We start from the raw sequence: 121,896 nt of genomic DNA, 5'->3' as shown, positions 1-121,896 counted from the left end.
GGTCAGGAGTTCAAGGCCAGCCTGATCAACATGGAGAAACCTCATCTCTACCAAAAATACAAAAATTAGCTGGGCGTGGTGGTGCATGCCTGTAATCCCAGCTACTCGGGAGGCTGAGGCAGGAGAATCGTTTGAACCCGGGAGAAGGAGGTTGCAGTGAGCCGAGATTACGCCATTGCACTCTAGCCTGGGGGCGACAGAGCAAAACTCTGTCTCAGAAAAAAAAAAAAAAGATAGTACCTCTCAAATTTTAAGTGTGCATAGAATCACATGGGGATCTTGGTCTGAGGTGAGGCTCGAGGTTCTCCATTTCTAAACAAATTTAGATCTCTGTTTTGTGGTAGGTAGAATAAAAGATGTCCACGTCCTAATCCCCAAAACCTGTGAATATGTTACTTTACAGAGCAAAAGGGATTTTGCCAATGTGATTAAATCATCCAGGATAATTTTACTATGGGAAGATTATCCTGGATTATCCTCTAGGTCCAATGTAATCAGATGGGTCTTTATAAGTGGGAGGCTGGAGTGTCCAAGACAAAGAAAATACGCCGGTATAATAGATGTCAGAGGGATGCCAGGGCCAGGAGCCAAGGAATGCAGAAAGCCTATAGAAGCTGGGAAAGTTTTGGAAACTGATTCTCTTCTACAGCCACCAGAAGAAACTCAGACATGCAAACAATTTTAGACTTCTAACCTCCAGAACCCTAAATTTAATAAATGTATCTTGTTGTAAGGCACTAATTAGGTTTGTGGTACTTCGCTGAAGCAGCAATAGAATACATGCTCAAAAGTTACAGGCTCTCTAATTTGCTACCCTTCATTTATTATTTTAACTTGCATAAAATTGAGTCTTGGATAACTCTACATTATAATACAGCTCATTGGATGTTTATAAATTAACAGAATTCCTAGATTCATTTTTGTTTATAGTAAACTTGAAACAATATATCTTTCCATAAGGACTGATTATATAAATTATGGTATGTTTATACAATGGAATATGGTAGCTGGTAAAAATGTTGATGTAGCTTTATATTTATTAACATTAAGGTTTATATTCATTAATGTTTATTAACATTCATTAATGTTTATGTTCATTAACATTAATTCATTAACATTAACACCTGAGGTCAGGAGTTCAAGATGAGTGGGTGGATCACTTGAGGTCAGGAGTTCGAGACCAGCCTAGCCAATATGGGGAAACCCTGCCTCTACTAAAAATACAAAAATTAGCCGGGCATGGTGGCAGTGCCTGTAATCCCAGCTACTAGGGGTCTGAGGCAGGAGGATTGCTTGAACCTGGGAGGCAGAGGTTGCAGTGAGCAGAGATCGTGCCACTGCACTCCAGCCTGGGCAACAGAGCAAGATTCTATCTCAAAAAATAAAAAAAGAAAATAATTTGTTAATTTATATTCAAAGACTAAAATGTTCACGCAGTTTGAGTAAATAATTCCATGCTTGGAAATCTATACTAGAGAACCACTTCAAAGTACTGAAAGTATTTTTCAGGTATAAACTAAAACGTGTATGGCTCTATTTTTATAAGAACAATGGTATAGGAATGATTTAGTAAACGCTTATGCATTCATAAGGTGAAAGTTTCTGCAGCAGTTTTCAATATTAATTATTAAGAGTGTGTAATAACTTGGAAAAGGGCCTTTTTTCTTTTTTTTTGCTTTTAGAGACAGGGTCTCTGGCTATGTTGCTCTGCTCTGGCTCGTCTCAAATTCCTGGGCTCAAGTGTTCCTCCCATCTCAGTCTCCTTAATGAAGCTGGGATTATGAGCATGCACCACTTCATAGAATAAAATATTTTTATTTATACTATTGTTTAAAATAAAAAGTACCTAAATATAAATATACAATATGAAAATAGACTCTAGCCAGGTGTGGTGACTCACACCTCTGATCTCAGCACTTTCATAGGCTGAGGTGGGAGGATCACTTAAGCTCAAGAGTTCAAGATCAGCCTAGGCAAATGCCATCTCCACAAAAAATACTAAGATTAGCCGGGCATGGTAGCGCGAACCTGTGGTCTCAGCTACTCTGGAGGCTGAGGTGGGAGGATTGCTTGAGTCCTGGACAGGGAGGTTGCAGTCAGCCATGATTGTGCCACTGCACTCCAGCCTGGGAGACAGAGCAGGACCCTGTCTCAAAAATAAACAAATAGTAAAAATAAAAATAGACTCTAACCCACAAATAGAATTCTATGTACCCTAATAATTTGGTTTTTGTTGTATTTGGAATCCCTCTAAAAGTTTTATTTTGCAACATGATATACATTATTTTATGGTGTTAAAATAATTAATAGGCCATTAGACTGAGGCTGCTCCAGCACCCTGGGTTCCTACAGAAGCAAACCAAAACCCAACTCAGTGTATTTTATTTGCCACACTTCCACATTCACCCTATAAAAGCCTGTCTTTGGTGCCCCTTTAGCAGAGTCCCAAACCGATTCATGAATCACTGCCTGTTCAAATAAACACTTTAAGATTTTACTGTGCCTTAGTTTCTCTTTTAACAATGGTAATGATATGGAAACGCTTATCTGACAAATGTTTTTGAGATTATGTAATATTCACTGACAAGGTTTACACTTGTGCTGGTATTAAACAGAGACCATAATCATCTTCTTTAATTAATTTTATTAATCTAACATAGTCTTTATGATTATCTAAAAATATTTAGATCATTCTTTTTTGCTTTTTTTTTTTTTTGAGACGGAGTCTCACGCTGTTGCCCAGGCTGGAGTGCAGTGGCGCGATCTCGGCTCACTGCAAGCTCCGCCTCCCGGGTTCACGCCATACTCCTGCCTCAGCCTCCTGAGTAGCTGGGACTACAGGCGCCCGCCACCGCGCCCGGCTAATTTTTTGTATTTTTAGTAGAGACGGGGTTTCACCGTGGTCTCGATCTCCTGACCTTGTGATCCGCCCGCCTCGGCCTCCCAAAGTGCTGGGATTACAGGCTTGAGCCACCGCGCCCGGCCTTTTTTTTTTTTTTTTTTGAGACGGAGTCTTGCTCTGTCACCCAGGCTGGAGTGCAGTGGCCGGATCTCAGCTCACTGCAAGCTCCGCCTCGCCTCCCGGGTTTACGCCATTCTCCTGCCTCAGCCTCCCGAGTAGCTGGGACTACAGGCGCCCGCCACCGCGCCCAGCTAGTTTTTTGTATTTTTAGTAGAGACGGGGTTTCACCGTGTTAGCCAGGATGGTCTCGATCTACTGACCTCGTGATCCGCCCGCCTCGGCCTCCCAAAGTGCTGGGATTACAGGCTTGAGCCACCGCGCCCGGCCTTGTTTTTGTTTTTGAGACAGGGTCTCACTATGTTGCCCAGACTGGAGTGCAGTGGCACAACCTCAGCTTATCACAATCTCTGCCTCCCAGGCTCAAGCAATTCTCCTGCCTCAGCCTCCCGAGTAGCTGGCATTACAGGCACATGCCACCATGCCCAGCTAATGTTTGTATTTTTAGTAGAGATGGGGTTTCACCATGTTGGCCAGGCTGGTCTCGAACTCCTGACCTCAAATGATCCACTCACCTTGGCCTCCCAAAGTGCTGAGATTATAGGCTTGAGTCACCGTGCCCAGCCACATATTTAGATCATTCTAAAGAACACATTTATAGAAGAATCTTGTTTATAGTATTCAGGATTCCTTCCTTCCTTCTTTCCTTCCTTCTTTCCTTCCTTCCTTCCTTCCTTCCCTCCCTCCCTCCCTCCCTCCCTCCCTCCTCCTTTCTTTCTTTGTTTTAGATGGAGTCTCATTCTGTTGCCTAGTCTGGAGTGCAGTGGCACGAACTCGGCTCACTGCAACTCTGCCTCACTGAAACCCAGCCTGAACCACCATTTAAAAAAACATAATATTTGAAGCTGGGCATGGTAACTCATGCCTGTAATCCCTGCACTTTGGGAGGGAGAGGCGGGCAGACGACTTGAGGCCAGTTCAAGACCAGCCTGGGCAACATGGTGAAAACCCATCTCTACTAAAAAAAGAAAAAAAAAAAATTAGCCTGCATGGTGGTACACACCTGTAATTCCAGCTACTTGAAAGGCTGAGGCATGAGAATAGCTTGAACCTGGGAGGCTGAGGTTACAGTGAGCCAAGATCATGGCACTGCACTGCAGCCTGGGTGACAGAGTGAGGCTCTATCTTAAAAAATATATATATATATATATGAGTTGTGTCTTTAAGAGCAAACAAGTTATCCAGGGGAAGGTTGAGAATGCAAAGGGAACAGTACTCACAAAGCCGAGGTATAAAGATGTTTAAGAAAGAAAAAGAAACTTGATGACGTTGGGAAGTAAATAAGTAAGGTAAATAGGAACTTAATGTGAGAGGCCTACAATGTTATTCTAGGGAGCAATAGTGGTCATTCATTGATGAATCAAAAGAACCATTTTGTCTTCTCTGCTCTTCTCTCCAGGCTGTGGTTAAACAGCAGTACACATTGGAGATACTGGGCTCCACATTTAGCTGGAATACATGCCATGTCTTCTTGAATTCCTTCTAATCTTCCTCTCCCATTGCCCATAAAGGATCTTCAAACCTTCTCCGCACTCATGCCCTTTGTCCTACCACCTCCACAGCTCCTTCTCTACAGAAAAACTTGCCTTTTATTCATAGAAGAAATGCAACCTTTTATTTCACAGAAGAAATGCATCCTTGGCCGGGCGCGGTGGCTCAAGCCTGTAATCCCAGCACTTTGGGAGGCCGAGACGGGCGGATCACGAGGTCAGGAGATCGAGACCATCCTGGCTAACACGGTGAAACCCCGTCTCTACTAAAAAATACAAAAAACTAGCCGGGCGAAGTGGCGGGCGCATGTAGTCCCAGCTACTTGGGAGGCTGAGGCAGGAGAATGGCGTGAACCCGGGAGGCGGAGCTTGCAGTGAGCTGAGATCCGGCCACTGCACTCCAGCCTGGGTGACAGAGCGAGACTCCGTCTCAAAAAAAAAAAAAAAAAAAAAAAAAAAAAGAAGAAGAAATGCATCCTTTTATTTCACAGAAGAAATGCAACCTAGAGGCCAAGGTGGGTAGATCACTTGAGCTAGGAAGTTTGAGATCAGCCTGTGGAACAAAGTGAGACCCTGCTTCTACAAAAAATACAAAAATTAACTGGGCAAGGTGGTTCATGCCTGTCATCTCAGCTACTTGGGAGGCTGAGGTGGGAGGATCGCTTGAGCCCGGCAGGCGGAGGTTGCAGTGAGCTGAGATCATGCTGCTGCACTCCAGACTGGGTGACAGAGTGAGACTGTCTCAAAAAAACAAAACCAACCCCCACCCCCCAAAAAAACAACAACAATAACAAATCACACACAGCGTTTTGTGTCATGTTCATCCTTTTTTTTTTTTTTTTTTTTTTAGACAGGCTATCATGCTGTCATCACCCAGGTTGGTGCAATCTTGGCTCACTACAAATACTTGGGCTCAAGTGATGCTCCCACCTCAGCCTCCTGTGTAGCTGAGACTACAGGCCTGCACCACCATGCCTGGCTAATGTTTGTATTTTTTGTAGAGACGGGGTCTCACACTGTTGCCCAGGTTGATCTCAAGTTTCTCAGCTCAAGTGATCCGCCCGCCTTGGCCTCCCAAAGTGCTGGGATTACAGGCATGAGCCACCTCTCCAGGCCATGTCCACCCTATTAACATTTGGAAGTGCCTAGCACAGTGTAGACTCTTTAGACTTGTGGAATAACAATGATTACTGAAATGAAACACATAGCTGAAGGTGCTACTAGGGTATATGAGACTTTTTTTCTGACTTAGAACTACATCAAAGAAAGAAGGGCCTAAGACCAACGTTTGGGAATGCACACAATGAACTGCTCAAAAGAAAGTTAGCTTTAGTAATGACAGGAAGAAGCTATTTCTTCAGCGAAACAGAATACACACAGAAAAATTTAAGAGAGCCATTACACTGGCTGGCAAGACAGATGTGGATATTGTGGCCCTGGTACTCACGGAGTTTATAGTCAGGCACACTGTCCTAGCACAATGACCAATACGTTATCGTATTTACAGCGTTTTGGAGTTTCTGTCCATCTCTCTCAACAGAATAAACTTTGAGGTAAGTTTCTTACGCAGACTCCCCAGCAGTGTTTGCTACACAGTTGGAGCTCAATAAATGTTTACGGAGTGAATGATGAGGCACAAAAGGAATTTGTTGAATTATTTGTTAAATGAATCAAATAATTTTGTAGGATTCACGGGCTGTCTTCTGCACGATAAGCTTCATTCTGTGGGTCTGAGTTTCTCCTGGTTCCCAATTCTGTGTCTTTTTGTGAATTATCTACTTTATAGCTGGACCTTTGTATTTGTTCAAGATAATTATTCTTCTATTCCTAATAGAAGCAACCATAGCCCTAGCGAAACCAGAGTTAATTCCACTCTTGCAGTTCTTTTCCCCAAGGCAAGCAGCAAAAAATGCATTCCCACAAAAGAGCAAGCTCATCCCCAAATTCCGGGTTTCCCACCCCCACAAGCTGCAGGAAAACAGGAGGGAGGCACGTGAATACTTCTTCGGACCTCAACGATCCCAGAACTTGGCCTTCTAAAACATCCATAGGCTTAACCTCATCATATAACTTAAACAGCCTTCGCAACACCGAGAGCACCACACCAACACCTTCTTATCCAGCTCGGGTTGGGACAAGAGCTCCAACTCCTGACTGCAAGCCTCTGTAGCGCGGTGTCTTCTGGGATCTGTAGGCTCCCGCAGTTCGGCTTTCCTCTCTCGGTGACTCCAATTCCCGGCAGTCAGTGGGCTCCAAGGTCCGCCCTCTTTCTGGAGGAGGAGCCCAGAGCGTACGGGAGGGGGCGGACCTTTGCCCCCCCCGAACTTGGGCCGGAGTGGTGCGGGCGGCGCGAAGCGGCGATTCCCACGTGTTGCCTTTCTCACGCTAGCCCACTTTGGTCCTCCTTGAGGTCCCGGGCCTGTGGGCCCGCTTCCTGCCAAGATGCCGAAGGTCAAGTCGGGGGCCATTGGCCGCCGCCGCGGGCGGCAGGAGCAGCGCCGGGAGCTGAAGAGCGCTGGAGGTGCGGATGCCCGCGAGGAAGCTGGGGTCGGGTCAGGTCTTCCGGCAGGACCTAGCCTGGGGTGCGGACCGAGACCTGATCGGCGGAGGCCGGTCAGGACCCGCTCCCGTGAGCGCGGAAGGCAGGGGTGGGTCCCCGAGTCGGCCGCAGGCCCTGCGCGCAGTCGTTGGCGTCCTTTACAGCTGGAGGATGAACTTAAAAGAGTTTGGCAGTCCTGGCGTGACATTTCATGGCCCTGGTTGGCTCAGAAATCTTCCCCCTACCCATGCGGCTTTCTTCTCTGGGACTGTCTAATATCTAATCTCAGTAGGAAAATTAAGGCTGTTTCGTGTTTTCTTACAGGACTCATGTTCAATACGGGAATTGGGCAGCACATTTTGAAAAATCCTCTCATTATTAACAGCATTATCGATAAGGTGGGTATGGAAGAGGAAAGGGAGAGAGTTGTTGGTTTATTAATTTTATTCCTGTGAATACATAAGGGCAGAAAGTCTGCCTGCCATAAATTAGATGCTCTGTAAATATTTGTTGAATGAATCAAATAATTGTCTAGGATTCACGGGCTGTCTTCTGCATAAATAAGATTCATTCTGTGGGTCTGAGTTTCTCCTGGTTCCCAATTCTGTGTCTTTTTGTGGATTATCTACTTTATAGCTGGACCTTTGTATTTGTTCAAGATAATTATTCTTCTATTTCTAATCACTTTTTTTATCACTTTTAGTTTTTATGTACTCCATCTATTTATGTCTAAACCACACATTAGAAAGTTTGTTCCCCAGAAAAACATATAGTACCACATATAAATTATTTGATGTATTCCAGTACCACATATAAATTGCTTGGAGTATTACTCCTATCTGAGTCATTGATGTTCTCTTATGGTTATGGATGTTTGGGTGCTAGGAAGTGAAATATACACGGTGCAGATTACACTTATGGTTAAAAGCAAGGAAAGCATCTTGGAGTTGTAGAAAGAGCATTACATAGTTAAAGGATCTTGTTGGGCTTCGTGTCATTTGAAAAATGAGAAAAAAAAAAGGTTGGTGTACTATTTTAACCTTTTTAGCTCATAGTTTCCTTTGAGCATCTGATGAAAGCTGTGGCCCTAGAATATTACAGCTGTGTGCAGACATTCAATTTTGTTTACAGTTGCTGCTGTTCTGCATCCTTGAAATCATAGGTGGGTTGAGAATTGAAAAAACCTCGTCCAGCAAGTACAGTCCTTTCCCATTTGAACTTGTTGATGTGAACAGAGAAGGTAACAAGAGGCGACTGGAGTATTTCTAGATAGAAATCAGAATGTCAATCCCAGAAATGCTGTTCCTGCTTTTCTGACTCCTAAAGTTGAGCAGTATTCCTCCAATTTAGGAGAGGTTTTAGATTTTCATTTGCACCAAATGTTATTGAGGTAATTTTGTTAACCACATGGATCATGAAGAATCTAAAAATGGAGTCAGATTAAGAGTTCTTATCAGAGCACATGTGAGTAAAGATGGTCAAGTGTAAATTAACTTCTGTGTTCTGATGTGCCAGAAGAGCTAAAGTGTTCGTGCTTGCTTTTAGGCTGCCTTAAGACCAACTGATGTAGTGCTAGAAGTTGGACCTGGAACTGGCAACATGACTGTAAAGTTGTTAGAAAAGGCAAAAAAGGTAAAAAGGGGATTTAATGTTTGGTATCACAAATGACTATGTTAGCAAGCTCAGTTGGTTTTCAATCTGAATATGTTTTAATTAATTGCTATTATTTTAGTAGTAACTCCTGATCCCTTGTTGGAAATTTTGTCTTGGAAAATATGAGATATTTCGGTCGGGTGCGGTGGCTCACGCCTGTAATCCCAGCACTTTGGGAGGCCGAGGCGGTTGGATCACGAGGTCAAGAGATTGAGACCATCCTGGCCAACATGGTGAAACCCCATCTCTACTAAAAATACAGAAATTAGCTGGGTGTGGTGGCGGGTGCCTGTAGTCCCAGCTACTCCGGAGGTTGGGGCAGGAGAACTACTTGAACCCAGGAGTCAGAGGTTGCAGTGAGCCAGGATTGCACCGCTGCACTCCAGCCTGGTGACAGGGTAAGACTCTGCTCAAAAAAAAAGAAAAAAAAAAAAAGAAAATATGAGATATTTCAGTCAGGAAAACAGAAACCACTTAAGTATTTCAACAGGGAATTTTTTTTTTTTTTTAAGATACATCTGGGAGCCAAATAGAATAAGCAGCACATTGTTTACCCTGTAAAGACAGTCTATATAGAAGTGGGGCCAGGAGCTGTGGCTCACATCTGTAATCCCAGCACTTTGGGAGGCTGAGGCAGGAAGATTGCTTGAAGCCACGAGCTTGAGACTAGCCTGGGCAACAAAGTGAGACCCAATCTCTATAAAAAATAAAAAAGAGGCTGGGCATGGTGGCTCACGCCTGTAATCCCAGCACTTTGGGAGGCCAAGGTAGGGGGATTGTTTGAGTCCAGGAGTTTTGAGACCAGCCCAGGCAACATAGTGAGACCCGTCTCTAAAAAAAATAAAGGGCCGGGCGCGGTGGCTCAAGCCTGTAATCCCAGCACTTTGGGAGGCCGAGACGGGCGAATCACAAGGTCAGGAGATCGAGACCATCCTTGCTAACACGGTGAAACCCCGTCTCTACTAAAAAATGCAAAAAAACTAGCCGGGCGGGTTGGCGGGCGCCTGTAGTCCCAGCTACTCGGGAGGCTGAGGTAGGAGAATGGCGTAAACCTGGGAGGCGGAGCTTGCAGTGAGCTGAGATCCGGCCACTGCACCCCAGCCTGGGCGACAGAGCAAGACTCCGTCTCAAAAAAAAAAAAAAAAAAAAAATAAAGAAAGGAAATTAGCCTGATGTGGTACACACCTGTGGTCCCAGCTGCACAGGAAGGTGAGGTGGGAGGATCCCATGAGCCCAGGACCTCAAGGCAGCAGTGAGCTATGATAGCGCCCACTCCACTCCAGCCTGGGCAGCAGAGTGAGACCCCATCTCTTAAAAAAAGTTTTTTAAATAAAAATAAAAGAAGTCAGTGAAACCTCAGCTGAAATTGGAATAAAATTTCAATTTCGGCCTTATTTGACATCTATTTCATTTACTTGAGAAGTTATCTATGCCATGTATTGTGTATCTCAGTAGATGTGACATACTTACAGTAAGAGCAATCGCATTGTACGTTCTTCTCTAACAACACTGACTGCACAGACATGTGGTATATTTTCTTTCATCATCTGTTCAATTACAAAGGATGGAGACAAATGAAACGTGATTCTATTGACTATATGGGTAGAACTCTCACATAATCTGGTTGTCTACTTTTCTGGGTGATGGTGGTTGTTCGTTCGTTCGTTTGTTTTTGAGACCGAGTCTAGCTCTGTCGCCAGGCTGGAGTGCTATGGCGCGATCTCGGCTCACTGCAACAGCTAATTTTTGAATTTTTTAGTAGAGATAGAGTTTTACCATGTTGGCCAGGCTGGTCTCGATCTCCTAAACTCGTGATCCACCCACCTCAGCCTCACACCCGGCTTTTTTATTGTTTTGATTTGAGATGGAGCCTCATTCTGTCGCCCCGGCTGGAGTGCAGTGGCGCAGTCTTGGCTCATGGCAACCTCTGCCTCCAGGGTTCAAGCAATTCTCCTGCCTCAGCCTACTGAATAGCTGGGATTACAGGTGCCCACCACTAGGCCCAGCTAATTTTTTGTGTTGTTTCTGTTTTTGTTTTTGTTTTGAGATGGAGTCTCTCTCTGTCGCCCAAGCTGGAGTGCAATGGCACGATCTCGAATCACTGCAACCTCCACGTCCCAGGTTCAAGCAATTCTCCTGCCTCAGCCTCCCGAGTAGCTGGGATTACAGGCACCCACCACTGCGCCCTGCTAATTTTTGCATTTTTAGTAGAGATGGGGTTTCGCCTTGTTAGCCAGGCTGGTTTCGAACTCCTGACCTCAGGTGATCTGCCTGCCTCGGCTTTCCAAAGTGTTGGGATTACAGGCATGAGCCACTGTACCTGGCCCATTTTTGTTTGTTATTTGAAGTAGGCGAGTACAATTGAAGGAATATTGGTGGTAGAAATGGGAAAAGAAGTTTGTCACGTAAATCATGTAAGAGTTCCTGTTGGGATAACAATAAAATATTTATATTCCATAATTAAGCTAAATAATTTTTTTTTTTTTTTTAAATTAGGTTGTTGCTTGTGAACTTGACCCAAGGCTGGTAGCTGAACTTCACAAAAGAGTTCAGGGCACGTGAGTATACATAATAGAATTAAAGTCATTTCAATCTCATGAAACAATGGTCTTTTTACATTTCTTCTTTTCTCATCAGGCCTGTGGCCAGCAAACTTCAAGTACTAGTGGGTGATGTGTTGAAAACAGATTTGCCATTCTTTGATACTTGTGTGGCAAATTTGCCTTATCAGGTATGTTCTCACATTTTCAGAAACATGATACTAAGTGTTTCTCTGATGTGTGTTTCCTGGAAATAACTAGTTAATTCTCTTACAGATCTCATCGCCTTTTGTCTTCAAACTCTTGCTACATCGACCTTTTTTCAGGTTTGTGACAAAAGACTAGAGTTACTGCCAAATTTTGAAAGACTTACAATTCAGGTGGTGAACATAGCCAAAAATGAGTCAGGTCAGTTGAAAAACTACTGAAGAATTTTTATAGAAAAGTTGATTTGTATGGAGGTCTTTCTCTCTTTTTAATTGAGAGGTTATTTGGGGACAGTATGCTAGAAGTCCTGCTTCTGAGACCAGACAGCCTTTCCCTATTTTTGAATCTTCCTGCCGTTAAGCCTAGGTTAGAATTTTTATTACCTTATGTCTAGACAATTGCAGTGGTTTGCTAACTGGTCTCTAGTATAAGAGGTCTTCAGAAAGTTCATGGAAAATGTGTATTATGAAAAAACTATGCATGGATTTCAAAATGTTTCTGCACCACAATAAACTCTGTACTAAGTGAACAGGATCTCGTGTGAGGCCCTGAGAAGGATAAGACATCAGTTTGAAGAGAGCCTGTATCAGAGCAACATGAACTCTGCTAAAATTGAAGTAAGAACAAACATCCAATTTATGGTGAAGCCTGGTTGGAAGAATGGTGAAATCATTGATGCTTTACAGAAAGTTTATGCGGACAATATTCCAAAGAAATCAGCAGTTCACAAATGGATAACTCGTTTTAAGAAGGGATGAGACAGTGTTGAAAATGAAGCCTACAGTGGCAGACTGGCCACATCAAATTTGTGGAAAACATTCATCTTGTTTGTTCCCTAAGTGACGAAGAAAAACATTGAACAGCACAAACAATAGCCAACACCACAGACATCTCAGTTGGTTCAGCTTACACAATTCTGACTGCAAAATCTAAGTTCAAGTTTCTACTTGATGGATACCCAAACTGTCATACCCTCTTTTCTGAAATATTTTATGAGAAAACAAAACAAAAAACATTGTACTCAAATCAGCTGCAGATAAAAGCAGAGTTTCCAGTGGAAATTTTATATAACTGGGATCAAGATCCTGAAACATGGCTGGGTAGAGTGGCTCACACCTGTAATCCTAGCACTCTGGGAGGCCGAGGCGGGCAGATCACTTGAGGTCAGGAGACCAGCCTGGCTAACATGGTGAAACCCTGTCTCTACTGAAAATACAAAAATTAGCTGGGCATTGTAGTGGGCACCTGTAATCCCAGCTACTCGGGAGGCTGAGGCAGGGGAATCGCTTGAACTCAGGAGGCAGAGGTTGTAGTATGCCGAGATTGTGCCACTGCACTCCACACTCCAGCCTGGGCAACAGCGAGATTATCAAAAAAGAAAACAAGATCCTGAAGCATTTCTTCAAAGAATTGTAACGGAGATGAAATACGGCTTTACCAGTGTGATCCTAAAGACAAAGCAGAGTCAACATAATGCCTACCAAGAGGCAGAATGGGTCGAGTCAAAGCAAAAGCAGACCAGTCAAGAGCAAAGCCCATAGCAACTTTTTTTTTTTTTCTTTAATGCTCAGGGCATTTTGCTTGCTGACTTTCTTTAGGAACAAAGAATGATAACATCTGCTTATTACAAAAGTGTTTTGAGAAAGTTAGCTAAAGTCGTAGCAGAATAACTCCCAGGAAAGCTTCCCCAGAGATTCCTCCACCATAACGCTTCTACTCCTTCCTCTCCTCAGACGAGGGCAATTTTTTGAGAGTTTCAATGGGAAATGGTTAGGCATCCACCTTACAGTCCTGATTTGGCCCCTTCTGACTTACTTTTTATTTTATGAGACAGTCTTGCTCTGGTTCCCAGGCTGGAGAGCAGTGGTGTGATCTGCACTCACTGCAGCCTCCACTTCCTGGGCTCAAGCATTCCTCCCACTTCAGCCTCCCAAGTAGCTGAGATTACAGGCATGTGCCACCATACTCAGCTAATTTTTGTATTTTTTTTAGCGATAGGTCTTGCCATATCGCCCAGGGTGGTCTCCTACTCCTGAGCTCAAGTGATCTGCCCACCTCAGCCTCCCCAAATGCTGGGATTATTACAGGCATGAACCATGGTGCCCGGCCCTTCTGATTTATTTTCGTTTCCTGGTCTTAAAAAATCTTGAAAGGGTATGCTTTTTTCTTCAGTTAATAATGTAAAAAAAAAAAAAAAAAAAAAGACTGCAGTGACATGGTTAAATTCCCCAGAGCCTCAGTTTCTTTGCTACAGACTAAAAGGCTGGTATCATCACTTACAAAAGTGTCTTGAACTTGATGGAGCTTATGTTGAATAATAAAGTTCATGTTTTTTCTTTTTTTTCTTTTTTTGAGACAGACTGGAGTGCAGTGGTGAGATCTCAGCACACCGCAACCTCAGCCTCTCCTAGGCTGGGCTCAGATGATTCTCCTACCTCAGCCTCTTGAATAGCTGGGACTACAGGGGTGTACTAGCATGCCTAGCTAATTTTTGTATTTTTTTAGAGACGGGGTCTCACCATGTTCTGCGCAGGCTGGTCTTGGAGTCCTGAGCTCAAGCGATCTGTCTGCCTTGGCCTCATAAAGTGCTGTGATTATAGGTGCCTTATTTTTATCTTTTAACTCAATATTTCCATGAACTTTGAAGTCACTTTCTACATTACATACTAGTGGCTTTCAAACTGCAAGTCAAAAACTATTTAGTGGTTATAAAATTAATGAGTCATGACCATCTTTTTTTTTTAATGACATGGAATGGAATATATCAGAGGGCACTGCATGTAGTCCAGGTGATTATAGTTCTGTGAAATTTTTGTTTTGAAATACAATATAAACACATACACATGCAGACATTTGTGGCTTGGCTTGCAATGCCAAATGTATTTTTTAGTGTGACTCATTGTCAAAAGTTTGAATGTCAAAGTGTAGCTTTGAAGATGCTCTTCTGTTCATTAACCCCTACAAAGTCTCCCCATTGCCTGCTGAATAAAAAGTCTACATCTTTTAGCTGGGCATGGTGACTCATGCCTGTAATCCCAGCACTTTGGGAGGCTGAGGTGGGCGGATCACCTGAGGTCAGGAGTTCCAGACCAGCCTGGCCAACATGGTGAAACACTGTCTGTACTAAAAATAGAAAAATCGACCAGGGGTGGTGGCGTGCACCTGTAATCCCAGCTACTCAGGAGGCTGAGGCACGAGAATCACTTGAACCTAGGAGATGGAGGTTGCAGTGAGTCGAGATTACGCCATTGCACTCCACCCTGGGTGACAAGAGTGAAACTCCGTCTCAAAAAAAAAAAAAGTGTACATCTTTTAACCTGTCAAATCAAGGAGACATTGAACATCACAATCTGCCTTTTCAGCCTCACCTCTTCCTTAAAGGTGTCTGCTACCCCATAAATATATTTCTGCTGCTGAAACAATGTATTTCACTTTGTTTTCATAGAAGAGGTGATGGACTAGTGCTGATTTGAAACACCTTCTCATCCAGTCTTTAAAGGCTTATATTTGCAAGCTATCTTGCAGTGAGGAGTACAGCCATTATAAAAACAAAGCCAGCTCTCTCATTCTGTGGCAATAAAAAAGGCTGAAAGCGTTCTCCTACCTTATAATCAGCTGCCAATGCTTTGCTATTTCTCTCCCAAGAAAATTCATTGCAGTCAAAATTCATTTATAGTTGACAATGACCATTTTCCTTATTCCTTTCTGCTTTCTTTTCAGATGTGCTATACTTATGTTTCAAAGAGAATTTGCCCTCCGACTGGTTGCAAAACCCGGAGATAAGTTATACTGCAGACTCTCAATTAATACACAGCTGTTGGCACGTGTGGACCATCTAATGAAAGTAAGTGAATTTTGTTTTCTTTCTCTTTTTTTCTGAGACAGAATCTCAGTCTGTCACCTAAGCTGCAGTGCAGTGGCTCGCTGCGATCTCTGCCTCCCATACTCAAGCAGTCCTCTCACCTCAGTCTCCCGAGTAGCTGGGACTAGAGCTGTGTGTCACCATGCCTGGCTAATTTTTTGGTACTTTTTATAGACACAGAGTTTCGCTATGTTGCCCAGGTTGGTCTTGAACTCCTGGGCTCAACGATCCATCTGCCTTGGCCTCCCAAAGTGCTGGGATTACAGGTGTGAGCCAAAGTGCCCAGCCAGTGATTTTTATTATTGAAATAATCTACCTTAACTCATCCTTGAGCATCTAGTTGTGCCTTCTGTGAGGATAGCATCTTTGGTTACTAAATAAAAGTTGCCTTTGAGAGTACTACTTAAATACTTTTTCATTAACAGGTTGGAAAGAATAACTTCAGACCACCGCCCAAGGTGGAATCCAGTGTTGTAAGGATAGAACCTAAGAATCCACCACCACCCATCAATTTTCAGGTGAGGTTAAAATATTGGCTTAATCAATAAAAGGAAAAAAAGTCCAGGCTGGAAGATGTGTGTCTATAGCAGCAGAAAAATATTGAATCAACCTAAATATTCAAACATAGGAAAATGCTAATTAGGACACATCCCTCTGCTGAAGTAGATGGAATAATTTGATGCAAGGTAGTTATAAAGTGAGACCCAGTCTCAAAAAGAAAAAAAAAAATTGAATAAAACTTGGAAAACAAGGTAAAATGAAAATAGTTGTTTTAAAGTAATATTATGGGTAACATATTTTAATTGTAATTGCTTTTGAGATTTAAAAACAAGAAAGAAGACCACTTGATGTAAAACTTTACTACAGCCACATTAGAGAAAAACACGATTGTGTGTGTGGTCAACTGGTGGTAAATGGAGTGGTTTGTCAGTAACTCCTTCAAGGAGGTTTAGGGGTGTTGCACAGGCAGTATCTGAAGTCATGTCTGTTTTGAATCTTATTTTTGAAAATGATACTTAGATTTAAATAAATGCCATGTTCTTTGTTCAGAAGTGGGACCATTTTGTTTTTCCTCCACTTTCTTTTTTTAAGATGGGGTTTCACTATGTTGCCTAGGCTGGACTTGAACTTTTGGTCGCAAGCGATCCTCCCACCTCAGCCTCCCGAATAGCTGGTACTACAGGCATGCAGCACTGTGCCTGGCTTTATTTTTTCAAATTAAAAAAAAATTGTCATGCTTTGACCCTTGTCAAAAAAAATTCTGAGGAAAAGACATATTCAGTGAAATGCACCAAAGTACAAAAATCAAATGTATGTCTTATTTTTGCGTCTGTGTGCCAGCCAGATCAAGGTACAGAACATTTTCTTCACTTTAGAAAGTTCCCTTCAATTTTATATATTAAAAGACAAGGTAATACCTAGCAGGCATAGACAAGAACAAGAAGTTTGTAATTTGAAGAAAATGTCTATCTTCTATTTCAGGAATGGGATGGTCTAGTAAGGATAACCTTTGTTAGGAAAAACAAGACACTCTCTGCTGCATTTAAGTAAGTATTACACTAATTTCTAATGTGTAAAGGACCAGCGCTCCAGATACTACGCTAGAATTTGGTCCTTTTCCTGAGCAGCTACCCTAAAGCATAAAGATATGGGTCCAGACAAACTTCATCTTTTTAACTATCTTTAGAGCTTGGGAGGCAGGAGAACTTAATGAAGAAAGTTTGCTGGAGTTGAGAGTCAGATCAGGTTTTTTTTGGCAAAACAGGAAAACATTCCCAAACTCTGACCATACATCTGCTCTAGTTTTTTGTTGGAAAAATGAGGCAATGATGGACCCCTTCGACACTTGTGAAGGTTATGTGTCATCTTATTAACTTGGGAAAATGCAACTCATCAATTTGGGGTTCAAGGGTAAAAGAGAGGTGAGACACAGTTTTACAGGGCTTGGAGATTTTTTTTTAGGGGATGTTTTGTGGAGGGTCTAGAACTTCTCTAAGAATTTAAGAGGTATTTATCAGGATTTTGCACTTTAAATATAATTAGTGTTTGCTGCATAAGTTTAAATATTCAACAACTTTTAAAATTCCTTAATTGTACCATACAGAACATAGATTTAATTTCATCTAAAATGAAATTATTGCTTAAATGGCTTATATATTAGTAAAAAAAAAAAAAGTTTAAGAAATTACTCTGACTTTGGAATAACAACAGTGGCATCACTTCTTTATGCTACAGATCAAGTGCAGTGCAACAACTCTTGGAAAAAAACTACAGAATTCACTGTTCAGTCCATAATATTGTAAGTAGAAAATGTTCTGCAGTTTCATTGATTTGTTTTCTTTTAAAATGTCCATTTTTATTCTTGTTGATCTAGCATGAGATTATTTTGTACATTCCATAGGATCCTTAAAAGACAATATAGAATGCATAACTAGCAAAATTTCGACTTGAATTCTGACAGGTCAGTGCTGCTGTATATCCTGTGGAACAGATAAGAGCAACTTTGATTACTCCACCCTGTCCTCTAACTACTGATAGTTGTTTTTAGCCATAACAAGAATCAGATTCAGCAGTTACAGGTTCCTCAAAGCTGTAGATATGTGTAGCTTGCAAAACTTAAAATAACTGTGTACAATTTACTGTCCTCTGAATTGTGACCATGTCTTGTTTTTTGCTCACACAGCAGTTACAAATATAGTTATTAATTTCTAAGTTTAATACCCAGAAATTGAAATAAAGTTCATATGGCTCAATAGCAGATTTCTGGTTGTGAGCCTCATGCTTATCATTTGTGTAACAGTGTGTGTAATGTGATGTTTGCTAACTTTTTAGCTTCCAGTTTAATTAAACAGGACAGAGATAAAGGCCAATTTTCTTTTTATTTTTTATGACTCAGAACCTATATGGTTTAATGTATCACAATACTATCTGCATTTTCTCTTTTATGGGGAAAAAGTCATTAGATAATCTGCCTAAGTATAATAGAAAAATATTAAGCTAGATTAAGAAAAATATTTGGATAAAATATGTGCATTAAGTGTAAAATCCTTAATATTCCCAAGGCTTGGGCAGGTCACCTCTTTGAGAAAAACGAGGTGGTTAAGGTGAAATCTGTAGCAAGAAAATGCATTATTTTGAAAGGAGTAACAGTTGCTTTAAAATTTAATTTACAGTTTTAATTATTTGTGAAGTCTGAAACTAATAACTATTACAGAATTTTAAAGAAGAAAATGGCTAATATAGACAGGATTACTAATTCAAGGTATTCCAAGTTTTTGTTAATAAAGATCAGCCACTTAGAGATCCATGTCTTATGTAAACAATCAGGCCTTCCAAAGTCTTATTAACAGATATATTAAAGGTGACTATTTTATGACTTACTGAACTAAAAAAAAGAGTCAAGGTGACCTCATTAAAGATATGTCGTTCATTTATTCTGAATCTTATATTGATAGATAATACCAGAAGATTTCAGCATAGCAGATAAAATACAGCAAATCCTAACCAGCACAGGTTTTAGTGACAAACGGGCCCGTTCCATGGACATAGATGACTTCATCAGGTAATTACATTTTTGTTTTCCTAAGTGTTTACATTTCTTTACTGTGACACCTTCAGATTAGAGATTTTAAAGGCTTTTAAGCGGTATAAGGTGCTACCTGGGAGAGTTATTGCATAGCACTTCCATGGCATGGAATAGTATTTGGTGTAGAAGATGGAGGCTAGTTAGCTGCAGCAGAATGAACGTTTTCTTTAAGAACAGTAGTAAAGAACAGTCCGAGCCAGAAGATTGCCTTTGTGTTAATGTGGTGTGCATGTTCCTCCCTTCCTGCTCCCTCCCCAACTCTCATTCATAGTCTTAGTCTTAATAGCTTATCCCTCCAAAATAGTCCATAAGGTAGAAAAATCATAATACCTGTAACTAGATCTGATTTTTAAAATTTCCTTACTGGGAATAGCTGTTGTTAAATGAATCTTAAGCATACAATAATGCCAGTTAGAATCTTACCTGGTTATCCATTTAGTAATAATATAGTTAGTTTTGTAGCCTGAGGCAAGTTCTATACTTCTCAAGTAAAAAGCTGTCATAATTATCTAGGTAATTTAGACCAAAATTTGTTTTGCTTGAATTAAGCAAGTAAGTCTTATGAAAATAGAATAAGGCTTCAATTAATTACCCAGGTAATTACTAACCTGTACTTACTGTTTTTAATCATTAAGGTGTTAACTTTCAGAAGTTCTTGCCTATTTAGCCAATTCACTTTTAAAGCTTCCATGTTCTAGAGGCTGAATACAAAATGAGGGTAGTCTGTTCTAAAAGTCATTGGTTTGACTTTTTCTAAGCTGGAAACACAGTTCTATATAACTAAGACAAATGGAGTTTATATTTTATTGGCTGGCTAGCAGTACTACTGAGTCTTTTTAGATGTTAATCCTAGGCATTGAATACTATTCATAAGTATCTACTTTGCTTTTTTAGAAATTTATCTGGACCTGTTTCTATGGGCCAGCCTAAAAATAACCTCAGGTCTAAAGAGAAATATTTTATCTTTTCCTTCATTTTCACTAAATTTCCTCAAAGATATTGGGCATGTGCAGTTTACTAACTAGAATCTATTAAGTACACAGGTATCTACAGGGAGAAATCATGTGTATTTAATTTGAATATAAATAACAGCTCAAGAGAGGAAGAAGGGGCATGTAAGATTGGTTATTCATCTGACTTCTGCCAATTCCAAACAGCTTCTTGTTCAGTTACCTTGAAACAAATGCCAGTGAGTTCTTAGGCCTGGGATAATGAGTCTAAGATAATTTTAGTCAAATTCATTACGACATAAAAGCTATAATGAAAGAGGCACCAACATGGCATGGTTTAACCAATACGCATCTTATAAATTTAGTCAGACAGTAGCATTTCTTTTTTTTTTTTTTTTTTTTTTTTTTTTGAGACAGAGTCTTGCTCTGACACCCAGGCTGGAGTGCAAAGGCACAATCTCAGCTCACTGCAACCTCTGCCTCCCGGGTTCAGGCAGGTCTCCTGCCTCAGCCACCCGAGTAGCGAGGATTACAGGCATGTGCCACCATGCCTCGCTAATTTTTGTATTTTTAGTAGAGACAGGGTTTCACCATGTTGGCCAGGCTGTTCTTGAACTCCTGACCACAGGTAATCCACCTGCCTCAGCCTCCCAAAGTGCTGGGATTACAGGTGTGAGCCACTGCGCCCAGCCAGTATCGTTTCTTTAATAACTAGTATTAGGAGTGGGTGGGCTCTGTCAGCATGCTGTATTCATGTTTTAGAATTAATGGTATAGAACTATATACCATTATGTGCTACAAATTAGCATTTCAGTACCATTCCATTTTGATTTCTTTTTTCAGATTGCTACATGGATTCAACGCAGAAGGTATTCATTTTTCCTAGGTGTTTGGAACACAGAATTTTTCAAGGTCAAGAAAAGAAATGAAGTTTGTATTTTTTGTATTTGAGAAGATAATGCTTTTGCTTTAGAGACATAATTTACTTGACTGTTTTTGGTTCGATACTACTACTGTTGTCACCATTTATGATTCTGAATTTTTAAGTTGGAAAGTTCTAAGTATCCAAGTTTTTAATATACAGAGCTGGTCCAATCTATTCACAATAATCTTCAAGTTCAGGAGCCGCAGAGACGCACAACTTTACACTTAAACTTATTATTTCTAACAGTTTATTGTATAAAGATGTTACTCTTCTATTTACTGTTATATACTGTGAGGCCTTCTTTAGGCCTTTAGCTCTGTTCCTCCAGTAGTAAAACAGTTAAAATATGCTTCACTAGTCACACATTCCCCATACCATTTCTTGTTATTCACATGTACAGTAAAATAATTGTTTTTTAAAGTATTTTTATTTTGGTTCTCTCATTCTCTTCCCTATTTATCCTGTACACTGTCTGTTATGATTGCCTACCTCTTTCGCTATCCTATAGCATCAGAGACTTAGGGTTCTGGGTAAGCCCAAGTCTGCTACTGCCACCGAGCAGTGCCAGGCATATTAAAGGGCATGACTCCCTACATGTAAAATGAGGAAGCTAAACTGGAATGAAGTTAACAATAAAATTATCTTTTTTTATGGTTCTTAGGTAAATAACTATAGGCATAGCAAAATTTCAAAGGGTTTAGTAATTGAAACTGGTTTTATAGTTTTATATTTGCTTTCAACTTCAGAAAAACAGCCATTTCCCATAACTACAGGTTCCCAGTATTCCTGTGATTTCTGGACAATTAAAATTTCCAGTACTTTTTTCATATACCTGGTGCTTAGTTTTAAGCTATTTTAAAACTGTCAGATTGAGAATTTCATAGATGTCATAAACAAGTTTTATTAGCTACTATGTTTAAATCAATATAATACTAAGTGCTGTTAATATACTATAATAGTTTTAGTAGCTATTTTGTTTCTATAAACAATTAATAAAAATATCTTTATTGATATTTGGCTTTTTTTTAATACCTAAATTAATAGAAGGAGTGTTTCCAATTAATTTAACAAAGCCAGATTTGAAATCTGGCTTCAAAGTCATATAGTAAATGTTACTACGTAATTAAAATAATGCTTGTTCTTGATGTGTAATCCAGAACAAAAGCGTCAAGCTGCTTTTGTTAAACAAATATGAAATATACATAAGGGTAGATTTTTTGTTTAATTTCACAAAACTCTTTTGCGAAGTTCACTTGTATCATCTCTATCCTTATAGTCAAAATTTTAAGATTTAACTTGGCTTTCTCAGGTTATTTCCCTCTACCCCTATGAACTTCTGAGTTTTAGTTCCTTTTCTGGCCTTCAGTTTTCACTATCTGTAAAGCTGAAGGACTGTATTATACTACCTCCAGTATCTTTTCTGGTACTAATTTTAAAAATACCTGATCAGAATGAAGCCATCATAGTATAAGGCAGCATATTTGTCTATAAGGAGACTTTCCAAAGACAGTACCCATCCAATGCAAATAATAAATTTGAAGCTAATCTGTTGTGCTTTAAATGAGCAAATTCACGTCTTTATTGCCCTTTGAAAGTTGGTTAATCTCAAAAACTACCTTTTTAAAAATATCCTCTGCAAGGTCAATTGTAACAGTTCTCCATCCTTCCTCTTCCCTTTGAAATAAACACAAATAGAATATATCTTACAGCTGCAAGAAAACCTGAGTCCCTTCCAAAACAAAGGTGATTGAAGTAAATTCTCTCTAAAACTTATTCCATAGACTTCATTTATTAATAAGCATATTGTGAAAATCTACATTTGTTTTAGATTTCATGTTTACAGAGCTTTTCACACTTGTATTAGGATCTTTCACAACTACTCTCTGGGTTTTATGAACAGTAAAGTAAAGAATCTGGCTCATGTGACTCTCTATTCATAGCTCCCCTTTGGCTCCTGTGAAGGAGCTGGTAGTTCCCTGGAGTAAATAAATCAAAACAAGATATCCTTGGGAGATTTTTAGCTGTTAATCTACTCCTGGACCCCATCCTGGGAACTGAGGGAAAACTCCTAGAGAGATACACAAATCTTTGAACAAAATATTTACATGAAAAGTGGCCAGTTTTCTTCCTTGGAGTAGCAATCTGTAAAAATAAGTGCTGCTGTTTAAAAAGTAGCATGCCCTACACCAATGTATTAGTGAGAATTTGATGATTCTCACCAAATAACAACGAAGTTTCACATTTGGTACTGGATGGAGCTTGGGTTAGATCTGCCTTTTAAGGCAAAGTCAACTCTTTCAGCTTAATTCTTTTTCAAGGGAGTAATGTACTGTCTACACTTGGCTTAAACTAACTTCTATTATGGACTACTTTCAATGTACATGTAAATGTTCATGCATCAGAAGCCAATTTCCTTTAACAGTACATAGAAAAGGTGTATTTTGGGGTGGTAATGAACACTTCAAATTAAGTAATGATATTGGTAAGGATCAAATTGCACTATTTTAGTCTTGTTAATACCACACTGGCACACACACTGCATATATATGTATTTTCCTAAGATAAAACTCTTCTCAGAATTTCATTACTTTTTATTATACACCAACTAGTTTATATTTTAGTTCTTTACAAAGAAAATGCTGAGAAAAATTATAATCACGTTATATGGTTTTAAAATCATAATTCCAGATTTCTTTACATATAAGATGGAATGGTCCAGCAGCTATATCCACTGTCACAGACTTTAGTTCCGTTCAATGATATGGCACATCCTGCAAAATTAACTAGTCACACACAAAAAATGTCTCAAATACAGTAAAAATGTACACACAAAGGTAATTTACAATGACAAATAAGGAATGTAATTTTTCTTGGCTGTGCTTCAGAAATTTAGGGTCAGTAGCCTTAATCAAGGCACAAAGCAGGAAAAGGTGAGCACAGCTGTCTCTAGGAGTGGGCAAGGTATGTACAATCACTGATGAGGTATGCATGCACGCAAAGGATTTAAAACTGCTCAGTCTCACTACAAAAATTGAACTGAGTTAAAAGGAAATGCTGTGGCTTCCCCCTACTATCTGGCTCTGGATCGAGTCCACAGTCTTACTTCATCAAATAGAAAATAAAACTGACAAGGATCTCCAAAAGTAAATCACTATTTGTGTAAATGAAACAAAATGCTTCATTAATCCCAATTCTTGGTTGTGCCTCCTGGACTAGAAGCATTTTGTAGACAAGAGTGTTTCACAAAATTGAAATGTAATTCAGGTGAAGGACAAAACATTTTCCACAGACACTTAAAATTCCAAACTTTCAAATGGCCCTTACAGCTGAACCGTTGTATGTTACAGTAGTGAGGGTTCTGGGAATCCTTTAGCAGCAAATGCCGGTTTAAAGGGCACGGGGTCTCTTAGGGTTGATTTGCTTGCTGGCTTGTTCCTCTTCTTGTAGAGCTGCACGGAAAGATTTCACTTTGTCTTGGAAAAAGAAAAGAAAGAGGGAATAAGTATTGTATTGCATGCAGTAAGAGTTTACAACTTTATGGGTTCGATCAAGTCAGCTGTGTTATTTCCTAACAGTTACTCAGTATCTTTCCTTTTGTTTTTGTTGTCTAGAAACTCAGAACTAAATACAGTGCTGAACTATTACAAAGTTTTTTGTTACAGATTTCCAGAAATACCTATTTTTCTATATCTTTCAATAGCTTTCTGTTCTGTTTGGCACATTTACAGTTCTTTGTTTTAGTTTATTAGAACTCCTTCTGGAGCACAGGCAGGTTTTACATGTGTAAAATACATAGTCTACCTTTTTTTTTTTGAGATGGAGTCTCACTCTGTTGCCCAGGCTTGAGTACAGTGGCGCAATCTAGGCTTACTGCAACCTCCACCTCATGGGTTCAAGCAATTCTTCTGCCTCAGCTTCCCAAATAGCTGGGATTACAGGTGTGCACCACCACGTCCAACTAATTTTTGTATTTTTAGTAGAGACGGGGTTTTACCATGTTGGCCAGGCTGGTCTCGAACTCCCAACCTCAGGTGATCCGCCCGCCTTGGCCTCTCAAAGTGCTGGGATTATAGACATGAGCCACCGTGCCTGGCCCCCCATTTTACCTTTTTTAAGTTATGAAAATTTAAAATATACTTGAATTTTTAGAAATTTACATTTTGTCCTCATTGTGACGAAGGGGGATTGTGAAGGGGTGATGACAAAACGATACATTTCTTGCTTTTACACATTCTTTCCGGTCATCTACTGATCTAGAGTCATGTAAGAATTACAAATAGGTCAGTAAATTGTCAGATAAATTACATGCAGCTAAGATGAGACATCTTTCAATAACAGTGGCTCTCAACTGGATGTGATTTTTGGCCCCCAGCAGGCATTTGGTAATGTCGAGAGACATTTACAGTTATCCCAACTGGTGTGGTGCTACTGCCATGTGGTGGACAGAGACCAACGATGCTGGTAAATATTGTACAAGGCACAGGATAACACTCCTCAACAAAGAACTGCCTAGCCCCAAATGTTAATAGTGCCAAGGTTACAAAACCCTACTCTGTAGACTTCAGAAGAAAATAAAGTTGGAATCTCAATTTTCCTCCCCTTTTTGGAAGTACAGTGATGTTTTGAAAAGTTAACTTTTCTGAAATTTTGAAATGAATTTAAGGACTTCTGGATTTGGTGCTCTCAAACTGTTACTGTTCTTTTTTTTTTCTGAGATGGAGTCTCGCTCTGTCACCCAGGCTGGAGTGCAGTGGCGCGATCCTGGCTCACTGCAACCTCCGCCCCCCGGGTTCAAGCAATTCTCCTGCCTCAGCCTCCTGAGTAGCTGGGACTACAGGCGTGTACCACTATGCCTGGATAATTTTTGTATTTTCAGTAGAGACGGGATTTCACCAGTTCACCAGGCTAGTCATGAACTCCTGACCTCAGGTGATCTACCTGCCTCGGCCTCCCAAAGTGCTGGGATTACAGGTGCCCAGCCCAAATTGTTCTTACGAATCTCAAATTTATCTCTGGATGGTTAAAAAAAAATTCTAAGGACTGAATAATGTAATATATCTATATAGTAATTTCTTAAAAGTTATGGATATGCTTGATATACATGAAATTTGAGAAAAGGAAAGGAAGTCAATTAAGTTGAATGCTACAAAGAAAAAATACCAGAGTGCATTATGATCTGTCTTCTGAATAAAATGGATACAGAAGCTGATTGTGAATTATTGCAGATTAGAAAAATGATCAAAACAATTTAAATAAAGGGTTAAATATGAACAATATGAGAAACAAATGAAAATTTTAGTTCAGCAGTCACTGCTGACTTTACAGAATATGATTTCAAATAACCAACTTCATAACCAGTCAGCAACATATATGTGTTGAACATCTCAAATCCAAAAATCTGGCTGGGCATGGTGGCTCACGCCTGTAATCTCAGCACTTTGAGAGGCTGAGGCGGGTGCATCACGTGAGGTCAGGGGTTCGAGACTAGTCTGGCCAACATGGTGAAACCCTGTCTCTACTAAAAATACAAAAATTAGCCGGGTACAGTGGCACATGCCTGTAATCCCAGCTACTCAGGAGCCTGAGGCAGAAGAATTGTTTGAACCCAAGAGGCGGAGGTCGCAGTGAGCTGAGATTACCACTGCACTCCACTGGGCGACAAAGCGAGACGCCACCTCAAAAAAAAAAAAAGCCAGGCTCATGCCTGTAATCCCAGCACTTTGGGAGGCCAAGACAGGTGGATCACCTGAGGTGAGAAGTTCCAGACCAGCCTGGCTGACATGGTGAAACCCCATCTAGATACAGAAGTTAGCTGGGCGTGGTGGTGCGTGCCTGTAATCCCAGCTACCCGGGAGGCTGAATTGCTTCAACGTGGGAGGTGGAGGTTGCAGTGAGCCGAGATTGTGCCATTTTACTCCAGCCTTGGGAGACAAGAGCAAAACTCCATCTCAAAAAAAAAAAAATCTGAAACCTAAAGTGTTCCAAAATCCCAAACTTTTGGTATAATGCAAATATTCAAAAATCTGAAATCCTAAACACTTTTTTTTCCAAGCTTTTCACATAAGGGATACTCAACCTGTATATACTTCAAAACATCATGTTGTACCTAATACATACATTTTTATCTGTCAACTCTTTAAATTTTTTGAGACAGGATCTCTCTGTGTTGCCCAAACTAGAGTGCAGAGGCACGATCCTAGCTCACTGTAGCCTCAAACTCCTGGGATCAAGTGATCCTGCCACTTCAGCCTCCCAAGTAGCTGGGACTACAGGCAGGCACCACCATGCCTGGCTAATTTTTAAATTATTTTTTAGAGACAGGATCTCTATGTTGCCCAGGCTGGGATGCAAATTTAAATAAACGAATTAATTTGAAAGAAAAATAACCCTTCAACACAACCAATCAACTTCACAGAGGGCCTCCTTAAAAAAATAAGCAGCTTATGTATTGCCCCAAACTAGGAATTTCATTCTGGTATATGTTGGATTGCATGTACACACACATACAGATGCTCACTCACACATAAACAGCCAATGGTGTACAGATGCCTAAGAAATTAACAAAGAAATGCATAGCTGAAGCTACACAGATAAGCTAACTAAAAAACCAGAAAGATACGGTTTAGTAGGTAAGGCACATGCTTCCCTTCATGAGTAAGGTACAGAGGGTAGTCATCTTTAGTCATCTTTACACCTCCTTCGTTTAAAAAAAAATGGCAGAGGCCAAGTGTGGTGGCTCATGCCTGTAATCCCAGCATTTTGAGAGGCCAAGGCAGGAGGACTGCTTGAGCCCAGGAGTTTGAGGCCAGCCTGGCCAACAAAGCAAGACCCCACCTCTACAAAAAATTAGAAATTAGCTGGGTGTGATGGCTCGCACCTGTAGTCCCAGCTACTCAGGAGACTGAGGTGGCAGGACTGCTTGAGCACAGAAGGTTGAGGGTGCAGTAAGCCATGATCACGCCACTGTGCTCCAGCCTGGGCAACAGAATGAGCCCCGAAAAAAAGCACAGAAAGAAGATAATTCTCATAAGCATCAGCCTACCAAACTAAAGATCTGAATAGGTACAAAAAATTATAAATTTGTTAAAAACACATTTTCTCTCTTTGACTGTCTTCTTAAAATATGAAAGAAAACTTGAAATGTATACCATGACTTTTAGAAAAACCACAATGGTTAGCTGTCTTTATTACCTCTCGGAAAATAGGTGCTAAACAGTGCCCACAATTTTTACTTCGTACGTCCTCTTGCAATATGAAACCCTCTCACTAATATACATACCAATACCAATCAGATTTCAAACATTAAAATGGAAAAAGAATTACCCCGCAGCTCAGTTAAAATGTCTATTTTTTGCTCAAGAATAGCTTCTAGTTGTGTGGCATATGAATCGACATCATAGTCTACTTCTTCAGTCATCTCTAAGAGAGCCTTTTCATCTTCTAACCACCGAATGGATTCCTACAAGGACAAAAATTCGATAATCCAATAAGCCTCTTTGTAAAACAGAAACCAAATTACAATTCTGTTAAATATAATCAAACATACTTAAGATAGTATTCTCTAAAATGTCAATAGACATAAAACATCTTTATTCACAGACCGTATAATTAAGAAATACAGTTCCAGAGTACATGGAACAACCTGGGTTTCAACTGTGTGGGTCCACTTATGTGGATTTTTTTCAATGTAAGTTACACTGAGTGTGCCTGCCTCTCTTGCTATCCCTTCCACTTCCTCCACTTTTGCCACCCCTGAGACACCAGGTCCAGCCCGCCTCTTCCTCCTCAGCCTACTCAATATGAAGATGATGAGGATGAAGACCTTTATGATAATTCTCCCTTAGGATTTTCTTAATACTATTTTCTCTAGCTTACTTTGTGGTAAGAATACCTTATATAACATATGTAACATAAAATATGTACTCATAGACTTTTATGTTATTGGTAAGGCTTCTGGTCAATAGGCTATTAATAGGTTTTAGGGGAGCTCAAAAGATATATATATATATTTCCAATGTGCTGGGGGTCAGTGTCTTTAACCCCCTGCAGTTTTCAAGGGTCAACTGTATGTCCTCAAAATCTAACACAAACACATGAAAGATGGGCTGAACAAGATCATTTCACTTCTCTACTTTTACTCTGGATGGGAATTTTGGGGAGAGAATGCATCAAATACATCAATATTAAAGAGGAGAATAAGTCTCAATACCTTAACAGCTGTCCCTAAAACAGGGGAAGAATGTGCATAATAAAGCTACTGAGCACTTTGATGGGGGCTATGGTAGCCTATAACCTGACAAATTAACATATCCAATTACAGACTTACAGTGGTTGCACCAAGAGGTAATAACAAATTCCAGCTGTGCATGGTGGCTCACGCCTGTAATCCCAGCACTTTAGGAGGCTGAGGCAGGTGGATCACTTTGAGGTCAGGAGTTCAAGATCAGCCTGGCCAACATGGTGAAACCCTGTCTCTTCTAAAAATACAAAAAATTAGCCAGGTAAAAATACAAAAAAATTACAGGCACGATGGTACATGTCTGTAATCCCAGTTACCTGGGAGGCTGAGGCAGGAAAATAGCTTGAACCCAGGAGGCAGAGGTTACAGTGAGCCGAGATTGCGCAATTGCACTCTAGCCTGGGCAACAGAGCGAGACTGTCTCAAAACAAAGAACAAAACAAGACCAGATCATTCTGAATTAAAGAGCTATTTGGACATAAAAGCTCTTATAGTGGATTTGCTTTTAGGATGCATACAATCTCAATTTTCTAAACATCAATTGACTTTTAGAAAACACAAATATACTCCAATTTTCCTTTTTTCTTTTTTTTCTTTGAGTTTCACTTTTGTTGCTCAGGCTGGAGTGCAATGGTGCGATCTCGGCTCACTGCAACCTCCGCCTCCTGGGTTCAAGCTATTATCCTGCCTCAGCCTCCTGAGTAGCTGGGATGACAGGCATGTGCCACCATGCCCGGCTAATTCTGTATTTTTAGTAGAGACAGGGTTTCTGCATGTTGGTCAGGCTGGTCTCGAACTCGCAACCTCAGGTGATCTGCCAGCCTTGGCCTCCCAAAGTGCTGGGATTACAGGCATGAGGCACCGTGCCCAGTCATACAATCTAATTTTTCTTTCCTTTTCCTTCAGCTATACACTTAATTTTGGTTTAACAAAACTTTTTTTTTGGCGAAATGGCAGATCATAATACAGAGGAATGATACAGAGAATTTTTTTTTTAATTATACGATATAGAGAATTGTAAAAATACAGGGTTGAAAGTCAGAACACCCAATTTTACCAAAAAACAGCTGTGAGACTTTATTTAAAAAATGGCAGAGTGGGAAATGATGGTCTTTACATGATACCTTGTTCCAAAACGGCACAGATGACAATTTTCTTTTCTTTGTGTTTTTAAATAGAGATGGGGTTTTGCCATGTTGCCTAGGCTCGTCTCTTAACTCCTGGGCTCAAGCAATCCACCCACCCTGGCCTCCCAAAGTGCTGGGATTACGGGTGTGCAATTTTCTTAAATTATTAGCATCCGTTCTCTTCTTAAACACCTGGGCTTGTAAAGAGAGTCTCATAATAAGAGTTTGACAGGCCAGGCGCGGTGGCTCAAGCCTGTAATCCCAGCACTTTGGGAGGCCGAGACGGGCGGATCACGAGGTCAGGAGATCGAAACCATCCTGGCTAACACGGTGAAACCCCGTCTCTATTAAGAAATACAAAAAAAAACTAGCCGGGCGAGGTGGCGGGCGCCTGTAGTCCCAGCTACTCGGGAGGCTGAGGCCGGAGAATGGCGTGAACCTGGGAGGCGGAGCTTGCAGTGAGCTGAGATCCGGCCACTGCACTCCAGCCTGGGCGACAGAGCGAGACTCCGTCTCAAAAAAAAAAAAAAAAGAGTTTGACTAAAACTCCAGAATTTTTGTTTTTTTTTCTCACTCTGTTGCCCAGGCTGGAGTGCAGTGGTGTGATCTCAGCTCACTGCAACCTCTACCTCCCATGCTCAAGGAATTCTACCTTAGCCTCCCGAGTAGCTGGGACTACAGGCACGCTATACCACACCCAGCTAATTTTTGTATTTTTTGTAGAGACAGGGTTTCACCATGTTGCTGCCCAGGCTAGTCTTGAATTCCTGGGCTCAAGTGATCCACCCTCCTCAGCCTCCCACAGTGCTGGTATTACAGGCATGAGCCACTGTGCCTGGCCAAACTCTAATAGTTTTAATGAACATGTATCCTAATCTGACATAAAGTATTCTCTGTCATTTTGAGCCCTTTTTCCAGGTTCTTGAATGGCCTACAGCTGAAGTTCCTTTGTTTAATGACAAAGATTTCTTCAACATCAAAGAAGGAATACAGGTCAATAAGGGAGACAGTTGCTGGTATTTTTTCTCAAGAAGTGTTCATAGTATTATAGGAAGGTGGGGGCGGCAGTTAAGGCAAGTCAATTGTATAGTCTTCATCAAGATGTCCAAATGATATGTTCACTCCCTCAAATATCACCATGATAGGACATTTTCTTGTTTAAAAAAAGGGGAGTAGAGTATCACATAGTAAATACTTTTAACAGGTTGAATGCATAATGGGATGAATGCCTAAGGAGTTACTGCTACAGGTGGTGACATAACATCCTTCCCTCAACTTGCCACTGACCGCTCAGAGCGGTAACTCTCCATCTCCTGAAGTAGTCTACCTTTTCTGCAACAACTGATACTTCCTCAACTGCTCCAAAACCTTTTAAAAGAGTTTTTCTTAACTGCTATCGAATACATTGGCCTAATATTTAGAAGGAAGTACTGGTGGGCAGAAGTGACACTCTTCCCTAAAAATGGACAAACGACAAAAACCAGTAAGAGGGATGGGAGGTAAATAAAGCAGAACGTTTCAGCATGGTGCAAAGAAATGTTATTTGTAGCCATCATTCACTGTATTAAAAATTTGCCATGTCATATGCCCTACAAATATACATATACATATAAACAAGTATTTTTGAAAGAATAGTGTGACATTTATGGAACTATGAAAAATTCTTAATTTATCTCAGTAAACATTTTCATGGAAGGCCCTGTCTTATTTTACCTGGAACACTGCCCTGTGATCTTCTACAACTTGTTCTTCCATTTCTACCATTTGTGAGACAGCTTCGTGGAAAGTAAACAGTTGTGGAGAAACTTCTTCTTCCTTAAAATAAACATAGTTAAGAAACTATGATATAGTGTGTATTTTAAATGTTATAAAAGTAGTTTTTTTATTTATGAAAATGTCATTTAGAAATTGAAGAGGCTTAAATGGTAAAGGCTAGCAAAATATATATAAAAGGCAAAGCCACAATTTCTTTCTTTAGGTAAAAATATGCAACTCTCAATAAGACAACTCAAACTTAGATGAGTAGGGAATATTTTTCACTTAGCCCAAGCTTTATTGCCAAACTACCCTGAAAGAGTACTCTTTTGGAATAGCCCAACTTTTCAAAAATACAGTTATTGTAGGCTGTAAATGTATGAAATATTTCCTCAGTATTGTTTACTTTTCACTAACAATTTAATTTACATGTTTATCTTGTTTCTTTTTTTAAAAGAGATATGAAGATAGTATCTTTAGATGATGAAAAGAAAATGTCTTTCAGGACTATTAAATTAGTGTTGTAAAGGACTTAACTCCTTTTTTTTTTTTTTTTTTTTTGAGACGAAGTCTCGCTTTGTCGCCCAGGCTGGAGTGCAGTGGCGCAATCTCGGCTCACTGCAAGCTCCGCCTCCCGGGTTCACGCCATTCTCCTGCCTCAGCCTCCCGTGCAGCTGGAACTACAGGCGCCCGCCACCGCACCCAGCTAATTTTTTGTATTTTTAGTAGAGACAGGGTTTCACCGTGTTAGCCAGGATGGTCTCGATCTCCTGACCTCGTGATCCGCCCGTCTCGGCCTCCCAAAGTGCTGGGATTACAGGCGTGAGCCACCGCACCAGGCAGAGGACTTAACTCTTAACTAACATTAATTTCTTAAATATACTATAGAATATATTTACCAGTTTTTATAGAAATTTCGATGGACAATTCACAATTTTACTTCATCAACAACAAAAAACATATATAGTTGACTCTAAAACAATACATATTGGAACAGTACTCATCCACTTATATCTGGTTTTCAACCAACGCAGACTGAAAATACAGTATTTGAGAGATGTGAATCCTTCGTATTCAGAGGCCCAAGTTTTCACGTTTGCAAGTTCCATGGCGCCAACTGTGGGACTTGAGTATGTGCAATTTGGGTATATTCAGGCAGTCCTGGAACCAATCCTCCATGTATAACTGGGGTACAACCAAATACAATATATTCATATTTTTGTCCTACAGCAAGTCAGAGCTTCTCTGATCCCAGGTCAGGTTCAGATGATAATTAAAAAAAAATACAACTTTGGCTGGGCATGGTGGCTCACTCCTGTAATCCTAGCACTTTGGAAGGCTGAGGCAGGTGGATCACTTGAGGTCAGGAGTTCAAAACCAGCTTGACCATCATGGTGAAACCCCGTCTCTACTAAAAATATAAAATATTAGCTGGGCATGGTGATGTGTGCCTGTAATCCCAGCTATTTGGGAGGCTGAGGCAGGAGAATCACTTGAACCCGGGAGGCGGAGGTTGCAGTGACCTGAGATCGTGCCACCACACTCTAGTCTGGGCAACAGAGCAAGATTCCATCTCAAAAACAAAACAAAACAAAAAAACAACTTCTCCGATCTCTAGAGCATGTCTTAGATGCTGTTCCATTTTAATCTACTTTGTTAAGACAATATAGCAATAATAATATATACACACGCACCAATACTTAACTAAGGCTAATGCTGAGTCATTGGAAGATAATTCCCTGGGAGTGGCACAGGTGACAGAAATGCACACTCTCTCAAACATGGAGGCTGTAAAAACTCATGATGTCATACTCTCTTGGATTAGTCTGGTCACCTAACTAACCTCTCCAAATTCAGGCTCTACAGAGGCCCAATAGATGCAAGAATAAAATGGAAAGATATGCTATGGGGAGTACTTATCTTGCTCTGGTTTTCCACATCTTTGGGAGGTAACATATTTAGATGCAGTGCAGGGTTTGCTTTAAAGAGTCTAAAAGCAATTACAGTCTCTCTTAAAAATTCTGGACACAAATGATGGACTGAGGCCAGGATCTCATTTTTAGTTTCTAGGTTCAAAGTTTAAAACTCTTACTTTGAACCAGGTTTTCCCAGTCTTGGAACTACTGACATTGTGTGGGGATAAGGTGAGGGGGACACTCCGGTGCACTGTATCATGTTCAGCAGCATTCCTGGCTCTACCCATTACATGCTAGCGGCATCACCTCAGTTGTGACAACCAAAATGTCCATACATTTTGCTTTGGGGGCCAAACTGCTCCTAGTTAAGAACCACTGCTTTAAGCCCTGCTTTAGTAATCGTGATTTGGAACATGGTAACAAAAAGTAGTGCATGTATTTGTTACTCTAGAATATTTTGGGCTAAGTATCTGCTACAAAGTATTAGAACTAACTAATGTTGTTTTCGAAGAACACTGTATTGCAGGTAGCAATCAGTTTAATTGGTACAAGGTTTGGCATTGGCATAAGAAAGATCTAAATTTCAATCCTGGCTTCTGTACTTACTACTTGTAAAATCTTGGTCAAATTATTTAAACCTTAGAATATCAGTTATAAAGTAGGGATAATTATAGTACCTACTACACTGAGTTATGATAATGAGATCAGATAATAAAATGCTTAGCAATATATATCATGTAGTAAAAGCTACTAATCAATGCTAACTTTTAACATGATGAGAAAATGCCATAAGACTTAGTGGGAATAGAATGACACAAAACTATACAGAATATGCATTTTAAAAACACACCTTTACATCTCACACAAAGAAAAGAACCCTCTCAATACATTAAAAGCAATTATGTGAAAGTGTATTATATATGTCTTCTTCTTTATCTCTTTCTATCCTTATACAATGGGCATGTATTGTTTTTTGTAATTGGGAAATTACAAAAAAAATTAAATTACAAAATATCATTAAAAATTTTAATCGTATAGAAAAGCAACCAGATTTGACAAATGTTAGTATTTTGCTGTTTGATTTTAATATAGTGCATGCATCCTTTCAATGTAGACGCATATGTCTACAGTTCTTTTGTTTTTAGGCTTTTTTCAATTTTTTTTGAGATGGAGTCTCACTCTTGACGCCCAGACTGGAGTGCAATGGTGGGATCTCAGCTCACTGCAGCCTCTGCCTCCCACTTTCAAGCGATTCTCATCCCTCAACGTCCTGAGTAGCTGGGACTACTACAGGCATGAGCCACCACACTTGGCTAATTTTTTTATTGTTAGCTAATTTTTGTATTGTTAGTAGAGACAGGTTTTACCATGTTGGCCAGGCTGGTCTTGAACTCCTGACCTTAAGTGATCTGCCCACCTCAGCCTCCCAAAGTGCTGGGATTACAGGTATGAGACACCGCGCCCAGCCTGTTTTCGAGCTTTTTAATATTTATTATATGTATAATTTTTAAAGTTGTTTTTCCCTATATTACTTTAATTTTTTCCCAAATTATAATATCAGACAACAATCTGAGGGAAAAAAATGAATAGTTTAGATTGGGGGTTGGATACTTCCTTAAAGGGCCAGATAATACATGTTGGGTTTATGAACCACACAGTCTCTGTTACTGCTGTTACGGTAAGAAAGCAGCTAGACAACCCTAAAGAGAATGTTCCAATAAAACTTTATTTGTAAAAACAGATGGCTGGCCCACAGGCTGTAGTTTGCTGACCCCTGACTTATTTATTCATTTATTTTAAGAGACAAGGTCTCGCTCTGTCACCTAGGCTAGAGTGCAGTGATGCTACAACAGCCCACTGCAGCCCAGAATTCCTGTACTTAAGCAATCCTCCTGCCTCAGCCTGCCTAGTAGCTAGACCTACAGGTGGATACCACCACACCTGGATGATTATTAAATTTTTTATAGCAAAAGGTCTCATTAAATTGTCTAGACTGGTCTTGCACTTCTGGCCTAAAGCAGCCCTCCCACTCAGCCTCCTAAATTGGTGGGATTACAGGCTTGAGCAACCACACCCACACAGCCTGACCCCCCCTAAATGATAGTTTTCAGTTAAGTTCTGCTACTGATGAACTAAGATTATATCACTTACAACTATAGTAAGTCACTCACATTTTGTTCACAAAGAAGTTTTAGATCGTCTCTCTGAGGGGAACTCCCCACACCCCACTGTGTCTCTAAGTCATCAATCTGGTTTGGTGGATGGTGCATTATTGGACGAACATCACCAGCAGCAGTTGGATCTACAGTCAATTCTTTGACCCTATAAATATATAAGAGGTATCTAAAGTTAAAAACACTCATGCAGAGGAACAAGAAAATACCAACCTATTCAATATACAAGCAATTCAGTTAACATACTAAGATTGATGATGTCACCTTTATAGGTAAAATTTATCTGAAATCTATAGAAACACATAAATGGTTGTTTAATTTTAGGAAATCTACTTAGATAACTTTATATAATTCATATTATATTAATTATATCAAATATAATTATTGTGCAAACTAAATGAGAATTAACAAAGTATGTAGATTCAGTATTCAAAGAAAAAAAGTTGCAATTTAAAAATTTTTTTTTAATTTTCAATTTTTTTTACCACTGGTTCATCAGAGTGAATGTTATTGCAATTAAATTATATGAACCGAAAAATGTAAACAATAACAGTTAGACCAATAACTGGATCACTGCTGAAACAAAACAAAAAAAACCATGCAGATTTCTGGTAGTTATCATGCTCAATTAAAATAGCTACATGTAAAATAATTTTATTTATAATGTATAAAGATTATAAGGTTTTAAGTTTTATCATTTGAAAAGAGTTTACTCATTATATTTAAACTTACACATTTGGGAGAGGGTAAGCTTTCTTTACTTTAAAAAAAAAAAACACTTTTTGTTTTTCACCACAGTGGCCAGGTTGGTCTAGAATTCTCAACCTCAGGTGATCCACCAACCTCTGCCTCCCCAAGTTCTGGGAGTACAGGTGTAACCTACCACGCCCAGCCAAAAGAGGGTAAACTTTCTATGTCAAGAGGCTCCTTGCAGACAAGGAAACTCATAAGATCATACAGCATAAAGGCAATCTCTTCATTTTAAGCAAGATAATTTATCTTTTAACAATTTATCTTTTAATGGTAAGTATGCAAAAGTGACATCATCCTTAAAAATATGAGGGGGAAATAGGAAGCCTGAATTCTAAATCAACATTTTAAAGCAAACAAATTAATAAAAGACATAAGAATGCAGATCATGCAGTACAACCACCACCTGCCAAATGAAATGAAAATGAAAACTAAAATGGCTCAGGACAAACATAGCAAATGAAATGTTTATACAAAGCACAATTCAAAAAAACTATAAAAATAAACATCTTATGTATAGAATGAAGTAGACCTGGTAACTGAAGGAGAAAAGTCGTCATATTCATAAGAAGGAGAGAGATCAGGGCGACTGCCACTACCCTGTGAGAAGGGAATGTCTGATGGACTAATTCCAAACTCCTTTACTCTGCAGCACCAAAACAGCAACAAATTAAAAGAAAATGCTCTTGAAAGACAGCAATGCACATTGCACATTTTCATTTAGTATTCACTTTTGTTTAGAAAAGGATATTGATAGTTGTGACAATGTATTTAGAATATTATTTTACAAATAACAAATTTTAAGAGGTTTTTGAACATCTTTGTTCTATCGATCCCCTGCTCTATAGTCCTAGGTCTTTCCTTTCTGGTGTATTTTCCTCTTTTCTCGTAATCCTTCCTAGAAGTTTAACTAAATCACTTAAATCTGAAATGCCCCTCTAACTACATGACCACTCAATCTAATTTCTTCATGTAGTCAGTACCATGACTATTTGTTTATTAGCATTCATGGCTCTTCAACGTTTTTGCCTCTTTTTCAAACTGGACACAAGGGAATTAAGTACTAATGCCTTAAGGCATCCATTGTTTGTAATGAATTAACTTCTTTCCTATGCATCCAGAATGGTATTAGCTGTGAAATGTCCTTAGTATAACTGAGAAAATATTCACTCTATTTTCAGTGGTTGGTGATTCAGATGAAGAACTCTGGTTGAGAACAGCCTTTAGCAATGAAATTTAAATTGCTTTTGTTAACATCTTCAAGTTACATTTAACCAAATTATGATTTTTCTCACCCCATCTATGTAATTCCTTATGTCTCCTTTGGGCCAACTCTATTTCATATCAATATAAAATATTTAAGTACCTCCTACATGTCAGGTATCAGGATTAGTCATTGTTAGGCATTATATTATTTAGTCCTTCAACCATCTTTGATTTTATAGATGAGAAAAATGACTCAGAAATAAAGTATCTTCTCTAAGGTCACTCACTGAGAATGTGGCATAACTGAGGTTAAAACCTAGCCCTGAGTACAAAGCCTATGTTATTTAAACACTTCAATATAATAATCATATTCTCTGATTTTCTTGTCATTTCTCTTAGGTTGAACTAAATGAAATTCCCTTCTTTATAGGTCAAAAACAAGTATCAATATCTTCACATAAATCAAACTAACATATTTCCTCTACTAACAGTCTTTCTTTGACCTATTGGTAATATCTACTGTCAAAGGTTCAATATTGGATTCATCTGCCCTTTATCCTTGAAAGTTTATTTACCACACATGCTGAAAAATGTAAATATCTTTTTTTTTTCTTTTTGAGATAAGGTCTCACCATATCACCCAGGCTGTACTGCAGTGGCTCAATCATGGCTCACTGCAGCCTTGACTCAAGTGATCCTCCCATCTCAGCTGGGACTACCAGTGGCGTGCCACCACCCCCAGCTAATTTTTTATTTTTTTGTAGAGATGTGGTCTCATTAGGTTGCTCAGGCTGGTCTTAAACTCCTGGACTCAAGTGATCCTCCTGCCTTGGCCCCCAAAGTACTAGGATTAAAAGCATGAGCTACGGCATCTGGCCTGAAAAATCTAAATTTCTAATATTAACAATTATTTTCACTCCCACCCCATTTCTTATCTAAATCTTTTAATTTAGATACACTATTAGCTTCATCCACACATTTTTTCCTCTATCCAAAGCTCTCTTGCCCAAGCCAAACTATACTACCTACAAGAATCATATTCTTCAATGTTACTAAAAACTCCTAATCACTCTAATCACTCTAACCTCTTCCATTACGCAAAGATTAAGTATCTCTGCTTCAGGATAGAGGCCACTGTCTGTTTTTCACATATCCTATAATTTTTTTTCCCTTGGTACAACCATTCCTTCCACTCTGAAAGTTTTCCCCTGTACTCCCCTCTAAAATATCTCTAATTGTCTCGCTGGGTGCAGTGGCTTATGCTGTAATCCCAGCACTTGCAGAGGCTGAGGTGGGCAGATCACTTATGGTCAGGAGTTCGAGACCAGCCTGGCCAACATGGTGAAACTCCATCTCTACTAAAAAATACAAAAAAATTAGCTGGGCGTGGTGACGGGCACCTGTAATCCCAGCTACTTGGAAGGCTGAGGCAGGAGAATCGCTTGAACCCAAGAGTCAGAGGCTGCAGTGAGCTGAGATTGTGCCACTGTACTCCAGCCTGGGTGACATAGCAAGACTCCATCTTAAATAAATAAATAAAGTATCTCTAATTGTCATCTGATGAACTGGACTTGTCAACTTAATCACTTAGCAGCAATGTGTACTGTTACAAACTATCCCACAATTCCCACATAAAATTTTCAAAGTATATGATTCTAATATAAGGATATGAAAAAACATTGCTTTCACATCTGTCTAACTGAATTTTTAAGACAGAACTGCTCACTAAAGTAGCAACAAGAATAACTATTCCTATTATTTCAGGTACTGTGCTAAACATTTTACACAGATCACTTCTTTTACTCCTCAAAAACAATCCTTTAAGATGGACACGGTCATTAACTGTCCATTCTAAAGATGAGGAAATAAGGGCAGAGAGAGGTTAAGTAACTTTCCTGAGGCTTTGGTACCATTAAGTAGTAAGGAAGTTATTAAACCTATTTTGTCCTGAGAAATAACACTTCGATCACTAAGCTATGTCTTAAATACAAAAAAGTTTAAACAGTTAAGAGAGAAATAGTTTCCTAAAAATATGAAAATTTTAATGTAATGCCATCTACCCACCACTTCAAAGTATTGGCCTAAATAAAATAAGGCAGATTTAGCATAAAGGAGGAATTAATTATTTTTGGCTGTTAAAAAAAATACTGACTCTTAAGGTCATAAAACATTGGTATGAGTATCAAGGAAGGTTGAAAATCTTTATTCCTAGAGATTTGGAAATAAAATTGAAAAAATTATGTGTCTGATATGGTTAGGCCCTGTGTCCCCACTCAAATCTCATCTTGAATTATTATTTCCAAGTGTCAAGGGAGAGACCAGGTGGAGGTAATTGAATCATGGGGGCAACTTCCTCCATGCTGTTCTCGTGATAGTGAGTTCTCGTAAGATCTAATGGTTTTATAGGAGGCTCTTCCCAAGTTTGCTTGGCGCTTCTCCTTCCTGCTACCTTGTGAAGGTGCCTTGCTTCCCCTTCCCCTTCCACCATGACTGTAAGTTTCCTGAGGCCTCTGTGGCCATGCTGAACTGTGAGTCAAATAAACCTTCGTAAATTCCCCAGTCTCAGGTATTCCTTTGTAGCAGTGTGAGAACGGATTAATATAGTGTCCCAAATGGTTAGTCATGTTGCAAGTGAGTTACATGATATAACAGTAGGTTAAAACATTTTACTTTGACCTAAGCGAACTAGAGGAACAGCTAGATATAGCATTTTCACAATATTAGGGAGCAATCTTTTGTCGTCTCAAATCTTAAGAAACAGAGGGGTTTTGTTTGTTTTAATTCTATAACATGGCAAGAATCTACTACACTAGGCTGTTCCTCATCTTTCTCAAGAATTATTCTGAAATAAGAAACATTTTAAATTAATGATAAAAATCCCACATATCAAAAATGTTAATTACAAAGATCAATTAAAACTAACACAATAAGCTACGAGCTCATAATTCAAACTTTAAAAGGGATTAAATTTAGAAAATACAATAGTTCATACTTAGAAATGTAGTTCTATTACTTTTTTCTTTTTTAAGACAAGGTCTTGCTCTGTTGCCCAGGCTAGAGTACAGTGGTGTGATCACAACTCACTGTAGATTCAACATTCCAGGTTCAAGCAATCCTCTCACCTCAGCCCCCCAAGTGCCTGGGACTACAGATGCAAGCCACTACACCAGGCTAATTTTTGTATTTTTTATAGAGATGGGGTTTTGCTATGTTGCCCAGGCTGGTCTTGAATTTCTGGGCTCAAGCAATCCACCCGCCTGGGCCACCAAAAGCACTGGGATTAAAGGTATAAGCCACCACACCTGGCCCTATTACATTTTTAAAGAAGTGATTATATTTTAATACCTTTTTACAAAAGCTCAATAGGTTTATACTGTCCAACAGTGTTTACTACCATTAAAAAAATCTCTTTAGAAACAAGATGCAAAAAAATCTGGGGGGTTATAATACCATTTGTGTAATGTTCAAATACAGCTACCTATGTTACCGAGAGATAACATTCATAGGTAGTAAAATTATTTTTATAAAGAGGACAAAAAAAACAAGTAAAGTATTCCACAGAAGTTAATACATGGGTTACATCGGGGTAGAGATAAATGAATAAGGCATGTTATTCAGGATTTGTGAACAGGAAGGAGCACATGGGGAACCTTTTGGGGGGCCAATAATGCTCTATTTCCCAAACCAATGACAGGAGTTTTCACTTTATAAATATCCATTATCCATTTAATTATTCACTTATACTTTAGGTGCTTTTCTATATGCATAAGTATTTTACATTTTAATAAAAAATTTTAAAATAACATTTCCATAGTGATTAAAACAAAGAAATAGGACAGATACTTCTGTCCAGCAAAATTAAGAGAACTGTTATACTAGAATTAAGAGAACTGCTATACTAGAAATGGATTACAAAGAGGAATTTTGTCTCTAGGTTAAAATCACAAATTTAACATGTGAGAAGAGAAATTTAACATTAAACAGTCATTCGAAATAAGATCAGTGGTAAATAAAGTCACTCAAGAGAAGTGGGGAAAAAATCTATGGATCATATATAAATATGCCCATTATAATTCAAAGTTCCAAAGGCATTTCATGACTATATAGAATAAACTGCTTTAGTAGTCTATAATGCATTCTGTCCTTCTATCTGTAATAACCCAGTTATAATATTTATAACGTTTTTAAGACTATTAATATGAATAACAAAAATGTAACCCACATAGAACACCAGAAAGGGCCAGGCGGGGTGGCTCACGGCTGTAATCCTAGCACTTTGGGTGGCCGAGGTGGGTGGATCACCTGAGGTCAGGAGTTCAAGACCAGCCTAGCCAACATAGTGAAACGCAGCCTCTACTGAAAATATAAAAATTAGCCGGGTATGGTGGCACACGCCTGTGGTCCCACATACCCAGGAGACTGAGGCAGGAAAATCGCTTGAACCCAGGAAGTGGAGGTTGCAGTGAGCTGAGATCACACCACTGCACTCCAGCCTGAGTGACAGAACAAGACTCTGTCTCAAAAAAATAAATTACATAAAAAAAAAAAAAAAGGAACACCAGAAAGAACTGTGCTATCACTTCTTCCTCAAATCCTAGATTCCCCATATATAGCATTTAATATTATCAGGAATAATCTGGACCATATACCAAAACAATTTAAGAAATACAAACTAGTCCCTGACATTGATTTACTTCAGAGTCTTAATGTAATAAGAAGAATTTGCATGATTTAAATGCAGTAAAATATTAGGAAATAAAACAGTGAAATGGAAACCTTGTTCTAGGATAAAAAGACCAATTTTACTAAAGTGATTAATCCCTTCCCAAATTACCCATTTCCACTGATTTTTAGAATTTGACAAAATGATTCTACATATCATCTTAAGGAATAATATGCAAAACATTTTTTTTTGAAAATTGAAAGAATAATGTAGTAAGATTCACCCTATCAGATATTAAATTATACTGCATACTGCTCTACTCCCCTCAAATTTCAAAATGGAGAACTATCTCTCATACCTATTTGCATATCTTAACGTATTAAGAGTATTTTCACAGGATGCCATTCCTGGAGAGATTGTGGCAATCTACAGGAAAAAAAAAAATGCAGAGGTAAAGAAAATGTCATAAATGATCAAGACAATAATACCGACATGCAGCTCATTTAGGTCTAATCTTACCATGATTATTTAAAAATAAAGACTTATTAATGTTATCTCAACTCCAAGATTATATTATCATATCTATAATCAGATAAAGTCTAGTTAAATACAAACTATGAAGGCACCAGAAAACAATCAAAATCCAGCAGAAATGGAGGAGGTTAACACCTGTAAGGAATAGTACTGACTGATCCCCACACCACCCGACTTTTTTTTTTTAAACAGCTTTTTAACAGAGGGCAAGCTCTGCTGCTGTCACACAGGGCAACTAAAACTTAACTGAAAACTTGCAGTCTCTCTGGTTAAGAAATTAAAGGATATAGTTTGGGAGTGCACTTCATAGCAGCTGGAAAAGTAAACTTTGTCCCAGAAGGGAAAGTGCTACAGAGAGTGTGGTACTCTCCCTTCTGGGACAAACTTTTATATACAAACTGCCCAAATCCCTAGCTGATTCCTGACCTAGACATACACAAGGCAAACTATAGGCAACACAGCTAAATCTGAAAGGACTAAACAAAGCTTTCAATTACAGTTGTTGCCCAGGGGAGATAAGAGTTTGGAGTAAGTTTAAATTTCTGCTAAACAAAAAACCAATAACCTTCAGAAGAACATAACAGAATCCAGTCTCTACGTTCATTCATAATACACATGATATAACCCCAAATTACCAGACATATGACCATAAAGAAAAGTGTGACCTATACTCAAAATGAAAGAGAGAGCGAGAAAGAGAAAGAGAAAAAGAAAAAGGAAAAAAATCAAGAAAGACCAGCCCTCGAGAACACCTAGATGCTGAAATTATATAACTGCAATATAATCCTCTCTATCAGAGTGGGAGGGACCACATCTTAAATATCACCATATCACTCATAATAGAAGGTTTCAAATGATTGTCACTAACTAATACATTTTCCATAAATATTGTGTAGTTATTCCTTCAGGATTAAAATAAAACAAACAAAAAATAAACTTACCATGCAGGTACGAGAGTTTTCACCTATGAAAGAATCTCTTAACACCTGAGTGAGTTTACTTGCACGGAAAGGAGTATGAGGTTTATTTCTACCTAAGGCTCTGATGCACTCCTGAAAATTAAGAAAACAAGTCTCACAGATTAGTCTTTCTTATAAAGGGTAATCTTAATTAACATATGTTAAAAGGTCTCTTACTACAACTTCAACATTTAAGGTCTGATCAGCTGTGAAAATTCTACTAACAGTTTTATTTATTTATTTTTTTTGAGACAAAGTCTCGCTCTGTCACCCAGGCTGGAGTGTGGTGGCGCAATCTTGGCTCACTACAACCTTTGCCTCCGGGCTTCAGGCAATTCTCCTACCCCAGGCTCCCAAGTAGCTGGGATTACAGGTGCCCGCCACCACGCCTGGCTAAGCTTTGTATTTTTAGTAGAGATGGGGTTTCACCATGTTGGCCAGGCTGGTATCGAACTCCTAACCTCAGGGGATCCACCTGCCTCAGCCTCCCAAAGTCCTGGGATTACAGGTGAGAGCCACTGCGCCTGGCCAACAGTTTTAAAGCATGGTGTAGATGTTTCCACAAATGCTAATTCAAGAAAATAAAAAATGACAACAAAAAAACCTACTTTATTCTTCCAAGAGATATTTCTGGAAACTATGACTAGTGTTTGAAAGTGACAGGCAGTAGGATAACTGTAAAAAGTTAATTTCTTAACATGGCACTCCAAAAGAAAAAAACACAGTCTTATTATAGCCTTCCCAGCTTTGCTTTTCTACTCAAGGAAAATATGTAATAACCTGGCCTAACATTTTGAAAGCCATTCCACATTTTTCTGAGAAACTATTTCTTAGCTCAATTCAGTGGTTCATTGCCCTCCTCCTAGAAAATATGGCTGATTAAGACCCTCTGGGCTGGGCACAGTGGCTCGTGCCTGTAATTCAAGCACTTTGGAAGGTAGATCACGACGTCAGAAGTTCGAGACCAGCCTAGCCAACATGGTGAAACCCCTATCTACTAAAAATACAAATATTAGCTGGGCGTGGTGGTACGTGCCTGTAATCCCAGCTGCTGGGGAGGTTGAAGTAGGAGAATGGCTTGAACCCAGGAGGTGGAAGTTGCAGTGAGCTGAGATTGCACCTGAGACTATACTGAGAGTACTCCAGTCTGGGCGACAGAACAAGACTCAGTCTCAAGAAAAATAAAGACCCTCTGGAGTCTACCTATGTTGCCCCAGAACTGACCTACCCTCTCACATATCCTTTATCCCATCTAAAAAGAATAAAGAATGTGTGCAAGGAAAAATTCTGGGTATAATAAAATCACATTATAAATTATAAGCATCTGAATTTCGAAAACCTCTGTTTTTATTAGGTAAAATAAGTACTATTATTTTGCAACTGAGTAAAGAAAATTACAGTTAAAAGCAAAAGACCTTTCATGATAAAATATATTTTATTTACCTTGAGTGCTAAAAGGCTTTTATTAATTTCAGCACCTTCAAGCCTAGTTTGCCTGTCCGCACTGGAAGTATCCGCTCCTCTTTCATTTCCAGCCAAATCAATGAGAGAAAATTTGCCATGTAGTTTTCCTTTCCTTCTAAGAATAATCTGAAACACTGCATGGCTCCGAGATGAATGTGCATTTGCAGATGTTTGACCGGATGTTCTGCAATATGATTAGGGACATCTTGATACATAAAAACTTCAATTAACATGTTCAAACCACATTATTTTCATTAAAAACAACAGCAGCAACAAACACCAATTTAGCTAGTTTTCATCTTTTAAATACAGATAAGACACTGAGTTGTAACACTTACATAGAACCAGATTCATACAATTTAATCTGGCATATTTCTAATATATTTGTAATATAGTATCAATATAATAATTGTCACTCACACTTACATGTAACACAAGTTTTTATGAACAATGATTTTTACTTCCAAGATGTATTGACAGATAACATCCTCGTTTTGTTATGCTATACCCAAAGTTTCTAAAACTGAAGTTTCCTTTCTTAATCAAAATGAAATTTACCTGCAACTGTTGCCTATGTCAATGAGTTTCAGTACATCTTCAACACATTTGACCTCCCGTTCCTGTAATCCCACCACTTGAACCTGCTGTTTTCCATCTTCTAGAACTCTTAATTTTGTTTTCCTATTTAGCAAGTCAAACACCTATGAAAAACCATATTCAAATTAGAAAACTAGCTTTAAAGTAAAAAAGAGGCTAGGCACAGTGGCTCACGCCTGCAATCCCAGCATTTTGGGAGGCTGAGGCAGGAGGATAGCTTGAGCTCAGGAGTTCAAAACCAGCCTGGGCAACATAGTGAGACGCTGTATCTGCTAAAAACAAAAAAAATTAGCTGGGCATGGTGGTGCATGCCTATAGTCGCAGCTACTAGGAAAGCTGAGGCGGGAAGCTCACGAGATTGAAGCTACAGTGAGCTGTGATCATGCCACTGCACTCCAGCATGGGTGACAGAGCGAGATCCTGTGGCAATTAAAATATCAGTTCTATAAAAATAAGTCACCCAGAGTTTAAGAATTATTTCAGAGATTAAAATAATAATTAGAATAAGAATTCTCAACATTGAAGTTGAAAAGTTTCAAAGGACATTTTAAAAAAAACTCATAAATTCTAACATAAAAGTTCTAAATACACATAAATTATGGTGGTCAAGGCTGCACAACAATGTGAATATATTTAATGCCACTGAACTTAAAAATGGTTAAAATGGCAAATGTTATGTTATATATATATATATTTAAAAAAATTAAAATTAAAAAAGTTCCCACTTACCTTTCCACTATAAATTTCAAAGAAGGTTGCATATACTTGAAGTTCTAGCTTCTTATAGTTTGGCTTCTTTAGCATTAAAAAGACATCTCGAGCTGTCAAGAATTTCATATACAGAAAATTGAGATGCAATAAATATTTTTAAAAAGCAACTCAAATTGTCTATTTCTAGAGAAATCAGTTAATCTTTACCTAGGATAATAGTATCAATAATAAAAATGAGAAATAAAGTGAATATTGATTTTACAAAAAAATAGTATTAATAGAAGCTATTCTCTTTCATATTGCATAAAAGGGTGCTACTTTTATTTATATATATTAGTATTTATATTTATAAATAGCATAAAATTACAGGTGGTCATAATGAAGTTATTCTCATACCATAGCTAGCTTTTTACAGTTCAGAAATTCAACAATTGAGACTAATCTCCAACAATGTGCTAGAATACGCTGACAAATATAATCAAGATTTCTGCCCCCTCAAAGTCAATCTTACAGTTTTTTTTGTTTGTTTGTTTTTGAGATGGGGTCTTCCTCTGTTGCCCAGGCTGGAATGCAGTGGCATGGTCTCGGCTCACTGCAACCTCTGCTTCCTGGGTTCAAACGATTCTTCTGTCTCAGCCTCCCGAGTAGCTGGGATTACAGGTGCCTGCCACCACACCTGGCTAAGTTTTTTTTTCGTATTTTTAGTAGAGATGGGGTTTCACCATGTTGGCCAGGCTGGTCTCGAACTCCTGACCTCAAGTGATCCACCCACCTTGGCCTCCCAAAGTGCAGGGATTATAGGCGTGAACCACCACGCCCAGCCTACAGTTCTTTCCTTCTTAAAAAAAAAAAAAAATCGCCGGGCGCGGTGGCTCAAGCCTGTAATCCCAGCACTTTGGGAGGCCGAGACGGGCGGATCACGAGGTCAGGAGATCGAGACCATCCTGGCTAACACGGTGAAACCCCGTCTCTACTAAAAAATACAAAAAACTAGCTGGGCGCGGTGGCGGGCGCCTGTAGTCCCAACTACTCGGGAGGCTGAGGCAGGAGAATGGCGTGAACCCGGGAGGCGGAGCTTGCAGTGAGCTGAGATCCGGCACTGCACTCCAGCCTGGGTGGCAGAGCGAGACTCCGTCTCAAAAAAAAAAAAAAAAATCTTGTAAATATATCTTACAGTTCTTTTCAAGCAATCTAATAACCTATAATTGACATAATAGACAGTCAATATAGCATTATAGTTGCTGAACAATATTTTAAAGCCTTATTTCAAAGTTACCTGAATAATACCTAAGAAGAATATTCCAAATTATATGGAAAAAGGACAGTTACCTGCTAATGCATAAATTCCTTTAGAACAATCTTGGTTCTTTCCTGAAAAGTCACCACCCATAGTCTATATTTTAAAAAGAAAATAAAGAACAGACATTACTCAGGAATAACTCTTAAGAATTTAGGTCTCGGAATTAAGCTATAAGGAAAAGAAACTGTAGCTTCATACCAGAATGTAACTTTAATAAATCACTTACATGAGTTTTTCCACTTCCAGTCTGCCCATAAGCAAAGCATGTAGCCATTCCTCTTTCAAATATAGTTTCCACTAGTGGTCTAGCAGTAAACCTTAAAAATAAAATGCATCAGTCAGAATGTGTCACCAATATTTTGATGAATAAAAGTAATGCTGAGTAATACAAAGTATTTTATTAATAAACAAAACTTAACAGCAAGATTCTAAACAAATCTTTGTTAAAAATTTTAAATAACAATATCAAAGAATTGATTTAAGAATTTTAAATATCATATGCTAAAATTACTTAAAGCTACTTAAAGCATAATTTCAAGCAATATTTCCATAATAAACAATGGTCACAATAAGGCATATACAATAAAAACAAAAAGTATTATAATTTCAACAAAAACAGAATAAACAAGAGTGGTAATCTCAATTTTAAAAAGTTAACAGAGGAAAAAAACTGCAAAAATATTATCTTTAGACCATCTAAATAAATAGAAAAATGATGACTACCTTGAATTTAGACAAGTAATTTATACTTAAGGAAAAAGAATATAAATTGTGCTTATAGGACATTGAATTCTATTAATAAGTTGACAGCCTCAATTTTGGAAAATGATACCTAAATATTATGGTGTGAATTATATTTCTTTTTTTATTTTTTTGAAGTCTCAGTCTTGTCCCCCAGGCTGGGGTGCAAATGGCGCAATCTCAGCTCACTGGAACCTCCGCCTCCCGAGTTCAAGCAATTCTCCTGCCTCAGTCTCTGAGTAGCTGGGATTACAGGCACCTGCCACCACGCCCAGCTAATTTTTGTATTTTTAGTAGAGATGGGGTTTCACCATGTTGGCCAGGCTGGTCTCAAACTCCTGACCTCAGGCGATCCACCTGCCTTGGCCTCCCAAAGTGCTGGGATTACAGGCGTGAGCCACCATGCCTGGCCTTGAATTATATTTCAAACGTATTGGTATAACCCACTGCTAGAGTTAAAATTAAAAGGTGGGAAGGTATAAGAAGTACTTTTTTCCTGAACAGTAAACTAAAAAGTTATGATGGAGGCCAGGCGTAGTGGCTCATGCCTCTAATCCCAACACTTTGGGAGGCTGAGGTGGGTGGATCACTTGAAGTCAAGAGTTTGAGACCGGCCTGACCAATATGGTAAAACCCTGTCCCTACTAAAAATACAAAATCAGCCGAGCATGGTGGCACAAGTCTGTAACCCCAGCTACTCATGAGGCTGAGGCAGGAGAATGACTTGAACCGGGGAGGCGGAGCTTGCAATGAGCCGAGATCGCGCCACTGCACTCCAGCCTGGGCAACAAGAGCGAAACTCCGTCTCAAAAAGAAAAAAAAAAAAAGATGGAAAACAGATCTACAAGCAGAACATTTTATATAACTGCTGTCTTTGTTTTGTAAAAGGCAAAACTGAAGAAAGTACAGAACAAAAAGAGCAGGAAAAAGTTCTGATCAAAAAGAACTAGGGATGAGCCTGCTAAGTAGTTAGATCAACCCCGCCCTCCCAAACCTCCCCACAAAAAAAACATGTAACTCCTCAATCCGTAATAGTTAAGTATAAGAGATAGAGGAGAAGGATAAATATTGATAAAGTTAAGAAACATAAATACAGGGTAAAAACAAAATCATAAAAACTAAATCATACACCCAGAAACATGCCTGTATTTGTAATAATTTTTTAAAAACTATTATAAAAGTCAAACTTATATTTTATGAGGCAGAAGTAGAAAGAGGGAATGAAAAGGAAGAGTGGACTCCAGAAAGCTAAAAAAAATTCTACAATTAACAATTATGATTCCCCTTTAAATACATTCTCCACAAATATTTCTATGTAGTATTCATATGTTCTTTAATTTGATCCTTTTTTTTTTTTAAACAACTGACTACCCAGTACACTTGGTGAAGACAAAAGGAGTTGGTCTCAAAACTATTTCCTTTGTAACACCTTCAATTCTTAGTCTCATTAACTCTAATTTTCTCCTTTCTAGGCATTTTTATGAAAAAGGGCAACCAGGTATAGCATTCAAGCAATTACAAAGACAGTTATATTCCTAGATAAACCAAAATAACAATACTGCTAAAACTGATGTTGTAATTATTAGAAATGTTTGCAAACTTATGTATGAAAATCTAAATCTGGCATAAAAATTTGAGATACCAATGTATAATACAGGTAAATTTGAATTATTTATAAGTTGAATACAGAAAACATATAAGAATCTCATGTACTAAAACTATCTCCAAGCTTAAAGATGACAAATTTAAATGCAAGTACGGAACTTTTTCGCCTTAAGTGACGATACATAATAAACACAGATTTAGATAAATTAATAATTTACTGATAACAGGTATTTTGGCCAGGCATAACAGTGGCTCACGCCTGTAATCCCAGCACTTTGGGAGGCGAAGGCGGGCAGATCACTTGAGCTCAGAAGTCTGAGGTTAGCCTGGGCAACATATGAAACCTCAACTCCACAAAAAGTACAAAAATTAGCTGGGTGTGGTGGTGCATGCCTGTGGTCCCAGCTACTTAGGAGGCTGAGATGGGAAGATCACCTGAGCCTGGGAGGTCAAGGCTGCAGTGAGCTGTGATCGTGCCACTGCGCTCCAGTCTGGGCAACAGAGTAAGACCATGCCTCAAACAAACATTTCAAGTTTCTTTATTAGTACAGAGATTAAAAGGTAAAAATTAAAAGTTCTCCTCATCATATCCTATTACTAGAGGTTATGTTAACATTTTCCAGAAATTTCTTATCCATATACACGGTTTGTTTGATACTTATATATGTATATATATGTGTAATAAGCTATTTAGCAAGTAGCAATGGAAACTGTGATTTCAGGGAGCATTACAGAGAACAAGTGTTAATATTCATTACAGCATTTATTACATTTTCTTTGTTTAAACTCAGAATAAAACAGCATATTGCACCTCTTAAGAAATATCCCACAATAGGCCGGGCGCGGTGGCTCACGCCTGTAATCCCTGCACTTTGGGAGGCCGAGGCGGGCGGATCACGAGGTCAGGAGATCGAGACCATCCTGGCTAACACGGTGAAACCCCGTCTCTACTAAAATACAAAAAATTAGCCGGGCGCGGTAGCGGGCGCCTGTAGTCCCAGCTACTCGGGAGGCTGAGGCAGGAGAATGGCGCGAACCTGGGAGGCGGAGCTTGCAGTGAGCCGAGATGGTGCCACTGCACTCCAGCCTGGGCGACAGAGTGAAGACTCCGCCTCAAAAAAAAAAAAAAAAAAAGAAATATCCCACAATTAATGTAAATTTCAAGGTGTTGATGACCACATGGCGTAAGAACAAAATTCTGATTTAAAATGAATTTACCTACCTGTAAACCATTTCATTAGGAGCTGAGTCATCAAAGGCATAATCAAAACGAAATGTTTGGTTTTCTAGGTATCTTGTTAAATCTACTTTTTGTTTTGGTTCATGTACCATCACAACATCTTTACTCGGAATTGTGATTACATCAAGATCTTTCATTTGTGTTTCTAAAAGAATAAATGAAAATCAATGCCCAATAATTTTCACAGCATTTGAGTTCATATACAAAAATTATTTTAAGTAGTAAGAATTAAGATACATGTAGGAAGTTCTGTACATATAAAGATAATATCCCATAAATATGCAACTCACTAAGACAAAATATTTCAACAGCAAAGTAAAAACAAAATCAAGATTTCTGTGAAGCAAGACTCAAAATGGCAATGATTCAGACCAATAACAAACTGACAAGTTTAGCCATAGAAATCTGCATAATGGTTACATACAAATCAAAGGAAATGATTTACATTTTTCCAAACCAATTTGATTTGCTATTATAAAAATACATTACAAATAAGATAAAATCAATCTTTTATTAGAGCTCATTAAGTGCCATACCTTTTTTATTGAGTGGTCGTTTTCTTACACACACACATATCCTATGTTCATCAATCTAGAAATAAAAAGTATTTTATTTCAGTGATTATCACTGTCATGTAAAACACTGAATGTCAATTATGTAGTATTTCCTCCAGGGGTTTTAGAAATGTATACATAGCATAAATGATAGGTAAGCTTAAAAAATAAATTAGCTTTGCACAAATTTTAATGGTTGCCAGATATAATTACTTCTAGAATTCTGAGTGTAATGGAAACTTGTTTATTTTGTTATTTGGAAAACCATCACCTTAGGAAACAATTTTGTAGAGGGTACTACTGTTGTTAGTAGCATTAAGTTCACATTAAGAAACTATGAGGAGGCCATGTGGTGGCTCATTCCTATAATCCCAGCACTTTGGGAGGCTGAGGTGGGCAGATCACCTGAGGTCAGGAGTTTGAGACCAGCCTGGCCAACACGGAGAAATCCTGTCTCTACTAAAAATACAAAAATTAGCCGGGAGTGGTGGTGCATGCCTGTAGTCCCAGCTACTCGGGAGGCTGAGGTGGGAGAATCACTTGAACCTGGGAGGCGGAGGTTGTAGTGGGCCGAGATTATGCCGCTGCCCACCAGCCTGGGCGACAGTGAGACTCCATCTCAGGACCAAAAAAAAAAAAGCTGTGATGCCAGGCGCAGTGGGTAATCCCAGCACTTTGGGAGGCCGAGGCAGGTGAGGTCAGGAGTTCAAGACCAGCCTGGCCAACATGGTAAAACTCTGTCTCTACTAAAAATACAAAAACTAGCTGGGCATGGTGGTGCACGCCTGTAATTCCAGCTACTCGGGTGGCTGAGGCATGAGGCATGAGGGATGAGGCATGAGGTATGAGAACTGCCTGAACTCGGGAAGTGGAGAGATTGCAGTGAGCCAAGATCCTGCCATTATACTCCAGCCTGGGCAACAGAGAAGACTCTGTCTCCAAAAAAAAAAAAGCTGTGTTATCCACTTCAAGATGTGCTATACACAACAAAAGTAAACATTTCTATTCTACTAAGTGACATATAGATTGATCATAGGGAAAGTTGCTAGCAAAGATAATTACTGGCAAGAAACAGGATTCTCAGATGATTACTGAGCCAAATCATTTGAACTATTTTATAAATATGCCAGTTCTTATGCCTAAGTATTTTTTTATAAAATTTTTGTTCCCAATACATGCCTCATTTTAATAATAATTAACATAAATCAAGGATTGGTACACTATGGCCTGTGGGCCTAATTTAGCTACTACCTACTTCTTCTGCAAAGTTTTACTGACACACATTGATTGAAACAAATGTCATACCCATCATTTATGTATTGTGTATGGTTGCTTTTACAATACAATGGCAGAGTTCAGTAATTGTGACAAAGACCATATAGTTCCAAAGCCAAAGACCCTTGCAGAAAACGTTTGCCAATTCCTGTCCTAAAGGGTGAGCTCCCGTGTAGTAAGTGAAATACATGAAGGAATAGCAAGGCCTAAAATATGTGGGATACAAGTACTATCAACAATTCTATATAATACATCTATCTAACACAAATGTCTTTTTTGTAACTAACACATTCTGTATATGCTTATGTCAGATAGATTATTTTTTCAAGTACCAATTAGTTATAAAAGCATTCCTGGCTGGGAGCTGTGGCTCACGCCTGTAATCCCAGCACTTTGGGAGGCGAAGGCGGGTGGATCATCTGAGGTCAGGAGTTTGAGACCAGCCTGACCAAAAGGGTGAAACCCCGTTTTTACTAAAAATACAAAAATTAGCTGGGTGTGGTGGCAGATGCCTGTAGTCCCAGCTACTCGGGAGGGTGAGACAGGAGAATCGCTTGAACCGGCAGGTGGAGATCACACCATTGCACACCATTGCACTCCAGCCTGGGCAACAGCGCAAGACTCCGTCTCAAAAAAAAAAAAAAAAAAAAAAAAAAAAAAAAGCATTCCCTGTCCAATGAATTCTCATTCATCAACAGCAAGGGGGTGGAGTAATAAGAGCAGAGGATTTTTTCCAGTTCTAGATTTCTGGTCCACTGCAGCCCTCAACAACCATCACTTATCGTTAAAAGCCAGAGTAACATTTAAAACTAACAAATTACCAACAGTAAATTAGAAATGATGGTGGGATCTATAGCCCAAGACAAAGATAAACTTGGAACTGAGATCAAAGTATAATTCATAGCCAGAAAGGAAAGTGAGTCTTCTGCTATCACTCCTTTAAGTGTTGCTCTGCCCTTCCAAAGACAGGGAGGTTTTGCTTTGAGAAGGACATCACTATAGGCAGCATATCTCATATACTAAATTATGGAAAACGAGCATTAATGTGGATAATTACTTTTCTTAAAATATGGTGAATGAGCACCCATAAGGAAAGGAAAAACTACATAGCTGAATACAGTATGAATTTAGCAAGTGTCAAATACATGTTTTTATTTGAAGCATAAAAAGTTCCAGAATAATGGTTTGCAAAGAATCTTACAGGATCTGCTGTTGTTAATGGTCTATAATCCAAACTTCCTCTAAAGTCTCTGATCATACACATAATTTCATAATTTGGGTTCGTAGCATCAACGTCCTATTAGAAGACAGAGAGAATTCACCATTATAAATATAATAATGTATTTTTTGCATTTATATTTGGCTTGAAAATTAAATTGTGCCATTTGTCATAACCAAGCCTAAACTCCAACTGATGATATGATATAGTTTCACAGTTGTGGTTTCATAATCAGCTCTGAACCACTTTCATATTACAAACACAGTTCTCTTAGTCTATATGCATTCTGTTAACTCCAAATTAAAGACTCTTCATTGAAGTTACCATTTACCTATTTCAAAAATCCACCTGTTATACATATACCTTAATTATTCTATAAAATGGAGCAACAGAGAAATAATGCTCATGTTAACCACTGGCAAATAACTCTAGAAAAGCTGAAATTCTAGGAAAATTCATTTAAGCAGATTTATCTTCTAATTTAATCCAGTGTTTCAGCAAAGTATAAATACAGATTCATTTGTCTTCATTTTCTATATTTGCTGACCCTCTAAAAAATACTAAGTAATAACAAAACTGCCCCCAAATCGACAGAACATAGAACTAAAGGAATCAGAAGCCAAGATCATTTTTAAAAAATCTTTAAAATTCAAATTTTTGAATGCCAACTACAATTTATTTGGCTTCAAAACAGAAAATTCAGATTAAGATACAAATAGCAATAGTCAACAGCCTCTCCTAGCCTTAAACAATAAATTATTAATCATTCTAAGAAGTCACATTTTTTATACATCATATTCAGATTTTTTTTTGAATGCAACTAAATTACAAACTGTTACTGAAACTTTAAATTAACCTTCTTCTAGGAAATAATACCACCTATGTCAACTGAGAAGCAGACTGTGAAGTGAGAATTAAGAGATCACAGAGAGATGTGTAAGTATTATGAAGTACCCACAGGAAACACCAGGTGGCATCTATGCTAAGTATTAGTAGATAATCTGTTTTATTATTTATTTCAAAACCCAATTGGTCATTCTCAGGTCACTTTCAGATAAAAGCTGATCCATTCAGGTTGGATATAATACTAGGTCCACAATTCTACAACACAACATCTGAACTGGTAGTTTCACATGATTAAGGGCATTTGAACATACTAGTAAATAAATAATCCTGATGTTTTATTAGAGAAGAGTAGTTCTGAGAATGTAATAGATGCCATACAAGCACAATGGTGGAGTTATATGTATAATAACAAAATGTCTAACATGTAAAGACCTGTAGAAGGGCAAAAGACCAGTTCTCTGTGCAATTTTCCCACTGCTATTAAGCAGTCTTGCTACCATCTGAAGGGACCCCGAGGGGGACATAATAGAGATAGATCCACTCTTCATATGTGGCATAAATCAAAACACAAGGAATTTCCCCTGTTTCACTAAGACATGTGAACTTATTAACCATACAAAAACAGTAATAAAATTTATAGTTTAATCATGCACTTTAACTAGATATTTTTCCCAATGTATTTTTAGGTCTTTTTAAAATAAAAATTCTGGCCAGGCGCGGTGGCTCACGCCTGTAATTCCAGCACTTTGGGAGGCCGAGACGGGCGGATCACGAGGTCAGGAGATCGAGACCATCCTGGCTAACACGGTGAAACCCCGTCTCTACTAAAAAATACAAAAAACTAGCCGGGCGAGGTGGCGGGCGCCTGTAGTCCCAGCTACTCGGGAGGCTGAGGCAGGAGAATGGCGTGAACCCGGGAGGCGGAGCTTGCAGTGAGCTGAGATCCGGCCACTGCACCCCAGCCTGGGCGACAGAGCGAGACTCTGTCTCAAAAAAAAAAAAAAAAATAAAATAAAATAAAATAAAATAAAAATTCTTAAATGTAATGCTATACACATTAGAATTCTGTAACACAATGGCTTTTTCTTAACGGAACAAATTTTAGCGTTAACACATACCCATAAAACATGAAAAGAACAATACAGTAAAAACGTGTTATGGTAACTTATTTTCACATGAGTTTATATTATTCCTCAATATCAATTTAAGGAATTCTTAAAATTCTCCAAAAAAATGCCTTATTTTTGTCACATCAATTACCTTCACTGATACAATCTAATCGCTGGTTAGTATATAAACAAAATATATGTTTATGTTACGAACCTGGGCTCTTTTTTCTCTAAGTTCTTGCTGTTGCAATCTCCTTTTTTCTCGTTTTTCTTGCAGTTTTTCTACTTCTTTCACACAATTAGATTTTCTACGTGCTGAAAAGACAACATGAGCTGTAGAAGTATAGTTTTCTTTTTTAGAGTACTAATATTATATTTTTTTATGTATAACTTCACCACACACACACAAAAGGTACACAGTGACAAAGCATGCCTATAACAACTATGTGAGCTTTACTTAATGAACTGCTTTACCAAAACTAAAATAGGACAATGTACAGATGAGAGTCCAGAAAAATGACTCAAACATATTGATACATGTCATCTCTTGGTTTAGAAACATACATTTTTGAATTCAAAGAATCAAGGAGCACAAGACTTTCTTCTGTAACATCTGACAAATTATCATCTGACCAGAATTTTAAACTCAAACTGAAACATTGCTATAATTTCACAAAAAAATTTTTGCTCCAAAATATACTTTAAAAAATCCAATTAACAGACTAAACTAATAAAAAGAAGTTAAATTTTCCACAGTGGTAAAATGAAATCTGCAATCAAGCTTGTATTTAGACTGTTTACTCTTTGAGGATTTAAAAAGGATGACCAAGAGAGAATACATGTATGCCTAAAATGACTAAATCCTTGATACATAATTTACATACAAGGGGGTCCAAATTCCTTTTTTGCAGCTTGAACTGGAGATATATCTGAAACACTACCATTCTGTTGTGCAGAGGAAGACTGTTCAGGAAATTGACTGGGCCGTGCACGTGCTGAACCAACCACTGTAAGAAAAAAAAAATTTAATTCAGGATAGAAAATTAGTAAAAATAACCTTAGTAAAAGGAAGAGATATCCCCAAAAATCTGATCCTTAAAAGTTACATTAGTAAGTTGCCAAGTTTTCTATTTATATATGTAAAATATAATACAGTTTATAATTCTGTTCAATAAACTGACATAAGCTAAGAGGCTTTCAAAGTAATATGTGCAGACCTAGCTTTCACCAATGTAATTTTAGCTACAAAATTCAATCTAAATAATTTACATAAAAACCAAAGCCAAGCTTGATTTTTTTTTTTTTTTTTTTTTTGAGACGGAGTCTCACGCTGTTGCCCAGGCTGGAGTGCAGTGGCGCGATCTCGGCTCACTGCAAGCTCCGCCTCCTGGGTTCCCGCCATTCTCCTGCCTCAGCCTCCTGAGTGGCTGGGACTACAGGCGCCCGCCACCGCGCCCGGCTAATTTTTTGTATTTTTAGTAGAGACGGGGTTTCACTGTGGTCTCGATCTCCTGACCTTGTGATCCGCCTCGGCCTCCCAAAGTGCTGGGATTACAGGCTTGAGCCACCGCGCCCGGCCTTGATTTTTAATAATCCTTTAAAATATATATGTGAAGAAAACAAAATATACATATATATGTATATATAAACTGCTCCATGTCTTAAAACTTTAAACTGCAAAGAAATCCTCCTAAAATATGTGTGCAAAATATAAATTTTTTTTTGAGATGGAGTCTCGCTCTGTCACCCTGTTTGGAGTGCAGTGGTGCAATCTCGGTTCACTGCAACCTCCACCTCCCGGGTTCAAGTGATTCTCCTGCCTCAGCCTCCCGAGTAGCTGGAACTACAGGCGCACGCCACTAGGCCCGGTTCATTTTTGTAATTTTAGTAGAGACGGGGATTCACCATATTCGTCAGGCTGGCCTCAAACTCTTGACCTCAGGTGATCTACCCACGTCGGCCTCCCAATGTGATGGGATTAAAGGCGTGAACCACCACTCCCAGCAAAATATAAATTTTACATGTATTCTCATTTTTTAAAATTTACACTAATCAAATATATACAGACAGTAAAAACTTAGAATTCTTCAACCCTCCCTATATTCCAAATCCCACTCTTTGCTCCTCAAATATGCAAATCTTCAGCAGAGAATTTCTCAATGTGGACACTATACAAGTAGAAAAAAGAATATAAAATTAAATATAAATATCAAATTTTACAAGAAATATAAATGTACATAAGACTCAAAAGATAGTGTTTAAATGAAGGACTGTCCCTCTACTTTCAGCCTCTCATTTTAATACTTCTGTCCATCCTGGTCTACCATCCACACACACAGAGAAAGAATACTGCCAGAAAAGACAATTCTGAACCACTAAACAGCAGAAAATAAATTCACTATGCTTTTCATGTCCTGGCTGAAAATATATGGGAGACTTCAGTTAACCACACAATTTTTATGTGTGTTCAACTTTTCTTCAGCTAGTGAAATCAGCCAACTAATTGACTCTTTCCCCATTCCTTTCTTTCTCATGATATTCTTCTCGAATTTGCAAAATTATTTAGTAAATAAGATGAATTAAAAATTGCATTTCATAGTTTCATATTCATCCCATCCATTTTATTTTTATTTATTTATTTATTTATCTATTTATTTATTTATTTATTTATTGAGACAGGGTCTCACTCTACTGCCCAGGCTGGAGTGCAGTGATACAATCTTGGCTCATTGCAACCTCCACCTCCTGGGTTCAAGTGATCCTCCTGCCTCAGCCTCCTGAGTAGCTGAGATTACAGGTATATACCACCACACTTGGCTAGTTTTTGTATTTTATTATAGACGGAGTTTCACCATGTTGGCCAGGCTGGTCTTGAGCTCCTGACCTCAGGTTATCCACCTGCCTCGGCCTCTCAAAGTGTTGGGATTTCAGGAAGGAGCCACCGTGCCCAGCCATCATCCCATACATTTTAAAAATCATTTTTCTTTTTTTGGAGATGGAATCTCACTCTGTCGCCCAGGCTGGAGTGCAGTTGTGTGATCTCGGCTTACTGCAACCTCTGCCACTCGGGTTCAAGCAATTCTCCTGTCTCAGCCTCACGAGTAGCTAGGATTACAGGCACCGCCACCACGCCTGGCTAATTTTTTGTATTTTCAGTAGAGACGGGGTTTCACCATGTTGGCCCAGGGGGATCTCGAACTATTGACCTCAGGTGATCCACCCGCTTCAGCCTCCCAAAGTGTGGGAATTACAGGCCTGAGCCATCACACCCGGACAAAATCATTTTTTAGTATTATTGGTATATTGTATTAGGAAATCAAGGAGACACCAGGCTGGGCACGGTGGCTCACGCCTGTAATTCCAACACTTTGGGAGGCCAAGTCAGGAGGATCACTTCAGCCCAGGAGTTCAAGACCAGCCTAGGTAACATGGAAAGGCTATCTCTACAAAAAAATCAAAAAAATTAGTTGGGCATGGTGGCACACGCTTGTGGTCCCAGCTACATGTGAGGCTGAGGTAAGAGGATCATTTGACCCTGGGAGGTCAAGGCTATAGTGAGCTGTGTTCATGCCACTGTACTCCAGACTGGGTGAGAGAGCAAGACCCTGCTCAAAAAACAAAACAAAACAAACAAACACCCCCCTGCCAAAAAAAAAAAAAAACCCTCTTAAAATTAACCAGGTAAAATTTACATAAATACCAACATCAAGGGTAATGTTTACTTTTGATTTACCTCGTCAGGAACATACTAAGAAGCCAAAAGCCAAAATTAAGAGATAAAATTTTACTTTACCTCTATTATCTCTTGGAGGAGGGTCATTCTTAATGGAAGCCACAGTCCGTCGATTCTATGAAAGGAAAAAATGCTCATTATATTTTCCTCATATGTATCATGATCTGAGTTGCTTTCAATTAAACAAAAGTAGGCAGATATGTAAGAATATAAAACAAAATGAAGAAAAACTATAATCTTAATGAATTACTATTAATGCTATCAATATTCAAGTTCCTTTATATATTTTCCCCTACCCTCTAGAAATATTCAGGAATTAATATGAGCCAGGCACTGATCTAAGGACTTTCTTCACAACAACCTATAAGGTCATTACTACTGCTAGTCCCATTTCATCGATGGGGAAACTGAAACAAAGAAAGGTTAAGTAGCTTCACAATAATCATCATACTATGCAGCTAAAACCATGTAATAAATGTCATTTCTGAATAAGAGGGGGTAATTCATAAAATATTAGTTCTAGACAGCTTAGAACCCCTTGTTAAACTGAAATATCAGAATACTATAAAATGTACATTGTAAGTTATCCTAAAAAGTTTTCATAAGAGTTTCTAAGACTTGGACACTGTACAGATTAAGGCAGCAAACTTTTGGTCCTCTAATTTATTCATGAAGGCTTCCTTTTATTCACCTCAAAAAAGATATCAAATAACGTAGTTGTTTTAACCTTGGCTACACATTCAAATCAGATGAGTACTATTAAAAGGACACTGATGCCAGTGCCTCCCTTTAGGTAAAATAAAACTGAATCTCTGGGAGTGGGGCCCATAAATCAGTATTTTAAAAAATATTGGTTTATTTTAATACTTTAAAAATACTTTTTAATACTTATAAAAATAAATATTTATTGTTTTACCCCCTCTTATTCAGAAATGACATTTATTACATGGTTTTAGCAGCATAGTATGATGATTAAAACACATATTATTGTGAAGCTACTTAACCGCTCTTTGTTTCAGTTTTCTCATCAATGAAACAGGAATAGCAGTAGTAATGACCTCATAGGTCGTTGTGAAGAAAGTCCTTAGATCAGTGCCTGGCTCATATTAATTCCTGAATATTTTTGGAGGATAGAGGAAAATATATAAAGGAACTTGAATATTGATAGCATTAATAGTAAATATTTATTTTAAAAATATACTGATTTATTCTATTCCAGGTAATTCTAATGTACAGTAAAGGTTGTTAATGATATACCAGGAAGAATAAACTATAAAGATCCTCCAGTGAAGATCCTTTATTTTGAAGATGAATATAAAAAACAACCCATTTGTAAGTGGTAGCAAATAACCTCTAAGTGGTGACTCTCAATATGATTAAACTCATGAGTTGAAAATATGCCTTATGTTCATCTGCATAGTTTACAAAACAAGGTTTTGTTGCTTCTATCATACTATATTTAGATGCTTATCTATGTCCTCCCTGAAAGATATCAAGTTCCTACAGGCTGAAAGCCATATCATCATTCATCTTTGTATTTTGTCCAGCATAGTATTTGGCACAGTGTAAAAAAACAAAAAAACAAAACCACAAATGCTTGTTGAAATGAATACAAAGAACTGCAGATTCAACAACTTTGCAATACTACCTGTTTTAAAAAGAGTTGTATTTTGAAACAAAAATTTAATACTGAAAGATCTTGAGAGAAAGGAAGGAGAATTATCTTTAAAAGCCGTAAGAATAATGTGCTTTTAATTTTTATGAAGATAAAACTGCCAGGGAGGATTTAGCACAGTTTTAAGGTATATCATGACAGACAATATAGAAGTGAACTACAGTATCATTTCCCATCTTTCTCTAAGAAACAAATAGCAGAATTATAATTTCAAAAGACTATCAGAGTTGGTAGTTATTATTCCTAAGAAATAGCTATTATGCCTTTGTCAAAGTCATATGTATTCATTTAACAAACACCAAGCAAATGGTTTTGATGTATATCTCCTGAGAAACTTAGTCTCAGGAAAAATCCTAATTAGGTGAGAAATTTCTAAGACCTTATCCAGTGATTGTCATAATTGTGAATTAGACAACCTTAATCCTTGAAAATATGTATGTATGTACATGAATATGGATGGCAGAAAAAGCAAATTAATCAATTCTTAAACTCTTCAAAGCCTACCAATTTCAAACTAGAATACATACACATCTACACCCCCCCACCACCCCCACTCCCAGTGTCCTGCACTCTGAATTTTCATCACTAACCTTTACAATTTTGTTTACTTTGGTTGAAGATGCTGGAGGCGGAGGTGTTTCTGGACTGGGTTCAATTTCTTCATCAGGAACAAGGTCAGGGTTAAGTGAAAAGATGCTCTCCAGGTCAATCTGTTCACAACACACACACATAGTCTTTTGACAATATATTCTGACAATTAACCTTTTATTTTTCAAATAAATTGACACAGTAAATAATTCTTAAATTACTATAGCCTAATGAATACAGTACCTCAGCTGCGTGCAGTGGCTCATGCCTGTAATCTTAGCACTTTGGGAGGTCAAGGTGGGCAGATCACTTGAGCCTAGGGGTCTGAGACCAGCCTGGGCAACATGGGTGAAACCCCATCTCTACAAAAAATACAAAAATTAGCCAGGTGTGGTGGTATACACCTGTAGTCCCAGCTACTCTGGAGACAGGTTGGAGGGTCACTTGAGCCCAGGAGGTCAAGGCTGCAGTAAGCTGTGATCATGCCACTGCACTCCAGCCTGGGTGACAAAGTGAGACCCTGTCTCAAAAACAAACAAAAAAAAAGAATACAATCCCTTAGCCTTACAAATGATTTAGAATTATAATCCCCAAATTTAAAGAATTTCTCTCAAAATATCATTTTCAAATTCATTGACTCTATGAATTGCTAACAACACAGTGACCAATAGAACCACATAATTAAATATTATAGCACATTTTCAAACTGTGTGAGCTAGACTTAAAGAATAGTATATTTTTATCAAATAATTAAGATTGATATGTGCAATCACATAAGAGATACAGGAGGAATCTACCTTTAAGTGAAAATTTTTAATCATTTCAAAGTTTTAAAGGAATAATAAAAATATATGCATTATGTACTTTCTGGTTTTACATTCAGAATCTTGATTGCAGGACTAGGAATAAAATTTAACCCAGTGATCTTACCTCTTTGCCTTTTGTATCTCCATTTTCTATCCATTCAACAGTTACACTTTCATTATCTTCATTTAAAGATGTTACCATTGCTTGATGTATTCGGCCTACGTGGAAATAAAGTATACACCTTTAAAATGCCACAAATTATGGCATTCCTAAACACTGTGAAATAAAATTTTATAACTTGGAAATTAAAAAAAAAATGACACTACTTTTCTTTATGAGAGATTTCCACAGACCCTCAGGCGCAGGGAATAAACTTTGTCCATGGGGCTGTAAATCAATTTGCTACTTGTCAAGTCCAATAAATCAGTAAATTAGATAAGACCTAAAGTTTATTTTCAGCATATATGATAAATGGTCACACAGTGACATACAATGCCTGAAATCTTAAACTGTTAAACAGTTCTAAACATTAGAAAGTTTCCTTACTATGAGCCAAAAATGATTCTATACAACAAAGAACAAAAATTTACAAAGCAAAAAAAAATTTTTTTCCTGAGACAGTCTCGCTCTGTTACCCAAGCTATAGTGCAGATGCAATCTTGGCTCACTGCAACCTCCGCCTCCTGGATTCAAGTGATTCTTGTGCCTCAGCCTCCCAAGTAGCTGAGATTACAGCCATACGCCACCATGCTCAGCTAATTTTTGTATCTTTAGTAGAGACAGGGTTTCACCATATCGCACAGGCTGGTATCGAAATCCTGGCCTCAAGTGATCCACCCACCTCGGGCTCCCAAAGGGATGGGATTACAGGCATGAGCTACTGCGCCTGGCTCAGAAAGCAGTTTTAAGTATTATACTGACATAAAATACTTTTTACTTAAAAACCATTTTACCATTTACAATGCAAATTGATAAAATTTTAAAATTAAGAAATGTGAGTCCAAAAAGGTTGGGAAGTGCTCATTTAAAATGTCCTCTTCTACATGTTATCTATCCAAATCTATTCTATTCTTTACTTTCCCTGACTACTCTAGTCTTATAATCTGTAAAGAGAAGATATTATATATAATATATTAAACTTATTTTCCCTTTTTAGTAGATTGTAGGTTTTATCTGTTAGTAACTATAGATCTAAATAATTATTTTTAATTATTACATAATATTTCATTATCATAAATTAATACTTATCACTTAGGTTATGTGCAATTTATTATTATTATAAACACTGCAATGAATACTATTGCATATTTGTCATTATGTACTTGTCGGATTATTTGCCTAGGACAAATTCCTAGAAGCATATTAACAGAATATATACTTATATAAAATACTTTTTAAAAAATTTATTTCATCTGTTTTCATCTTACCTATCCATTTGGTTATTAGTCAAATAGAGACAGAAACTATGCAATATATCTGCATCTTCAATATTTCCTAACAGAAATCCTTGAGGGCATCTATAATTTACCTTAAGATAATTTATAGCTCTTTAAATATCTAAAAACAGATATATAGTACAGAAAACAAACAATGTTATTATAAGGCATTCAATACTGTTAAAACATGGGCACTATAATAATTTGATAAGTATTATAAGTATTATAATATTATAATATTATAAGTATTATTGTTTATGACATCACTGCTTTTTCTTTTCTTTTCTATTTTATTTTATCTCATTTTTAACAGAGACAGGGTCTTGCTATGTTGCCCAGGCTGGTCTCAAACTCCTGGGCTCAGGGAATCCACCTGCCTTGGTCTGCCAAAGTGCTGGGATTACAGGCGTGAGTCACTGTGCACAACCTACCTTTTCTTTTTTCTTTTTTTCTTTTTTTTTGAGACAGAGTCTCAAGCAATTCTCATGCCTCAGCCTCCCAAATAGCAGCTGGGATTATAGGTGTGCACCATCATGCCTGGTTTTTTTCTTTTTCTTTTTCTTTTTTTTTTTTTTTGAGACAGAGTCTTGCTCTGTCACCCATGCTGGAGTGCAGTAGAGCAATCTCAGCTCATGACAACCTCCGCCTCTGGGGTTCAAGCAATTCTCCTGCCTCAGTCTCCCAAGTAGCTGGGATTACAGGCACATGCCACCACACCAGGCTAATTTTTGTATTTTTAGTAGAGATGGGGTTTTACCACATTGGCCAGGCTAGTCTCGAACTCCTGACCTCAAGTAGTCCACCCTCCTCGGCCTCCCAAAGTGCTGGGATTACAGGCGTGAGCCACCACACCTGGCCCTGGCTAAATTTTGTATTTTTAGTAGAGGACAGGGTTTCTCCATGTTGGCCAGGCTGATCTCAAACTCCTGGTCTCAAGCGATCTGCCCACCTTGGCCTCCACAAGTGCTGGGACTACAGGCGTGAGCCACCATGCCTGGCCTTTGGCCTACCTTTTATATGAGCTCATATAAAAATCCATATAAGTGATAAATGAACATAATCTTATAGATTTCAAATAGGATGTTAAGTACTCTCAAATGATACACTGGTGTTGCTTTCAAAAAAAACAAAAAACTAAAATACATACTAGTGATCTTTCCATGACAGTATGTATGGACCTACCTATTATTTTTCATAACCACAAAGCATTCCATAAATGAATACATCCAATTTATTCCTTTATTAGGAGTATTATTTCTAACTGTTTGCTATTCTAAGATGCTGCACTGAATGTCTGAACATAGGTGTGAATGTTTCCACAAATAAAATTTCAAAAGGAGAATTAGTGGGTCGCGAAAATTGAAATTTTGATAGATATTCCTAAACTGCCCTTTGTATACATTCTCACCAACAGTGGGACCTATTCCTCCACATCCTCAACAACACTGAGCATCATCAATCCTAAAATTTTTATCATTTCATGCGTCAGATTTCTTTAAGCTACTACTTTTTAAGCATGAATATGTCAGATACTAGCTCATTTAATTCACATTCGTTCATTTAATCATAACAAATATACCTACAAAGTAGGTATCTGCATTTAAAGATGAAAAAATAAAGCTCAAAGTTACAGTGAATAAGTAGCACGGATCTAAACCTGGGTCAGATATAAAAGTACTTGCTATTAATCACTATGCTTCTCTACCCACTTCAATTAAGCTGATGAAGATGTCTATATGTCTTAAGTCCAGGCATTCCTATAAAAATGTATAAACGGTAGCACAAATTCTCAACCCTCATGTGTACCAGAAACTCCTAGGGAGCTTTTACAAAATAAAATGACATTGCTTGAGTCTTGCCCCCAGATAATGAGCCAATTCTTAACAACTTCACTGTTATCACCTTGGTGCAAGCTACCAATGCCTTGTACTTAAGATTACTGTGATACTCTCCCAACTAGTCTTCCTGCTTCCAACTTATCTGCCCTCTGTCTATTCTCCAGAGCAGCCAAAATGTCCCTGGTAAAAAGTAAGTGAGATACTACTCCTTTGCTCAAAACCTTCCAATGACTCCCCATCCCCCATCTCACACAGAGTAGAAGCTAAAGTCCTTTCAATGGCCAATTAATGACATAACAAAGTCCCACATGATCTGACCCGCATTACCTGTGACCTCATTCATGCCTTACTAAAGTCACTCCTTTTAAACTGTCTGATTCCCATCTCTCACAATACCAACTCCATTCCCCCGGCTTCCCCAAAAGATGGGTCACAAACTTAAATGTGAAAAATGTAAATGCAACTAAGTAAACAGTGGTGCCTTTTACTAATATAGATGGGTATTAGAGGAGATGCAGGTGCTGGGGGTGGGTGAAATTGATGACCTAAAAAAATACTGGGAGGAGTCAAAAGGGAGTTAAAAAAGGGAAATTAGATAATCCTTACTTCAGTTTTAGAGATAAATTAGGTAAACAACCAGTGGAAGCGATATGTGTCATTTAGAGTCCTCTAAGAAGCAGATGAGAGAGTTGGAAGTACAAGAGGTTTATTGCTCAAGATAAAAGTGGGGAGGAAAGAGGACTGGGCACAGAAAACTTTCAGACCAGGCCAGGTCCAGGTGGCTCACGCCTGTAATCCCAACACTTTGGGAGGTTGAGGTGGGCAGATCACTTGAGGTCGGCAGATCACTTGAGGTCAGGGGTTCGACACCAGCCTGGCCAACATGGTGAAATCCAGTCTCTACTAAAAATACAAAAATTATCTGGGTGTGGTGGTGGGCACCTGTAATCCCAGCTACTCAGGAGGCTGAGGCAGGAGAACGGCTTAAACCCAGGAGGTAGAGGTTGCAGTGAACCAAGATCGCTCCACTGCCCTCAGCCTGGGTGACGGAGCAAGACTCTGCTTCAAAAAAAAAAAAAAAGATTAAAATTAAAAAAAAAAAAAATTGAAAACTTTCAGACCATGACACAGATTTGAAACCTAGGAAGGAAGTGGCTATGAAGCAGGACTGAGCAGAGAAAGTCTCAGACCTTGATGCAGATCTAACAAAGTCTTGGTCAACCCTGTAGGGTGCTTCAGAGCAAGACTGCCCATTAGAGGAGTCCTGCACTGAGCCAAAATGGATATGTCCTATTACCCATGCCATGCTCTATCACTGGCTGTGGATTTCCCAGGAAATTCAAGTTCTCAACCCCAAACCCAAAGGCCCTGAAGGTACTAACAACTGCACGTTGTCAGCTAACTGCATTCCCTGAAACTGGAATTCTTTCTTAGAGAGACATTTAAGCAGTGCACCTGCATGGCTGCCACAGCATATGAAAAAGAGGATGAGTTTAATTGGTGGTGGAAATGAAGAGTGAACCCCAGAGAGCCATAAGCAGCCCAGTCACCATCACAATCTGGGAGGAGCCTACCACTGCTGCATCAAGCCCTGCATCAATCACCATCTCTACAACATGAATAGCGAGGCTGAGACCTGGCAGCCATCCTTTCCCCAACCGCCCGTGGCAGCCCCACAACATACTAATACCCACTAGTGGGGACAAGATGATTATAGCAACAAAGGTTTTGGAGAAAGTAAGAGTTTAATAAAACATTGATATGGTTTTATCAACAGAAAGGAAGGAAGTATTTCAGCCTAAGGAAGATGCATTTGAATATCAGACTATTGTGAAGAATATGAAGAGGAAATGAAGGAATTGAAGAGGCTGTGGTTGAGGTTAAAGAAATGACACACCTAGCTATCAAATCTAGTTGGAAAAAAAAGAAAAAAGAAATGAGTTACCAGGGTGGATCTCCATGCAATTACCAGTAGAATTACCACAATAATGAGAATGGGGGAAAAATATGTGCATATTCCTAAAGGCAAGACCAACACAACCATTCTTATTGTTGGGCATCTACCAAGATATTCCCACCCTTCCGGGCAAGGAGTGACTTAATGTACCATAACTAGGTGTACAAAAAACAGGTGGGCCAGTGGAGCAAAACACATACCAGGAATACAGGTCACAAATTCACATGGACCTCAATTTCCAAAGACAGCCTAGAGAGATTGGCAATGAGAGGATAAAGAAAATCAAGGAGGCCAGGCACAGTGGCTCACACCTGTAATCCCAGCACTTTGGGAGGCAGAAGTAGGAGGATGGCTTGAGCCCAGGAGTTTGAGACCAGGTTGGCAACATAGCGAGACCTCAACTCTATGAAAAAAATGTAAAAATCAACAGGGCGTGGTGGTGTCCACCTATAGCCACAGCTACCTGGGAGGCTGAGGTAGGAGGACTGCTTCAGCCCAGGAGATCAAGGTTGCAGTGAGCCATGATTGTGCCACTGCACTCCAGCTTGGGCAAGAGTGAGATCCTGTCTCCAAAAAAAAAGGAAAAAAAAAAAAGAAAAAAAAAAAAATCAAGGAGATAACATCCAGTATCAGCAGTCTTCTCAATATTGGAAACTCTATGACCTCAACCAGCAGTGCACAAATCCAGAAAGCCTTAAATCACAAGTTTGCAGAGTCAAAAGCATCTGATCTAAGACTAAACTCTAGAAGTTGAGCAGGGCAGAACTGAGAATTATGTTGCCTTATCTTTACCATAATCCAGTTTACTCATCCAACAAGAAGTGAATATTAAATTCCAGCAATAAGAAATGAATAAACAGTTATCTTAAGCATTTGCTTTTTGCCAATTAATCAGATAACTAGAACCATCTACACTACCTACAATACCAATGCAGCATGGGGCTTTTATTTGCACCAAAAGACGTCTCTAAAAAATGTTATTGTCCTTTTAAAAACCAACTTTGCCCAATATGCCTTTAAATATTTTTTAATTGTCTTATATATGGCTTTTCATTGAACTACTCAAGTACTTCTTTTTAAATTGAAATACAAATTTATAATTTGTTTTCTTTTAAAATTTTTATTTTTTTCTTTCTTTTAACAAAGACATCCAATGATTTATTTCAAAAGTCAAATAGTAAACACCTGTTAACAAAGGTGTTAAGTAATAAGAGAAACAATAATAAGATACATGAAAAAATTTTCAAAGGAAAAAATCATGATATGGTGACAACATATAGGCATAACAAAGTTTCAAGCCTGGATGACTGGGAGAATGATGGCACTAGGGGGAGAACAATGAGATGCTCAAGTCTCAGTTGTTAATAGGGATCATGCATAGATGTTAATAAGACTAATCAGGACTGGAAATATCTTTCCTTAGAAAATGCAACAATCTTTCCATGTGGCCTTCCAAATACCATCCCATTTCTCTGATCCACCTGAGAAAACTCCTGTACTCCATCTTCACTAACTCATTGCCCTTTGACTCTCTTTCACCATTTGCTTTACTGTGAATTATATCACATATACTTCTACATTAACAAAAAATAATAGAGCAAACACCTGTGTAACTACCACCAGCTAGGTTAAAAAACACTTTTGAAACCCCATACATTCCCCTCTGAAAGATAACAACTGCTAGGCGCGGTGGCTCACGCCTGCAATCCCAGCACTTTGGAAGGCTGAGGTAGGTGGGTCACCAGAGATCAGGAATTTGAGACCAGCCTGGCCAACATGGTGAAACCCCGTCTCTACTAAAAGTACAAAAAATTAGCTGGGCATGGTGGTGCGTGCCTGTAATCCCAGCTACTCAGTAGGCTGACGCAGAATTGCTTGATCCCGGGATGCAGAAGTTGCAGTAAGCCAAGATCGCACCATTGCACTCCAGCCCGTACAAAAAGAGCAAAACTACGTCTCAAAAAAAAAAAAAAAAAAAAAAGTACTAAAAGTAACTACCCTGGCATTTGAGATAATCATACTTTGTCTTTTCTTTATAGTTTTATCACCTTTAAATGTAACACACTCACATTTGAGATAATCATACTTTGGCTTTTCTTTATAGTTTTAACATACACTCACAAATCTAAAGTTTGCTTCTCTTTAAATTGCATATGCATGGATTAACACTACTTTAAGACTTGTGGTTTTTTTTTTTTTTGCTCAAGACTATTTTTTGTGATTCATTTATGTCATATATATAAAATGTATATAACTTATTTTCACTACAATATAGTATTTAATTGCATGAATATACATTTTATCTATTCTACTATCGGACATTTGAGTTGTTTTTATGCTTCTGCATTTAGGAACAATGATGCTATGGACATTCTTACATATGTGTACTGGTACAAATGTGCAATAATTTCTCTAGAATATATAAGAGAAGAAATACAGAATAATTGAGTCCACATATATAAAACCTTTCTCTTCAGTGCCATGATGTTTCCTATCTATAGTAGCTGTGTGATAGTTTGTATATTCATCCCTGCCTAAATCTCATGTGGAACTGTAATCCCTATATTGGAGGTGGGGCCCTGTGGAGATGATTGGATGATGGAGGTGACTAGATCACTGGGGTGGATTTCTCATGAAAGTTTAGTACCATCCCCTTGGTGATGAGTGCTGTCCTCACGACAGTGAGTTCTGTTCTCTGGCTGTTTAAAAGTGTGTGGCATCTCCCTCTCTTGCTCCTGCTCCCCCTTAGCCTTCATGAGGCCTTCCCAGAGGCTGAGCAGATGCCAGCATCATGCTTCCTGCAAAGCCTGCAGACCCACAAGCCAATTAAACCTCTTTTCTTTATAAATTACCTACTCTCAAGTATTTCTTTATAGCAATGAAATATGGACCTAACACACAGTATCTAAAATGATTTGTAATCCCCCTAGCAATTACTTGACATTCATGAAAACACTTAATATTAGTCAGATTTAATGTATCAAATATGGTTCTAATTTCTCTGATTTAATGAGGTTTTGCCTATTTTTGTGCTTGTTAGCCATTCAGGCCTTTTGAGTACTGACTTGAGTGTTGGGGCCTTTCTCTTTTGGCTACTTCTCTACAGGAATTCTATATATATTCTTGGTATTAATCTTTTGTTGTATGTATAACAAATATTTTCTACAAAGTTGTGGCTTATCTTTTCATGTTCTCTATGGTGCCTTTTGATGCATTTAAGTTCTTGATTCTAATGTAGTCAAATATTTGTTTTTCCATTATGGGTTTTTTTTGTTTTTTGTACATTATGAAATTTTTCCTAAGATTGAGATCCGTAAAACAGTCTCTTACCTTTTAAAGTTTTACAAGCCGGGTGTGGTGGCTCAGGCCTGTAATCCTAGCACTTTAGGTGGCTGAGGTGGGCAGATCACTTGAGATCAGGAGTTTGAGACCAGCCTGGCCAACATGGTGAAACCCTAACTCTACTAAAAATACAAAAAATTAGCCAGGTGTGGTGGTGGGTGTCTGTAATTCCAGATACTTGGGAGGCTGAGACAGGAGAATTGCTTGAGCCCGGGAGGCAGAAGTTGAAGTGAGCCAAGATCATGCCTCTACACTCGAGTCTGGGTGACAGAGCGAGACTCTGACTCAAATAAATAAATAAAATTTTACAAAACCTTTCATATTTGAGACCTTAATCCACTGGCATTTTGATATTTTTTGTATAACACAATTTCCTTTCCAGGACCATTTCCTGAAAATCCCCTTTCCCCTCTACTTATCAGCAATAATACCTGTGTCATAGTTCAAGCATACACGCATGAGTTTATTTCTTTATCCCTGAACTAAAATTATACTTAGTATTATAGCTTTGCTTATTATTAAGTCTTGCCATATAAAATAAGTCCTCCTGCCTTAGTGTTCTTTAAGAGTCTCTTTGATCTTCTTGGCCTTTTGCATGTCTGTATAAACTTTAGAATCAGCTTGTGAAGTTCCAAAAATCATATAAACCAATAATCACGAAACACTACCTGTTGGGATTCCGATTGGAATTGCATTGTCTGTTTTGTTCTGGATTTTTATATCATTAATTAAGACTGATACTGGCCAGCAATTTTCCTTTCTCAAAGCTACTTTTTTTTTTTTTTTTTTTTTTTTTTTTTAAGAGTTCGGAGTCTCACTCTGTGCCCAGACTGAAGTATGGTGGTGTGATCATGGCTCACTACAGCCTGTGATCCTCCTGCTTCAGCCTGCCAAATAGCAAGGATTACAGGCATGCACTACCATGCCTGGCTAATTTTTTTGTAGAGACAGGGTCTCGCTATGTTGACCAGGCTGGTCTTGAACTTCTGGTCTCAAGCAATCCCTCTGCATCAGCCTCCCAAAGTGCTGGGACTCCAGGTGTGAGCCACTGCTGCCAGCCTCTCATAACAATCGTACGCGATTTTGGTATCATGGTTATACCTTTTTTTTTTTTTTTTTTGAGACAGTCTTGTTCTGTCGCCCAGGCTGGAGTGTGACGGTGTGATCTCGGCTCACTGCAACCTCTGCCTCCCGGGTTCAAGTGATTCTCCTGCCTCAGCCTCTTGAATAGCTGGGAGTACAGGCACGTGCCACCACACCTTGCTAATTTTTGTATTTTTAGTATAGACGGGGTTTCACCACGTTGGCCAGACTGGTCTGGAACTCCTGACCTCAGGTGATCCGCTCACCTCAGCCTCCCAATGTGCTGGGATTGCAGGCATGAGCCACCGCGCCCGGCTGGTTATGCTAATCTTATAAAATGATTTTCTATGGAAGAGTTTTCCCTTTCCATACTCTAGAATAGTTGTATTTGGTAGGCACTTGTTAAACCATCTTGCTTTGCATTATTATAAGATCCAATTTCCTTAATAATTATAGAATTATTAGTTTTTTATTGTTTTCATAACTATATTTTTCTAGGAGTTTTAGATAAAGTTTCTGTATTTTTGGCATCAAGCTCATAGTATCTGTTTATTGCCTCTGGCATCTGATATGATGTCAACATTTTCATTCCTAATATTTTGGTAAACTTTTTTCTCTTAATCTCACCTGGGATTTGTTCATTTGTCTTTTCCAAGAATAATCCTGGCTTTGTTGAGCCTTTTTTATTAAGTTATTATGTACTTAATTTCTGCTATTATTACTTCTTTCTTTCAACTTACTTTGGGCATATTTTACTGTTTCTTCCCCTTAAATTCTTAAGATGAATGCTTAAGTCATTCACCATCCTTATTCTTTCTTTTTTCTTTATAAGCAGCTAAAGCTACACATTTCTTTCCCGGAACTGCTTTAGCAGCATCTTACAAGTTTTTACATGTAGTATTTTTGTTATTGTTCAGTTCCACCTATTTTTCTAATTTTCATGATTTTTTGTCTCATGAGTTATTTAGAAATATTCTCAAATTCCACACATGGGAGTTTTCTAGGCATCCTGTTAATGATTTCTAAAGGTGAGATAACTGACCAATCAGGACAGACAGAGCCACAATAATTGGCATGACTTTCCCAGTGCACAGTGGCTGAATACCCCTGTATTTCTACCATACCTGTACTGGGCTGCCTTCCTTGATGGAAAATTTCTTATAAATCTAGCTCTAGGAGCAAATCAGCCCCATTTAAAAACCAGCATTTTTAAGAGGAGCCACACAAGTCCTTGTCTTCAAACAATGGAACTGACTCTGACTCTCCTTTTTTAAAGTCTCTTTCTCCCGCATCATCCTACAGGAATCACTTTTGACATCCATGCCTGCTTCAGCCTCACCCATCTCTTAGAATTCCTGTTCCATTACTAATCCACGATCTTGTTTTTGAGCTCAGCTATGCCTTTTTGGTTTCTTCTCATGTGTTTGGGACAGAAGGATGCCAATACATGAACTTTAGTGTACTATTTTGACCAGAAGTCTCAATCCATCTTCAAGTCATAAGTCATATTCATAGAAAATGAGGTCAGATTTGAAAATTCTAAGTTTACATTGTTACATAAAATCAGTACTACCATATAAAAGATAACTTATAGTTTCAAAAACTCTATGGCTTTTTAAAACTTAAAATCCAGAGACATATTTAAAAGTTTTCCATTTTAATTCAATCTAGTTGTAAAGATAAATTAGTATAGAAAATGTCATGTTAGAAGTAAAACAAAACACTTGCAAATAATTTTTTTGATTTTTTTATTAAAATATATTTAATTAAAAATAATACCCACTATGGCACTCTCCTCCATTGAGAGGGAAAGGGTGATGAGAAGGGGCTGGCAATGCTCACCCCTAGGAATCCGGACAAGCCCTGCCTCCCAGGTTCCCCTCTATATCCCCAGCTTTCCAACAGGCTTTAACCTCCAGGCAATTGGTTCAAAGTTGCAAGCGCTTGTGGCCCTCCTTTGAGCTCCTCCAGGCCCACCCGTGTACAGAATTCAAGGGCCACCTGGACAAACTCTGTGCTTTTTCTCATTCTTGGGATCCTTCGTTTATGCTACAGAGAGGATCTGGGGGGCAGAGTGGAGTCTTCACTAGCTGGGGTAAGAGAGAAAACAGAAAGTAATGGGGGACAGGGCCAAGAAGAGGGATGGTGATGAATACTCCAGAGCAGGATCGGGTAGCAGGGCACTGGGTCACTCAGCATGTCTGGGTCACTCCAGGCCCAGTAGCTCCATGCACGGCTCATCTTCTAGCCCTAGCCCCAACTCCAACCTGCTACTGACACCTCAAAGCCAGACATAGCAGCCAGGGTTGCTGCAATCTCCTTAGAGAAACCTGGGGAGGAGTCTCCTATGAGGATGATGTTAAGACTTGAGCCACAGCAGCAGCAGTGGGGGGTCAAGTTCTGGTGGTTGAGGGTGTGGGGATCCTGAGGGCCGGCCATGGGCCCCTCACCTTCTAAAAATCCAGGCCCTTTGGAAAAGCCAGGGGGATCCATCACCAGGCTGGTTTATGGCTCTCCATGCTGAACTGCTCCAGTTCCCCAGGCTGAAGTCACTCATTGGCCAGTGAAGACTTGCCCAACCCCAGGGGGCCGAGGTGGGTAGTATTCCATAATCCAATTGCCTGCCCAGGGGCTGCCCACCTGCACTGAGCAGGCCTGAGAGGGCAGGTCTGGCTGCTGCAGAGACTTTGGGGTATGTGGCTGGATGTGCAGATTACTGGTCTCCAGGGGGACACCCTGAGTGATGGAAGACAGGGTGGGTGACATTGGCAAAAACTGTTTAGGCCGCTGCTGTTGGGACCCTCTGGCATCAGCTGGACCTGCGGGCAAACTGAGGGAGCTGAGGGGTACAAGGCAGTGGTGGGGGGGAAGCCCAGGAGTAGAGGTTGAGTAAGTTAGGGGCAGATGAAGAGTAAAGTGGAGGACGAGAGGAAGAGGAGGAAGAGGAAGAGGGGGAGGGGGAGGAAAAGGGGGAGGAAGAGGAGGATGAAGAGCGGGAGGAGGAGGGGGAGGGCCAGGGGTACTTAGTGAGGGGTGGCCCAGGAAGGTAGTGGGCAGGGCATGGTGGGCCAAGGAGGAGGGAGGTAGTGATGGGTGGCTGTGGGAGCCCTGAAGATGGATCTGAAGACTGCTTAGGGAAGCCTGGAGATCGGGATTGCTTAGGGAGGACCGCAGGGATGGGTGGCTAAGGGGTCAACAAAGTCCTGGTGCATCATGACCTGGGCCCAAGACCAGGCCCAGGCCCTCACTAATGCCCAGGTGAGTCATGATGTGAGTCAAATTGGAGGTACTGTTGCCCCTATTCAGACTAAGGTAGGCTGTCTCCTCAGGGTCCAGGGGGGTGGGCAGTGCTGGCGGAAAGTGCAAACTGGTGAGGTCAGGTAGGGACCTCCTCCCATATCCAGTATTCGTGGCAGGTGGGAGGACAGGCACATTGACAAGCTGGCCAGGAGATGGAAAGATATTAATTCCAGGGACTTCATTAAGACCAGGGTCAGGAGGAAGGTGATGACAGCTTCTAAGTATCCCATGGCTTCAGCAAATGCTTGTCACCTAGGAGAACTTCTCTTCAATAGCAGGTACTCTGGAGTCCATTTTACCACCCAGAAATGTTGGGTGGGCAGGATGCTGGGAGATGTGGGGCCTGAATAAGTATCCTGGGAACTGGGGTTCATCACACTTGTGTGAAGGGCAGAGTCAGAGCTTGTCCTGTTAAATGCAGATGCTGGGCAAAACAGGTACCCCTTCTCTGCAGGGAAATTGTCCCAGGGGATAGTCCTTAACCAGCTGGACACTTGGGGAGGAGATAAGTAGGCAGGACTATAGGGAGAGCTGTCAGTGTGGTAGGGTACTGGCAGAGAACCACCATACCAGGAGCTCCTTGCTTATGGCAGTTGCAGTTTTTGGGTGTGTAACTGGGTGGAGCCGATGTCCATTATCATCTCCTCGAGGTCCACTGCGTCCTCAGCCTGACACTGCTTCTTGCAGCATGATCTCACTAAACTTGCACAGATTGAAAGCCAAGGCTGTGGCTGAACAAGGCTCATTTGCCCCTGCCCCCGATGTCACCATCTTCCTCCCCTGTTCCTTCCTGACACCCTCACAGTACAAGCCACTGTTCCTCCCTCAACACCTCCCAGCATCCTACTCCAGCCGAAGCCACTGCCGCCTCAGCCTCACGAAGAGTTTTGGAAAGTACAGGCAAACCCTTCAGAATAGCTCCCCAATCATTATTTTACCAATAGAACACCTCTTGGTTTTTAATACCAAAACCTCCTAAAATGTACTTTTCTCACAATGCAAGATTTTTCTGGCCAATATTTATGTAAGGAAAGATTTATATTTGTATATGACAAAACTCAATTGGCATTTTAAATAAAAGAGTGTGTAAGAAAAGTTTGGAGCTACATTCCAAATATAATCGATAGACTGTTAGAATCACAGTAGACATAAAAAATCATGCCAAGTTATCAAAGTGATACAAAATGTAGGTACAGGATGATGCTTTTATCATATTCAGTACAAGCCATTTACTAACACAGTTTGCTTGTCCTCAATGTATTTCTATAGCCTCTCATATATTTGTTTAGCCTTTGTTTTGTTTATTGCTGAGTATCTAAATATTTAAGAAAATGCTGAAGAAAACAGTGGGAATGGGCAAAAAGCAATTATAATGGAAGAAAAGATTTTACTATATATAAACCTGATCTGTTAATCTCATTGTTTATTGATCACACATGATATTTTACTTATACAAAGGTAATTAATAGTGGTTAGTTACATTTCTGAATGTGGTTAGGGAGTTCATGTTGATAAGACTGCCATTTTTTCCCATTTAGTCTACATTCAACCCTTTGACCTAAAAAAATGACAATCTCATATGGTTCAACTTAATATAAAAGTAATGTTCACCCCAAACTTAGATGTCAAAAATTTATAAAAATAAAATCTGCCAAATGAAACATAATAAATATTTTGAAATATAATCTTTAATCAAAGCCATTTTATGTTTAGCTCATTTTAAGAAATGTTTTTTACCTTATTTAAGGCTCAACTTTTTGTTAGGGTGAAATTAAAGGAAAAAGTTCAGATCTCAACTTTTTAATATCTGTTGGTAAATATCAAGACACATGATTTTTAAAAAGAAAAAAGCCACAAATGACTGAACGGAACATACATGCAAATTTAAGCCATCTTTGCTTCAGTGAATAAAAATAAACACATGGAATTCATATTTCAAGACTTTCTAATCTTTAAGATAGTTACTTAAGATCTGGTATTAGTGCTATTTGTCATAAAAGCTCATATATTCATTGAGCTGTCAAAAACAAGTTTTACATGTTGACAATTGCCTTTTGGTCTCTGAATACAGGATCCTATTATATGTTTTCTAGTTCACAGCTGAGTTCACAGCAGCTGTGAGGCTAAGAAATGCCAGCAACCAATTAGGCTGGCATAAACCTTGTCTAGCATATAAAGTATAATTTGGTTGCAAATGGAGGAGACAAGAGCCAAAATAAGTCAGCCAAGAATACTAATAAAATTTCATTACAAGTATTTAAAAGTCAGAATATTAAAAATCTAACAAAAATATGTATTTTATTAAAAGGATATAGTAGTAGAACGTTAGGAAAAATACAAAAAAGCAACAATCAATTCTTTTCAGATCCAAACAGTTTTTTAAAAGGTTGCAGTTGTTTCTGACATACTTAGGATTACAAACTCTATTTTTTTTTCTATTTCTAACTACCCTAATCATAGGATTGTGATATATGACTATACATATGCCAAGTCTTCCCCCAAAGTGAACATTATTTTTATCAGTTCCCCTTTAGATGTTTCTATGAAAATTTCTCTTCATACTTTTAAGATATTAAGACCTTTACAATTTTGTTTTTTTTTCTTGAGACGGAGTCTCGCTCTGTCACCTAGGCTGGTGTACAGTGGACGATCTCAACTCACCAGAACCTCTGCCTCCCAAGTTCAACAAGCAATTATCCTGCCTCAGCCTCTCAAGTAGCTGGGATTACAGGCATATGCCACCATGCCTGCAATCCCATAAAAAGAATTTTTTTTTTTTTAGACAGTCTTGCTCTTGCTGCCCAGGCTGGAGTGCAATGGCGTGATCTCAGCTCACCGCAGCCTCTGCCTCCCCGGTTCAAGCGATTCTCCTGCTTCAGTCTCCCAAGGAGCTGGGATTACAGGCATGCGCCACCACGCATAGCTACGTTTGTAATTTTAGTAGAGATGTGGTTTCTCCATGTTGGTCAGGCTGGTCTCGAACTCCCAACCTCAGGTGATCCGCCTGCCTTGGCCTCCCAAAGTGCTGGGATTACAGGCATGCGCCACTACGCATAGCTACTTTTGTAATTTTAGTAGAGATGTGGTTTCTCCATGTTGGTCAGGCTGGTCTCGAACTCCCGACCCCAGGTGATCTGCCTGCCTTGGCCTCCCAAAGTGCTGGGATTACAGGCATGCCACCACGCCCTGCCTAGACCTTTATAAAAATTTCAAAACCTAAATATGTATAAGAACAACAACTTAAATTATTACCAAAAATAAAACTTCAGTTATAAGATTGTTTATAATGGCTATTTCCAAACCCTTTGAAGTTGTTTAAATCTGTTTTGTTTAAAGTATGATAAATTTAAAATATAACAAATCAATGCTTTATAAAATATTACTACAAAAAATATAATTTAAAAATTTTTACACATATTTTTAAAAAGTAGTCACTGGTGAGTCACATGAATACAGCCATGTAAAGAAAATTAATAGGAAAATCTAGTTTACATGCCAATAAATTAAAATATATAGTGTATCTATTCTTGATAAAACCTCTAGCAACCCCTTCCATTTTCAATCAGAATACCACCAAATAATTTAAAAGCATTTTTAATAGACTTTTAAAAATATGCTAATAAAACTAATTATCTCCTGTACCTCTCAAGCAGCAACTAAGAGGAAAACATGCATAAATATCCATTCTCAGAAGAACAAAGAAATATTACTCTGAATTGTAAAATCACACATTCAGACCAAGTGTCTGGCAGAACAATGTTGTTTCCAGAAGAAGAGTACAATAAATAAGCTTATTCAAAGTGGTTGGTAAACAGACACTTGAAGGAAATACTTTCTTCCAAGTCATTCCGCACCAGATAAATTATCTTAGAACACACTGACGGTGAAACCTTTGCCACTTCATATCAGGTGATTGATTAAAACCTTTCTTAAATAACAGGTTTTCCATCTTTCTTTCTTTTTTGAGACAGGATCTCACTCTTGCCTAGGCTAGAATTCAATGGTGCAACCTTAGTTCACTGAAACCTCTGCCTCCCGGGCTCAAGTGATCCTCCCCACTCAGCCTTCCAAGTAGCTGGAACCAGAGGTGCCTGCCACCACACCCGGCTAATTTTTATACTTTTTGTACAGGCCGGTTTTTGCCATGTTGCCCAGGCTGGTCTCAAACTCCTGGGCTCAAGTGATCTGCTCACCTCGGCCTCCCAAAGTGCTGGGTCTACAGGCATGAGCCACTGCACTGTGCCCGGCCCCATTTTTCTTAAATGATAATTAGATACATAAAATAGTGATTCCAATCAATTGTATATTTAGTTATTAAAACAATTACCACTGTAGAATGCAAATTCAAAAATTGTATGCCATCTTTCCAAGTTAAATCATAGAAAAACATGTTAATAACCTTTCATTGTCTGAAGAGGTTTAACATTGGTCTTTTAAAACAGATACAATTCCTTTCTTCAGCTTATTAAAAGAATTCTAAAAGGATGCTCCTTTAAGAACATGAAAATAATTCCCCTCTTTAATACATTTATATTATAATCTTATCATAACCGCAAAATGGAGAAAAGTTGGGAAAACAAAGATTGTCAAATGTTGCTTTAAAATAGACTAAAATGACAAGGATGCTACAAAAAAGCATTATTTAGAAAGTGGAAGTTAACTACACAGTAATATTCATAGTAATGTTAACTACACTAATAGTCACACATTATATCTTGGTTTTGCCAACTACCTCAAAGCAGTTATTATTTATAATCTAACAGTAAATGTCAATTTATTCCTAGGTGCCACTGACCAATAAATGAGGACAGAAAGAAATTTGATTTGTTGGAGGTCACACAGCAGATCAGCAGCAGATCCAGCAGAAGTCAAAGTCTCAAACTCTGATATTCAGGTTGTGTTAGCTAATCTAAGCAGTGAGGAAAAGAATCCTTCATGAGGACTATGTAGCATTACACCTTCTTCAATAGCTTTAGTGGAACAAGAAGCCATTAGAGAAGGACATAAATAATGTCTCAGCTGACACTGGTAACAGTGCTGTTGCTGTTTAGTAAATCTCTGGGGAATGTGACTTCTCCAAACATAGAGATTTTTTTGTTTGGTTTATCACTCTTAAGATGTTAGTTTTTTAACTAAACCGAAAGTTTTAGTATTTCTTTTCTTAGACATTAAACACAAACCTGAAAGTCTGACACAAGGAGAGGAAAAAGAAAATGATATAGCTAAGATTTTCATTAAGAAAATACAACTTAAAAATGGGACAAATTTTATTCATATTGAAAACAAACTATGAATTTTCAAATTCTTACCTCAACTATTGTTTTGAAAAGGGATGTAAAAACTCAATAGTGCTCAGTTCCTATGGGGTGATGGGGAAACTTCGGATCTGTTGAGCTGCACACTAACAATTAAGGTAGCATTATTATTTAGAAGGGCCCATTGTGCAGCTTTTTAGAAAAGTTTCATTCAGAATTTGCATAAGAATAAGAAAAATGTCATAAAAGAGCTATGATAGCATCAAAAAGTATTAAATCAGGCCGGGCACGGTGGCTCACGCCTGTAATCACAGCACTTTAGGAGGCTGAGGTGGGCGGATCACCTGAGATCGGGAGTTTGAGATCAGCCTGACCAAAATGGAGAAACCCCGTCTCTACTAAAAATACAAAATTAGACAGGCGTGGTGGTACATGCCTGTAATCCCAGCTACTAGGGAGGCTGAGGCAGGAGAATCGCTTGAACCCCGGAGGCAGAGGTTGCAGTGAGCTGAGATCAGGCCATTGCACTCCAGCCTGGGCAACAAGAGCAAAACTCCGTTTCAAAAAAAAAAAAGTATTAAATCACTGTAGTTTCCTGATGTTATTCAGCATATTTGGGGCTGGGGAAAGGCAGGGTTAAAACACCATCCAAAACCACTTGTAAAGAGAACAAAAAAACCAAAATTCTAAAATCACAATGTAATATGATTATGATTCTAGCTGAAATAGTAACAATGTTAAAAAAAAAAGTTAACTAAATCTCAAAATCTGTAAGTCTCAATTAAAAGGTTGTTCTTCATATCTACATTCCTTTCGGTAACAGACTATACTAAATGTATCTTTACTCATGTGTTAAAGAATAAAAGATTTCCTATTTAGAATACCAAAGACTTTTACAGTGGTGTTGTTGAAGCAACATGTTGCCAATAGTTCAAAATTCTGAAGAACTCTTTCCCAGGTGTTCTCCTGAATACACTGAGCGATGCTATCTAATTGTGCCCTGGCTTAAATTTTTATTTACCCAAAAGGGAATTCCATACCAATATAGCTGTGCTATTCTGTGAACTTTTCACAGCTACATATACATATCATCGTCTCTTATGCATACATCCTAACGAGACAGGGATCTTGTGGAATGTTTTTCAACTGTCAGTGCAATGTTACTATTCCCCCACTCTGTCATCTCAACTGCTGCTCCACTCTACTTATGGGAAGCCTATGATGATAGTGGCCCTGAGTCACGGAAATTTCTACTTTCAAAGCCTGGCGAATTTTGGTTAGGGGAATAAATGATCACTCTTCTAAGCCCTTTTACCACTAGGGTAAAATGTATATTTCAAATTCAGTGCTGCCAGAACTAAAGATACATAAAGAAGAATGAGATCATTGAAGCTCCGTGTGGCAAAAAAGGCTAAAGTCAGATTATGAGTTTGGTTTCATACATGTGAAGTTTAAGATATCTGTCTAGTGGAGATATGAAGTAGGCTGTCTAATAGACTGGAGATGGTCAAAGCTGAAGAAAAAAGCTTGGGGATTGTCAATTCAAATCATGCATTCTCAGTGGGGGTGATATCCCCAAGGTGGTAAAAACTGGCTCTTTGGAAGGGCAGATCTTAGATATTACAATGGTTTATGGCCCTTCGAAGGGCCACAACCCATAAATAGATGTAGAGAAATTTCACTGCGAAGGGGTGATTAGGCAATAAAGTAGTCAAAAGGCTTCTCAGGCAGAGCAATAATGGAAAAAAGGTTTGCAAAACACCAATATAGACAGTATTTTTTAAGACAATCAAAGTGGATGCGACCACTAAGAGAATGAGAGTAGAAGTTATGATCTTTGAAGTTCTGTACAGAGGTCAGGGAAATGAGATACCAGCAAAGGAGATCAAGAAGTTACTAGAGAAAAAGAAGAAAAATCAGAAGAGTAGTCACAGAAGCTAAGTGAAGGTATTTCAAACAAAAGGGAGTGAATTAACTGTGTCAAATGCTGCTAACAGATCAAGTAAAATAGGAGCAATGCCTAAAAGTGAGAGTAGTCAAGAGGTTTTTGTTTTTTCTTTGAGGCAGTGGTTGGATCTCAACTCACTGCAATCTCCGCCTCCCTGGCTCAAGGAATCCTCCTACCTCAGCCTCCTGAGTAGGTAGGATCATGGGCATGTGCTACCATGCCCTGCTTACCTTTGATATTTTTTGTAGAGAAAGAGTTTCGCCATGTTGCCCAGGCTGGTCTCAAACTCCTGGGCTGGAGCGATCTGCCTACCTCAGCCTCCCAAAGTGCTGGGATTATAGGTGTGAGCCACCACACCCAGCCTAAGAGGATTTTTTTTTGATGGGAGAAATAACAGCATTCCCATATTGATATAAATGATTCAGTGAAGAAAATAACTGTTGATGCAGCACAGAGAGACCACTGAAGTTGTGACTGGGCAGGTGAAAAGAGATAAGATCCAGCATACGAGTGGAGGAAAGGGGCCTAAAAGAGGAACAGAAAAAATGTGTCCATAGCCAAGTAAGAAAGGCAGTCATAGGCACAGATGCTAGTACTTGGGTAGATGTGGCTGACTTGTAGTTCTTTTCTGGTTGCTTATATTTCTTGGTGGTGAAATGACAAGCAAGGCCATTTTGCTGAGAGTGTGGGTGAGCCAGGAGCAAACATCCTCAAGGAATGAGGAAAGTTGGCAATATCAGTAAGATTTCTATTTGATCCCAGCACTTTGGGAGGCTGAGGTGGGTGGATCATGAGGTCAGGAGATCAAGACCATCCTGACTAACACAGTGAAACCCTGTCTCTACTAAAAATACAAAAAATTAGCCAGGTGCGGTGGCAGGCACCTGTAGTCCCAGCTACTTGGGAGGCTGAGGCAGGAGAATGGCATGAACCCAGGAGGCAGAGCTTCCAGTGAGCCGAGATAGCGCTACTGCACTCCAGCCTGGGCAACAGAGCGAGACTCCGTCTGGAAAAAAAAAAAAAAAAAAAAGATTTCTATTTGAGAAACCAGATATACGGTGTCTCCACTAACCAACAGACAGAATACAAACACAGAAATATGGGGATAAAGGCAATGGATTCCGTTTTTGGTAAGTTTAAGATAGTGGCAGGAAATACATGTGATAGTATCTAAAAGTAGATCAGAAACCAAGAGAAATATTTGGTCTGTAGAGGCATTTTTTTTTTAACTTTTATTTAAGGTTTGGGGTTCATATGCAGGTTTATTACACGGGTTAAACTGCATGTCATCGAGGTGTGGTATACAAATGATCCCATCACCCAGGTAGTGAGCAGAGTACCCAATAGCTAGTTTTTCAACCTTCCCACCCTCCCTCCTCTAGTAATCCCAGGGTCTATTGTTGCCATCTTTGTCTGGTATTTATCCAATATTTAGCTCCAGCTTAACTAGTTCACTGTTGATGGACATCCAGGTTGATTACATGTCTTTGCTATTATAAACTGTACTGCAATGAACATATGAGTACAGGTGTATTTTCTGTAGTAACAATTTATTTTCCATTGTGTATATACCCAGTAGTGGGATTGTTGGGTTGAATGGTTTTAAGTTATTTGAGAAATCTCCACACTGCTTTCCACAGTGGCTGAACTAATTTACATTTCCACCAATAGTATGTGAGTGTTCCTTTTTCTCTGCAACCTGGCCAACATCTGTTATTTTTTTTGACTTTTTAATAATAGCCATTTTGACCGGTGCGAGATGGTGTCTTGTTGCAGTTTTTACTTACATTTCTCCAATGATTAGTGATGTTGAGTATTTTTTCATATACTTGTTGGCCACGTCTGTCTTCTTTTGAGAAGTATCTGTTCACGTCCTTTACCCATTTTTTTTTTCTTTCAGAGCAGGAATGAAAGTTTATTTAAAAGCTTTACAGTTGGGCATAGTGGTTCATGCCTATAATCCCAGCACTTTCGGAGGCCAAGGCAGGTGGATCACCTGAGGTCAGGAGTTCGAGACCAGCCTGGCCAACATGGTGAAACTCCATCTCTACTACAAATACAAAAATTAGCCAGGCATAGTGGCGGGTGCCTATAATCCCAGCTACTCGGGAAGCTGAGGCAGGAGAACCACTTGAACCCAGGAGGTGGAGGTTGCAGTGAGCCGAGATCACGCCATTGCCTCAAGCCTGGGTGACAGAGAGAGACTCTGTCTCAAAAAAAAAAAAAAGAAAAGAAAAGAAAAAGGAAAAGAAAAGCTTTACAACAGTAAGGAAAGGAAAGGAAAGAAAGAAAGCACAACTTGGAAGAGGAATAAGCAGGCGACTTAAGAAAGCAAGTGTGTCCTTTTGCCCATTTTTTAATGGGACTGTTTGCTTTTTGCTTGAATTGTTTCTTATAAATTCTGGAAATGAGACCTTTGTCATATGCATAGTATGTGAATATTTTCTCCCATTCTGTAGGCTGTCTGTTTACTCAGTTTCTTTTGTTGTGCAGAAGCTCTTTAATTAGCTCCTATTTGTCATTTTTTTTATTTTTGTTGTAATTGTTTTGGGGACTTGGTCATACATTTCTTTGATAAGGCCAATGCCCAGAATGGTATTTGCCAGGTTTTCCTCCAGGGGTTTTACAGTTTGAGGTGTTACATTTAAGTCTTTAATCCATTTTGAGTTAATTTTTGTGCATGGTGAAAGGAAGGGGTCCAGTTTCAATCTTCTGCATGTGGTTACCCAGTCTCCCCAGCATCGTTTACTAAATAAGGAGTCCTTTCCCCATTGCTTGTTTTTGCTGAAGATCAGATGGTTGTAGGTGTGTGGCTTTATTTCTGGGTTCCCGATCTTGTTCCACTGGTCTATGTGTCTGTTTTTGTATCAGTACCGCGCTGTTTCGGTTACTGCAACTTTGCAGTACAGCTTGAAATGGGGTAGTACGATACCTCTGGCTTTGTTATTTTTGCTTAGGATTGTTTTGGCTATTAGGTTCTTTTTTGGTTCATATGAATTTTAGAATATATTTTTCTAATTCTGTGAAGAATGTCATTGGTAGTTTGATAGAAATAGCACTGAATCTGTAAATTGCTTTGGGCAGTATGGCCATTTTAACAACACTGATTTCCCATCCATGATCATGGAATGTTTTTCTGTTTGTATCATCCCTGATTTATTTCACCAATGTTTTGTGATTCTCATTGTATGGCTCTCTTTATCGTCCTTGCTTAGCTGTATTCCTGGGTATTTTATTCTTTATGTGGCTACTGTAAATGGGATTTTATGCAGAGGCATTCTGAAGAAGAATTTTCATTACAATTTTTTAATTAATTTATTTTATTTTATTGAGACAGGGTCTCCCTCTGTTACCCAGACTGGAGTGCAGTTGCACGAACACAGCTCACTGCAGCCTCAACCTCTGGGCCTCAAGGGATCCTCCCACCTCAGCCATCAGTGGCTGGGACCACAGGTACATACCACCATGCTCGGCTAATTTTTGCAAGGTATTTTTTTGTAGAGACAAGGTTTTGCCATGTTGCCCAGGCTGCTCGTAAACTCCTGGGCTCAGGTGATCCACCCATTTTGACCTCCCAAAGTGATGGGATTACAGACATGAGCCACTGTACCCAGCAAAAAAATTTAAAGTATTATGAAAAATTGCAAACTTACACAATAGATGATAACCCCCTACATTCAGCTTCACTAATTTTCAACGTATGGTCAATCCTACAGCTATTTCTATCCCCACAACTGGGTTATTTTGAAACAAATTCTAGCTATCATATCAACTCATCAGTATTTACTTCAGAATGTATAAAGCTATAATTTTATGTGTTTTTAACATTCTCCCTTTTTTTTTTTTTGAGACGGAGTCTCACGCTGTTGCCCAGGCTGGAGTGCAATGGCGCGATCTCGGCTCACTGCAAGCTCCGCCTCCTGGGTTCACGCCATTCTCCTGCCTCAGCCTCCTGAGTAGCTAGGACTACAGGCGCCCGCCACCGCGCCCGGCTAATTTTTTGTATTTTTAGTAGAGACGGGGTTTCACTGTGAACATTCTCCCTTTTAAAAACCTTTTCTAATATATTTATTTTTCCATCTGTCTCAGATTTTTTTTTTTTTTTTTTTTTTGAGATGGAGTTTCGCTCTTGTTGCCCAGGCTGGAGTGCAATAGCATGATCCTGGCTCACCGCAACCTCCGCCTCCCAGGTTCAAGCGATTCTCCTGCCTCAGCCTGCTGAGTAGCTGGGATTACAGGCATGTGCCACCACGCCTGGCTAATTTTGTATTTTTAGTAGAGATGAGGTTTCTCCATGTTGGTCAGGCTGGTCTTCAACTCCCAACCTCATGTGATCTGTCCGCCTCGGCCTCCCAAAGTGCTGGGATTACAGGTGTGAGCCATCGCGCCCAGCTTTCTAAGATGTTTTAATAAAGCTGATTTGTTGTTGTTGTTTTACTAAACTGAATCACATTCCACTCATCTATTTTAAAGTAACATTAAAAAATGATCATTAAAAAAAAAAACCCAAAACCATAAAACAATCTTTACCATATTTACCATTTAAACTCTATTTCCCATGCATCTCTTAACGCCTGGTTTTGTGCTGTGCTTACTATGGTCTCTGTAAATACTGATAAATTATACCATATATGCACATATGTGTATAGGCACACAGATAAAAGGCAACCTTCTCCCACCCTTCAACTCTGGTAACAAAGAGATGACTTCAAGACTAGAGTTGCAAGGCATTTCAAGGCCTTATTCATCCTTTACCAAACACTTGCAGCGTTATTTGCTGACAAATGCTTAATTAATTTGTTTTCTATGTTAAAAGGTCAAGAACAAGTGTTAAGATGAAGGAAGAACATAAACATTTAAGTTTAAACATTAATATAGCCTATGGAAAGGCCTACATAAGTAGTAGGTCTCATCTTGGATTAGACAATGGTTTCTTAGACGTAACAAAAGAAAAAATAGATAACTGGACTTAATCAAAATTAAAATTTTTGTGCTTCAAAGGATATTATCAAGAAAGGGAAAAAACCATCAGAATGAGAAAAAATATCTGTAAAGCATATTAGATAAGGCAATAGTATCCAGAACTTTTATACCTCAACAATAAAAAGATTAATATTGACTGGGTACAGTGGATCATATCTGTCATCCCAGCACTTTTGAGAGGCAGAGACGAGAGGATCACTTGAGCCCACGAGTTTGACCAGCCTGGGTAACATAGTGAGACCTTGTCTCTCCACCACCCCAATCCCCTCTAAAAAAAATTAGCCAGGCAAGGTGACTTGTGCCTGTGGTCCTAGCTACTCAGGCACTGAAGTGGGAGAATCACTTGGTCTTGGGAGGTAAGGCTGCAATGAGCCATGATCATGCCACTGCATTCCAGCCTGGGTGACAGAGTGAGACACCGTCTCAAAAAAAAGAGAAAACATACCAAATTATAAAGCGAACAAAGGATTTGAACAGATCTTTCTCCAAAAAAGACATACAAATGGCTGGGCATGGTGGCTCAAGTCTGTAATCCCAGAACTTTGAGAGGCCAAGGTGGGCAGATCACTTGAGCCAAGTATGAGACCAGCCTAGGAAACGTGGTGAAACCTGGCTCTACAAAAAATATAAAAATTAGCCAGATGTGGTGTGCACCTGTAGTCCCAGGTACTTGGGAGTCTGAGGTGAGAGGATCAGTTGAGCCCAGGAGGCAGAGGTTGCAGTGAACTGACATCGCACCATTGCACTCCAGACTGGGCGGCAGAATAAGTCTCTATCCTTTAAAAACAGAAAAACAAAACAAAACAAAAAACAAATGGTAAATGAACACATGGAAAGATGTTCAACATCATTAATCATTAGGGAAATGCAAATGAAAATCACAACAAAATGCCACTTCATACCCACCAGGACAACCCACCAGGACCCACTTCATACCCACCATAAAAAAGATGGAAAATAACAAGTTTTGGCCAGGATGTGGAAAATTGGAACCCTCAAATATTACTAGTGGGAATGCAAAATAATATAGCCACTTTGGAAAATAATATGGCAGTTCCTCAAAAAGTTAAGTATAGAGTTACCATATGATCCAGCAATTCCACTTCTAGGTATAACCTACAAAAACTGAAAACAATTTTCAGTTATTTTATGTCCACACAAAAACTTGTATATGAATGGTATTTATAATGGCCAAAAAATGGGAAACCCAAATGTCTATCGATTAATGGATAAATGAAATGAAATATTATTCAACTATTAAAAAAGTACTGAAAACGAGTTACTATACTGGTAAACTTGAGTATGGATTATGCTAAGTGAAAGATGCTATACACTAAAGGCTATGTATTGTACAGTTTCATTTATACTCAATGTCCAAAACAATCTACAAAGATAAAAAGTTGATTAGTGGCAGATACCAAAGGCTGGAATGAGAGGGGAATGCAGAGTGACTGCTAATGGGTATGAGTTTCTTTTAGGGTTTGTCATAAAAATGCTCTGAAATTGGACAGTGATAATAATTGTACAACTTCATGAACATACTAAAAAAAAAATCACTTAATTGTACACCTTAAAGGACTCTTTAGGTTTTAGTTTTAGTAAATAAATTCAGGTTATAGTTTTAGTAAGTAAAACTATAATACTTATTTCTCAAAAAATTTTAACTAAATTACTTTATTCTCATAGACATAATAGATGATACATCGTTTATTTTTCTATATTGGCTATGATAGATAAACATCAGAACTTAGATGTTTTCTATTATATGTCTGGACCTCATAAACACTTCATAAATTAAGCAGGTTATCCTTTACAGGGTCACTTAAAAAAAAAAAATTCTATAGGCACAGCCTGAACTTCACAATCCAAGCCAGCATATTTCAAAAGTGTAATGTACACTGTGTGGACAAGAGTATGAGGAAACAGGCATTTTTGCAGATAGTAAGGTAAATTCATATCTATGGAAGACGAGTCAACAAGATCTATCAAAATCACACACACACAATTATCTGACCCAGAGCTTCTACTTCTAGAATTTTCCCCTACAGATATATTCATGTATGTATAAAATGTCAAAAGTTTAAGACTATTAAATACTACAGTACTGGCTGTGTAGCAGCTACAGATTAGGCACAAATGTAAATGTCATCAGTAAAAGACTGGTTAAATAAATTGTGGTATATTTACTCACTAATGAAATGTAGTACAAGAAAGAATGAGACTATTATGTATCTACTCAAAGGTTCTCCAATGTATCATTATTATTAAGTGAAAGTAAATTACATTCCAGTACATACAATATAACATCTGTAGGAAAAAGTATATATTTACACATATTTATACTACATGTAGACAGAGATACATAAGCACAGATTTTCCTGAAAAATGAAAAAGAAGTAATTCTCTACAAATATAAGAAGCTAGTAATATTTTTGTCTCTTGGAGAAGAACTGGGTAGCTAGCTGTGGGGTAGGGTAGGATGGAGACTAATAGATATATACATACATACATATATATATCCTTTTGGAACTTAATTAGCCATAGGAATATACTGCTATTCAAAACAGGTTATTAAAGAGAAAACTACAAGCATACATTAAAAACAGTGACACACACCTTGTCATGTCATATTCTTGATGCCTGAAGGATGAAACCACACAAGTCAATTTTTTAGAATGTCAAAACTTGAATAGACAGAGCAGTGAAAGAGCAGCTGGAAGTTCATTTAGTCACTGGTTCAGTACATAGATAATTTATAAAGTGTGCAAAGTACATGTCTTAGGAAATGGGGAATATAAAGGAACTTGATCTGACCAGACACAAACATATAATATAATACAATGAGTGTTTTGACAGAGTAAAGAGAGGAGACTCTCCACTCATAAAGCAGGGGACCCATCTTATGCTAGGAATCAAAAGGAGATACAGCAGTTAGCTAGGTTAGTTAGAAGTGGAGTGTTCCAAGGAAGTTCAGCTTGTCTGGAGTATAGTGTGCCTCAAATAAGCAGCAAGAATGAGACTGAAGAGGCAGGTTAGTTTGTTCAGGGTCCACCATAATAAGCCATGTTAGACTTGGGTTTCATACAAAGGGCAACAGAAGTAGAGAACGCTTTCAAAGTTTTCAGCAGGTGATCAGAGGGTCAAACTTACATGCCTGAAAGGTTACTCTGAAACAGTAATTAACCAAATTATTGTTTTGGGTTTTGTTGTTGTTGTTGTTGTTATTAACCAAATTACTCTCCTAGGTGAAGAGGCCTATTAGGAATTTGTTGCAACAGCACAGGCAAGACATAATGCTAGCATGACCAAAAGTTATAGTGGTAGGTACAGAAAAAATGCAGGAAGAGTTACTTGAGTCATTAAATTAAGAGATCTGATAATGGGCTGTTCTTATTGAAAGAATAAGAACAGGAGTTCTTATAGGAGAATAAGGAGAAAGAATATAGGGGAATAAGGAGAATAAGGAGAAAGAATAAGGAGTCAAGGAAGACAACCAAGTTTCTGATTGGAGCAATAGAGTGAATGAGAAATACTGAAGTAGACTTGAGGAGGGGGCGATGGGTTCAATTTTGGACATGCTGAATCTGAGTGCTTATGAGATATCCAAGTGGAGATATGCAGTAATCCATGACATATACAAACAGTACATGTCTGTAGCCAACATGGGCTAAAAAGAAGCATTTGGTTTACCCAGAAAGAGAATACTATGTGAGAAGTACTGCAAGGGTAGGATCAAGCCCTGAAGAACACTTAAAGAGAATGGGGAAGAAGCACCTGTAAAGATTAAAAAGGAAAAATCTGAGGAACAGAAGGAAAAGAAGCTCTACTTATTTTTAATTAAGGAATTGTTCTTAATAGAAACCCAAAAGAGCGTGTAAAGTTAAAAGCAATGTTATTACTCTTAATAAAACTGCAACCAAAGAGCATATAAAAAAAGCATTTACCATATACTTAGAGCCAAGTTATAGTCAACTCTCAGTATCAGCTATAATTTAAAAAATACACAACCCACATATAATCCCAAAACAATTTCGAACAATGGGCTTACAAAAATAAATTTATGGCTGGACGCAGTGGCTCACACCTGTAATCCCAGCACCTTGGGAGGCCAAGGGAGGCGGATCACGAGGTCAGGAGATTGAGACCATCCCATTCAACATGGTGAAACCCCATCTCTACTAAAAATACAAAAATTAACTGGGCGTGGTGGCACGTGCCTGTAATCCCAGCTATTGAGGAGGCTAAGGCAGGAGAATCGCTTGAACCAGGGAGTTGGAGGTTGCAGTGAGCTGAGATTGTGCCACTGCACTCCAGCCTGGCGACAAAGACTCCATCTCCACACACACACACACACACACACACACACACACAAATAATAATAATAATAATTTGGACAGGCCCCCAAATCAATCTATTATGTCAGCACGTTAGCAAGGTGCTATAATCTAATTGTTACCATTTTTCCTGACAATATTGTTGCTCATCTAATTTGAAGCATCCTTACGATGGCATTTGTTCCTGTTTAAATTGTCTAAAGTCTTGTGAGCAAGAGAGTTTAAACACAGGCAGTAGCAAAAGAGACTGCAGAAAACTAGAATGTCTTTGTCAAATTACAGAGCCACAGAGCATTTGTATTGAGTGCAGTAGCTACTTATCATTTTGTTGTAGCTGACAAACTAACTTCTTCTAGGGAAAAGTCTTTCAACTAATTCTTCAAAGAAATCAGATGAAGGGACACATGATGGCCATACAGCAAATACTAGTTGGATTAATAAAAACTCCTGATTAATAAAAAAGTATACCCTAGAAAGGAAAAGAAAAGCATTATGAAATTAATTATTTGACTTCCAATGGCTGGAACATTAATAGTGCACAAAAATGAATTACGGTCTACAATGAATTAGTATATAGAGGATTTTGGGAGCAGACAATCTATGTTCTAATCTCAGATTTGCTACTTATTTTATGTATGACCTTGGACAAGTCAACTTCCTCATTATAACAATATAAGCAAGTTTTGACCAACAGTAGTATTTAATCAAAGAGCTTCCTATGGTTAAATTCTAAGACGTACCTCACTAATTAGGGCCTCTAATTTGTTCTCATTTCTTAAAAATCTTATAGGTGGCCGGGCGCTGTGGCTCAAGCCTATAATCCCAGCACTTTGGGAGGCCAAGACAGGTGGATGACCTGAGGTCGGGAGTTCGAAACTAGCATGACCAACATGGAGAAACCCTGTCTCTACTAAAAATACAAAATTAACTGGGCACGGTGGCACATGCCTATAATCCCAGCTACTCGGGAGGCTGAGGCAGGAGAATTACTTGAACCCGGGAGGCAGAGGTTGCGGTGAGCCGAGATTGCACCATTGCACTCCAGCCTGGGTAACAAGAGTGAAACTACGACTCAAATAAAAAAAAAAAAATGGGATGGGTGGCTAAAGTTGCCATACACGTGAATCCTTTTTACTATACTATAGCTCATTAAAAAATTGTTCTTCTTACATTGGCCAATAGACTATGCATGACAAAAATGAATGGCAAAATTTTATCTTAATTGTATACCTATATAACTAATCCTCATTCATAAATTATATTTTTTTTGTCTTTAATTGGTCCATTATTTCAAGAGTGGTTTAACTTTTAACACCTGAAGTTTGCATCCTCTCCTCCCCAACCTTTTTCAGGTTCACAGCAAAATTGAGTGGAAGGTATAGAGATTTCCCATATAATCCTTAACCCCACATATACACAGCCTCCCCACTATCAATGCCCTGCACCAGGTACACTCATTACAATCAATGAACCTATCTTGACACACCATTATCACCCAAAGTCCCTAGTTTACATCAGGGTTGACTCTTGGTATTGTACCTTCTATGAATTTTGGCATATGTATCGCGACATGTATCCACCTTTATAGTATCATACAGACTAATTTCACTGCCTCTGTGCTGTGCTTATTTATCCCTTTGCTTACCTCTTTTTGCAAGTCCTAAATTGCAAACTGCAGTTTAGAGAGTCTGAATACTGAAATGGCACTTAGAATCCTAAGGATGAAAAAGAGAAGGCAAATGCCAGGACAGAAAAAACAGGCCAAAAGTAAGAGCAAAGAAAAAGTGAAAAAGAGCAGCTGCATTTCAAGAAACAAAACACTTCAATCCTTAAAGAGCTGATGCCATATTATGTGTGTACTGCTTTTCCTTCTCATTCCGTTCCAAGAATTCTGAGAGGGTCCTGGCTAACACACTATATAGCTCAGTATTAAGAAGGCAAAGTACTCAGTTATAGCTTAAGCAAATTCCCACTGCAGGTAAACATGCAATGGAAGTGATTTATACCTTAAACTCACTTACTTTTAGGATATTAGTGGCAAAAACTATATGCAGCCTGAGTTGGATGCTCTCCTTGATATTACCTTGATAGGCTCTACAGTCCTCTACACCGTATTCTTGAATAGGGTTAGCTTGATGAAATAAAACTGAAGAGATTTAAAACCTATACTCAGACTTTCCAAATGTTAAGTAAGTCCTTTCCTTTCAACTCATCTGCCTTTATTCAGCACAAGTGATATACTGCAAAATAACATCAATTCTTCTTGCAGTGTGTTCTGCATATCATTTGTTCCTTAATCATTGCTCACCCTCCTAGAGTGATGAAATCTTATCCATGCTACCTCTCATTTTCAGTACTACTCTCCCTCTAATCTATCACTAATCACTAACTCCTATTATTGCTCTTAGGAGATTAAGTCCTATAGTAGTTTCCAAGTGTCCTAGAAATTAATTCCAAGATCCTTACCTTACCTCTGTTTCCAGGTCTTTAATAGGGTGTCCCAGATTATCCCTCCTTCCATATCTTCCTCATCATCCTGCCCTCTGCCTGTTTTAAACGCCCTTCACCGGACAGTTCTGTTTCCAGTCAGGGACTTCCTCCATGCTGTCCTACATGGCTAGAATGCCTCCTTCCCCTCAGGGCAACCTACTGGTCATCTTCCTCTTACCATTTAAACTTCATTCTCCACGAAGTCTTGTCAGACACTCTGTTAGGAGATACCACTTTTACTAAAATAATGGATCACAACACTGGCTATACCCTGGAATCACGAATGTGTGACAAGTTAAGCTTCACCAGTATGTGAGGTGCCTTACAGTAAAATACTGATACCTAGACTACATACCAGAGAGACTCTCTAGGTAAAGGAACCAGATATTGGCTGTGGTGGGTTGCCTTTTTTTTTGGTCTGTTTTTTTCCACAGCCCCACAGGTGATCTACTGAGCAGCCAGAGTTATGAACAGGCTGAGCATTCTTTAATCCAAAATGCTCCAAAATCTGAAACTTTTTGAGCACCAACATGACACCACAGTGGAAAATTCCACACACGACCTCGTGATAGGTTGTGGTCAAAACGCAGGCATCAGGCCGGGTGTACTGGCTCACACCTATAATCCCAGCACTTTGGGAGTCTGAGGCAGGCGGATCACTTGAGGTTAGGAGTTTGAGACCAGCCTGGCCAACAAGGTGAAACCCTGTCTCTACTAAAAATACAAACATTAGCTGGGGATGGTGGCACATGCCTGTAATCTCAGCTACTCGGGAGGCTGAGCCAGGAGAATCACTTGAACCCAGGAGGTAGAGGTTGCAGTGAGCCAAGATCATGCCACTGCACTCCAGCCTGGGTGAGAGAGTAAGACTCCATCCTAAAAAAAAAAAAAAAAAGTTCATTCTTAGCACAGTATAGACACTCAGCAAATTTTACCACAAGTTTGTTTCCTGCTGATCCTGTCTTTCCTGTAGGTAAAATTTGGTCAAATTAATGCCAAAACCTACAAAAACCTCGAGAAAAAGTCTTCAAAAGTAAATAAAACATAGCCCAGGCAGGAACCTGATTCTTACAGTTCCTTGGCCATAATACATAAGGAGGTTATATCCAAATGACACATAACCACCAGTAGCTGGATCTACTGCTATTTTCATGCTCTGCTTCCTTGGTCTCTGTTTGTTTGTTTGTTTGTTTTGAGACAGTGACTTGTTCTGTCACCCAGATTGGAGTGCAGTGGCATGATCACAGCTCACTCATAGCCCCACCTCGTCCTCCTGAGTAGCTGGGACTACAGTCACACGCTACCAGGCCTGGCTAATTTTATTTTTTGTAGAAATAGGGCCTCATCATGTTGCCCAGGCTGGTCTCCAACTCCTGGCTTCAAGCAATCCTCCCGCCTAGGCCTCCCAAAGTGCTGGGATCACAGGCACGAGACACCACACCAAGCCAGTCTCTATTTACAAGTACCCCAACCCAGGATTTCTAGAGAGAAACCTGCTGTCAGGTGCTGGTCTGCCAAAAACTTAAAATTGAATAAGTTTGGCCAGGTATGGTGGCTCACATCTGTAATCCCAGTACTTTGGGAGTCCAAGGAGGGAGCATTGCTTGAGGCCAGGAGTTCAAGACCAGCCTAGTCAACATAGCAAGACCCCGTCTCTACAAACAATACAAAAATTAGCTATGCACGGTTGTGCATACCTGTAGTCCTAGCCACTTGGGAAGTTAAGTGAGAGGACTGTTTGAGTCCAGGAGTTGGAGGCTGCAGTGAGCTATGATCATGCCACGCACTCCAGCCTGGATGACAGAGCAAAACCCCCTAAAAAAATTCCTCTTGATACCAAAACAATTTAAAAGTTATAAACTTATACTCAAATAGGTACTAGAAGATAGAAAATAGGCTAATAATGACAATGTCAATTTCATTTGGCTGACTGCGGCTATCAGGGCTGATAATGCTGTATTAAGAACTCTGAGACTGGCTGGGCGCAGTGGTTCAAGCCTGTAATCCCAGCACTTTGGGAGGCTGAGGTGGGTGGATCATGAGGTCAGGAGTTCGAGACTAGCCTAGCCAACGTGGTGAAACCCCCATCTCTACTAAAAATACAAAAAAATTAGCTGGGCATGTTGGTGCACGCCTATAATCTCAGCTACTTAGGAGGCTGAGGCAGGAGAATCGCTTGAACCCAGGAGGGAGAGGTTGCAGTGAGCCGAGGTCATGCCACTGCACTCCAGCCTAGGCAACAAGAGCACAACTCCCTCTCAAAAAACAAAACAGAACAAAACAAAAAACATAACAACAAAAAAAACTCTGAGGCTAAATTCATCAGGAAAGCATGCTAGGAGGGATCATGGATATTGGTCATAGAGGAGAGATGGCATATATGACATGTATTTTCCATCTAAAAGGTCCATAACTTCAGGAGTCTAACTAAAAAGCCTAATCTTTAAAAGGAAGGTAGTAATAATGTACACACAAAATGGCAAACTTCTATCAATACTAATCACACTATAGATCACTTATTTACTTGTTTGTGAGGGCAGGAACTATTTTTGCTTTATTCTGTTTTTGTATCTCCAACACTTATCAAAATGCCTGATACATAGCAGGATGTTAATAGAAGTGTATTCAATGAAATCTGCAAAAAAAAAAAAAAAAAAAAAAAAAAGGAAAAGAAAAGAAATATAAGACCACATTATTTTGATATGCCATAATCACTTAAGGTCTATACTCCAAATATCACACACCCTAGTGAATGATCCAGTGAATTTCATGTTTTATCGTAGTGGGTAACGAGATCCTCAAACTCATGGGCTCAAGCAATTCTCCTGTTTTGGCCTCCCAAAGTGCTGGGATTACAGGCACGAACTACAATGCTCAACCTAGAAACATGACTTTTAAAAGGAACACTTCCCTCACTCATATTACTCTTGGGGGATAGTTTAATATGGTGAAATTCTAATGTCTATTTTCACTTAGCACTATAATATCATTCATATTACTTTAGCTAAAAAAGCTGGAAGACAACTTAACCTGTATTTGTTCTACAACTGAACCAGAAGAATAAAAATTAGTTTTATCCAAGGTTTAAAAATTGTATCTGTTCTTAAGCTTAAGAATCATAATCTCAAAACAAACAAACACCTTAAAATTATTTTAGGTTACAAAACAGAGGTGTTAAAATTAAAGGAGATGGCTGAATCCAAGAATCAAACTTTGCAAAAGATTAATGTCATATTAATCACAACTATACTTATGACTAGAAAGAATGGAGTCCAGATGATCTCTCAAGGAATCTTGTTCTGGATTTTCCACACTCTTGCCCCTTGTCTCATTTGAGCACACAAGATTTAACTGGCTCTTTGCTATTTTCTCTAGTATTTTAGCAATCATGACACATAAAACAAGTTGACACACAGCCTTTCCTCAGAGTTTCAAATCTTTGTCATAAGAATCAAGTGGCTAGGCGATGAATATAGATTCCTGGCTTTCTGTGGTACTTTTGGAAGCAATAAGTAAGTGACTATTTTAAGTTTTTTGCGCTTCTTTCATAGTAGTGGAAAGAATTTTACTACAGGGGTTTGTATGTCTCAAAAAAATTACTGAAGTATACAACTTCACACCATAATCAGCTAACATTTGTCTGCAGCACTTAAGAGAGCTGGGAGTGAAGGGATTTAGGTTTTGGCCCAGGATATGCCCCTTATCAGCCATGTGATCTTGGCAAATAATCCAACCTCAGATTCTTCACCTATAAACCGATAATCTGCCATCTTCCTATCCTGCTTACCTCATAGAGTTCCTGTGAGGATCCAATTAAATGTTAACATGTCTTGAAGCACTTGGAAAACTATTAAGCCCTAACAAATACGTATACAGAAACATTATCGTCCTAGTCCTCAGGCAAAAGGGAACTATTAGGTCACAAATTCCCCTATTCCATCTCACCCGCATAATCAATCACATAATTGTACCGAAAGAACAACTGTATTGCTACATGGCTCATCTTTATTACTTAAATTTACACACTCTATTCTCCAGAAGCCTATATAATGACGTGTAAAGATGAACCAGCAGAAGAAAAATGTGGCAAAGCATATAAAGAATTCGGCCATTTAAAATCTTTTCTGAAGATTTTCTTTGCCTGTCCTGAACCCCAAAATTCCTGATGGGTCCTCAGAAATTGTCAATTGCCTCTTGATTTCAGATGTTACAAGGAACTGTTTACACCAACACTTAACTAAGAAACAAGAATATTCTCCTCCCACAATTTTAGGTTTTATGAACTTGTAGTAACATATCACTTCTTACCAGGGATCATTCTAATCAAGCTCTGTAACACTGCTCACTGGTGCCTTTCTCTCAAGTAAGAAGCAATTTCCTACATCTTGACTGGGCTGTAAAAAGCGGTATATGGTTCCAAAATAACAGAGAATTCCTCCTTTACTGTCATAGTTCTTGATAGTCTGATTTCTATGCTGAGCATGTCAGGTTCCTGGCCGTCACTGACAAGCTGTATGAATCTAGATAAGTCACTTATGGTGATCTGGGACTCAAGTTCCACATTTATAAAAATGAAAACTAGTTTATCTCCAAAAACCTTTCTGGTGGAAATATTCTAAGATTCTTTTCAGATCACATGTATCAATACAGTCACAGTATTGTGACTAAGAGACCCCCCCCAAAGAACAATCCCATATTAGCTGCAGCTTCCAAATGTTCAACATTTCTCATTTCTCCCCCAGTACCCAAAGGGTAGTCACAGCTACTATAGAACTGTTAACAGTGCAGCTTAAAAAACAAAAAACAACTAGCTACGCGACAGAAAGATCGTAGGTTTTTTTAAGAGTCAGTGGGTTTTAAAAAGGGAAAGGAATTGAATCAGAAAAATAGGAAGACACATGTAAGAAAATATACCAGTCCAATTTCATACCAGGTTATCTCCTGCGGCAGGGAATAATCTTAGGACTCCAATCCTAACCCCTGTCACTGATAACCTTAGAATACCAGAAAAGTCAGATCAACCTTAGCAGATCACTCAATTTCAATTAACGATGTAGATCCTGACTAAGAGGCCAGTGGGAAGCAGAGGGCCAGAGTAGGGAGGTAGCAGTACAGAGAAGCATAGATGGAAGGTTTTGCTTCCAGCTAAGACGTCATTCTAATGATTAATTAAAATGTTTGAAAACAAAAAATCCAATAATGTATGATTTATTCAAAAACGATGTGCAAGGAATTTTGCTAGGCATCAAGGGGTGGAGGTGGGGGTGGGAGTGGGGGTAACGACACACAGATGCATTCAGAGAATTTAAGAGTCATTAGAGGCTGGGTGCAGTGGCTCACACCTGTAATCCCAGCAGTACTTTGGGAGGCTGAGGTGGGTGGATCACTTGAGGCCAGGAGTTCGAGACCAGCCTGGCCAACGTGGCAAAAACCTGTCACTACTAAAAATACAAACATTAGCCAGGCATGGTGGCACACACCTGTAGTCCCAGCTACTTGGCAGGCTGAGGTATGAGAATCGCTTGAACCCGGCAGGCAGAGGTACAGTGAGTGGAGATCGCACCACTGACAGAGCGAGACTCCGCTCAAAAAAAAAAAAAAAAAAAAAAAAGAAGTATTAGTTATTAGTAAGTCCCATTACCCCATGCAGTTTAAAAACATAATATTAAGAATATGTACCCACAGGTATGAGCTGAGAGGAGTTGAAAAAAAAAAAGTTACAGACCCAAACATTAATACTTAAGGAAATACGCTATCTCATGAATAACACAGGATAATCTAGGAATTCAGATGCTGACTGAATTTATCTGGTTTTAGTAATCAGTGAAGACTCATTAGGATAGTTTTCATCACAGTCTTGAAAAATAGGAATAAGCTCATTTTAGTGTACCTGTTTGCCCTTGGAATATGTTTATTAGTATAAGAGCGTCACTGATGGGAAAAGCATAGTCTGAAATAGGGACATGGATCACCATCAGCAAGCAAAAAGAAAAACATCAAGTCACCAGTTAATAATGGTCTGAAGCGGGACATGGATGAAGCTGGAAACCATTATTCTGAGCAAACTATCACAAGGACAAAAAAACAAACATCGCATGTTCTCATTCATAGGTGGGAACTGAACAAGAGAACACTAGGACACAGGAAGGGAAACATCACACACCCCGGCCTGTCATGGGGTGGGGGGAGGGGAGAGGGGCAGCATTAGGAGATACACCTAATGTAAATGAGCAGCTAATGGGTGCAGCACACCAACATGGCACATGTATAAATATGTAACAAACTTGCACATGTTCCCTAGAACTTAAAGTAAAACTTAAAGTAGAACTTAAAACATGTTGTGCACATGTTCCCTAGAACTTAAAGTATTAAATAAAATGGTCTGAAGCAGCCCTTCTTTACTCATGTCATTTCTACTGTCTCAGATATTAGTGTTTATCCAACTGCAAAGTGTATTTTTGTTATAGTAACCACTAGTGTTTTATCCAATATACATCTGTTATGGAAGTGAGAGGAAGCAAACAAGCTTCTTTAAAATGAAAAAGGGAAAGCTTGAGGGGCATTCTACCAGACATGATTTCTACTGTGAAACACTACTGTCCAATGCAAATGATCCTTCCCTTCTTTCCAAGTTCTCTACTAATCTTCTGCCTTCCACCAACTCCATCATGCATCTGAGGCACATAAAAAGATACATGACCATAGGTTAGGATAATAACACACGATAATGACTTCCATAATTTCTTATAGGCAAACCGCTTTTGAAACGTGGTTTTAGGTTAGTAGCACTTATGTAAGAACACAAAGGTCTTGTATGTCTGGGAACTTCTGGTATAGGCTGAAGGTGAAGGCTGAAAAAAAACCAAAACCACTTCAAGTTCAATAAATTTAAATAAAATATGCTCCATAAAAGTTAAAATGTATACATCAAATATCATATGCTTTTTTCTGATAAGATTTCAAAGTTAACATCTATACTAATAAAGACTTAAGAGTGTAAAGAATTTACACATTTTATTGCACCCTAATTTTAAAAAAAATAAATTTCATTGTGCGTATCTGAGGTTTACAACATGATGCTATGGAATATAGATAGCAAAATGGTGAAGCAGATTAACATAGCTATCATTTCACATAATTACTTCTTTAACAACAGCTGCTAAAATCTACTTATTTAACAAAAATCTCGAATACAATTTTACTAACATTGGTACCCCTGTATCTCTAAACTTGTTCATCCTACATATCTGCTATTTTGTATCCTTGACCTACATCTCCCCATTTCCTCTCCTTTCCCCCACCAGCAGTAGTAACCACTGTTTCATTCTGTGTATTTTAGCTCCTTAAAAAAATATTCTACATGAGTGAGATTATGCAATATTTTCCTTAGTGTCTGGCTTATTTCATTTAACTTAATGTCCTTCCAAGTCCATCTACGTTGTGGTAAATAGTAGGATCTCCTTTTTTAAGGCTGAATAATGTTCCATTGTGCGTTGTCTATACACACACACAAACATATACACACATACAGAACAATTTCTTTAGCCATTCGTCACCCATCGATGGACATTTAGGTTGTTTCCCTATCTTGGCTACTGTGAATAATGCTGCAATGAACACGAGACTGCAGATATCTTCACAAAGTGGTGATTTCCTCTCCCTTGGGGGTATACCCAGGACAGGGGTTGCTGTGCACCCAGAATCTTCAAAACAATATGTAAATCCTACTTTTGCTGGTATACTGTGAACTCGTATTTACCTAAAAAAAATGACATTAACAGCACTCTTTCAAGAAAGTAATTTGAAGAGAAAATACAAAAGAAACCTCAACCGAAGTAAAGAAGGTATCTCTTTCCCATCAGTGTTACTGGTAACTTCTAAAGCCCTAAGCGGTATAATTTATCTTTTCATATACAGGATAATGATGGTTTCAGTTGTTACCACAAATTACCTCAAATATAATGGAGGAAAAAAATCATTAGCTATATAGGGTCTTCCAATATATCATACACACAACATGAAAATCAACCTAGCTTCACATAACTTGGTCAAACCTGGCAGAATCCAAGGGGGGCGGGGACGCGAGAGCCAAGTTACTACTGACTAGGCTAGGCTAAAGGCCAATACATAAGCCACAAATAAAAGGAATCGAGGGCAGGCGCGGGGGCTCACGCCTGTAATCCCAACACGTTGGAAGGCCGAGGCGGGTGGATCACCTGAGGTCAGGAGTTCGAGACCAGCCTGGTCAACATGGTGAAACCCCGTCTCTACTAAAAATACAAAAAATTAGCTGGGCGTGGTGACGGGCGCCTGTAATCCCAGCTACTCGGGAGGCTGAGGCAGAAGAATAGCTTAAACACGGGAGGTGGAGGTTGCAGTGGGCCGAGATCGCACCACTGCACTCCAGCCTGGGTGAAACTCCGTCTCAAAAAAAAGAAAAAAGAAAAAAAAGGAGTCGATATGAGATGAAGTCAGGAACACTGCTCAACTCGAGATTATCACACAGCTCTCGTTCTTTCAATATTGGTACCTAAAGAAAATAATTTCACTTATCTCCCTCCGTGCATTTATTCCTTTACAATATGAATTATTTACAATCTGGCGGGCATATCTGACTCCACACCCCAAGCTAGTGACATAAAACATTTTCCCCAAGAGAAACCTACAGAAAGATACATAAGCCTAAGGCTCTTAAAAAAAAAAAAAAAAATGAGGCATGTGTCTTCACCTCGCCTTACACTTTTCTCAGTTACCTCTCCCGAGGGTGTGAAAATATCAACATCCGGTCGCCCACCCCCACACCCTCTCAGCAGTGCCTCGCATTGACTCTGCCCATCCCCTATCCTTCCCTTTACATTCTCATCACCTTGGAGAAGCCCATCGAATATTTCTTGGCATTGCTCCCCCACCCTTATTCATGGCTCAGCGCGATATTCTCCACATCTTTCTCCCAAGGAAGTGGCAAAAAAGAAAGCAGCATGGTCGAGGACGAAAGCCGGGGAGGTCTGACAACCAGACGGCAGTTTAAGGCGACGGGATTGGCTCTTTTCCCCCATCTCGGCCTCCGACCAGCAGTCGGTTCTCTAAACGTGAAATCGCTGGTCTTCTCGCTCCCCCACCCCCATCCCCGTCAGAGGCCAGGCCGGTAAAATGCGAAGACCGCGGGGAAGCGCAAGGCAGGGTCATCCCTAACGAAGCCCGCTCCCTCCCGGGCTGGTGTCCCCGGGGGGGGGGCTGGAGATTGCGGGGGGAGGAGCGAGCGGCCCCCGCCCAGAGACCCCCGGAGACGCGACCCTCGACACCCAGGCCCTTTCCCCACCCGGCTTCCCTCCCCCGCGGCCCGGCCCGGAGAACTGCAGCGGCGCCCGGGCGGACCCCACGCCGGCCTCACTGGCACACACACCACACACAAAAGCGCCGCGGCCGCCGCCTTCCCGCCCCCACAGCCCGGCGAAGCAATCAATGAGGCGGCCGGCGCCCGCGTCCCCTCAGTGCACACCCGAACGCGGGGCCGAGCGGTCCAGCGGGGCTAGCAGCGCGGCTCACCATCGCTGCGCTTGATCTCCACGTAAATCCCGATCTGGATCTTGCCGAAGTTGGCCGTTGCCATCACCTCATCTGGAGCAGCGGCAGCGGGCCGAGGGAGGGGGACCGGAGAACGGAAAAGGCGGGGAGGGGGCGGGGTAGGTGTGGGAGGGGGAGCGGCTGCCCGCGGCCGCGCCGGCCCGGGCGACAGCGTGAACGCGAGCGGGGCCGCGAGGAGCAGTTGTGGGGAAGCAGGCGGAGGCCCCGGGCCTGCAGGCCGGCAGGAGGACGCGCACGCCGGGGAGTCGGGGTGAAGCTAGGGCCGGGGCCGTGAGGCGGCGCGGGGTAGAGTGGGAGGGCCCGCGCCGCCTGCCCGGGAGCCGACGCTGGGGAGGCGGGGCGCCGCGCGCCTGCGCAGAGCGCGCCTCGGCGTTTCTTCTTCCTCTTCGGCTTGCCTCTCCCGGCTGCCTCCAGGTGGCCCCGCCCAGCTCTGCAGCGGGGCGGGCGGCGGCCGCGGCTTACCCGGCCGCTGTAGCGGTGCGCTCTCGGCCCGGCCCCCAGCTAGCCGGCGTCGTGTTTGATTTAAGCGCGCTGCCTAGAAGACGCGGGAAGCGTCGCGCTGAGCTTTCTTGCCCTCTCGCTTCTGTGAATTGGCGCTGTTGCCGGAATGGGTTAAAGGCCACGTGGTTTCAGGGCTTTCCAGCGGGCTGAGGGATGTGAATTCAAGGGCCCTCCGTTGACAGTATGGGCTGGGTGTTTTCATAGGAAGGTGGCACCCCCTATTTCCGCTTACAGGTGGCTGACTCAAGCAGTCCTCCCAAGCACACTTGGTTCAGGTTTCCCATTCAGTTACGCTGGAAGGGAAGAAACACCTTTGAGGTGTCACCTACCCTAAATCGAAATGAAGATCCACCCCTTTGTAGTCTTGCCTTGTAGTTCATCACGCTCAAAAGGAAGCTCTGTGGTGGGACGTCCTTAACTGTTCAGGTTATGAGGCATCAGATGCTGGTGTCCTGTTTCTGCTGAGGATTCAAGACTTACTTGCTTTGCCCTGTAAAGCCAACAACTGTGACTCAATGGAATAAGGCAGACACATAAGGTTGACTAGGGAATGTGTCTTTCTGCAGTCATTTAATTAGTCTGACCACATCGGCAATGTGGAAAGCAAGACTCTCCATCCTGGCAGAGCAGGAAGGCCACGTGGACCGGGGCCCGGGAAACTGTATTTATAGCACCGTGTAAAAACCTCCAAACGTCTAACTCCTGCTTGTAGTACTGGCAATTGATATGTAGGAAACGACACTTTTCATGGCCTACTTTTCCCAGTCATTGTTTTTTGTTGTTGTTTTGTTTTGTTTTTGAGAGGGAGTCTTGCTCTGTGGCTCAGGCTGGAGTGCAGTGGCGCGATCGCCTTTCACTGTAATCTCCGCCTCCTGGGTTCAAGTGATTCTCATGCCTCAGCCTTGTGAGTAGCTGGGATTACAGGCCCGCGCCACCAGGCCCGGCTAATTTTTGTATTTTTAGTAGAAGATGGGGTTTCACCATATTGGCCAGGCTAGTCTCAAACTCCTGACCTCAGGTGATCCACCCGCCTCCGCCTCCCAGAGTGCTGGGATTACAGGCATGAGCCACCGCGCCCGGCCTTCCCTAGTCATTGTTAATCTCCCTGTAACAATAACTACAAATATACAATTTACAATTTAAAAATTGGAAACTGGATATATACATCAGTGCTTATCTGGATATATGTGTCCTCCTAGAGTTTTCAATCTAAGTCATCAAGTAGGTCCTTTAAAAACTGTTAAAAGACTGGCTTCATCTGTAGCTTGAACATATCGAAGGTATCCTTGTCAAAAGAACAATCCTATTGAATCCATTCTAAAGTGTGTATAATTTCTATTAAAACACACACACACACACACACACACACACACACACACACACACACTGGATAGACAATGTGGAAAATAACTTCCTTTACATTCCAGAAATGACATCACTCTTGAGAACCCCTGTTTCAAGTGAAATTTGACCAAATCAGGGTTTAGCTTTTATTTTTTCTATAATTTTGGGAGTTTTATCTGAACTCTTTGAGCTCCTGTCTAGAATTCATTTTCTGATGTCTCTGCAACTGAGGTATAAAACATCTATTTATATTTTATTTATACTTTATAAAGAATGCAAAGAAATCAAGCTATACAGCTCAAAGTTAACATTGCTTCATGAAATATTATTATTATTATTATTTGAGACAAAGTCTCGGTCTGTCGTCCTCAGGCTGAAGTGCAGTAGCATGATCTCGGCTCACTGCCACCTCCACCTCGTGGGTTCAAGTTATTCTCCTGCCTCAGCCTCCCAAGTAGTTGGGACTACAGGCGTGTGCCACTACGCCCAGCTAATTTTTTGTATTTTTAAAATAGAGACGGGTTTCACCGTGTTAGCCAGGATGGTCTCGATCTCCTGACCTCATGATCCACCCACCTCGGCCTCCCAAAGTGCTGGGATTACGTGAGCCACCACACCCAGCCCATAAAATATTTTTTGTATCATGGTTGCTGACACATACCTTACACTCTGTAGTTTATATGGTTAGTCTTAACCTTTAATCCATATAAAAGGTATTTTTAAAATACATACATTGTTTTGCTCCATAAAAATGTATGACATAACACTTAACAAACACAAAACTTTTCCTTTATAAGACATACCCGGGGCCGGGCGTGGTGGCTCAAGCCTGTAATCCCAGCACTTTGGGAGGCAGAGACGGGTGGATCACGAGGTCAGGAGATCGAGACCATCCTGGCTAACACGGTGAAACCCCGTCTCTACTAAGAAATACAAAAAACTAGCCGGGCGAGGTGGCAGGCACCTATGGTCCCAGCTACTCAGGAGGCTGAGGCAGGAGAATGGCGTGAAAGGCGACAGAGCGAGACTCCGTCTCAAAAAAAAGACATACCCAAAAGGCTTACGTTTTTTTGGTACACATCAGCGTATGTATTTACCAAGACTTTCATTATGGGCTTTGTATGCTAGTGGCTTCCTGAAGAGTAGCCATAAATACATACAATGTGACTATGTTTCCTTCAACATCCTGGATCAAAGATTCTAACTGTGACTCAGACATTAACAAGATGTATAATCCTAACTAGAGCTACTACTAATAAGATCCTGAAGTGGTAACTACTAATTAATCACTAAGATATATATACCCTACTAAGAACTACTGTTTTTATTAGGATTATATAGTCTGCACTCAGACATTTGTTCAATGAGTTAACTTCTTAAACTGCTCAGTATCTCAGTTACTTCTTTGATCAACCTGGAATAATAACTTACATTCTCTCAATCACAGAAATTTTTGTGATGACAAATAACATGTGATAGTGCCTTGATATTTATAGGTTTTTTTTTTTTTTTTTTTTTGAGATGGAATCTCACTCTATCACCCAGACTGGAGTGCAATGGCGTGATCTCAGCTCACTGCAACCTCTGCCTCCCGGGTTCAAGCAATTCTCCTGCCTCAGCCTCCTGAGTAGCTGGGATTACAGGCGCCCGCCACTACGTCCGGCTAATTTCTGTATTTTTAGTGGAGATGGGGTTTCACCATGTTGGGTAGGCTGGTCTCAAACTCCTGACCCCGGATGTTCTGCCCGCCTCAGCCCCCCAGAGTGCCGGGATTACAGGCGTGAGCGACCGCGCCTGGCCTATAATTTGTTTCATGAAAGTAAACCATCCTATAAAATATAACCCAGGCCGCGTGCTGTGGCTCATACCTGTAATCCCAGCACCTTGGGAGGCCTAGACAGGAAGATCCCTTGAGCTCAGGAGTTTCAGACCAGACACTTGTAGTCACATTCTGCTCAGTGAAAATACCAGGTGAAAGGCTATTGAAGTGATCACTTAGATAATGCAAAAGAGATAATATCATTTTTTTCTTAAAACCTATAGCTGGCTTCCCAGAATAAAATCTAAATTATTTACAAAAGTCTACGCGATCTAGCTCTGGCTTCCTCAGCAGCCTCATCTGGCACTGCTCTCCTCTCACTCTGCTCCATTTTCGCAGAAGTGCTTTCTGTCCCCTAAATCAGTCAAGATCTCTGATCAGGATTGCTGCTCTTGCTCAACTTTTCATGTGACTGATTTCATCTTCCAGATCTCAGTCAAAAATCACTCCTGGAAAAAGCCTTTCCTTGTCCCTCACCTTACCCCCACTTTTCTCAATCTGTCTCTCCTCCTCAACACTAAAGTAACATCCTCAAGGGTAGAAATCTTGCCTAAAATTCTTCACTCTATCTTTGGCACATAGAAGGGTACCTGGAGCACAGCTGCTCAGCAAATACTTGTTGAATGAATGAAGGAAAAGTTTGATAAGGAAAAGTTTGATAATTTGTTACATGTTGCCAAATTTATAGTCTTAGATAGTCTTTTACCTTTTTTTTTTTTTTTTTTGAGATGGAGCCTCACTGTCACCCAGGCTGGAGTGCGGTAGCATGATCTCAACTCACTGCAACCTCTGCCTTCTGGGTCTAAGCGATTCACTAGAATCAAGAGATTCTCACGCCTTAGCCACACGAGTACCTGGGATTACAGGCATGTGCCACCACACCAGGCTAAGTTTTATATTTTTTGTAGAGGACAGGGTTTTACCAATTTGGCTAAGCTGGTCTTGAACTCTTGACCTCAAGTGATCCACTCACCTCAGCCTCCCAAAGTGCTGGGATTAGAGGCATGAGCCACTGCACCTGGCCCATCTTTTCTCTTTCTGAATAAGCTCAATTGGTAATAAATTTTCTCATTTATATGACCCAGACAATCAATATTTAATGTTTCAGTCTTCTGAACCTCAAAAATCTCTAGCAGATGTAGATTAGTGTATATGTAATAAATGTTTATAAAAAGTTTAGGCTGGCGCAGTGGCTTGTGCCTGTAATCCTAGTGCTTTGGAGGCTGAGGCGGGAGAGTTTTTTGAACCCAGGAGTTTGAGGCTACAGTGAGCTGTGATCCTACCATTACACACAGCCTGGGTGACAGAGTGAAACCCTGTCTCAAAAAATAAAAAATAAAAAAGTTTTAAAACAAAAACAGTATAAAGTAAAATGAAAGGGAAAGCCCTCGTTGCCCTCCAAGTCCCATTTTCTGGAAGTGGCCACTGTTAAGTATCATATTAATCCAATAATTCTCAATCTTTATTGGGCATAAGAGTCATATGGGATGATTGTTATGCAGACTCTTGGGTCCTATCATCAGAGATTGTGATTCAGTAGATCTAGTTTGAAGTGTAGGAATATGCACTTTTTTAACATTCACTCCAGGTGATTTTCACTCCAGGTCAGGTGATGATGCTTTGAAAAATGTATTTTACAAAAAATTCTAAGCCTAGGCAACATAGTAAAACCTTGTTTCTACAAAAAAATAAAAAATTAGCTGGGTGAGGTGGTGCGTGCCTCTAGTTCCAGCTACTCTGGAGGCTGAGGCAGGAAGATGGCTCGAACCCAGGAATTCAAGGCCACAGTCAGCTATGATTGCACCACTGCACCACTCGCCTGACACGGTGAGACCATATCTCTAAAAATAAAATAAAATAAAATAAAATAAATTTTATTATATAAATGATTTTTCCTGTGTGATTAATATTTTAAAGAAATCATGCTGTATATACTGTTCTGAAACTTTCTTTTTTAAAAAAGTACGTATATATATACCTTTTTTTGAGACAGGATCTCACTCTGTCACCCAGACTGGAGTGCAGTGGCACAATCATGTGTCACTGCAGCCTCCACCTCTGAGGCTCAAGTGATCCTCCCTCCTCTCAGCCTCCCAATTAGCTAGGACTATAGGTATGTACCACCATACCCGGCTAATTTTTGTATTTTTTTGTAGAGATGTGGTTTCGCCATATTGCCCAGGCTAGTTTCAAACTCCTGATCTCAAGTGATCCTCCTGCTTCAACCTCCTAAAGTGTTGGGATTACAGGCGGGAGCCACTGTACCCAGCCTAAAATATATTTAGCACTTCTTTTCATGCCAGTGTTCATAGATCTATCTCTATTTTAATATCTGACTATTACTCTACTGTATGTGTGGATAATAGGGGAATGTGTAAGCAAACAGATGGATATTTGGGTTGTTTCCATTTTATCTTTTGCTTTTATCAACAATGTTAAATGTAAACATTATGTACAGTTGTATGAATATTTCTTTAGGATAATTTCCTAGAAGTGGAATTGCTGAGCCAAAAGATAAATGTGTAAAATTTTGGTGAAATTCGGAGATTTTAAAAAATGTGATTCTGATGTTATTTTAATGTTTTTGATGTTACACATCAATTATATTTTACACAGTGTTTGAACTAAGGATACTATATCATCATTATTTTTTATTACTAATCCATGCCCTGCCATACCCTCACTCATTTCTGTAGATTTCTAGATTTTAAGCCAAATTCTCATCTTGGACATACTGATGTGTTCTGACTTCAAACTTGTGTACAAGCCCTGGCTCAGGACTTGCTCCAGACCACTGCTATAAATTCACAACTCAACTTTCTGTAATTTCGCAGGGCTAGCTATTTCCATGCCTGCCTTGTAGAGTACTCATCAACCCTGTAAATCCATTCCCTAGCCTGGTTCCCCATAATCTAATTCCACCCACAACCTTGTTACCTACTCTAACACATATGGAACAAACAATACAAATAATATGTAATTAAATGCTAGTTTTGTGGTACAGGCTCTAAGTAGACAGTAGAAGAAAGTCAGTGAGAACTATAGCAGTCAGGAAAGATTTCCTGATGCTAAATTTTTAAGCTTCTCTTGTTTTTGTGTTTTATTTATGAGCAGTGAAGAAGTTCACCTTAAAAAGGGAGTATCCTCTGGTGGGTGCTAAGGTTTTGGGGGAAAACAAAGGGGACCAGGGAGTAGGGGTCAAGAGGTGTGACTTCACTGGGCCCTGAAAGATGACTGGGACTTAAACAGGAGGACAGCAAAAAAGAAAGCAAACAAGGCAAGAAAAACCAGAAACAGAATATTTTTATGTGGCCACTTTGATGTGGCCATTTTGATGCTAGCTAGTTAAAACGTAAAAATTACCATGTCTTTTTTAACTGAAGTAACATATGCAACCAGACATTTATGACCTCTAGTCCATCCCTGATGTTCACTCCAAATATGGTGGACTTCCATTTTCTACTTTAGTTACTTTTATTGCTTAACCTTTAAGTTAGTATGTATTATTATTATCGAGATTTTTTTCTTCTAAGTATAAGATAATGAATGTGGGCCAGTTTACACGAGGGAGATGGAAGAGACGTATCTGCCAAAAGATGTACACATTGAAAGTAACTAGAAAAATCTTTAGGTGGGATATAATTACGGCAGGCCTTGAAAGCCATGCTGAGATGTTTACCCTTGGGAGAGGCAGCAGTAGGGAACCTCTTTGAGAACAAACATGACATGAAGTCATAGAGCAGCAGTGTGATGTGATGGAAGCAGCACAGGCTTTGACGTGTGACTGACCTGGTTTCCAATACCAGTTTTGCTGCTTATGATGTGTGTAGCCTTGGGCAAATTCTTGACTTTTCTGAGTCTAATTTCCTCAACTATAAAATGGGGATAATACCTTATGTCATGGAAATTTTGTAATAGTTAAATAAAATGAGGTAAGAGCTATAAAGCACTTGGCACAAGTAGGCCCTTGATAACCAGTTGCATTAATATATAAGTATTTTTCCAAATAGATTAGAGGAAGGAGAGTTTTGCATCAGGATGGTCAGCGAGGAGACTCATGAGAAATCCAGGCATGAGATTATTCAAGTTTAAATTAGTGGGATGGCAGGGAACAAGAGTAAGGGCCAGCAGACATGAGATGTCAAAAATGGAAATGGATTACATATGAAACATAGAGGATAAAGGAGAATGACATATGGAGTCCTCTGATACTGAAAAATTGAGAACATTGTTATTTTATTTTATAGGAAGTAGTCTATATTGGCATCACTATAAAATGTAGTTTGAGAAGCAAGAGTCAAGCACGATGGGAGTCAAAGAGTAAATAGGTAACTGATAACTTAGGGAAAGATACAACTTCGGGTGACAAGATTTTGCTGGAAATTATTATCCTGGTTCAGTAATACAAAGTGGTGGTAACATGAACATTTTACAATCACATTGAATACTTGTAAGAAGAAATTACCTACCGGTAACAAAAGTTAAATAAACTATGTTTACCTAAAACCTCTTTCAGGATTCAAATTCATAGAATACAAAGCAAAAATCCAATTATTTGAAGCTGTATTTTGCTTTGTATTTTATACTGATAGAAAGCCCAAGTCAGCCCACTTTGGATTTAGTATTACAGTGGACATTTGTCGTTATCTTCTCCGTAACCCCTTCCCTCTTCCTAGCAGTACTATGAATTTCTTAATCATATGGTTTGAATAGGACTGATTCTTCCTCCATGTGTAGTCTGATTAGGCGGTCAGGGTAGGTCCTTCTCCCCCATCCTTCCTGCCAATGATTGGTTCATAGATGAAAACATTCCCCACTCTAGACCAATAAGGTGCAAAGAGTCTCAATTCTCAGGTTGATTTGAGTTGGGGAAGCAAACTCCCACTTCTCTGGAAGAAAGTAGCTCCAAAGTTGTTAGCAGCCATCGTGTGACCATAAGAAGAGGGCCTGGTGAAAGGGAGTTGACCCTGGAGGAATGGAGCCAAAAGAAACTGCGCACGTGTCCTAATTCTTGAGCTCTTGGTATGAATGAAAGCTTATCTGGAATCAGATCTATCTTTTAGTTTTTCGGCAGCATAATCCATACATTCACTTCAACGTTTCAGCTAGTTTAGGCCAGATTTTCTGCTACCTGCCACTAAAAATCTCAACTAATACAAGTGCCAAGTCATTTATGGGTGTCAGTACTGCCCTGAGCTCTGCAGGATATTGTCAATGTTATGTGTTGTGCACAATAAATGGATCCTAGGTTGGGATTTTAATTTGTCTGTGCTTTGGCAAAGTTTATGGCAGAAGCTGAAATCACTGAGGTGCAAATGTCTGTAGGGCAGTAGAATCCTTAGAAGAATGTAAGATTGTCTTGTTAGTGGATATATTACAAGTCAGGTTCTAGGACTATTTTCTGAAATCTCCTATCAAGCTTCATTTTATTGTCTAAGCGAGTATTAGGAGAGATGGTGCTAAAAATATAAAGCAGCTTAGGTGAATGATTTCAGTTTATTTCTAATCTCTTAATGATAATTATTTCTGCTACATTTAAAGACATAAAAAATGTGGTATTGAAATTTTTGCTTCGAAACAAACACATTGTTTTCTCTAATATCCCAACAACAATCTGAAGATGAGATGCTGTTTGAAACATACGTCATTGAGTAAATATATGACCTTATCATTGAACATAAGAATTTTGGAATTCTTGAAGGAGTCATTTTTCTGAGGGTGTAGAAGCATTTACCTTTAAATCATATTATCCCTGAAGAGAATGTTGCAGGAGTAGCCCCAAGCCTTGAGGCATTTGTGGGAGTTGCCTTTGAAGTGCTAGCCAGTGCTATGGTTAAGAGTAGTAGCTTAGACAATGGATGAAGACTACCTGTAGAAAAGAAAAGAAAACACAGAAAAACCACCAGCTGGTTTCAGCAAACCCATGAAGGTTTAGTTTATGGTTTTGAAGTTGTATGGCTGTAGTTATGACAAATTCAGTCAGATCAGTTCAAAAAGAAGTAAATGGATCCTGCAGAGGTTTTGGGAAGATGGAACAGTGGCATGGCCAGTTGCTGGAACTATGTATGACATAGCTACCAATAAATGTCTGGAAATTAAAAGAACTACTAAATGAAAATACTTTTGAAGAACAATCAGGGAAATTTGTACACATACTGAGTATTAGATATATTAAGGAATTAATTTTATTATGTATGATACTGCTATTGTGGTTCTGTTTTCTTTTTTAACTAATTAATTTTTTTTTCTTGTTTTTGAGATGGGGGTCTCACTATGTTGCCCAGACTGGTCTTGAACTCCTGGGTTCAAGTGGTCTTCCCACCTCAGCCTCCCGAGTGGCTGGGATTACAGGCATGTGCCACTGTACCTGGCATTCTGTTTTTCTTTAAAGCTCCCCCCCCTACTTTTTTTTTTGAGATGGAGTTTTGCTCTTGTTGCCTAGGCTGGAGTGCAATGGCACAATCTCAGCTCACTGCAACTTCTGCCTCCCAGGCTCAAGCGATTCTCCTGCCTCAGCCTCCTAAGTAGCTGGAATTACAGACTTGCGCCACCATACCCGGCTAATTTTTTGTATTTTTAGTAGAGATGGGGTTTCGCCATGTTGGTCAGGCTGGTCTCAAACTCCTGACCTCAGGTGACTCACCAGCCTCAGCCTCCAAATGTGCTGGGATTACAGGCGTGAGCACCACGCCCAGCCTAAAGCCCTTATTTTTTAAAGACATAAAACTGAATCAAAACAAAACAACAATAACAACAAGTAAAACAAAATGAAAAACCCCAAATCCTACAGAGACTTTTATTAAAGTGGAGCGACCACAACTCTTTTTGAATCTTTAATAAAGATGATTTTTTAGTTCTTACAAATTGAAGAATGGTACTAGAGTGTCACAGGTCATGGATAATGGAAAATTTGAAAATCACAAATACTTTATAAATGTGTTGCAGAGACTGCTAGTGCTTATCAGCTTGATTTAGTGTGGCCAGATGACTAAGTTCTGGCCAATGAAGAATTGATGTGTAGCCTTCTAAGCTATCTAACCTCCCATGCACTTTTCTCCTTTTCTTTCTCCATCTATCAGCTGAAGGACAAGACTCCTAGAAAAGGGTGGAGCCAAAAGCTGGAAAGAGTCTGAATTCCTGAATGACTGTGTGGAGCCAAGCCTTCACCATACTGCTTCTCTCCCCATTGAATTACAGTGTACTATGGAATGAGTAAGAAGTAAAAAAAAAAAAAAATTCTGGAGTGCAATGGTGTGATCTTGGCTCACTGCAAACTCTTCCTCCTAGGTTCAAGCAATTCTTGTGTCTCAGCCTTCCAAGTAGTGGGGATTACAGACGTGGACCTCCATCTTCGGCTAATTTTTGTATTTTTAGTGGAGATGGGGTTTCGCAATGTTGGCCAGGCTGGTCTCAAACTCCTGGTCTCAAGTCATCTGCCTGCCTCAGCCTTGCAAAGTGCTGGGATTACAAGAAATTAAATTTGTATTGGGTTAAACCACTAACACCTTGGGAGTATTTATTACAGAAGCTAGTCTGCCATGGCTGGTACACAAGTCACCATCAAAATGTTAGGTTTTTCAATGATAACTGAAGGTGGTGGTTTGATTATGACCAAAAGAATTCTCGCAGGTCAGGTTTCCTAGGAAGCAGACTCTGAAGTGGAGATCAGTATGCAGGAAAATTACTGGGAAGTGGCTTTGGAATCAACACCTGTGGAAGAGTGAAAGCAGCAGGATTGCGCAGAAGGAGAAGTTGAACTGTGACTCAGTGATAGCAAAGGCCTCCATCTATTCCATGTGTAACTTTAAAACTAGATGTTCTTTCCAAGTTGTTTTAAGTTAGTATGAGTGTGCAATTGTACACCTGCACATGGGCCACTTTTTGGATATGACTAGCCCTGGGAGAGGGAAGTGGATCTTGGATGAGGTGGGCAATTCCTGAAGAGGAACTCAGCTGTGAGTCCTCAGTAGCCAACACTCCTACAAGTAGGGAAATGAGTGCCTTGGTCTTAAAAGTAGATCTAGGCAGCGCAACAGACATCCACTTCAGGAATATTCCAGAAGCTGATTTGTGAGGGGTGATATGCTTTTGGTGAATAGGCCAAAGAGCTATTTATTGTTCATGAAACAAGACTGTCTACTGAGGCCAAGGAATAAGCGAAGTCTGTATTGCATGCCAAGGAGTTTGAGAAAATAGTTACTCTTAAGACACCAGCATATGGTAGATGGAAGAAGCAAGAGAATCTTTCCTGGGGTTTTAACTGTGGGAGAGATCTGGCTAAAGATAAATGCATGAAATAAAATACAGTTTCCAAGTGTTATCTTTCAGTGACATTCTGATTATCCATTTAATGATAATAATCAAGTTTTGTTGAAAATCAGTTGATGTCAATAAAAAGCTACATGATAAAAATTGGTTCCCTAATTCTTCTTATTAATACATTTTAAAAGGTAATCTTTCTCTTACTAATCTTTTTTTTTTTTTTTTGAGACAGAGTCTTGCTGTGTTGCCCAGGCTGGAATGCAGTGCCGCCATCTCGGCTCACGGCAAGCTCCGCCTCCCGGATTCAGGCCATTCCCCTGCCTCAGCCTCCCGAGTAGCTGCGACTACAGGTGCCTGCCACCACGCCTAGCTAATTTTGTTTGGTTGGTTTTTTGTTTTTTTGTTTTTTTTGTTTTTTTTTTTGTATTTTTAGTAGAGACGGGATTCACCGTGTTAGCCAGGATGGTCTCGATCTCCTGACCTCGTGATCCACCCGTCTCGGCTTCCCAAAGTGCTGGGATTACGGGCATGAGCCACCGCACCCGGCCTCTCTTACTAATCTTTATTATTTGTTGCAGAACAAAATTTCGAAAGGACAGAAAAGCTGCCCAAAGACAAATTCCAACTGGAGTTTAAATTACTTTTTTTTTTGAGACAGAATCTTGCTCTGTCGCTCAGGCTAAAGTGCAGTGGAGTGATCTCAGCTCACTGCAACTTCCGCCTTCCGGGTCAAAGGGATTCTTGTGCCTCAGCCTTTCAAGTAGCTGGGATTACAGGCATGCACCATCACACATAGCTAATTTTTGTATTTTTAGTAGAGATGGGGTTTCCCCGCGTTGGCCAGGCTGGTGTCCAGCTCCTGGCCTCAAGTGATCCTTGTGCCTCGGTCTCCCAAAGTGCTGAGATTACAGGCATGAGCCACCGTGTCTGGCCTTAAAATTATTTTCTGATCCCTGCATGCCTTTTGGAGCATGAATGAGTGATGGGTAGATTGATTGGAAGCAACATTGCTCTAGGGGTAAGAAAAGAACTTTAGCGATGGTTTATGTACCTTTATTCCTTGAAGTTATTAACATATCAAAAAAGTCAAAAGAATAATACAGTTAGCATCTGTACTCTCAACACTCCATATTCATAACTAAAAACTAGTTAATAAATAATGATAAATATTTTATTTCTAGGCAGTCCAATGATCTATTTTATTTATAAATATTTTGGAATTATTTTCTTTGTTTTACATAAAAAGTTTGGTTTTAATCACAGTCAATCATATTATGACTGCCTTTCTAATTCACTTGAATTAGAAGGACATAATGACATTTATGTAACCTTTACTGACTCTTAAGACAAATTGTGAAAAAAAAGAACTTGCGCGGGAGAGGAAAGCACCCTGAGAATTCAGAGCTACAAAAATAAATCATCAGTCCAACTCAATGGGTGCTCAGTTGATCTAGTTCATGTTTTTATTGGAATGCTGACTTCAAAGGAATCTTTCTGAAACCTCACAAATACTGACTTCTTTCAGAAGCAGGTAATATGAAGCAAAACAAAGTTTCCAACAACTCAGTTGCGATGAATTATACTTGAGAACAGACAGTTCCTGTTAGAAGTAACTGTACCCTATAATGTAAGCCAGCAAGCTGTCCTGGATCACCACACTTGGGAATTTCAGGGTTGCTTTTTCTAAATTTCCTGTTAATATTTTAGGGAAAATCAATCTTTTCAGTGGACATTTCATGTGAAATAAGGTACCTCTAACATCTAAAGGTATATATATGAAAATGTTAAAAAGCCTAGGTTAGGTGGGGCTCACATCCGTAATCCCAGCACTTTGGGAGGCCGAGGTGGGTGGATCACGAAGTCAGGAGATTGAGACCATCCTGGCTAACACAGTGAAACCCTGTCTCTGCTAAAAATACAAAAATTAGCTGAGAGTGGTGGCAGGTGCCTGTAGTCCCAACTACTTGGGAGGCTGAGAAAGGAGAATGGCGTGAAGCCGGGAGGCAGAGTTTGCAGTGAGCCAAGATCGAGCCACTGCACTCCAGCCTGGGTGACAGAGCAAGACTCCATCTCAAAAAATAAAAAATAAAAAATAAAGCCTAGGTTATAAAAGGAGAGATTTATAGCACTCCATAAAAGTACATGATCAATCTTTTGTTATTGGGTGATATGGAATGTATAATACTCAGTGAATCTGCTGCCAAAAATTTCTTTCCAACTGTTTTTGGAATTGAGGGCCCTAATAAGTGGATATTTGCAAAATTATCGTCAGAGAATTATTCACTTATTCATTCATTCAATGAATACTTATTGAGGCCAGGTGTGGTGGCTCACGCCTGTGATCCCAGAACTTTGGGAGGGCTAGGCGGGTGGATCACCTGAGGTCAGCAGTTCGAGAACAGCCTGGTCAACATGGCGAAACCCTGTCTCTACCTAAAAAATACAAAAATTAGCTCAGTGTGGTGGCATGTGCCTGTAATCCCAGCTACTTGGGAGGCTGAGGCAGGAGAATCGGTTGAACCCGAGAGGTAGAAGTTGCAGTGAGCCAAGATCATGCTACTGCACTCCAGTCTGGGGAACATAGCAAGGCTTCATGAAGAAAAAAAAAAAAAAAACCAAAAAACCCACCAACAAATACTTATAGAATGCGTGCTCTGTGCCAGACATCACTATAGGTGTATGGGGTGTATCAGGGCACAAAACAAAGATTCCTCTCCTCATGGGCCTTACATGGGGGAGAAAGAAAGTAAATCAAAACACAATAAACAACTAAATATATTATATAGCATATTAGAGGATGGCAGCAGGTTTACGGGAAAAAAAGAAGAAACAACAGAAGAGGATGAAGACGTCAAGAGTGTTGTGAGGAAGACAGTCTGCCTGACTATCTGGACAATGAGCACTGCAACCTGAAACTGCAGCCACACTAAGGCTGTCTGGCTGGTTTGAGGAATAGCTGGGGCAGGCAGAAGACAGTCAAGCTGTGATGCAGGCCTATGATCGCCATGGCCAATCCCATGGGACGCTGGAGTTAAAAAGGCTTCTCAGAGTTGTCTTGAGTTAGGCCAAAATGGCCAGGACTTTATATCCCAGCATTGATTTGTCCTTAGATATAAGCCACCCAGGAATGAGTATGACCTTGAACAAGGTGGCTCTCTGCAGCTAAAAGGAAAGAAAGCTGTGGGATGTCTACTGACATCACTCCCAACAGCTTTCGTTGAAGAGAGAGCTGGGAGGTACATGTTCAACATGTTCAGCCTCCTCATTTTCAAGTTTACCTGTGGTCTAAGATGGCTACTGTAACTTCAGCATTCACACTCCAGCCAGCTGGAAGAAGGAAAAGGAACTATGCTGGTAGTTGTACGCACTATTTTTGCTCACAGTCTATTGCAAGAGTCTAATCACATTGCCATACCTAACTTCAAGGAAAGCTAGGTTATATAGTATTTATTCTTGTTGGCTTGGGACCAGTAAATAAACAAAAAGGATATTGAAGTACAACTAGGAGTCTCTGCTATCATACTCCCCCATTTATGTAAGAAAGAGAATGTGGATTCACCACATGGAAGAATAAATGAAATTCAATCTTTTGAATAATATCCTCATCATCACTGGCCATCAGAGAAATGCAAATCAAAACCACAATGAGATACCATCTCACACTGGTTAGAATGGTGATCATTAAAAAGTCAGGAAACAACAGGTGCTAGAGAGGATGTGGAGAAATAGGAACACTTTTACACTGTTGGTGGGACTGTAAACGAGTTCAACCATTGTGGAAGGCAGTGTGGTGATTCCTCAAGGATCTAGAACTAGAAATACCATTTGACCCAGCCATCCCATTACTGGGGATATACCCAAAGGATTATAAATCATGCTGCTATAAAGACACATGCACACATATGTTTACTGCAGCACTATTCACAATAGCAAAGACTTGGAACCAACCCAAATGTCCATCAATGATAGACTGGATTAAGAAAATGTGGCACATATACACCATGGAATACTATGCAGACATGAAAAAGGATGAATTAATGTCCTTTGTAGGGACATGGATGAAGCTGGAAACCATCATTCTCAGCAAACTATCGCAATGCCAAAAAACCAAACACCGCATGTTCTCACTCATAGGTGGGAATTGAACAATGAGAACACTTGAACACAGGAAGGGAACATCACACACCAGGGCCTGTCGTGGGGTGGGGGAGGGGGAAGGGATAGCATTAGGAGATACACCTAATATAAATGACGAGTTAATGGGTGCAGCACACCAACATGGCACATGTATACATATGTAACAAACCTGCACGTTGTGCACATGTACCCTAGAACTTAAAGTATAATAATAATAAAAAAAGAAATGCAGTCTTTTTAGCTCATTCAAGATTTTGTGCTTTGGGACAATGGGGGCAGTAAAAGTCACCAAAGAAAGAATACTATCTTGAAGGGCTCCCAGAAAAGGAGACTTTAAGGGAGAAGGGTGACACAATTGTATAGATGGATGGTTGTGAAATTGGAGATTAATGTGGTCAGATTTGTGTCCACTGGCTGATGGAACTTGGGATCATTGGGTGGCATTTATGCAGCATAACTCACTGTAGAACTGCTTCCTTCTTGAACCCCTCCCTTGGCTTGATTCTTCTGATTTGTTAGTCTTCCTTCCTGGCTCTTCTTCCCACTCTTCACCCTTCAATGTTGATATGCTCCTGGGTTTGGTCCTTATTCCTCATTTCTTCTCACAAGGCATTCTTTACCTTTACTGGATCATATAACTCTTTGAAAATATCATAACCTTCAAACCCAGAAAAATGCCTAGCTGACCATCACCAACTTATTAAACAGAATGAACCTGAGAGGG

At 39.5% G+C, this 121,896-nt stretch overlaps 2 protein-coding genes and 2 pseudogenes across 12 annotated transcripts; 1 reads left to right on the top strand and 3 right to left on the bottom strand.

Moving 5' to 3' along the window:
* Positions 1-6,830: 6,830 nt before the first annotated feature.
* Positions 6,831-21,782, top strand: DIMT1 (DIM1 rRNA methyltransferase and ribosome maturation factor). 4 transcript variants are annotated; one of them, XM_073993503.1, is made up of 12 exons: positions 6,831-7,030; positions 7,373-7,446; positions 8,594-8,680; positions 11,198-11,259; positions 11,339-11,432; positions 11,518-11,649; positions 15,169-15,292; positions 15,736-15,828; positions 16,793-16,857; positions 17,546-17,609; positions 18,766-18,872; positions 20,690-21,782. In XM_073993503.1, exons 7-12 carry the CDS (start codon positions 15,182-15,184, stop codon positions 20,730-20,732), a joined length of 483 nt encoding a protein of 160 aa, XP_073849604.1. In that variant the 5' UTR covers positions 6,831-7,030; positions 7,373-7,446; positions 8,594-8,680; positions 11,198-11,259; positions 11,339-11,432; positions 11,518-11,649; positions 15,169-15,181; the 3' UTR covers positions 20,733-21,782. The 4 variants fall into 4 exon arrangements, with proteins under 4 accessions (XP_073849604.1, XP_045249692.1, XP_045249693.1 ...); XM_045393757.2 differs by having other exon boundaries at positions 11,518-11,567; positions 20,690-21,194; XM_045393758.3 differs by lacking the exons at positions 6,831-7,030; positions 7,373-7,446; positions 8,594-8,680 and adding an exon at positions 8,781-9,099.
* A 1,564-nt stretch (positions 21,783-23,346) lies between these two features.
* Positions 23,347-105,401, bottom strand: KIF2A (kinesin family member 2A). 8 transcript variants are annotated; one of them, XM_045393754.3, is made up of 21 exons: positions 105,024-105,401; positions 63,682-63,776; positions 62,754-62,873; positions 60,549-60,603; positions 57,640-57,762; positions 56,970-57,070; positions 54,783-54,878; positions 52,289-52,343; positions 51,735-51,897; positions 48,393-48,483; positions 48,196-48,259; positions 46,885-46,976; positions 46,117-46,259; positions 45,538-45,742; positions 44,077-44,187; positions 42,960-43,027; positions 37,265-37,378; positions 35,980-36,130; positions 31,851-31,952; positions 28,095-28,230; positions 23,347-24,244 (listed from the first exon to the last, which is right to left on the bottom strand). In XM_045393754.3, the coding sequence occupies exons 2-21, from the start codon at positions 63,757-63,759 to the stop codon at positions 24,159-24,161; spliced, it is 2,154 nt and encodes a 717-aa protein (XP_045249689.1). In that variant the 5' UTR covers positions 63,760-63,776; positions 105,024-105,401; the 3' UTR covers positions 23,347-24,158. The 8 variants fall into 8 exon arrangements, with proteins under 8 accessions (XP_045249689.1, XP_073849602.1, XP_005557034.1 ...); XM_073993501.1 differs by having other exon boundaries at positions 57,697-57,762; XM_005556977.5 differs by having other exon boundaries at positions 105,071-105,401.
* LOC107130000 (CREB-regulated transcription coactivator 2 pseudogene) lies at positions 75,289-76,398 on the bottom strand (annotated as a pseudogene).
* Positions 76,394-77,285, bottom strand: LOC135971195 (CREB-regulated transcription coactivator 2 pseudogene; annotated as a pseudogene).
* Positions 105,402-121,896: the final 16,495 nt, after the last annotated feature.

The sequence above is a fragment of the Macaca fascicularis genome, chromosome 6 (genome assembly GCF_037993035.2).
Source record: "Macaca fascicularis isolate 582-1 chromosome 6, T2T-MFA8v1.1".
Taxonomy (NCBI): domain Eukaryota; kingdom Metazoa; phylum Chordata; class Mammalia; order Primates; family Cercopithecidae; genus Macaca; species Macaca fascicularis.
Note: the sequence above shows the minus strand (reverse complement) of the source record. Positions and strands in the feature narration are given on the sequence as shown.

Excerpts from the sequence above, each read along its gene's own strand:
- DIMT1 (XM_045393757.2), top strand. The coding sequence starts at position 6,952 with ATGCCGAAGGTCAAGTCGGGGGCCATTGGCCGCCGCCGCGGGCGGCAG. Across the intron at positions 17,610-18,765 it reads ACTGTTCAGTCCATAATATT|ATAATACCAGAAGATTTCAG; the intron begins GTAAGTAGAAAA and ends TTATATTGATAG. Across the intron at positions 18,873-20,689 it reads GACATAGATGACTTCATCAG|ATTGCTACATGGATTCAACG; the intron begins GTAATTACATTT and ends TTCTTTTTTCAG.
- KIF2A (XM_005556977.5), bottom strand. The coding sequence starts at position 105,134 with ATGGCAACGGCCAACTTCGGCAAGATCCAGATCGGGATTTACGTGGAG. Across the intron at positions 57,071-57,639 it reads AAAGGAATTTGGACCCCCTT|CACGTAGAAAATCTAATTGT; the intron begins GTATGTAAATTA and ends TTGTCTTTTCAG. Across the intron at positions 37,379-42,959 it reads ACGTTAAGATATGCAAATAG|AGTAAAGGAGTTTGGAATTA; the intron begins GTATGAGAGATA and ends TTGGTGCTGCAG.